Source organism: Lycorma delicatula, chromosome 1 (genome assembly GCF_047948215.1).
Source record: "Lycorma delicatula isolate Av1 chromosome 1, ASM4794821v1, whole genome shotgun sequence".
Classification (NCBI taxonomy): Eukaryota; Metazoa; Arthropoda; class Insecta; order Hemiptera; family Fulgoridae; genus Lycorma; species Lycorma delicatula.
The window spans coordinates 387152819-387296997 of NC_134455.1; the positions used below are offsets into that span (position 1 = coordinate 387152819).

Sequence of the window (144179 nt, forward strand, 5' to 3'; positions counted from 1 at the left end):
GGCAGTCATAGCAAATGAATTTGATATTCATTATGCTCAAATTTGCAGTAATAGTTATGGCACCCACAGTTATTTATCCACATTGCTTAATATAAATACTATGTCTTAGTTATTGTAATAATCATAAGAGATTTAAGCTAATCTTTTAATTGATTGTGTAGGGCGTTATAACAGTAATTATTTCTTCATCATAAAAAGTTTTTCCATACTGATCAATATTGGTCAGTATAAAAAAATCCTGTACGTGTGCCAACCTACCTGTGACAAATTGAAAAGTTGGTAGTTTCATAGACCTCATTTAACAGATAACTAATTATACTGTTTCAATTGTTTTGAATACAAACACCAGTTTACACAACACTAAAAAAATTGTAATATAACAAAATAAAAATAGAATACAGAATTGAACAATAAATCAAATGCAAATATTATAGTTAAAGTTGGGGAATCTTATGGCAGTTAAATATGTTTTCAGGAAATATTGAATTTTTTGTAATTTTCTTTTACTGGGTTAAAAGAAACACAATAAATAATTCTTATATCTTTTTAATTTAGCTAAAATTGATAATCTGCATCAAAACTAGTTTTGATTTACAACCCCTGTTTAACAGCACCCTAATTTGCCAAGTAATGTGACAGATTACATTGATTTATTTAGTTATTTGATATAGGTAAAACACTGAGATTATTTCACCATCTTGGTGAACAGGCTTCTCCCAGAAATATATGTTTCAAGAGTCATATACGCCCAAAGATGTGTTTTTGCACGATGTAGAATAACTGTTTCATTAAAATATAATTTAATTTCATCCAAATAGAATATACTGAATGAGGATTTTCTAGCAATTAAATCTGTAACAATATACTGTGACACTACTCTAGTAATGAGAATGAAGTATTTTGGGTTCAGTATTCCTTTATTTATGACCATCCTGTAGAAACCACTTATAATATTAATCTAAATTATTCTTTGAAACAAAAGATCAATGTTTGGAAATGTAAAAGTGAAGAAATATCCCTAGAAAACCTGTTTTCATGTTCCAGGGTAAGACAGTAAACTACCTCGATCTACCCTGATCAAAGTCAGCCCTTCTGTCAATTGATTTACCTTCCACCCTTTTCTTATTGTTTGATCTAAGATGTATTGAAACCTAAGAGCTATGTTTCCTGTTCAGGAGTTCCACAAAAAACCTAGCTAACTTAAACTGCTTTCTGGGTAATGCAAAGCCTCCTAATCATTATCAATACACTAGGAGCTAATGTAATGCTCATGGGGGTAAATCACCCAATCTTAGAGAGCGGGTATGTATAACACATTATTGATTAATGAAAGATCTTTAAAGAAGTTTCATTACAAAGTTTTAATATATTTATTAAAATGAAAATCAAATTTTTTTTCACATTTTTTTATAATATGCTAAAACATACATATAATAGAAAAACTAAGCGATATTAGTCTACATACTATATAAAATACATGTACATTAATTGTATACCTCGATAAAAAATGTAATACATTATTTTTGTATAATTGCTAGTTAAATGACAAGTAATGAAGCTCAAGCAGACTAGTAAATTAATAATATTAACATAGCTATAAATAAAAATTGATCAGGTTGGCCATATTATCAGAACTAACATACACATGTAGAAATTAAATTGTGATCATATAATAAAAGACTTTTTAAAATCACAGAAACTTGAATTAAAATATTGTGATGAAATTAATTTAATAATTATTCTTTATTAATAATTTAAGGCAGTATCTAAAGACTTCACGTAAAAGTAATAACAATTATATTAATGAGAATAGTAAACAAAATTGCCCACTGGCACCCTGCAAGGGGTTTCCTCAACACTTAACTGTTGAAAGTTCTAGTTTTCTAAGTTTAACAATTCTATAAATAAGCAAATAACAATTCAAATAAAGTACTAGTCATATATAATAAGAGATTATTTTCAATTAACAGGTATTTGGTAAAGATTTTTCTTAAATATAGATATATTTGACAGTAATAATAAATCAAAGAAGGAAACAAGTCACTAGAATTGATCAAGAGAGTTCTAAAGTGCATTGCATTAAGGCGGATGCCTTAGGAACAGGATAAAATAAGTTCAATAAATAGTCTTTCTGAAACAGTTGTAGAACAAAATGGGTTTGGGAAAACCGCCATTAGAAAATAATTTGCTATTGAAAGGTAAAACTACTCAAGATATCAATATTATTATTCCATAATAATCAACCTTGAATTCAAGTCAGCATTTCACCGATGCTATGGTGATAAAAAACAATAAATGACATGAACTGATTTTCCACATTATAAAAACTTATATCTCCTTCAATAATGGCAGCTGATGATTAAAAAATGTAGCCTTAGGTTCAATTTGTTTGAAATAATTTTAATGAAATAGAGACTAAATCTGTAATTTTAATGTTTTCAAATTTTTTTTAAATTTCAATATTTTACTATATGTTACTTAATTTTGAGTTTCAATAATAAGTGGTTCAGCTAACAGTAGAAAAGATTGGTAGAATGTATTGAAAACTTTATTACAGTAAATTCTGTTAATTTGAAATATTTGTTAATTGAATCAAGTAGAATAATATTTATTGATTCATTTGTATTTTATGACAAAAGAAATAATGCTGTTACTGTAATGATTATATTTTTGTTTTATAAGTATATTTTTGAAAACTTGAACTTACAAAGTGAGAACATAAATTGTTATTTTGCTACATAAATTTAGCCATAGTGTGGATGTTTATGATAATATATTTCTAAAAATTGGTGAATAAAATAATTATCTTCTCAATATATTACATATGTTAATTGGAATTAGTTAATACCATAAACAGTTTGCAAAGACAGTTATTAAAAAATCATATTCAAATCAGAAAACATCTATGAAAATAAAGGATTTGAAATTAAGTGGTTTGACCTAGAAAGAGACGTAAGACTAGGGTATTATACACCCCCAACTTTACTTAATATAGACTTGGGAGATATGATAAAAATGCTCATGAAAAAAATGAAATTGTTTAACACAAGATTTCAACGTTAGAAAACATTACATGGCAGTATGAGTGTTAAAAATTCAATTAAAATTTACACAAAAAAAGAAAAATTCTAGTAAAATATCACAGTTATGTAGATACCACATTAACAGAAGAGTGCAAAAGTGAAAAAAAAAAAAACAAAAAAAAACAGCAGCTATGGAAGCATTTTATAGAAATAAGAAAATTTGTAGTGAGGTGGAGCTACACTTAAGCATCTTGTTAAATTTTACTTTTGATGTAGAATACTTCTGTAGGATGTGCAACATGGGCATTAATAAGAAGGAGAAAGTGGGAGGTTTTTGAAATGTAGGAATTAAGGAAAAGAGAATGGAGAAAGAGAGAAAATAAAACAATTAAGAAAAGTAAACAAGAATAGAAGCTTATAATAAGGTTAATTCAGAATAAGAAAGTTATCTAAACTAGGTGCAAATCTGACTTGTTTCACCTTGATAAAATATTATAGAAATATATCATTATATAATTTTTTACTAAACCTTTAAAATTTATAACTGAAAATTTCACAAAACACAGGTAATTAATTAGTAATTCACTATACAATAATTAAATATTAAAATAAGCATGTTATTTACAAAAAAAAGCTATAAAAATAAAAACTTAAAAATATATAAAAAAAAATAAAATTTTACAAAGTAAATACTGATTATTATAAAAATAACTAAAAAATAAGGTCATAAGTGTCATGGTTAATGTTATCTTTTAAAAGAATCTCTGATACATTTATCACCATATTAATAATAAAATAAATTTACTTGTCAAATCTGAAGTATGGTTGCATATGCAATTAAATACTACCAACTAAAATTAGTTTTAAGTAAACAAATTTTTCCTTTTTACATATAACAGGAATAAAATATTGTAATAGTAATACTAAAAACTTGTTCATCTGTTTTAAGTTCTTTCAATAACAAACATTTAATAACTCATGATAAAAAATATTGTTCTTTAATTGGTACATTAATTAAATGAACAATTCCTTGTAGAAGATTAATGACAGTTTGTACACACAAAATTCTTGAACAAAAGTTCTTTTTAAAATTAAACCAATAATTACATGTACTACAAAGCTTCAAAGGTGAGATTCTTGGGATATCTTAGACTAAAGCATGACATTCGAGTTTTAAAATAAATTGGTGAGTTAATTATGGTTTAATATTTCAAATTTCCACAATTCTGTATTTAACTATTAGTTACTTTTATATATCTTACATTATTCTTATTAACTAATAATTTAAAAGAACTGACATCCCAACTGAAAGAAATAGCTGAAGAACTAGCCCCTATAAACCCAAGAAAAAAACACCAATGGTGGAATGAAGAATGTGACAAAGCATTCAAAGACCGACACCGGGCTTGGATCAACCACCAAACCCAGAAAACTGAAGAATCTAATCATGAATTCACCAAACAAAGGAAAATAACTCAGAAAATTATAAGAGGAACCAAACGACAAAACCAAAAAAACTTGATTCAGCAAATAGAAGAAAGTTCCAAGAAAACTAACTCCCGAGACTATTATAAAATTTTTGGTCAGGCTCTTCAAAGATATGGACCACCCACTCTTATGCTGAGAGGAAAAAAGGAAATATGGCCCACACCAATAAAGAAAATGCTGAAATTTTGGCAGAAACCTTCAATAGACTCCTCAACTGTGACGACTCCCCAGAGCTTTTTGAAATTGACACTGAAACTCCAGTTAAAACTTCACCGGTAAATATCAACCCGCCAACAATTCAAGAAGTTCTCGCAGCCTTAAATGTAATAAAAAACTACAAAGCAAGCGAAGAAGACCAGCTTTTCGCAGAACTCTGCAAACATTCATCAGTTTATTCAGTCAAAACTTCCCTACATCTATGCCTCGTGAAAATATGGAACGAAGAAAAACTTCCAGAACACTGGACCACAGCCCTCATTCATCCATTACATAAAAAAGGGGATAAAACTAATCCAGAAAACTACAGAGGCATATCTCTCCTGGATTGCACATACAAAAAAATGATTAAATCCCAAAAATTAACTTGGTCAACATATAACAAAAAATGCCTTTCTGCTAAAACAAAACTTAAACATTATAAAACTGTAGTACAGCCAGTAGTCACCTACGGAAGCGAGACCCTTTTCAAAATCACTCAGAAAAACCGAACTGAAAAAATTCTGAAAATAGAGAGGAAAATTGTCAGAATGTGTATCAATAAAAAACACCAAAAAGAAGGCCGGTGGATTGTGCCAAATGAGGTGGTGTATCGAGAAATAGAGCCTGTTACTGATACTATGCGGAAAAAAAGAATCTCTTTCTTTAGTCATCTCATAAGGACACCGGAAACAAGACTGTCAAGAAATATCATTGAAAAGCTTTGGTTCCAAAAGCTAGAAGTAGGATGGATCAAAGAAATTAGAGAAGATATGAAAGAATTGGGAATTTCCCTGATTGACCTACAGAATAAAACTGGAAAAATTACAAAGCTAAAAGACAAAAGCATTAGATTTAAACAAAAGACAGACAAACGACAAAATACAACGAAGAGGGTGTTTACGGATGAAGAAAAGAAAGCAAGATCTGAACGGATGAAGAAATACTGGGCAGCTCGGAAGAGTAAAATAACGCGCTTTTCTCAGAAAAGATCCAACTAAAATTGACTTAAGTGGTCCCATGTTGGCCGTAAAAGCATAATAATAATAATATAATTCTTATTAATGTACATTTAGGCATTTTCAGGTAACCCTAGTCTCTACATAGCAATATAGTTTTATATTTTGATAAAAGAATTTAAGTGTATTCTTTTGTACTTAAGAACTACATATAAATATACAAAAAATATTCTTAACTCTATCCCAACTGATAATTACTTTTAAATCAAGAAATCTATCAAAGCATTCCCTTCATAAAGTTACAGGTAAGTCAAATAACTATTACAAATATGGGAGAACAGAATAGAGACATGAAGTCTGTCATTTCTGAAAATACTACTTTAGTTGGGTTGTCATGTTCTTTATAAAATATGCAGATATTCACTGTAAACTGAAACACAAAAATCTTCAAAATAATTTGCAAAAAATAATGTAATGTGTTTAAAGTTATAAACAATGAATCACACAACTAACTGAGGAAATATTTTAGTGCCACTGAATGAGTTCAGAAAGGATGCAACCAAGTGACAAATAATCTTACTTTTAAAATTAATGGAATCATGATATTAATGGACAAAGGATAACTACAATTAACAATTGACAAGTGAAGAAATTACAGTGAATATATAGCAAAAAATGATCAGTACTTTGAGAAGGAAGTAAAATACATTTGTTGGTTAGTTTTTTCGTACTACAAAATTCATCTTCATCACACAGGAAAAAAAATGATAATAATAAAAATATAAGCTCAGTGATTATAATTGGTATTAGCCTTAATTACTAAAAGAATAAATAAATTAACTGTTTTCTGTAACCATTATGACTAAACATTACAAATTCTTATTTTTTAAATATTTTGTGGAAATTTTCACTTGCCTATATTTGGTAAGTCTCCTTCAAATACAGATAAACAAGTTTATAATACAAATCAAGATTTGATTAAGACATGCATGTTTTAATTAGTATATTTTTACAACAATAAAAAGAAATACATTTCATTACCCATCAAAATTTAAAAAGTGTAAACATAGATGCGCAGCAGATCTACCTGGAGCTATCTGAAGTAATTTAGCATTTGCAACAGTAAAGTGGAAGGGTGTAAACCTTGACAGTTATCATAGGTAACAAGAATTCAGTCAATCACTGGTCCAGCAATCCATTCCAATCCTATACATCAACTGAGTTTTCTAAACTTTGATGAGTAACAGGAGTAACATAATATTAGACACAGTAAACATACACGATAACAAAAATTATAAATTAACTATTAATAGTCTTAAAGGAAGTAGGATACTTATAATAATAATGATAGCAGGATGTTTGTGAATTTAGTTATTACATAAATATACATTAAAACTACAAAAATTAAAGAAATCATACCACAAAAATAACTAAGTTAAAAATAATGGTGAGTATTAGACGACTAAAAATGTTGTTTTGTTTAGTCATACTATACTGTCCTGTAACAGGTTTTAGCTTAATATTACATGAATATAATAGATCTTGATAACTTATAAGCAGTACTGCTAACTGAACCTCAGCACCATTTAATATTTAGTGTGTAATACACACATTCAGAATTAAATAAAAACCAGTTATAGAATTAAAGCCTAATAAAAGTTCTCTCAGCCCTTAATGTTGAGAAAACTCAACATTACGAGAGCTTATTAACATATAATGATATATGTTAATTTAAGAGGATTATTGGCAAACACAAAACATGTAATATGCACGAGAATTTAAAATCACAACTAATATGAGTGGTACAGAATTAAACAAAATTTTAAGCGAAAAATTTTATCCGCACAAAGCAGTGAACCCAGAACACTCTCTGGTATAAATTCACCAAAATATTATTTCAATAAAAACAGAATATTACAATTAAAAATTATTAGTGGATAATGACTGTAGCAGTTAACAGCATTTCAATATATATAAAATTTGTCAATATTATGTTTTTAAAAATTAATCATGCAGTTTTGTTTGATTGTACTATTTAAATTTAATTATGTCTTATGAATTACAATAACCACCATGATTTCCTTTAAATGATTCTTACATTATTTTTAAATATTTAACCATTTTTTCACTTAACCTCAAAGTCTTACTGTAATCCCCACTTTTGAATATTTTATCCTCATTTCAACCTCAATTTTAACCTTATACACCCTATATTAAAATCATATACATATTCAAAATCACAAATCTATTAACACTATAAAAAAACCTTACAATACATATATTACATAGGTGTTCCTAAAATGGTGAGCTGGCTATACTTTTCCAGATTTTGTTGTAAAAATAAACAAAAAATATCCTTAGGAAAAATGGTGATTTCTCCTCTGTTTATCCCTGTTCACCATTTTTTTATTTTTGTATAAAAATTTATCTCAAGTTCAGACAGATGAGTCACATTAATATTTTGTAAGCATCTTGGTAATAAAGTTTTAAAATGAGAAAAAATCAGGAATTAAATACCTTTGCAAATTACAAAATGGCGGCCATGTTTATTTTTCAATATGTTATATCTCCGTAAATATTAATTTTTTCAAAATTTATGTTTTTTTGCTAAACTATTAAGCCTTTTATTTTGAACAAAATGACATTTTATTTTTTTAAATCTGTTAAGAAATAGCTGAATTGTGGCACAAAATTGATGCAATTTTGTGTCTGTTTTCATGTCCTCCATTTTATGTTCAATTCGATTAAATATTAATTGTTTTTATTTATTGTTAATTCTAGTATTGTAAATTAGTATCAAATTAAGTAATTTTTTCACAATAGACCTAATAATTAAAAAAATAAAACAACTACCTGTGATAATCTTACATTAATTATTGTAAAACATTAGGTATAATTAAATAGTTAAAATTGTTAAAAGTTATCAGAGACGTTCAAAGTGTTGACCATTAGAAATTATACAAGTCTCCAGTCTTTTTCTGGGAGATTGTCTTAATTGTTCAAAAATTCCGGGAGTATTCCTAATTTCTTAAAATTCATTTTGGATCCTTTATGTTGACTTAAATAAACAATAATATGTTTTAAATGGCCCCACAGGTAGAAGTCAGGTGATTGGGTAGGCCAGGGCATTGGCCCATCCACAGCCTATCCATTTTTCATGGAAAGTTTCATGCAGGAAATTTGATACCAACTGATTGAAATGTGCTAGAGCTCCATTGTGGTGAAACCACATTTTTCCTCTTAATTGTAGCGGTAGGTCTTCCAAAAAATATAGAAGATTTTTGATTAAATGAACAAGATAATTTTCTCCATTTAAACAATTTGTTTTTTTGGGTTTTTTTTTTTTTTGTTAAGAAGGCAGGACCCAAAAGGTAGTCATTAAAAATACCTGCCCATATGTTCAGGGAAAATCTTTGTTGATGGCTACTTTAGAAGGTACCATGAGGATTCTTGTCGCTGCAGATGTGCTGGTTGTGAGTTTTGAACACTATTCCTGTTGCAGGAAGCTTTATTTTTACATTGTTAACATGAGCAACAGTAATAGTCACTGTGTAAAATAATTCAGGTGAAAAATTAATACTTAATTTGATACTAATTTACAATACTAGAATTAACAATAAATAAAAACAATTAATATTTAATCAATTTGAACGTAAAGTGGAGGACATGAAAACAGACACAAAATTACATAAATTTTCTACCCTATTCGGCTATTTAACAGATTATAAAAAATAAATTGTCATTTTGTTCAAAAGAAAAGACTTAATATTTTAGCAAATAACATAAATTTTGATAAACTAATATTTAAGGAGATATAACTGATTGAAAAATAAACATGGCCGCCATTTTGTAATTTGTAAAGGAGAAATCACCTTTTTTCCTAAGGATATTTTTTGTTTATTTTTACAAGTAGAAATTGAAAAAGTATAGCCAGCCCACCATTTTAGAAACACCCTGTATATATGCGTAATATATGTGGGTGTGTGTAACGTTTTTTTATAGTTACATATTCAAAATCAAAAATCTATTAACATTATAAAAAACACTATTATAAATAATATTATACATATATATATATTGTAAACACAGACTAGTGACACTGGCCATGCATTCTATCACTGTAGTCTCTAAAACCCTGTAATAACATATAAAACGCCTAATCCTTTAGCTAGTATGTGTGTGTTTATATATATATATATATCCTAACCTAACTAATATAACTAACTAATATATATATATATATATATATATATATATATATATATATATAGAGAGAGAGAGAGAGAGAGAGAGAGAGAGAGAGAGAGAGAGAGAGAGTTCTATTAGCCCGTTGATTAACATTTACTTTAAAGAAATAAAAATGTTAATAAATTTATTGTTTATCATAAGTTGAACATTAAAATTTTCATATTCTTATCTGTACAAAATTATTTCCACATAATTTTACGCTAACACAGTTCAAATGATCAAGTGCTACTGGTGGAATTGAAGAGCAACATTTCAAACTGACCTAAGTCAATTTTTGAACAAAATGAGTTTTATTAATTTTCAGTATCAGAATGTACATTTTTATAAGAACGAATGATTTTTTCTCCCAAATATCACTGTTTATCATATAATTCTAATGGCAAATACCATGATGTTTTTCAAATGGCTCTAAGTCAGGTCACTTCTCCAAAGAGACCTAAGTCATTTGAACAAGCAGCTGATCTGATCACATGCTAAATAGTGTAATATAATCACATCATGTAATATAATGCTATGTAATATATTGTAGCATGGTTATATTTTTTAATGAAAATAAAACATTTAAGAAACAAATCCTCTTTTTGATAACATGAGAAATATTAATCCTTTTTATGCTCGTTCACCAATTTTGTTTTAAAAATATATAAGCAAATGAAGTTATGTTTAGTGTTAGTTTTTTTATTTTAGATCACTGCAATTTTATATTTAGATTCTAATTTATCTGACATCATGAATCCTGTTAAATGTGAAGGTAAATAATGGGAAGCAAATGATTTAGAAAGATTCGTAACAAAATGGCATTAAAAAATAATTTCTGATGAATGAATGATTTCATTAAATGAAATCTGGTATTTAATGAAGCAGTTGTCTTATAAATTTCCAAGTTAGATCCATCCATGGAATGAAGCTTAGATTTAGAATGAAACAAAAATGGTCATAAAAAACAAAATGTAATAAACAAGTTTTTTCAGAGTAGCAGACAATAAACAAATTCCTATCTCTTTTTATGTGTATTGTAAAACTAAATGATGAGCACAAAATATTTTTAAAACAATAAAATTAAGCAAGTCCCTAGTATTACTGGGTGAAAGTGGCTTGTTTATATGATTAAAGTCTAATGCTGCAACAAATGATGTAAGCTAGTCCACCTCCCTAAAAAAAAAACTAATGCTCAAATCTAAGTACTAGGATAAAATTATTCTTCATAGTTTATAGTACAATAAAAGCAAACATTATAATTATTGAATTAAAAGTAGAACACACAAATTATAAATATACAGTGATACAATAATGATTAAACAATTAAAACCTGAATAAATCTTAAGGAAGTAATTAAATATTAGTGAAGATTAACATAAAAAATGTTTAACAATTACAATTTATAATTATACACATATTGTTATAATACAATATTTGATAATAACCTGTAATAATTCATGTTTTAGATTACATGACTCATTAGCCAGCTTTGAATCTCAACCTGTACCACGTGCATTCACCATACAGTTTAGTTTTCTGACTAAAACATATAAAAAATAAATTTATTCAACCTAATTTTGAGGTTCAGTTACTTTTACCAGAAATAAAAAAAAAGTAGTCTTGTTGCTACATTACCAAATCTCACCATTACTTAAGACAAGTAATTCAAGGCTTTCAAGTTTTAAAAAATGAATAATTAAATTAGCTGGAGTATTCTAAAAATAAAAAAAGATCCTTACATTAAGTATTATTAAAAACAACATATCTATTACAGAAAGAACAGGTACAATTACAACATTAAAATCTTTGTTCAATTTAAGGTATACATTTGATGAATATCTTTTTTATTGGATTTGCATTTTTTCTTAAAAATAGAACATCAGTTCTTCCAAGAGTCCTTTTCACAAGAGTTGAAAGGACAAGAGTACATCAGCCCAAGATAAGTCGTCCATTACTGAAGAGTTTTTAATGTACTAAGAAACATGTTTTGTTTAATCTTCAGTCTAATGCTACAATACTCATCTCTATATATTTGAAGGATGCACTGATTCATTTTTTTTTTTTTTTTTTAATGGCTGCAGACACACAGTAACTTCACGTTCCACTTTCGGTCGCATGTAACTGTCATTTAGACTTCTATTCATTGTAAATGTTTTGTTATTTTGCCTTCTTGTATTGAGATACATTGAACCTGACTGCATACTTTAAAATTTTTTATATGAAATATATATCTTTTTTACTTTGGATGGCTGATGCTCAAACATTATTTACTTTAATCAAAAGCAAGAAATACAAGCTATTTATAAATTATTCTTTGACAAAATGAATGATTAAATTACATACACTTAAATGAATAAGATAAGGGCAAAGATGATGTAGTTGAAGAGCATGAGGTTGTTTTGAATACAAGCAGATCATTCTGCTTGTATTGAACAAGAACACAATCTTAAACTCATTTGCCTGGATGAAGGATTGTTTTGAATACAAGCAGATCATTCTGCTTGTATTGAACAAGAACACAATCTTAAACTCATTTGCCTGGAATGAAGGATGGTGACAGGAATGCAAAAATACCTTATGAAGCATTAGATTTTATTATTACAATTTTCCTTACAGGAAATATTTCATCGATAAAGTGGAGCTGAAAGTTTTACTTTGTGCTAGAAGATTTATGGAGGGAGTCCGAGGTCGAGGAACTGAATAATTTCAAGTGATATGATTCTGAAAAGTTTCAAGTTTATTCGCAGTAAGAGACAACCAACCTTCTAACTTTGAAGTGGGTATGAGAATTTTTGTCAGTATTGGTAAAAAAAAAATTAAGATATCAACATTTGGGGGGGGGGGGAACTACTGATGAGATTCTGCCAGAGTTTTGCTCTTTTGCAATTCATACCTTCCAAACCCAAATAAATATAGTACAAAGATATACACACTGACTGATGCAAAAGTGCATTTTTCTTTCATCAATCTGTGAATTTACTCTGGGCAATAACCTGAAGACTGTTTAGATAAGATTTCCAACAAACCAATGGATGGTTGCTCAGTCAGTTTATAAAACAGACCATAATATTATTCTGGTAGTTGGTTTTCTGATGTTGAAACTGTACAAAAAAAGTTGTCTAACATTGGGACTTTAATGAATAATAAGCAACAGATCTCCATACAATTAATTTTAATTACGTAAAACATAAGAATCATATTTTTGGATTCAGACCTTAAGTTGAACAACAAAAGGTCATACATTCTAAAGAACAGAAATACTGATCCCCATCCTACATTATATTGTTAACTCTCATCAGAAGAAAATTTTAAACTGCAGATTACACAATACTACAAATTTATTGTTGGTAAAATATCTACATCCTACAAGTGGTTGATGTTCTTCTAGTTAGTCAAACTAGAAGACGTTAGGCTTGCTAAAGTCATTTACCTAAGGAACAAGAGAGCTGTTGTAGCTAGTTTTCATCAGAAGCTTTGTTGTAAAATGCCAGGGAATCATTTTACACACAGAATTACTGTACCAAGAAGAATTTCTCTTAATAAGGAATCCATGTTTACAGCTTTATTGTTGAGGTGATTTCAAGGCCACTGTAAGCAATAAAAGCAAGTGTTTTTCAGTTTATTAACCTGGTAACAAGAAAACAAGGTTATCTAATGCTGCTGTAAAATCTATGAAGCACATCTTTCTTTGCAGCAGGGTCTACGATTTGTATAGTTTACTCAGTAAAAATAAAAACTGACTGAAGAAAACCAATTATTTTTAACTATTAATTTTACTGGTGATTTCACCACTGGATAGAAGGCAAATTTTATACACACTCGTATATATAATTATTTCTATAATGTAGCTAGTTTGTTTAATTTATGGAAAAAATAATTAAACATTAACAATGATAAATATCCTTCATTGGAAGATTCAGTAACATCTGTATCTGTTAGATACATAGCATCCAACAATGTAACATTTTGTTTTGCATCTAGCAAAAAGTTAATTATATAAATTAACAAATCGGATAACAAAGATTTTAACTTAAAACTCATTCTTATTAGACTATACACAAAATGATGCTCTTAAAATTAACATACTACCTTGAATATACTCCTTTAACAATTCAACATAGCAATCCTTCATTTTCTTTGCTCATTTCTTTCGCAATAATGTTAACTACATATAAAAAAAAATTAATAACTACAATATTATATTACAAAACTTCACTAATAATGCATATTAATAACTATAAATGTAACATATATGAATTTGTCAAACTATCACAAACTGAGTAAAATGCAAGCGACCACATAGAAACACATAATTGCATGCAAGTTGACCATAATCTTGTAACTTTAAATTTTATTTTCTATATTACATGTACTAAGTACATGGGAAAACTGAAAACATGTAACTTTTTTTTAAAGCATAAATAAGATACTAAAATCAAACAAGTGATGAAATGTATTATAAAAAAAATAAGCAAATATTGTATACAAATATCACAGATTGATAAACTTAATTTGTTAATAAAATCAGATAATAAAAGCTTATCAACACTACAATTACTGACATGTGAGAATATATTCTTTATTCACTACAATATTTAATAAATTCACCGCTTCATACACACGTACTTGAAATCAGTATATCAGATAAAAATTATACACACACACACACCTCAGATCATTTTTTATGTTCTTACTAACATTTATCATTACCCTTTCATAATACAATTATTTTTATAAGAATTACATTCTTAAAGTGAGACTGTTTTAGACATTTTAATTTTTTTTTTTTGCTAATAGGTTGTACATGCTGAGGATGCCTGAACCTGAGAAATCAGTATATCCTTAGTATCTTGGAAGGAGAGCTGCCAGGTTTGGACCAAATTGGACTCATAAAGCTGGACATACTAATTCCCCCCAAAAGATCAAAAAGAATAACATATTAATACCAACTCACAGTTTATCTTCAGACTGTAATAAATAGCGAATTGAATGTCACAAGTACAAACAATTATTTAATTAAATACTAAAAATAATGTGTAAACAAAAAAAATAAAGTATACACTTATTTTAATACCCCAGTATCTTTGGGCATAATTTAAACTGAAAATAACATTCAATGGCAAATGTTTATAACTATACATACTGCAACAGAAAATTTTTAACACTAGTACTCAGGTTACCTTTTTTAATATTTTACAAAAATTTAATGGTTAACATGAAAAATATATGAGGCGTTTGGTTTCAATTTTAGCTATTTCCAATTTTAGGCAATTCTTAATTAAACATGTTTTTATTCATAACTTAATTATCTGCACTACAGTAAATGTATCTGGTTTCAAATTCAGGTAAATCGAATATTTTTAATGGTTAAAAAATGAACTTTGAATCAAACAAAAGTAAATCTGCATAACAATAGAATCAAAACAAAGTTAATCCAGATCCACCAATCATAACTCTGCATGCCACTGAACATTGTGGTTATGATGTCATAACATGTGTTCTGTTTTGATCGTTGTTTAATGTACTCCAAACGTTTTATTAAAATAAGTAATTAATAATTCAGTGCACGTTTTAATAGTTTATAAATTAAAATTCAAACATCCAGTCCATTGCTGTGTACAATGATTACTCCAGTTTCTGCCAATAAAGCCAGAACACGGATACCAAAACCAGAGACTTGGAAGATGAATGTTGAGAAAAAGCAAGTCAGTATCTTTTGTTAAAATTTAATTAAATAAGTTTGATTAACCGACTGGAACCATATTTTTTTTTTTTAATTTGCATATTTCCAGTTCTAGAAAAATAATAATATATCCCTGTATTACAAACATTTTACCTTTCCTAATTGCCTTTGTGGGTAGTATGTACAATACCAGTCATTTCTATTCTACCTGTTCTGACTTTCTAATGCATAGCTTTTGTTTTCTTACACTAGGTACCCGTCAAAAACTTTACCTACTAATCCGCAGTGCAAGCATTTTACTAAAACATATCGTTGTTTTGCACCCTCAACGCAAAATGTTTTTTTCATTTCACAAATTGTTTTATAAAAACACAACAAAAGTCGAGCAAGATAAGTTTTTGTTGAAGTATATTGAAATAAAGTCTGTATCCAGGTGTAGATCAAAAGATAATTCCAAACAAAAACAACAAACTCACTCAATTTTCATTATTAGAAATCATAGAGGTGTTAGGGGACCAGTTTGCAAACAAGCTTTCGTCAGTATTTTGAAAATTAGCAAGAGTAGAGTTGAAAACATTGTAAAAAAATTTAATGAAACTGGTAACTTACCAAAAGAAACCAGAGGAGGGGACAGAAAGACATTGAAATTTGCCCATAAACATAATACCATAATAAAATTTATCTCAATAAATTATGTTGAATCACACTACTGCAGGTAGAAATCTTAACTAAATTATTTGAGATGTACCAGAAAAAGCAACAAACAAAGTAAAATCAAATACCCACTATTTCCATTATATTTTTAAAACCAAATTTAATTTACACTTTGGTACACATAAGACAGATAAGTGTTCTACCTGTATACAATTAAGAGAAAGAATTCGAAGAGAAAAAATCCAGTAGAAAAAAATAGCTTAATGACCACAAGGTATATTCAAAAGAGAGCTGCAGCTTTCTATGAAAAACTGAAGGACACAGATCCTGAAACTTTAATAGTCACCCGACCTGCGGAAGAATTTATGTTTGCCTAAATTGCCTGACCAACAAGTATATTACAGCAGACAATTGTATCTCTATAACATGACTAGTTCAGGGTAATTCATGTAGCAGTCTTACAGAAGAAAACTGCAGCAGTTATTGCTGGACAGAACACCAGTACCAGAAATGTTCAAATCAAATTGCTTCTGTTTTGTGATGGATGTGGAGGGCAGAACAAAAATCAGATTTAAGTCATGTGCAGCAAATGGTCAGTGGAAGCCTTCACAAGCATATAATCTGTTGAAATAATCTACCCAGTCAGGAGACATTTGTTCATTCCCCCAGACATGGTTTTTGGACTTATCAAGAAGGATATAGAAACTTTTGAAGTAATTTCTTCTAATCCATCTAAATATTTTGGTATTATAGAAAATCATTATACTGCTGTCAATAACGTTACAGTTGCTGACTGGAAGAGTGAAGCACAGAGGGTATGGTATGGAAGCAGATAGAATCATGGCACTTCAAAATGAGTGTTTATAAGAGATTTATTTTAGAATGACTACACTAAACCAAATGTAATTGTAAGGGGAGAATTATACTACAAAACAGATTGTGGTAATGCTAAAGTTTTAACTAAAAGTGGATTAACTGTATAAACCCAGATATTACTGAGGCTGATAACTCAAATAATATTAGTAAAGAAAAAATAAAGGATGTCAAAGAGTTGTTAGAATCTCACTACAGTAAAGACTGGCAGAATGACAATGAACTCCAATGTTACAGTGAAATCTTGAACCAAGCTGAACATTTAGTAACAGTTCCTTTTAATGAAGAAATTTGTGAAATGGTTATTGATATTTTAGATGAAGCACATTTACATGTTTAATTATTTATTTATTCTTCAAATTAAGTTAGGAATTTAAGCTATTATTATATCTGTATAATATTAAACCTATATTTTAATTAAACTAGTCTTATTATATTTATTTAACATTAAACACAACACTGGTATGAATATCCTACAGAGGCATGACAAAAGTTAAATCTTGGTTTCAAAAACATATATCTCCAATAAGGCTGGAAACAAAACCACGTAAATCCATAATGTTAGTATCAAATCCAGGTATCTCCAAACTTTAAATGCCAATTATTAAAAACATTAGTAGAATATTCAATAATTATCAGGTGTAATTAGCAAATCCCGCTGTGTTAGTATATACAAAGAAAAATAATTTGATTAGGTGTCAGAAAATGAAAGAGGTAGTTTTCTTTCTTTTCTGCCAAATACAACAGGGTGGAGATATCTGGTTTTGTAACCAAACGACTCATATTTTAACAATATTTTTTTATAAGTACTGTTTAAATGCTTTATCTGAAATGTTTATTTGTTTTCATACTTTCAAAAACTCATTAATAATTAAAATTAAAAAATAATAAAAATTCAGTATTCTTAATAAAGCATTTTTTACGATATAAAGCAAATTTAGTAAAGTCAATCAATCATTTTTTTAAAAAATGATTTCTGTTAATAAAAGTAAAAAAATAGACTAGAATATGTTTAACAAGCATTAATAAGGTCCTTCACGAGTAAATTTTTGATCTATCTCTAGTATAATTTTTTTTAATGATAAATTCATCCCACCTAACTGCCATATAAAGAGAAATGCCATTAAAACTTATACTAAGTGCAGAAATAACAAAAAAAAAAAAATATATATTTATCCTTATCACACAAGAAATAAAAAAAAACTACCAGTGAATACATTTAATCAAGTACAAGAAAAAATATCAAACTAAATTATTATATTAACATAACATAACAGATTACACAAACTGTAAAAGACAAGTAATAAATAAGTATCAAAACAAACTTATAAATATAAATATTTTCACATAAAATAATTTTAAGTTGGAGTTGTACTATTACTTCAGCTTCAAAAGGTGATACCATTACTTCAAAAGATGATATTGTTATAGAAATAATATTTCAAAAATAAATTTATTCTATATAACTTGTTTTCAGAGTTATATAAAATATTACAAACTGTCTTATATGAATTTAATTGACTTACAAATTAACATTCTTATTTTGTCATGGACTGTAATACAAGTTCTATAATATTAAAAGAGAGCATAATTTAATTACAACTCAAAAGAATTGTCTACACAATATCACAAAAAATTAAAATTAATTATAAAATATAAATAAAATAAAGTTTTCATCTTAATTACGATCAAGTTAAAACAAATTGAAAAATCAACCCAAGTTATTTATAAAAGGAAATCTGGTAATTCCGAGCAATTATTCCCCCAACCTGAATTTTTCCCATATCTAATATGTTACATTAGAGGTCAACATGAAGAGAAAACAAGAGAAAAAAATTTGCCAGAACATTCATGGATAACGTGAATGAGAAGTTGAAGTTGTTCGTTTATAACAAGAGACCCTGCAGTCAGTCTGTGTAGTAATGGAGTCATGTTCTGATGTGAATCCTTTTCTTTGTGCTGATTGTGAGCACAGTATAACTAGTTTCATTATTTTGTCTAAAGACAAGGAGAAATTGCAAAAGTTTTTGTTTGATCACAATGTGTTGCTGTGTTCTAAAACTTGTCCAGATTGTGGACGCTATGACTTTGGACAAAAATGAAGGTGGCTTTCGATGTTACAATAGGGTAGAAAAAACTGACAAAAACAGGAAGATAAACACACCTTAGATGAGCAATTCAGTTTGTTTGCAGTAAACAAGTTATGTCAACAGAAATAGAGCTCAGTGGTAGAGTATTCGATTGCAGTAAACAAGTTGTAACTTATCTTGTCAAATAATGTGGGACAAATTTTTGTTTTTCACTTTACCAAATTTATTAAGAAACATGGAATTTTGTTATGACTTTTAGCATAATTTATTATAATGAATTAAATACCCTATGGTGACTGTTCAAAATTATCTGGCTAGTCGAACATTCTTATAAAACATACGATTACAATATTGTCATCTTCAAATGTTATAAAAAACTGATGTTTAATTATTATAATTAAACTTTGTTTTAATGATTTTTTGACATTTTGTCATACAATCATAAAACAACATATTTTTTTTAGTGTTTCTGTAATCTACATTTATAAACAACATAAACACTTTCCTTAGTGCCAATGGTTCGACTGTAACATGAAAATTTTAAAAGTATATTCTTAAATTTGATTATAAATTCTTCTTTATTCTTTAAAAAATTATAAATTAAATAAATTTAATTTATAATTTTTTAAATAGATATTCTGTAATTGTACATTCTATGAAACTATGAAAGCTAGAAATGTAAGCATACTTGCAACTGGCAAGTAGTGACTTTTTGCAACTGAATGTCGCTACTCAACATATTTTTGGACGGTCATTATATTCTTTAATCATCGGTTGTAAAATAATATGACAATAATATATGAAATAAAAGCAACATATATTCTGGAAAGATGAAATAAAAGAGAATGGGAAAACTGATAACTTCATGTATAAACAGTATTTGGAGATGAAGAGTGGATAATTTATAAAATTTTATACAATATGTAAAATATATAACATGATAATACATAAAATATAAATTTCAAAATTTTTATTCAAAAATGATAAAAATTATAGCGCACAAGTTCTAAAAAAAAGTAATACAAGGACCTGTTTGCATGAAGCCAAATTAGCAATTTATTTGACTAAATTAATCTTAAACCAAGTTAATAGAAAAGAAAGAACATAGTTTGCAAAATAATTTCTTTAGTAAAAGGATGTTTAAAGTATTATTAAATACTTAAATACATAGTATTATTAAAGACATTGACATTGAAATGTTAATACCATTATTTAAAATACAAAGTATCAAATGCACTAATTTTATATTTTTCTTAACTCTAATTGGACTTTTGTTGAATTATTTGAAAGTATACAAAAAAGTAAATAAATAATAGCAATTAAACTGAATTATAATAAATTTTTATAGTTAGACAACTTTTGAAAAATACTTGAATACATAAGTGTTGATTGTAAGCCATTCCATGCTTTTCATTCCAACCATTTTGTTTTCCTATGGTGACTGACCAGAATTGCTGTTAACTTTCAAAAATGCAATTGTGGAACATACATAACACATATGTTGTGTGTGGGTTACACATATACAACAAAGTAAGCATTGGTGTTGCGTACTAGGATTATTTAGAAATGTTCTGAAGCATGTAAGATTGTGTCTCACGCTTATAGTATTTTTTTTCTTATACAAAGAAAGTGAACATTTTTGAAATACAATATGTTTGTGAGAAATTTTGTTTTGGATTGAACAAGTTTAACAGAAATTTGTAAAATGTTGTAAGAAGCATATGGGGAAGAATGTATGAACTATATGAAGAATTATGACTGGTATCAGCTATTAGTGTATTTAAAATAACATGTCAAAGTTATTTAAATGTGAAGATGATGAAAATCTTTTAGAATGAAATGTTGTCTTTCATTAGTACATACAACATGGGTCATAAAATTAGTAAATTATTCCATTTGGAAGTAATGCAGTTTTTGAAGGAGGCAGCAATAATGGGGCGAACAGAATACAGATCCTATTCCAGAACAAGATTTACGCACATTTAGAGAGCCTTATTTAGACATTTCAGCAAAGCATAATCTACTGCTGCTATACCCCAGCTCCATCTATTCATTTGACTTGGCACTTAAAAATTTCTTCCTACTTTTGATGATGAAAGCCCCTATGGAAAGGTTGATATATAGACAATGGAAGAGATTTAAGAAAATTTGGTATGGGACCTTCAGGTTAAACCACAAAAGATATTCCAAAATCGGAAAAACTGCTGGAACTAGTGTACTGTCAAAGGGATAAATTTATTTTTTATGCACATTATTATTAATTTTATTTGTTGTCAAATTTATTTTCATACAAAATTAGACTTAGTTAAAATTTAATATAATAGATTCCAGGATCAAGTAACTTTGAACAATAATGAAATAATCAATTTAATGAACAAAAGTTATGATTCAAAAGATAGTGAGACTGAAGACTGTCTAAAAGTTGATCATTTGAACCAAGACGATCATGAAGGAGATTAAGATCTCAAATATTTTCGAGAATTTAATTTTGATAACTTAATGTTATCAAAAAGAGAGTACCGAGTCAAGTAATTGCCTGGAACAGATAAGAAACAAAAAAGCAACTAACTTCAACACGCAGAACTCACACTGAACAAGCTAGTAGATCAAGTGGCTGCAAAACAAAGACGAAGACAATTGTGTTAAAAGAAGTAACCATAATTATAGATAGACTGATAAAAAATTTTGAAAAAATTAATGAAGGTGGTAGTTGAAAAACTTGAAGGAAAAACATGTTTTATTTGGGAAACTAAACCTTTGAACTCAGCATGCAGCAAAATCTGTTGCCATTTAACTGCAGTTCAACCACTTGATTGGTTCACACTATTCTTCATGGAAGAATTCTTCTTCATACAAATGAGGAAATAAAGTAAAAATAAATAAAATATTACCAAATACTGGACAGTTCACTGAAGAACATCATTCAAATGAAACCGATGCTTTAGATAGAACTCTGATTCTTGATGCAACATAATACGATGCTCATCTTCTTTCAATCCATGTTTAACAAAACATTTTGTTATGTAAACACACAGAAACAAACTCATAAAAACAGTTCTGTTTTCTTTTGGACTGCTTGTTAGTGGAGTGTGATTAGAATTATACCTCAAAATCCGAGTATTCTAAATGAATTTAAGTAAAAACTATTGGATAGTGTTTTTTATACATAATACTAAAATGTTTACTTAATAATTCTTTGCGATTTTTGTTTTATAATTATTTAAACAAATAATGACCAATTACTTAAAATATCCCACTTATTTATGATTATAAAAAATATTTTTCTGATTTAAAAGTTAAATTTCATTAAAGACAACCATTTTATAACATATTACTAGCATCTCAGGTATAAAGCAAACACCTTTGAAGGGGATCAAAGAAAAAGAAAGGCAGACGAATTAAATCCGGAGTTGGCAGCTGTTGCCAAGTCACAGAATAGTTCAGTTTCACTTACAATAGTGAAGTGAATAAACATGTGGTTGTTCTGTTAATAAAAAAATAATTGCATAAGAATTTAAAATAACTATACATATATATATATATTCTTCTCTATATATAAACATATTCTTTTGAAGAATATCAGGTGTAATGGACTTAGTAGCTGTTAAAGGCAAATATCACAAGGATTGCTGCACTTCATTACAAAATTCCACAAAAATAGCTGATCATGATAAAAAAAAAGTCCATCCTCAAGTTTTACAAGTTGATGCAGCAATGGAACAAATTGATAAATACATTGAAGAAAACGATGATTGCCAATTCTCATAACAAAAATTGAAAAGTATTTTAACAACACAGCATATTCCAGATGAAAAAACAATAAAGACTAGATTAATGAATCATTATGGTGACACTATTTTCCAGTAAATTTGGTTCCAACACAATTATTTGGTTTAAAAATTTCTGGCATGAAATTTTATCTAATATCTGGTATAACCAAAAATCAGATGATGCGGAAGCAGAAAAAAAAAATATTAAAAGCTGCTGGTGAGATTATTCGAAAAGATATCTGATCGCAAGTTTACGATAACAAAATTTATCCAGCAAGTGATAAAATGTTTGAGAGTGTTGTGGAATTTATTGCAGAATCATTATGTTTCATGTTATCTGAAATAATTTTAACAAATAAACGGAGCAAGCCAGAAAATTTGAGTAATTATAAAAATAATTACTGTTGGATACTGCCTCACTCAACTACTTTCGGGCAATGGGAACTTGCTATCTGCATCGCTTCAAGAGGAGGAGAACGGCGGGTTGCAGGTACTGTGCGACAGCTGACACAGCCAAACACACCTGGTTTGACTGTGTCAGGTGGGAGAACGAGAGACGTCAGATTCCGGTGGCCTTAACACCAGATAATGTTGTCAGACACATGCTCCAGAGTGAAAATGGATGGAGGGAGGTAGAGAGAATGGCTCATCTCGTACTAACAGCGAAGAGGCAGGAGGAACCCCCTTGACGTGTACACGGCCCTCGATGTCAAAAGAGGCGTCGAAATGTGTTTTTGTTTTTGTAGCTGTTAATGTACTTCGCTAGGTTAGGAATTTATGATTGTATTATAATACAATGTTGCTCATGTTGTTGTCGGATTATGCTGCCGGATATACCGATGGACATGGAGTGGGGGTATATTGTGTGCGGTGCTCTACTGCTGACTGTGAAGGAGGCATGGCGCAACAAGTAATGAGGGGTCATGGGAATGCGTGGGTGATCAAGGACAGATACTAGTCCATCTGATGCGTGTAGGGGCAGGGAGGCAGCCTCTATGCCTAGGGTGTTCGGGCCTACTCACGCGCAAGAGTGGGTGGGTCGGAGCTCCCCGATGATGGCATGGGGGACCCTCGAGGTGTGCATGGGGGGATGCGTAACTGTGAAGGACAAACGAAATGTACGTCTTGATCAGGTACAATAGGGACTGGAAGGGTGCTCTCCTGCGGAGAAAAATTCTGATCACCGGAAGAGGTGATTAGTATGTTTTCGACGAGGCACGAGAAACCCCGATGGGATGTCTGAGTTCGGACGAGCTAGGGAGGGCAGACTGCGCTGCCATGAAACCCTGAGGCGACTGTGTTAAGCTTTTTAGCGTGGGCTGGTCGTCTTGGGGGAGTTTAAATAAAATTTTAAAAAAATTATGAAAATAAAGGCACCTCAATAGCTCATGCTATTATTTCTGCAGTACAACCATGATCTTTCATAACACAATTACATGTTTCTTTATCTGTCATGCGTCATCAAAAATTTGGTTCAAAAAAGTAATAGATATACGTAACGTTTTGGGTTTTTGTAGTTCATATAAAGAAGCAAAGTTATACGAAGCTTTGTGATGTTCACAAGTCCACCTAAAATATAGCCCAGTACTTTTGTTCAATTTGTCCTCGTACCTGACCATTTTGAAGCTCAATTTTTTTTACTTTTTTCATAAAATAATGAAAGCATAAATAAATTTAAGATTTATCCTAAATCAATCACTTATAAATAACGCTCTTGTCAAGGACATTCTATATAAAATATCATACATAATTTTAAACATAAAACACTTCCTTCAGTAAATAAAACAAAGTTCAACTACCATTTTGTTCATTCATTTACAGAGAACAACGGGTGAAAACAGCAAATTGATAGAAAAAATAACCAACAGAAAAGGTTATGAATTATTTTTGAACCAATAAGAAGTGATTACACTCTAAACATGCACAAATTTGAAAGGTTCTGTATTTATTTTAAAAAATAAGCATCTCTATTTTCCTGTAATGTAGCAGAACTAACTGCATTGTTATAACAATGAATATGTTTTGCTTTCAAATAAATCAGTATAAAGCTATTAAAAATTAAAATCAATATATAAAAATAATTAATAAAGTATTGAACATATAATACAAAATTAAAAGTATTTACATAAATTAAAGCAATAAACATTCGTTTATTAATTAAAATTATATAAGTTAATTACAACATACAGTATACATACAATCATATAATAAAATAAATCCTCATAAAAATATAACAAGTTAATTGGTTATCTGATACATGGGCACAAGGAAATATGTGTCAGTTCTATTTCTTTCCCCATGCTCTTAAAAGAGCTAACGCTTTGTTAAGAAGTTCACACCATTCTGTTCTATCTTCTTTTGTATCAGCAGATAAAAGATGCCTGTAAAACATTAAAACATAACTGATTTTTTATCGTTTACAATTTTAAGTTTTAATTTCACTTTTATAAAATTAAAACAAAAGCGAATTTTTTCACTTCTGTTTTGTGAAAAAAACATTTGAAATTTCATTTTGGGGAAGTTATTCCAAAATTAACAACTAATTTTCCGTTTAAAACAAGCTGTTCAAAAAATTGAACAAATTGTATGTGATAAATGTTTTATGTTTTCTGAACTTTTAAATGAACTTCTAAAAATTTTGATGAAGATTTTTATGGTCATTACAGACTGTTTCCATAAGTTCTACGCTACATGGTTACCAAAATAGCTAACTGAAGAACACCGTTACGTTTTGAACACAAAACTTAAGGTTGTAATGGCCACAGCCTTGGCATTTCTTTTGTACTAAAAAAAAAAAGAAAGGATTATCTCTTATTTGTTTGCAAACAGGGATGAGTATGGACTGTTTGTGTGAATTTACATAACAAGGGATAACCCAAACAATGGATATAAACTCGCTCAGTATTAACAAAACAATTCAACAGACACTGATAAATGGCTTAATGTTAGCTTCAATGTTTTGGTATTGCATGGGAATTTGAAATTATACATAAACTTGAATCGTAGATAATATTAGAAAAAAGCTTAAAAATAAAAAAAAAGCTTTAGAAAGTCTGTCACAAAGGTGCTCATCTTTGTAAGCATCCTACTCCTTGGGCTACTTCAAAGGTCATAAAAAATTTAAGCTGTCAAAATGGGAGATATTCTTCTCATTTCACCCACAAGAAGGTTTGGCTAGTGATTCAGCACTTTGAAAGAGGAATTGATGGATAGTGTTTAAAATTGGCTGGATACCCTGGCAAAGAAGTTCTGCAACATAGGTCTGCAAAAACTAGTATCAATTATTGTGTCAGAATAAAGTTTATTTATTTTTTTTAACCAGACTATCTGAAATCAGTTTTTTAGTAGTCCCTACCAACTATAATATATTTACAAAGTTACCTTTTGGAAGTGTGAGGATCCAGTACTATCATGATCCACTTGTCCGGGATGCTTATGGAAATAATATTGACAGTGTAGTGAAACTGGACTCAGAAATTTGAAGAAAACACAGAAAAATCTACTCTCAAGTTCCAACTAAGATCAAAGAACTTTTTTATGGACCTCATTATAACATTAAGAGAGTTTCTTTTTACCTTCTATAATTTATACTATCTTAAAAACTGTAGGTGATAACTAATTCATATAAAATTTATAGACCTTAGATCTTTATGGTAAGAACTGCCTCACCACTCATAAATTTATTATACTTTTTTTTAAATCAACAAATTAAAAGACTGAATTACACTCAGTTTCTAGTCTAAAGTAGCCAATAGTAAGTTCTTGACCTTTGACCAGCATTGTATCATTACAAAAAATAAACCTACATAAAATTTGGGAATATCTTATTTAATACAATTATGTTTTCAGACAAACAGATGCAGCAAAGTAAACTTTGCTGCTATTCTAAAAGAAAACTAAGAATTTTTTAATAATAAAAAAAAAAGTTTTGTTTGTTTTAAAATAATATATACTTGTACATAACATAAAATATGTGTATATTACCTCATAATTGTTTGGTTTCCACGACGAATAAGTATAAGAGAGGGCTCATCATCATGTTGAGCTGGGCGTGATGTTTCTAGTAGAATAGTATTTGGTCTTGCACAGATATCTCGCGATACAACACCAACTTCTTCAGTAACACACATTGCCAAATCAATTGTGTCCATTGGGACCTGTTGTTATTTAGAAAAAAATCAATAAAAATTTAAGTGAACAAAAGTAATAAGAGTAAATTTTATTTTAAAACCAGATATTATTATTGTTATTAAAAAAAATACAGTTTATGAACAGACCTTCTTTTTCTCATCATCTGGATATTTCCAGTAAGACAATTTATCTCCTTTCAAAAGACACCAACGCCTGTGCCAAGCACCAAGACCAGAAATATCATCAAACATTGTTAGAAATCCTCTATATTCAATATCAAGTTTCATCTGGCAACTAAGTTGAACTTCAATGGATCCTTCTAATATACTGGTATATGGAACCTGAAAATGAGCAACCTAGTGATAATAGAATACTAGTTAACATTTAATAAACTGTAGTAAAGTAGAAGTAAAATATATATGGTAATCAGTATCTGCTGACAGCCAAATGAAATGTGAAAAAAAAACAATACTTGTTTATTTCTGTTACTATAAGTTCTGAAGGCATCTCCTCTTTGTTATCTTTTCAGTTTCAATTAAACAAAATTATTGAAATCACAGTATTATTATGCTTTTATCAATGTTTTTTGATAGTATAAACTAATTCCTTTCTTTCCATAAAACTGTGGATAAATCTTTGAAAAAAGTGATATTGGATTTATATTATGTGAATCGAACAATACTGAAAATAATAATCCAAATTTTTCATTGAAGATGTCAACTCTGATCAAAAATTGGATATCACATCTCAATGCATTTCAGGTAATTCACTATTTAACAAAAATTTATGTTCTGATAATGATAATAAATGCCACAAAAGACTTTAACTGGAACAAAATAATCCTAAAGGAAAATAAAAAAAGTTTAAATTTTAGTTAAGTAATCAATAAATCCATTCAAAAATGTCCAGCCCACTTTTTTAAATTTCCTTTTTATAACCCTTAAATTTGATTTTTTATATTAAATTCTTTCAATTCTCACAAGCATATTACAATGCATGGTTATTATTAAAAAGTAATTCAAGAAATCATGTAATATACTTATACATTATAACACAGGGCGTTTCATAATGTTCTCTGGAGTTATGAAAATTCATTAATAAAAAACTATTCATTCATAAGAATAAAACAAGTACTGTACGAAAGAGTACTTCAAATAGTTTTTCCCACATATACTAGGCAGTTAGTAAACCATTTGCTTGCTAGACGTCGACAATAGAGAAGATGGCTGCCACGGGAAGTGAAAGATTTATCAGTAATAATTCTAATTTTCTACATAAGTTCTGTATATCATCATTATATAAAAATATTATGTAAAACAATTTATATGGTTTAATAAAGCTCTCAAACAATCAATCTTCTAAAATTTTATCTTGAATTACTTTTCTATTTCAATCCTTCCAGTTTCCCGATTTTATATTCAAAAAAGAACAACTTTTGAAAGCAAATATTAACAAATTTTACCTTGTTCAACGTGAAATGATTACGATGTATTTCTCTAAGTGAAAATACAACATATCCCATAAGAGAAAATTTTGGAGTTCTTACAGCTCCAGGTCCACCAGGTGATTGAAGATTAGGACGAACTAACTTATCATCATGCTTACTTTTTTTAGGGGTCAGTTTTAATCTACATGTATCCTGCAAAAAAAATAAATAAATCTTTGAAATAACAAATTAAAATAATTTTTTTTTTAATTCACAGCGAAAAAGTACTTTTATTTCATTAAAAATCTTTTCAAAATAACTATTATTCCTTAAGTGGCATTCCTGCGTACACTTATTTCCCCACCAATGCACATTTAGCAGCAATCCCTATTATATATATATATATATATATACATACAGTAGGGCCTCTCTTAATCTTTTCACTATGTTATAAATCATTCATTAAATCCGTAATTAGCTTCAGATACAAAAAGTCTGAACTACAGTGAAACTAGTAAAAATTAACCGAGATGTTGTTTACTCCATGTTCAAATTTTATTATATCCTATTAATGAAGATTATTCATTGCGTATTTACAGTGTGTAGCAGTGAAGCAGAACAATAAATCTCTTTAGTTTCTGTTACCTACTATATGCATAGTCTATATTTTGTGAGTCTGTATCTGCTGTATTGTAATACAGTGCAGTAACTGTAGTGTGTTGTGTTGTTTACTTGTATGTATTCTATTGTGGTTATTGTTATAATGGCTAGTTCTATCAAAGATATTACTAACTAATACAAAATGTAAACAGGTCGTAGTATCAATGAACAAAAAATTAGAGCAATTAAAAGATTAAATGCCGGAGAATCAATTAAGAAAATTCCTTATGAGTTTGGTGTCACAGAAACAACCATCGACAATTGAAAGAAACAACAAAAAAGAAATTGAAGAATACTGTTCAAAGGTGCCTGAAAAATATTTAAATAAATGATCTACACTGAAGGAGCATGTCCAAGATTCGAGATGATAGATGATGCTGTTTCCTTGTGGTACAGGCAACAAAGAACCTGTGGAACTTTTGTTGGCAGAATCATGGTATTCAATCGATCAAATAACGATCAATAAATGATTTACAAAAATTTTCCAGAAATTCTATAGGTTATCAGTCAGAAAATTTTTTATACTGCCATCGAATGAGGAGTTCTGTGTTTTATTAAAAAATATACTGGGATGTGAAAATGTAAAGGAAAATGAAGTGGAAGACTGGTTAGAATCAGATTCAAGGGAACCAACATTTAAAATTTATGATGATGATGAGATTGTGAAAGTTGTGACAGAAGAGATTAATGAAATCTCCAGTGACGAAGACGAGCCGATTGATGAAAATGAAAAAAATTAGCCACAACGAAGAGACTGTATTTCTCACAAAAGAGCTCCAATACTTATAACCACAAAACGATGATCCTTTCCTTGACTTAGTAGTATGAAACTGGCATGATTGTACTGGTATGGACCGTATTAATCAGTTAAGACAAAAGAAGGTGACAAACGTTTTTGTTAAAAATCAAACTATGTTTATGTAAGTCGATGTAAGAGTGGATTAGTGACTATTGATTTTATTATAATAAATACAATAAAATAATAATATGTTATAATCATTTAATTTGTGGCTTTTTGTGCTACCAATTTGATATTAATAAGCCCAAATTCAAGAATGAAACTTAAGGTCTCTGTTAACTGCAGATTCCATTATCTAAGCTAGCAACACCCCCAATTAGCTTGGTTAAGGCCCTACTGCATATATATAAATATACTTTTTTGCACTACAGAAGGAACAAATCTTAATTCGTTTGACTTATTTTATTTTCTAATCTGTGTTAGTCTCTTAGGTAAAATCCTTAGCTACATTCCAAAGAAGTAAAGTTATTTTCTAAGTGAGAAAGATATTTCAGTGATGTGATGAAATGGCTCCAACCACTTATGAGATCTATTCACAACAAATTATTTTTAACTTACAATTATATGATTTCCTTTCTTGTGTGATTTTCTCAATTATTTTAGTTTTAATTTTTTGTTAAGATTACAATCTTTTCTAAAAACAATTTTGTGTATGTGAATTGAAAAGTAATATTTTTTTATAACGCATTTACAAGCAGAACTTCATAACTGGTGGATCATGACAATGAAAACAAATGTTTTCATTGTGATAATGAAGAATCATTTGATTATCAAAAATGTAAATAACTGACATGTTCAAATGTAATGATGGGGTAGGAAAAATATTTCATCTTTCCAATTTTTGATTATGCAAATCTTGGAACACAAGGTAAAATAATGACACTGATAATCCTCTTAAAATTATGACTATTTTTTTCTTTTTTATATTTGTTGGAAGGAAATATTGTTCAGCTTATTGCTGATGAGACAAACATATATTATGAACAACTAATTGTTCACATAATATTTTTTATGGTAAATTTATTTTTCAAATTACATTAGAAAACTATATAAACAAAGTAATTCCTTGATTATCCTTCATCCAATTAAGTGATCTCCATTCAAACACAAAACCATTCTAAATTTGGAATATTTAGGCGCTTGTTAAATTAGTTAGTCACCAACAATTAATTTTATGTGAAAACAAAATAACAATAATATTAGTGAGGAATTTTAAATTACTCAGAGGGAATTTTGGAAATGCTAACATAGCTATTCTATTTACTAACAAAAATTTAAGCCATCTAGTAGTGTGTTAATCAATTATAATTTAACATATGTTTGTGTATTTATCTTAATTTAAATGTGTTTGTTAATTTTGTTATTTGCAATAGCAACAAAAACAAAATGTTGAAACACAAACAATTTTTTCTTAGTTTACGTGAGAAAATAGAAATTATTGTAAAACTAGAATCAGGTACTTTGATGAATAATATTATTGAAGCATAGTAGAGGTGAAGTATTGAAGCATAAGGAATGTCAAAGTTTAAAGAGAATCATTGTGTGCTGATTTTCTAAGTATAGGCCAACTTCACACAAGATAATCGAATGTCCTGAACTAAAGAATCATCATTTATAAAGTGCTCATGAAACTGGTCTCATCTGATGAAAGGCTTTTACATACGGGTAATATTACTAGCCATTTAAAATACATTTAATAATCCTTTATTTAACCGGTCCTCTCATTAATTGTATACATGCATACATACACACATACGAACACATAAAATAACAACTTACCTTTTTACTAGTTGAAATATGATATTTTATATCATGTGGCAGCACCTCTTTACTACGTGAAGATATGCCATACACCTCAATAGTTACTTTGAAATCACTGTACAAACCATGTAACGTTAAAGTTGTAGGAAATGTAAGTTTATTATTATTATGCAAATTACGTGGCATTGCTACTTTCATTGGGGTTGAGAGTACTTCAGGTCCACATTTAACAAGACATAATATGTGAAAACACTTTTCCTCTACAAAAACAAAAAGAAAAAACACTACATAGATAACTGTCATTTATACAATTAATTTAATTAGAAAATAAATTTGGGTAACTTTTCATCTGAAAGTCAAGTTTTTTTAACCAAACATTTGTTATAATTGATAAAATTGTTTTGCACAAATTAAATAATTTTTTTTTAATTTATGTTATTTTTAAATATTATTTAATCTTCCTTAAATTTCTTTGATTTACATATAAATAAAAAGTATTCAGAAACTGATTTCAGAATGCCACTAATTTAAAAAATTCCCGACAGACATTTAAGCATTCCATCCAGTTTCACACCAGTTTTTTACAGACCCTCAGCATTCTTGATAGTTATTCAGGACGTAACCTGTACTTATATAGAAACTAAAAAATGTCTTACTAAGGCTCAACAAAAGGCTTTATGTGACCTGCAGAAAGCAGGCTATCAATTACCATTCATAAGAACAAGCCCCTTAATTAGCATCTTATTATGGTATTTGTTTGTTACTTCAATATTTCACAATAAATTTCTTATGTTGTTATTGTTCCAGATCACAAACTCTGTCAGTAAAATTCTCTTGCTAGTCAAAACATCTAAGCATCAATTTTTGGCTTAATAATGGTTACTTGAATTTTCTTTAAGGTAAATTGTTAGTGTGCTTCACTGTTTTTACTGTTACTTGAGCTCTAAATTAACCAATTCATGAAGGTTTATATTATTCATTTAATAACACATTCTGTTCAGATACTTCTCCCTTTTATTTGTATTATATTAACAAATTTCAAGATAAAAAACCATTCATTGATTTAGTCGACACAATTTGGTATGTACCTAGCACAGAACTTACGAAAACAGTCGTAACAATCCTAAAATATTTATCAAAATTTGAAAAATTCATGAGAAAATTTAAAAATCATGAAAAAATATTGTATACAACTTTAAAATTGTTATTAGGATAATAATAATTATTATATTTTCTGCTAAGAACACTATGATTTCCACATTGAATACTGCTTGCTTACTTATCTTAGCTTCATGTTTTTATTTTATGTCGATGCATTTTGGAACCAATCCATTGTCAAAACTTATTGTACTGGTACATAAATTTCTGTTATCTTACATAGCATTGAGTCAAAGGGAGAGGTGTTGACTACACGCCCTTTCTAAATAACAGCACCAATCTTCCACAGTGCTATCATGAACAATGTTAGCATAATTCAATGATATCATCAGATCTTGACAAAACCTTTTCCTTCCATATGCAAAAAACTAGTTGTGCTACTCACCTCACTGTTGGCAGAAGCAATAAAATGACTATTTCCACGATTCACTGACCTCAACATTCAAAAGAAAGGATAATAGACGCGTGCAACAATACTGCAAAATTAATGACATTTACTGTACATGTTCTTTACCGATATGGCAACCAATCTATTTTCAAACAGCCATCCACAAATAAATTTTGGAATAACCTCTTAATAAATTAATAGCAATGAACATAAATGATTATAAATAATTTTTACAAAGATGTAATAAGTAAATGTTTGGTTCTTGATAAAAGTACATGGTTTTACTTTATGTACAAAAAGTGTACAAACATAAGTTTTACAGTACATCATAAAAAAATAATTATCTTATTGACAAATCAATGCATAATTATTGCAAAAATCCATGAAAAATAACTTTTATTTCATACTTTCTCTCTAACATAATTAGTTTTAATTAATTGGACCTATGCATTGAGATAGTTAAGTCTCAAAATGAAAAATAAATACTACCTCGGCCAGCTGCTCGGATATTATCCAATTTCAATGGCAACGTAATATGAGACAAACTTAAATCTCCTCGTTCAGTCAATTTTGAATTATCAGGTCCAAGCGGTCTCAGGGATCCTTCTACTTTTAAACGCTGCATTTCATGTAATACAGCTTGTCTCCTTTGTGCTAAAATACAGACAATTACTTAATTATCACTTCTTAATTAAACACAAAATATTAATAATTTATCAATAAAGGTAGTGATATTTAATTTAAAAAAAAGTATTTACTGAATTTTTTCATAAGCCACTGAATGCACTACTTTTCAAGTTTTAGTGAATTAAAAATGTACATTAGAGGTATACAAGGTATGGCTGTTAAATAACGAGACTAATACTGCAAAATATTTTATTTTAAATTTATACATATTTAGTTAAACCCTTCAATATACACCCCTCCTCTATCCTACAATGCTCCATGCGAATTTTCCATTGTTCGAAACACTGCTGGAAGTCTTCTTCTGTGAGCTCTTTCATGACGCATGCCGCTTTTTCTTTCACAACTTTAAATGTCTCAAATCTTGTTCCTTTTAAGGTAGATTTGACTTTGAGGTACAGATAAAAGTTACATGGTGCCAGGTCAGGCGAATAAGGTGGATGGTCTAACACTGGGATGATATAATTAGCTAGAAACTTCTTGACAGACAATGCAGTGTAAGCCAGTGCTGTCCTGATGAAGAGCCCATGACTTGTTCTTACAGTTAGTTAGTTTATAGTTTTTTTTTTTTAATTTTTTCACGGAGTTGAGCAAGGCCTCAAGGTAGTAATGTTAATTAATGGTTTGACCTTCAGGAACCCAGTGAAAGTACACAATCCCATAAAAAAAACCAAAAAAAAACATTTTGAATTTTGATCATCTTCAACATCTTCTCGGTCATCTTGGAAATGCTTAAACCACTCTAAAACCCGCACAAGTGACAAACATTCATTGTCATATACTTTTTTTTAATAAAAGATAAGTTTCGGTAGCGGTTTTACCAAGTTTCATATGAAATTTCACAACAATTCTTTGCTCTAATAAAACCCTTCTCAATTTTTCAGCAAAACAAAAAAAAAAAAACAAATGTTATCCAAATGAAGGCCACGGCCAGACTAATATGTCTACAGAAACTGGAATGGCAATAATCGAAAGAGAAAGCTTCACGCTACACAACTGTCAGTTGTATGAATTTGGCATATGCACAGTTCTTCTGTAGCAGCATTACTTTCATTATTTAATAGTCACACCTTATATGTTAATAAAATGTGAAAAGTACCTGAATCATATAAAAGATTATAAGTGAGTTTAATAAGCATTAATAGAGAAAAATCATTTCATAATCATGCTGATATTTACATTGATACTGACAAGCAATTCTACATGGATATCTATCACTTGCTTTTGAAGATTGGAAGGAGAGAAATATGTGCAGAAATCAACACATTATAATTAGTGTGTAATTTACACGCTGATCAGTGATGATCAATGCTGAAATCAGCATGGTCTCAACAGTAATTTTATTGCTGAGTCCAGATTCAGATTACATCACAGTGACACAAAACACTTATTACTTTTTTAATGATGACAATATGCATTTAGTAGGTATAATTCACCACATCTACATTAAACAAATTAATCCACTTATAAAATATTCCACATTCATCCTTTGTTATACAAGAAGTGATTAGAAAATACTAAAAAATATAAAAATAAAAATAAATCTGCAACAAATGAAGACTTGATCACTTCTTTTACAAAACTAAAACTGCTAGCGAGTGTAAATTCTCAGCAGTCAACATCATTATATTTACTTACTACCAAAAGAAATGATAATAGTGCATCTTTCTAGATAAAAATAAGAACTACCATACATAAGTAGAATAACTACTTGATTAATTTAAACATTATTTGCTGGTAATTTCTTATTTTCATGTATATATATATATATATATATTTTTTTTTTTGTAGTTCTGCTCGACTACAAATAAAACATGTGCTAAGAGTATGCATAATTATCTTAAAATCTGGTAAGAGTTGCTCTTATAAATTATTATTTAAAAGCAAAAATTATGATCCAAAATGCGTGTATAATGGGGATGGATGTTAAGTAAATTTAAGGCTAAAACTTTAAAGTTTTCTAATGGCACAAAATTTTATATTTTGTTTTCTGTTAATTTTATTGGAGGTGGATGTAACTATATAATATTTTTTTTCAATTTCTAATAATCTGGTACAAATAATAGAGTATCATTTATAGCAGCATCAATAGTAACAAGATATTGCTCATAATAAACAAATTGAATTGTTCCAACAAAAATATACTGAATTACAGGGGGTCAGCTATTGCTTATCCACTTACAATATCAGTTATTGCGTACACATTATTAAATAAGTAATGCACAAAACTGAATCAATTATGGTTAGATGCAGTTGATCTGGATCTAGACATATAGTAATTATTTTCTGGCCTAGCCCTGCAACAAATAACGAAGCAATGTAGAAATTATAAAAAACGGTTAAGAGAAGAAAAGTTAAAATATCTGTAACATATGAGCATCCCGAGGGGTTAAAAACCTTACAAGGAAAACTGGCACGGTGGGCTAAATGGTTCAGTGGGAAATATGATTAGTAGTTACAGACCTGAAAGAAAGTAATTCCAGATTAACAAAATTTGAAAGCCTAATACTATTCTACAATTGTAAAACTTCAAGTTGGCATCAGTAAAGTTATAATTGAAATTTAATTACCAACATCTGATAATAGATCAGCAAAAGTGAAGGAAGTTGATGATGTTATAAATAAACTGAATTTCTTACAGCATTTTTATGATGTTGTTATTTCTTAGTAATAACATTATTTCATTCTGTAGTTGTATTACAGTAGATATTTTATTTTTTTAAGTATTTGTAATACAGTAAAACTTGTTAGGTTTATTGCTTTACATTACACAGTGTAACTACTGTGTTAATTCTACCAGCTTTACTCTGGAGTACAGCACTGATTTTTTTTTATGAAGAGTTTTAATTTACCCCAACCTGGTTTTATTTAAATTAATATCTGGAATGTTTGGTTACTTATTTTCTATCATTAATAGCATCATTAACTGTTTAAAAATAAAAATAGTTCTTTAATTATTCAATAAAATTAGAGAAGAAAACTATCTTTTGTAATGGTAAAAAAAGAACACTATTTTGATAGAAACAGGAAGTAATAATAAGAAACAATTCTATGGTGAAAAACAAGTAGCCAAGTATAAGTAAAATTTAGAAAACTCAGGCTAACACTAATAAACAGATAAAAAATAGTAATATTAAAAATTTAAGAAAAATATATGCAAAAATAATAATTAGAATTTCAAAGAAGCCTTTTATTAGTCTGCTTTAAATAAAAACATTCCCATAGGTGAATCAATATTACAATTCAAACTGTACAAATAATGAAAAAGCTACATTCATGTACCAGAACAGACGTTGAAAACAACTTATTTTACAAGGGTGAATCAAATATAAACCGGAGTTTTTGTTGTCGCTGACTCACAGCTAATGGAGAGGGATGTTGCTTCTCAGTGTTGAATGTAGGGATGTGTGGAGGGGATCCCATTCTAGAAAGCCAGCTCACTACTTTTTTCTAGTCAGTAACACAATGTCAGAGCAGGAGGTATTACTGTGTGTTGGGCAACGTATTATTATTATTATTAAATTTTTCACAGCGGAGGGTGTGAAACCATCCAAAATTTTGAGAAGATTTCAGGCACAGTTCGGGGACAACACACTTAAAAAGACTAAGTGTATGATTGGCAGTTTTCGGAAGAACGAGATCTAGTTGAAAATGAAGGTCACTGCTGAAAATGTTCTCATGGTTCGTTGCCTTATCGAGGATGACTGTCAATTAACAACTGTAGAAACTGCTTATGAAATTGGAATAAGCTACGGAAGTGTCAACCGATCATTACTGGCGATTTTGGATTTAAAAAAGTGGCAGCACAATGGCTCACTCATCTTCTCACCGAAGGTCAGAAGCTCTACTGGCTGGAGGTGTTCCAGCGATTGCTGAGCGGTTACCAAGCTGAACGAGAATTTTTTTTGCATCAAATCATGACCTGCAGTGAAACTTGGGTGCACCATTACACCCCAGAATCAAAACAGGCAAGTATGGAGTGGTAAAAAAGGGAAGAAACTGCACCCATTAAAACCAAAATTCGATTGTCAGCTGTAAAGGTTCTGGCACAGTATTTCTTGATTTCAAAGGAGTTTTGCATGTTGATTTTCTTCATGAACATCATACAGTGAATTCTGCGTACTACAGCCAACTTTTAGATGAAGCGTATATCGTCAAAAAAGACGTCAATTTTCAATCCAAGACGTCATTCTGCTTCATGACAATGCTTGGCCCCATGCAATGGTTCAAACTCAAGAAAAAATTGCATCCTTATTCTGGACTACATTGGAGCATCCTCCATACAGTCCAGACTTATCGTCCAGTGATTATCATTTGTTTGGACCACTAAAAGTAGCACTTGAAGGACAGAAATTTGAAGACGATGCTGCTGTTGAAGTGTTCGTGAACAATTAGTTGACATCATGCTCACCTTCATTTTATGATAGTGGGATCAAAAAGTTACCTTTCCGCTGGGAAAAATGTGTTTTCAAAAGAGGAAATTATGTAGAAAGATAATATTGTGCATATATTTTTATTATCCTTCGGTAAATTATAAAACAAAAATTCTGGTTTATATTTGATTCACCCTCGTATTAAAAAATAATGAATATATTTATTTTCTATATTGTTAATAGTCATACAATAGTTTGCGGTAAAGTTAGTGCAAGTTAATTTTAGTTTCAGATATAAGTAGCTTTTTCTGTTTTTACTTTGTGAACAGTCAATCATTACGTGTGAATTAAATAATAAATAAATTAAATAGAAGTACATGAATTATTTTTCAGGTTTAAGTGTTCATCACAATATTATTAAGTTTTAGATCAAAGCCTAAAAATTAATTCCTCTAAGGTTAAAGTAAATGTGTTGCATAGAATAAATACTAAAAAATACAAGTCAAATATTGGATTTCACATATTAAGGACCAAAACTATATTATTGTTTGTTAATGTTCAATTGGGTCATTTAAGTTGTAATCTGTGAACAAATATAGTAATTGATAATTAGATGTGTCTTTAAATTTATTTTTTTGTTAAATCACCTTTTATTTTTATTATTTTGCGGTTGGTTATTAGTCAGAATGATGAGCTGTTAAGTGAAAAAATTACTTTACTGGAAACTGAAGACAGTCTGATAAACAAGGAGTCGGTTTCTTATTCTCTTCAAGCTCATTATAAGTAAAATTAGTTACATAATGAAAATATATCAAATAAAATAAATTATCCAAATAAATGTAATCTCATAGCATTTTTAATAAAGATTTTTTCTAAAAATCTGTTTTTATTTATTAAATCAATTTTTCTAGAATTTTCTGGTATTATTATAAAACATTTACGAAAATATTGTTTGTTTCTTAAATAATACAAACATATTAATTCTTATTTTAGGGGGAAAAAATTAGACAAGAAAAATACATATTAATGGCTTTAACCAAATTAATCACATTTTTATCAATTTCTTTTATTATGCAGAGATCTGTGTATTAATCTTATTGACTGAAAGAGTATTGATAAATTAATAAAAAAAATAATCATACTTGCAACTAACAGCAGACGTTCTCCCTCGACTTCTTCAGTAGAACCAGAAAATTCAATTGTCGAACAACATAAATTCAATGCCTGACTAGCCTGTGATATTACTACCTGCTGACAAGATACCTGTAATAAATCAAAAGATGTTTTTGTCAAACGTTACCATAAGATTTAAATTTATTTTCAATAATATTAACTAATATCGTAAAACTCATTTTTAGTGTTACCATTTCTATCAATTTACTGCTCGTAAGAGATCTCTTGGCTGGACAGGTAAGACCCGTCCAGGCCTGTAAGAACAATGTTAAAATTTCACACCTCTAATTGACATAAATTCTTGCACATGTTAACCTAATGACAAAAAGCTATAAAGCATTTTTTGATGTTCCTTAATGCTTTGTTTCAAATTTAAGTAGCAGTTTCTGTTTTTCTTTTGTGAACAGTCAATCATTACATGAGTGAATTAAAGAATAAATAAATTAAACAAAGTAATTGTTTAAGTACTTTTTCCTAATATTAAGTTTAAGACCAAATTTAATTTTTTGTTTCTATAAAGAAAAATGAGTACTGAAAAGGCAGAGGTAGATTACGTGTCTTTGTAAGTTGTTTAACGTCTTCAAGTTGATTAACAATGGTAATTAATTAGCAGCAGCAGCAGGTGCTTTAACATGTGGCTCAGTGAAATTGTACAATGAATACATAATAAAGATAGTTTTGCTTTTCATCTTTCATGTTTATTGATATTTAACTTAATCAATCAGTGTCGAATAAATATCACTGGTAGACATGTGCTCAACCTACACCATGATTACAACAGGTACATAAGTACATATAATGTTGGTGTTTTTTATGGAAAAGAAATTATGTAATTATGCAACAGTGTTATTATTAGATTTCCAAACTTATAAACATGCAATTAATGGTTGCAATTATTGTAGATACTAAAAAAAAACAAAGCTTTCTTTTAAATCCTACATAATGTAAACAGGTCCAAGGGTAAGACACATAATTTAATATTGGAATAATAGATAAAAAAATTAGGTTGTTCTTGAAAAATCATTTTATTGAATGTACAAATCATAACATCTGACAAGTTCTACTGATTTAATTTGTTATGCATTTTTAGTATAGCAATTACAGAAAGAAATAGATAAATGTATTAACTTGATTTATATATTGGAATATTAAGAATAATAATACTAAATTCAAACAAACAGAATATTTTAGTTTATAACAAAATTACTTAATCCCCCACTAACTTCATGAGAGGGAATCAAATCTCATCTACAGACACTCACTCTCACTCGCTCTCTCTCTCTATTCTCAAGGTCTTAATTGCATTTAATGTTCTGCGTATTAATTCTTACTTAAAATTTCTCAATTTGTTAAATGCTAATGAGTCAGTATATACAGTAAAACATCTACCACTTCTACTAATAACTAAACTAATTTTAATCTTTTTCCTTTGAGAAAACCTCTAAGCATCTTTTAATTCAAGTTTACAAGAATCTACTAATTAGTATACAATAATAACAATTAATAACAAATTTTCAAGACGAAAAAATACATTTCAACATTAAAGGTAACAACCAAAAATTAATTAGAAACAGCAAACCTCCTGTTGAAGTTCAGCTATTCTTCTTTCCACTGCCTCCTGTTGCTGACAAATATCTTCATCTGAAGATTCTTCACTTTCTTCTATAAATCCATGATGTACAACATGATGTTTTGGTGACACAGGCTTGTGGCTCTGGAACAACAATAAAATATTTGCATATGCATTCTAGTTTAAAAAATAAATTATCAATTACAAGGTAAAATATCTATATAACAAGAATTAAATATCACAAAATCCTTAATTTGTATTAGATCATCACTAAAGGAACAGAGATACAGATGAGTGGGTAGTGCTTGGTGCTTCTCGTTTTCATTGTATTATGAAACTCAGGAAGCATTTTGAGATATTAGAAACAAACACATTATTTTTATGAGTACTTCAGCAATATTGAGACTGAAAGTGAGTTCTAGAAGCATTTTTATAGTGATGTAATTGTAAATCATATTTTTTATAATTAGTATACCTGATTCAAAATCTGCTTTTGCCCATTACCTAGTAAATACTTTATATGTTCACAACTAATACACACACACACACATATATATATATATATATATTTTAATAACAAAATATTAAGGAACGTGGTGAAAGTAAAGAACTATATGGTCTGACAAAGGCGATAATTAAAAATATTTTTAGTTTATGAAAAAAGTGAGCAAAGAAGTAGCAAATGAAATTTTCCGCTGAAAGTCTTTAGAAAAAAGGAGCAAAGAATTTTAAAGGAAACATTACTTAAGGCAATTAAGAACATTACTTCCTGAAACCAACAAAAAGCAACCAAAAAAAAAATACAAACATAGGCATGAATGATTTTATTAAGCATATAGAGTATCATACCAAGTTTCTCCTTACCATAGATAAAAATTACAACTTTTCTTCCTGTATTAAATTTCATAACCAGAGAATACTCTATATAACATAATTAAATTGGAATTTAGCAGGAAAAATCTAGCGTTTATCAAAAAATTGAAAAGCCTGCAAAGATAACTTCTCAACTTTGGGAATTAAAATGTAAAAATGAAAATTTTATCAATGTATACATAGTTAAAATGTACATCTTAATAATAAATTCTGAGCTCTAAATATAACATATAATAATTGAATTTTTTGTTCCTAGCTTTGTTAAAATGACGTCTCATCTTCAGAATTGTTCAAAAACCTGGAAATTACCATGACGTAGAGGAGCTAAATATAACACAACTTTTAATTTAGATGAAAATAAAATTTGATAATGATAATAGATCTGGTAGTCAAGAATCAAGTATGTTGAGGAAACCAAAAATTATTAATACACCCATCAATCAATCCATTTATGTAAGGCATACTATCTTCGAATCAATCTATCGAAAGAAGCTGCAATGATAAAGTTGGTGATGACTGTACAACCGATAAACTGAGGGTATGGAAATCAAATTAAATAGCATTTAACCTGCAACATTAAAAAGGCTAAATGTTTCTAAATGAGATTATAAAAACTCCTTTCCAAAAACTTTTGGAATTTGTGCACAATTAGCACTTACAATAATTAACACTGATTCTATTGTTTTTCTCAAGGGATGAGGTATTTAGAATCAATTTTTAATGAATATGCAACAACCTATATTCTGATTTTTTACTTAGTCCTTTACATGTAAACATCATTGGCGGCGACAAATAATTCCTGTTAGTTCCTTTGTATATTCATCTTCAAAATAAAATCATAAATTAAAGCGGTCACATTTTTAACACTGTAATATTAAACAAAAAAATAAAATCTTCCTGTTAAGGCTAACATGTACATCTTTGTTTAGATTTTTTTTAAATTATTATTTCACTGAACCGGCAATCCAAAATTATTAACAGTATTGTGAATTAGCATTTTAGTTATTTAGTAATGGATGGTATATGTTTTTTGAGAACTACAATCTCTCCAGATTCATTCATAGAAAGCAGTAGTTGTTTTATACAATAGCTTTGTGAGCTGTAAGTAAAAACAATGAGAACAAATAAATTTCAACAATACCTTCCATGATAAAATAATACTAAGAATGTTGTGAAATAATAATTACTTGTTATTATGCACCTTCAATAAAAAATTTTTAAGGATATTAAAAAAAATTATCTTGTTTCTGTTTTAAAATAAAATGTCTATGAAATAAGTTATACTAATAATTTAAAATTAGTATGATTATTAAATGAAGAGTGTAATAAAAGTTTGTAAGTATAAATACATATTAAGATATACAAGTTCAGAACCAATAAAAAAAAGTAGTGTAACCAAACAAGTATAGGTTTAATTTAATTGCTAGTAAAATATTTTTGTCTTTAGCAAGAGCATATAAAAAAAGACTACATCATTCATTTTACAGAAAATCAAGAACTTTTTATAAACCATTGGTGAATCCATAAACAAAATTGCATAAAAGATACATAACTTAATACCTATCAGTACAAAAAATTTCCCATACAAGTAAAATGCTGTAGTTGTCAATTAACATTATCGTATTGGTTTAAAAAAATTAATTTTTCCACTTGCTGCTTTACTTTTCCCCTCATTATTAAATACTTTTGTAAAGATCTCTGCTTTATCAAAAAACACTTATATGGAGACTTAAATTAAAAATATAGGTAAAATATTAAAATTATAAACAGAATATTTATTTAGAGAAATATACTATTTAAGGAAATTTAATTTAATATCAGTGAATGAGATAGTTTTAATCCTACAAGTGATATATATATTTCTCTAAGCGATAATAATTTTTCAAGCTCTCTACAGACCTTTTTTAAAAAAATTACAGTAATATGATGTATAAAACTAACTATAACTTATTGTATACCAATTTAAACAGGAAATTCTAAATAACATGCTTATATATTTGTGAAAATTTTTACCTTTATTCTGAGAATACTACACTAAGAAAGTAAAAAAAAATTCTCAATTTTTTTTTTTAGATTTTCACTAATCCTACATGTCATAATAACAACTACACAGAAAATCCAAGATATACAAAAGTATTGCAATTTTATATAGAATCTGAAAATATATACAACTTATAATAAATTCTAAGTAATAAATTTTTTATGACTGTTTTTGTTAATATATCATAATGAGGAAATGTCAAAACAATTTAATTTGAGTCACTTTCCTCAGGTTTTCCTTTTTCTCCCTCGTTTTCTTGGTCACCAGAAGTGTTCAAGTTGATGATAGCATGCAGCATGAACCCCACAATTACATCCTAGACACCAACATGAGCTGTGTCCTTGTTTTTTTGTATGGGCACACACTGCACATAATCGCTCTTGACGACCAGGAAGGTGGGCAAGCATATGTTGGACATTATGTAGTGTTAATTGTCTCCATCCAACTGGAATAGCTGGATTGTACAGTCATCTACTAATGCACCAACTATACTAACTATAAAATCCTTGCAATTCAATGGCTTGTCAGTGCTTCTTTCATATAGCGGGTAAGTATTCAGTAGATTCAACTCCAAAAAATTGGTAAAAATTTTTTTCCACAATATCTTTTGGTAGGTCTGCTGCAAAACATGATAAATAGACTTATCACGATCATCAACACCACCCACTGATAGTTTATATCTATCAATAACTTCAGGCTTGACTGCCTCGTCCACTCCGACTGCAGATCTTCTTGTCCTCAGCATTACATCCTGGTATAAACAGGTTTCTGTGTTTTTTCGTAGCCTACAAGCAATACTGGTCCCTTTCTAAAATAAGTGCTTTTTTCTATACCAAGTTTGTCATTTACCACTTTTTTGACAAATCTTTGGTGTTCCTATTTACAGTTCCAATAACAAAGGTTTAGCAGCTGTACAACTTCTCTGTTACAGGTAACTTAGTATAGACGTTATCCATAAACCAATGGTAATTTTTGTCCAATAGATTGGCTTTTGTCATCAAATCCATAACAAATTTTTGCTCAAAAGATCCTTCTTGTTGTTGTAAAAAGTCTTTACCGCTATACAAAGAGACCTGCAGTACATAACTTGTCTTGCTATCACATATTTCAAACTTCTTTATTCCATATCTAGCATGTCTCTTATTTGGAATGTATTGAATGAAGACACATCAATTCTTCATGCCTATCATGCTTTCATCAAGGGATAAATTTTGATATGGAATAAAATGAGCACAAAAGTTTTTATTCAGATAATCAACAAAAAAATCTCACTTTGTACAAAGGATCATGCCCTGCATGGCCCTGGTTTTTCCTTTCTTTTGGGCTAATGTGTAGCATTGGAGTAAGACTTTGAAATCTATTCTTTGACATTGTCTTGGAATAAAATTGAATAAACTGTAAGGCATCAGTGTCCCATTAACTAATAACATTTTTTTCTGCAAGTAAGCCCCATATTTATCATAACTGAAATAAATTTTTTAATTTCTGAAACACTAACATCAACCCATTTTTTCAACCTAGAATATTTTTTCATCAACCCCGAATCACTTTTATTTTTTATTTGTTTTGCTGCATATTTATTCATCTCATTTACCAACAAATTTCAAAGAACATTTGTACAAAATAAGTAAAAATATTCAATTGGACTGCTATTCATAGCAGGACAATTTTGAATGCTGGGTTTTCTTGCTTTGAATTCTTTAGTAATATCTATACTAGGCTCAAGAGGATAAACTCTTACCCACGGAATTAGATCGATTATTATTATTTTCATCTTCAGAAGAAACATCATCCTCACTTTCGTGGATAGAAGTTACACCATGGTCAGAAACTATAATATCACTGTCGAAATGTCATCAAAATCCGATAATACACTTGTATTTATTTAATAATTATTCAATTTTACTAGAACACAGATCACTACAAATCATATAAATGAAAACTGAACTTAAAAAAGAAAACGTTAAAAAATAAAACTGTTTCATGGCACAACAATAGATGAATATGTAAACAAAACACTACATGGTTATGAAACCATTACGGATAGAGTAGGCAATGTAACCAAGTAAAATAATAACAGAATTATAGGTACAAACATTCTCTATCGATTGGTTATACATATCAATAGGATTGGATCGCTATCTAAATTGTTCTATTGAATTCTATGTACATTGACCAGTTTGACGCTATCAGTTAAGGATCAGATTATACTGTCAAAATATCATTGTTTATCATTTCTAGGGTTAATACCTCTTAGTATTTTAATAGAAATTGGTTTTTCTGCAGAAACCAACTATCAAAGTTGGCGATTATTACCAATCACAACAAATTAGTGTATCCCTTCCTGTGAAAAAATACTGCATTGATATAATTAATTAATGTACTGAATTAATATAATTCTTCTCAGTAAGGGGTAGGAGAAAAATCAAGCATAAAAACTGTAATCATACCATGGTCTGTTTACGATAGAAGCTCACAGTATGAGTCAAAGGTAGCTGTGATTCACCATCTACTATATATGCTGGAAGCGAGTTACAACTTTTAGTATTTGAATTACCACGAGAATATTCAAAGCTTTGAGAATGAGAAGAATTCAAATTCTGTAAAATATACAAGGAAAAGATTATTATTTCAAGTAATTTCAAGAACTGATTAGGAGACTTGATTAGGAAAGGAAAAGAGATGAATAAAATGGATATGTTAATTTAGAGAAGAGTAAAGGAAAGATATTTTGAAACATGAACTAAAAAATAATGGATTCCATATGGACTAAACAAAGGAATGGTTAAAAGAACATAATGGGAAGAACTAATTAAGTTCAGAGTAAGGATGATGAATATTATCATTTTAAATAATATATGCAAATAAAGAACTATGCTAAATGATTACTGAAATAAATTGTAAAAAAAGATTACAGTCAAAAAATGTTTACAGAAATTTTACTTAAAACATACACCTAGATGGTTACCATGATCATTAAAAAATCATCAGCAAACACTGCAGAAAAAGTAGAAACAAAAAAAAAGAAGTAAATAAATACATGAAGAAAAAAGAAGTAATAAATATTAGCTGACAAAACTATGAAACAAATGTTGTCTGTTTCAAAAATAAAAATAAAAACTGTAAATTCAGCTTTAAAAAATCTAAACCTTTACAATGGTTTTAGATTGGATCTATGCAGCCAATTCAGGCTGAACAGGCATTACAACAGTCTTAAATGCCATCCCCTTTTAAATTGTTAACTTGACTCTTTCAGACTTGATAACCTAATTTGTTTGTAATTTCATAAGAAAGTGTAAATTTAGCTTAAAAACATCAAAACCACTTGAATCTCCAATTCAAGCTGAATTGACATTTTTTAATTTGGAGGTTTAAATAATTTAGTTTCTTTATGTTATAAATTCTTTATATGACAAAAAATTAAACAGTACAACTAACAACAAAAAAACATGAAAATAACACAATATGAGAAATATAATAACAAATATGAACACAACATAAAATCAAAGCTACAAGCAATCTCTTTCATATCAATCTGCTATTTTGATTAGGGCTTGTACAGAAGCAGTTCATAAAACATGGAATCTGTTATTGTTGCTTCCACCAACGTGAGGTGCATTGTATGATTAGCCATAATAAGGAAATAATAATATTCACTGATGACTGTTTGATTTGATGATAACATGAGTATCAGCATTATGAGAAATACGTGCTTAATATTAAAAGAGGAGCGCATAGATATCTACAGTAAGGAAAAATAGTGATAAACAGTCTTGAGTGATAAACTCAATTAAATGATTGAACAGTCAAGCTGAATAAACATTGCTTCATGATTTCAAAACTATCAAATAAATTTTCTCAAATTCTGAAAAGAACTCGTAAAGGACAGACAAACTGTGTTTTTATAAAATCTGATCAAGGTAACAACTACAACAACTAATTGACAAACACAATAAAAAGAGAAATATCGGGTAAAAATCATGATTGAGTCTAAACATGAGTCAAGTTTGTAAATGTAGAGATGAAATAATACGCCTAACAGTAGCTCCACTTATTCACCAAACAAGCTAAAGGAAATTAAAGAAGATAATACTGAACTAAAATAATAGCTACCTTTGGGATACAAGGGAATGTTGTTGATATAATTCATAGTACCAAACAACAAACACTAAACTCAAGTTTTTTTAAAGAATAAATTCAAAAGACTTGAGATTTCACAAAGGATGTTACTCTTCTGCAATGTAAAACTCTATACAGCCCACTAAGAAAGTCGTACACAGACTTTACTGAAACTATTCAAATGGAACAATTGGCACAAAGTAACAACCTCTCCTCACAAAGATGAAGATGGCTTAAGATGATGGTGAAATTCATCAACAAGAGTGCAAAAGTTTACACACAATCAAGATTTTTATCAATGTAGGTAACAGAGTTGTTTCAAAGTCACAAAAAAAAAATGCAAATCACACGACATTAACAAAACACACACTGGTATTCAACACAACACAGGGAGTATGCATTCATTTAACCATTTTACCATTTAACATTTTAAATGGTAATGATATTATTCTAAATACTATGTCGGACTGATAAGGTATACAAGTGGCACAGACAAATGGTAATTTGTCTACAGATACAAAAAAAAAAAAACAATTACAAGCAATGTATACTTCAGAATTAACTTCATAAATCAAGTTATGAAACCTACACACACACAAAGAATATGAAATTAACAAATACACTAAAATTTGACAAAAAACTAATTAATAAAGAAATATAATTTGTAAATTAAATAGATTTCTGACCATTTTAAGATAACATAATTTAAATATTACCATCAACAACACCAAGGGATAGACTCTGCATCTTAGTTCTGATAAGATCATCTAGAGCATCTTCCACTTATTTAAAAATGGTTATTTTTTTAATTTACTTTTTATAAATTTTAGGTAAAAATTGGCAATTCTCTCCTTTCACTTTTTAAATATATTTCATATTTACTTTAAAATAAAATCTCCTCAATTTCTTAAGCAAAACTAATTGAAGAAAAAAGATGCGGGTAATTTAGAACTAAAACCCAGTGTTTCACTTTATATTGCACAGAAAGTACAAAAACTTCTTAAATTGTTATCAAAATGTATTTGAGAAAAATGAATGTGTCAGAGAAATAAAATACAAATCCCCGTCTTACTCTTCCTACATTATAACTTGCATTTTTTCATAGATGATCTAATCACAACTGATTCTTATATAAGCCAATTACAATTTATAATAATAAAAAAAATACATTATTAAAGTAAATAACCTGGTCATAATTATCACTGGCACGACTACGTTTTGGAGGAGTTGGCTCACTTTCACTGTCATCAAGAGCCTCATCAAGAAATTCATCCAAATCATTGTTTCCAATCAACTCCTCAGACATATCGCTATTTGTTGATGATGATGTCATTGACAAATCCCTCTGTAAAATAGATAATAATTGGCAAAATATCATTAAATTGGAATATTCCTGAGTACGATCAATATTAAACCCTTTTGAAGGGTAATTAATTGATAAGACATTTGAAATCCTCACCAACTACCCGTGTTCATATGACCACAAACATTTTCAAAACTTATAACCACAAAAATTGTATTCTATTAATAAGTTTGGGCTTATTTTAAAGACAAATATCTTTTTTGCAACAGTAATGTAAAAATGTTTAATGTTTGTTTACAATTTTTCATCAATCGATCTAATTAGAAAAATATACATCAGGGTTCCCACCAAATTTTAAGATTCATTTTTCTGATTTTTACTGACCAATTTGGTAAAAATTACCCGACTCTCATGTTATGCTACTGCCATTTACTCTAGAAAATATGTACATATTTTATTTTTTTGCAGCCTCCATCAACCCCATAGCTGCTGAACTCGTGTCTTTTTTATATTATTTATCATTTCATTCATTTTTAATGATTTTTTACAATATACATTTAAAATTAGGCTATTTTTTTTTATAAATGGTTTCAGTAAATTACATTGCAGAGTAAAAAAAAAAAAAAATTCTTTCATAAAAATGATCACAGTAACTAACAGTAATACAGATAAGAAATAAAAATTAAGCTAAAACAATTTTTAAAAATAATTAGCTCGCATCTAAGACTACTTAAAAACTTTTCACAAAAACTAGCCTACATTATTTTGAAAAGTAAACAAAAAAACAATACAGCGGTCCCCAGTTATAACGCAGGTGTAAGAAGCCATTCACTGACCAGCGTTATGTCATCTACCATGGTATAAAAAAAGGTAGGAATTTTCATATGTACTGTACTACAAAATGTACTTTGACCCTGTTCATATGTAGTACAGCACAGAATACCATCATATTACAATCAGAAACCCCTTAAAACTATCGCAACCAACTTAAAAACTGCGGGGAATTTATATGCAATACTGTATCAAAGAGCTAGAGAAAATACTGCATAAAAACTTACCCAACTTTTATGTATTTTTTTATGACTCATTATTAAAAAAAAAAAAAAAACAACACATTATACAGTACTATATTAGAATAAAAAATATTTTTATTCTAAACTTAGTTATATTAAAGTAGATTCAGTCTTTTGATATTAGGCATTCAGCAGGAGGATGAGCAGAGCAGTTGCCTAACAATAAGAAAGCTTTACTGTCTCACATATTTCCCTCTGTTAAATGATCTCATATGGCTGAAACAAAGGACTCATGGAACCACTTCATAAAAAACTACCTATCATCCACGCATTGCAGCTACTTGTGTCTTCGATCGGTAATTGCTTAAGGTTAACGTGTTTAAAACATCGGGGATTTTAAGTTTTCCTGATACAAAGAGTCCCTGCTTTATTTACACAAAATGAGAGTAACACTATTTTTACTTTGTTTTAATCCTGCTTTATTTGGAGCCAATTTTAAGTCTAGTTTTATTCAGAAACATTCTATAATGATATAACACAGTTTCATTGCAATTATATAATTGATCGTCAGTATAAACGTATTCTTCAATTAGAAATTCTAATTGCAACGGAAATATTTTTGCGCTTTCAGAATCAGCGAACTTAGAATCTCCGCTTATTGTAATCTCCCCGATCCCATGCCTTTTTTACCAGCACCACAACCAGCTGTCTGTAGCTTGAAACTCATCTTCAAGTTTTAAATTTACAAAAATCTTGGCTGCCTGAATTTTCAGAATTGAAAGAGAAACTAAACCTCCTTCACTCCTTTTCTGGGACCAACCATACGTAAAGGCAATCATCAATAACATCGGTTTTTGAAAGTAGGTTTTTTTCTTTCAAGACCGGCTGTTTCTTCAATTTTGTCTAGAAAGACATTTAATTTCTTCGGTCACCCACTCCTAGCATTGTTCCTTCTAGAATTCCAAGTTCTCTCTTTAACTTGCTTTCAAAACTCCACATTTTACTTCATCGATTACTGTTAATTCTCCCTTACAGAATATGACATGTTTAGCAGTTGCTATTCTCACAAAAAAGTTTCCTTTTACGTTCAACTAACTTTACATACACTGTACTATAATAAAGTAACACATGTAAACAGTAATGAACAATTATTATGACATTACATACTGTACTGTACTTCCCGTGTAAATCATTACACGTACAGGAAATGCAGCAATTAAGATAAGAATAAGAAAATTCTAATAAACAACTTCCAAGAATAACTCACAGCAATTGAATATATACAACTGCACAGTTAATTTATAAACAGAGATAAAAGTAAACAATAAGGTCAACATTTATTGCAGAATGCTATAATTAAGTATTTATTAATAAAATTTAGTTCTGTATTACAGAAAGGTAATACTACATATTGTAAACAAATTTCAAGTTGTCAGTGTGTTTCAAAAATAAGTGGTTTTAAAAACAAATTTAAAAAAATCATTTATAACTTTGTATATAAAATTTTCTACGCAGGACATACTTCAACCCGCGTTATAACCGTAAGCGTGGTATAAGTGACAGTGTTATAACCGGGGACCATTGTATTTAATAACTTGGTTTGCATAAAAATACTAAGAAAAACAGATTTTAATTTAACAAAGAATATGGGTATTATCACAACTTAAGGAAAACTAAAATCACTGACTAAAAGTAATACACATAAGAAAATTAGAACAGAACAGCTTATTTTGTATAGAAAACATACATAATTAACATTTACTTGAAAAATATTTTGTCATTATTATTCTAACATATACAAAAAAAAAAATATGATCTCATTACATATAAATTATATATATATATAACGCTGGGCAACTTTTCTTCAATATCTTCTTTAGGTTTCTAATGGTTTGCCCTTTTACAAAAGTTTAATTCTGGTGCATATCTGTACTTCTACCAAGATTGTAGCTCCCAACTTTTCTCTTTCTTCCTCCAGTTTTTTTAATTTCTGCTTGCATTTTTCTTTTCAGGGTTTTATTCTGTCCTTGAGAGAAGTTTTTTTTTTTCTTTAAGACAGTCTTCATACTGTCTTCTAGAGCTTCTCGCTGCAGTGAGCATTTTTTTTTTTTGTAATGAAAATATTCTCTTTGCCCCCAACATCTACAATTGCATAAAAACTTTTCGTTGATAAACTACTGTCCCTTTGTGCAAATTCTCCACAAGAAGAGATTTGTTAATGGAAAAGCCAACTCTGAAAATGCAATTCTTTAAAATGTTTTGAAATTTTTCTTGACTTTAATGATTTTTTTCTAAAACTTCCTATGTTTATATTTCCTGTTATTTTCTGCCTGTGGGAACGATGTAAATTGTAGTTAACAAATAGCTGGACTATAAAGTTTACATTCTATCAGCGAATGTGTTTATAATTTTACGCTGTACGATAACTAATTGTGTTTGTGTTTGTTTCTTTATCCTTAAGTTTCATTATTTACATAAATAAAAGAACAGAGCAGCTACATACCTAAGCATTGCACAATCACCTTTAAAATGGCCTTCACCTTTATTGTTTACTAGTTAGTTGATTGATATTGTGTGAGATATGTTTATTTATGTATTTAATATCTATTAAAAAGTAACACAGTTCAAAGAAATTGTCAATAGTACTCTGCAGAGATGCCAAGGCATCCGTACACAGCCAGGTGAACAAATACAACAAAATTAAAAATAATACAAGAAAAAGATACAATAAAAAAGATGTAAAAACTAAATCTTAAAAACAAAAATAATGATACCATCAAATACAATCACTTAAGCATTCATCAATGTGAAATAGACAATTCAATTTCATTCATCTTATAAGCTTTTCTAATTTTTTTTTTTATAATTTCTTGAAACCAATTTTTAGTTTTAAGAGGCAATTTATTAAAATAATACGTAACAGTATATTTTGATTCTTTCTTTATATTTTGATTTCTTTATATATTCTCAGTAATTGAATATATTTAAATCTCATATTAGAAAAATTATGAGTACTTATACAGTTAAGAGCTTATACAGTTCAGTGTAATTAATGATTCAAAGATTCTTTACATATTTTTAAAATAAATTAAATGGTAATTTGATTTTTTAAGAATTTTTACTATTTTGTTATGTATAGTTTTTGTTTTATTTGATTTTATTAGCCGACTCCCTCATGCAATTATATCACAGCTAACAATACTGTAATAAATTCCATACATAATATTAAATAAATTTTGAACAATAAGCATTTTGCTTAGTCTAGATAACACAGAAACATATATTTTATTTAAATACAATCCCCATTTGAAATGTTCATTAACAATAAATGCCTAAATAGTTTGTGTAACATTTTCTTTGAACAAATTCATTATCGATAAAATTAAAAACAGTAGGAATAGTCATAATGATTACCAAAAATTAAGCAGACAGTCTTACAAGTAGAGCATACTTATTAGAATCTAACCATACTTGTAATTCAGTTAGTTGATTTTCCAATTTATACAAACTTTAAATCAAGAATTTCTATAATATATTATAACTGTGTCAACAGCATATGATGAAATTTTAAAATCAAGATTTTGTAGTTCAAATATATCATTAATATAAATAATTTGTTCTCAAAGTGAGCGATAATGCCCCATTGTGCATTTGCAACAAGCATTTTTCTGTGGGTAGAAGACCCACAGAAAATTGGAGGCATTCAAGAAGTCTAGAAAGGCGATGGCTGATTAAAAAAAAAGGCAAAATATATGTTTTCCTGATATTTCAAACTAAAATTAAATACCTAATACACTAGTACAAAAAATTAAAGAAACGCCTATATTATATGATAAAAAATGATTGCATTCAAACCATTAACTTTGTAACCAAGAGGCTTGGAGACAAATAAAAAAAAACCAAAGCTTGAATACTCTACTTTTTGACAGTATACTTCAGATTTCAAAAATCATCAAATAAAAAAAAATCAGTGAGATAAAAGGTTTTAAAAATTAGAAAGGTTTTCTTCGTGTTTGATCGAGCACATGTGGAGAAAATTTTTTTTTCAGTAAACTGCATTAAAATCACTAAAAGCTTAAGACTTTAGTTTTAATTTCTATTTTGTATGTGTCTACAATTTTTCTGAACTGAAATATTCACTTTAAAGAGAAAAGGCCACTTTTGTCTTTAATGCTGCGTGTGCATGTCTACCCATCTAAGCAACGTATTGATGATACAAAAAAATATGGAAATTAAAGGGTTTTGATTTAGCTTTAATGACAAATTGTGAAGTCTTTAATGTAGAGTTGCAGTTTTTGGCTTTTGTTCATTTTGTGCAGAGGCACTGAAATCTTTAAAAATTGAGACTGCAACATATCACCTGCTCTTAGCTTAACCCAAGATCATGTTAATTGCTATAACAGGCAAACCACACACTATTGGGGAAGATTTAATTTTAGCAGCAGTAAAAGACATAATAACCACTTTGCTCCATTAACCAGTGGCAGATAATATCGGAAAAATTCCTTTGAGCAACAGTACTGTGCAAAGATGAATTGATGAGATGGCTGAAAACACTGAAGAATCATAATGCAATCATCTGAAGACTTGCCAATTTTCAATTCAGGCAAAAAGTATGTTTTCCTAATATTTCAAACTAAAATGTAAAGTAAAATGTAAAATTTCAACTCAGAAATAAGATATGCCACATTTAAAAATAATTGCAATTTCTGTTTTTAAGAGTGCATCAGCAACAGCAATCATTATTTTTAATAGATGGCGAGTTTAAAAATTTTGGGGGTTGGAAAATTTTTGCTTGTCAATGTGGGAGGGGTGTGGGCAAAAACATTTGAGAATCAATGATGTATTGAAGACTTTAGCCACATCCAAAAATACAGCATTGAAAATAAATATACATTAAAATTAAAATAATTTAGACCACAGCTTATTTTGGATTTAAATAAAAGATGAGAATTTCATTTAATATTATTTGTATAATAGAAACTTGGTTAAACAAGATTCCTAATCAACTTAACTATAATAATATAACATTTAGTACTGCAATTAGAGCAACTACAAAAGGTCATTCGAGCAAGGATATTATTCTACTTATTAAAGAAGAAATTAGTTACAAAGTAATTATTCTAAATCTGACCAGATAATAATTAAAGTGTTTATGAATGGAATAAATCTAACAGAAGATAGTGTTAAATTAGTCTGGACTTGCTAAATATAGTCTTTTCAAACCTTGAAGAGATTGTGGTTTTTGCTTTAAAAATTACAAAGTCAAAAATTAGCTATACTTTTGAGATTATCATACTGCCTTCTACACATGCATGCTTATAACTGCAGTTACATTTGCAAAATTTCATCCTGATTGCAACATTTGCTTTCCAGCTATTACATGGTAAATATGTCCGCTTCGCTAGCAGTTTGCACCAAGGAGGAACAACAAGCAGTGATTCATCCAAAATTTACAGATAGAGCAATTTTTTCACACTCTGCCAATGTGAAGTTACAGATTCAGCTTTACTTGCACATGATTACCGTGAGCCATTTTCCCCTCCATGACTACCAGACGAGCACACTCTATTTTTCACTCATTTTTTTGAAGTTAAAACAAATTTTACATTAATTTTTGGCCTAAAACTTTTCACCATTTGAAAGTACAAGTCTTGAAGAATAATTGCACTTGAAATGGTCACAGAAACATTCTTAAAAGCCAAAATATTTACAGTGGCCTGAAGAGTCTTTTTATAATCACATTACAATATCTCAGCAACGAATGAATCGATTTTCTTGTGTAACCACTCAAAGAATTCAAAATTTCAAGAGTAACTTTTAAAACAATAAAAATAGCAAAAAGATTATTTTTTGCAATTATATTGACTTTGGAAAAAATTGCAAGTTTTAACGGTTTTTCACTTTTTTGTATTATCTAATTAGCAAAATTCAACATTTAAGGGCTTAAATTATAGGTACTCCAAATGCCTAATACTTTTATTCAGAATTATTTTGCCTAGAAAGTTTACCTTAGCCTATAAAATTGAAAAACCAATTTTCACCACTTTTGAACGGTCGCCGTTTTGTCCAGTCACATTTATACTTATCCTAATCTACAAACCCATTGTACTTCCTTAAACTCTACTAACTTTTCAGCAAGAAAATCCCAATCAACTAAACTATAAATGCCAAACTCTACTATAATATATTCTGCAGCTTGTAAACATGTTCTAAATAAATAAGTACCTTTAGTGATCGAAGAGTAGATTCGGACAAACTCTTATTGGCTGCTTCCATTATTTGTTTACCAAAACTATCTTCACTCATTGAACTCCCATCTGTAGTTGACTCAAATCTGTAAAAGATTTTAGTATATAATTTCACTGTGGAGAAGTAGAACCATAAGTATAGATACAATTTTTGAAATGTCCAAAACAGACATGTAAGGTGTGGTTGTTATCTGTGTATGCATATAGTTAAAAATTAGATTAATTAAATGTCAAAATATGAGATAAAACAGTATGATTAACAATTGTAAATTCAATTAAATTTTAGAAATGTAATTTGCACTTCTACCATTTTTAAATAAAAAAGAATATAAATGAAGCCCAAATTAAGTTCAATTTTCTGTTACGAACCTTCCACTTCATGTTACCATGTAATGTTGCAACAAATAAAAATTTTTATCGGTTATTATTACAAAATAGTGTTTAAACTCCTAGGTGTTTTTGAATTTGACAAAGTAAATTACCATCATTTAAGGAAAATGTAACTCTTTATTATTGTAGCATCTACAAAGTTCAGTTTGTTAATTCAATTTATTATTCATTTACGTTCAAAATTGTTTGTAAGAAGAACCAATCATCTAAAATGTTAACATATTATTAAACAAAACTAAGTCTTAAAAAAAGATTCTTTATACAAAACAATTCTCTGGGCCAAAACAGTGAATTAACTAGCGTGCAGTAACTATAATTTAACTACAGCAACTATTCTAGTTAAATTATACTAATGTAATTACAATACTTCAATATACAAAGAATGAGAGCTATGGTGTTTCCATCCACAAAATGGTTGTTTTGTAAGTATAGAAAGAAAAAATTCCTAACTTTTGAAATGGTGTTTCAAATTTTTTTTCTTTTAATACTTATATTATTTATCGAATAAATTAACTTTTTAGATAACCTAAAAAGGAATTCATAACACATAACCAACATAAAGTTATATACAGAGTGAGACAAAAGTATGGAAACACCTCTAAAACTTTAAAACTATTCCAGATAGAATACTGTAACTTTCAGGATAAAGTATCAGTCAACTACTTAACCTTTTAACGAGAAATAGAATTTCAACCCCTTCTTGGGGGTTGGCTCAGGGGATATTAACTCAAATATCTTAAATGATAACATCCTTTGTGTAATAAATTATTTTAAACTTCTTATTTTAAGACAAAAAAAATTGTATAAATAAAAAGTTTGTAAAATGTCTGTACAGAAAATGGCAGCAAGATAAATCTGGGTTTTGAAAAATTACTAAATTTACTAAGTTCAGATAACAAAATTAAATAAAAAGAAATTAAAGTGAATTAAATTAAAATTTAACAAAATTTATTTTTTAACAAAAAAGTTATTTTGTTCCAATTTAATGAGTAAATAAATAAAAATACTATCACCTAAGCCACTTTTGTTATTTACATCTTTTTTACCTTTTTTTAAAATTATTTTTTACTGAATTAATTTTTTTTAACATTGCTATTATAACATGTTGCTTAGTGAACAGGAAAGGGTTACACTTTTAATAATGAGGGAAACAATGAAGGTCATATAATGCAGTCTATGAATTGTTCAACACAACATTTTATAATCGTAACCCTATTTCAAAAGGCACAGTGTTAAAAACCATTAAATCATATGAAGAGATAGGGAGTAATAATAATAGGAATATAATAATAGGAATATAATAACAGGGAAAGCCAGGGAGTTTCATATCAATAGTGAAAACATTGTTATCATAACACTACTTTTCACTATTTAGTTTCTGTAGTATATAAAAAGACTACAAGCTATAAGATACAATGTTGATATGATGTGGTCTACTGACAAGTATTTAAAAAATAATAATAATAATTCTGGTAATTTGATTAATATCAACAATTGAGTAGCTTTAAGACTGTACTAATGTGAAACATTACATTATCAGATTACCCAGGATAAAAAATATTGCTTTTATCATAGTAAAAGAACAATACAAGCCTAGTAAATGCATAATTAAACACAAATAAATTAATAATTCATATAACAGACCTCACTCCAACTGTGTCATAATAGCATAATCATATGCACAAAATCATTTATTAATATGTAATGAATACGTTATCACTTTTAAAGGTCTGTTAATTTGGTTTGATAAATGACAACCAAACAAATCATTCTAATATTAATACTACTCTTATATTAAGGATCAGATACTTTGTTCCCAATACATGAAAATGTGATCCCAATTCTATTACCTTATTAGAGTGAAACATCTATTACCTTCTTAATCTACAATCATGGATAAACAAAGAGAATTGCTCCAGCATTTCTCTCCAAGATTAAAAAAAATCTTGATCAGAATAGTATAAAATAAAAGAATATGACAAATAGCTGTAATCCATATTACTGTATAAAAATAATCATATGAAATCTAATAACAATGAAACTATGTGAAAATAAAGTCCACATTTATATAATTAATCGAAAGTAGCAATGTTTTATAAAGAGTAATCTTTTAATGATATTTAAGTAAATTGGTTGGTTATTTTAAGTATTACTGATATAAAACCAGATAACTGAGGATGTAGCACAGTAATTAAATTAAGTTTAGTGCAGAACAAAAAAAGGGTAAAGCTACAATACAATGAATGATTATTTGAACTTGTAACACAGAATTTCTTATTGTTATGTAATAATTATTTGCTGGTAATACAATACTAAGTGATTTAAATAATACTAATAATAGATTATAACTAACTTCTCTCTTTCATCACTAAATCCACTAAAAAAATCGTCAACGTCACTTTCAGTAGGTGGAATGTCACTTTCAGTTTCCATATCTGAAAGATTTGGATATAGATGTCCAGGTTTTGGTGGAGAAACTTTTATCTTTTTCATATCTTTTAGACCAGGATATTCTGAAAAAAAAAATAACAGTCACTAGTAAAATAATAAATGAAAATAAAGAGAAAAATAGTAATTATGAGTTACGAAATTAATTTTTTAAACAATAAATTTCTATTTATAATAAAATTAATAATAACAGCACTAGAATTAAAAAATAATGAATAATTCCATAAAAATCAGAACTCATTCAGCTGTAAACTCACAAACACAAAAAAGCCAAAAAGCAGAGTTAAAGCAGGACCTCACATTGCTCAGTCAACACAAACATTGGTAAAATAACAAATCTTTAACTCTAATAATGGCAAACATCACAAATGAACTGGGAGTTGGAAGAAGGGAATAAACACCATTTTTTCACTTTTAAGGTTAAGTTGAATTTGTATTCTATTTACACAGACACGTGTTATAGTGAAAAAAGGAAACTAGTACCAAGCTCTGGTATGGTAGTAAAACTCACAACAAATAATTGCGAGTTGGAAGAAAGGAACAAATCAAGGAGTTATTTCCTACATCTAATGGATCAGGTTGGCAGCTCTATCATCCCAACAAGCAAACCCTGAAACATTTTCTATTTCAAAGTAAAAGCAAATTACCAGTAAGGAACCTGGTTAAATAGTTGCTTTACAAACTATTGGTGGTCTTTAAAAGCATTCATTCCGATTTATGAAGACTAAACTTGTCATCAGAAACTTAAAGTTAGCAAATGAAAGGGCCTGTGCAGGTAAAGTGCTTATTAAAGAAGAAAAAATTATTGACCTTATGAAAATAGTGCAATATATTCAAAGTAACAAAAAACGGTTTTATGACTCTGACTACTCGACCTACAACTTCTCCTGATGTGGCTGAAGATGTAGATAACTAAATTTATTTTGATGAACATGCAAAAGTGATAAGCCTTGTAAACATAAACTTTTTTTTTGTCTTCAGTCATTTGACTGGTTTGATGCAGCTCTCCAAGATTCCCTTTTGTTGTGTTCTTGTTTATTTTCATGCGATAGTTCTTGCGTAGGACTTCATCTATGCCGTTCATTCTTTCTTCTAAATCCTTTTTACTCTCGGCTAGAATTACTATATCATCAGCAAATCGTAGCATCTTTATCTTTTCACCTTGTACTGTTACTCCGAATCTAAATTGTTCTTTAACATCATTAACTGCTAGTTCCATGTAAAGATTAAAAAGTAACGGAGATAGGGAACATCCTTGTCGGACTCCCTTTCTTATTACGGCTTCTTTCTTATGTTCTTCAATTGTTACTGTTGCTGTTTGGTTCCTGTACATGTTAGCAATTGTTCTTCTATCTCTGTATTTGAACCCTAATTTTTTTAAAATGCTGAAAATTTCATTCCAGTCTACGTTATCGAATTCCTTTTCTAGGTCTATAAACGCCAAGTATGTTCGTTTGTTTTTCTTTAATCTTCCTTCTGCTATTAATCTGAGGCCTAAAATTGCTTCCCTTGTCCCTATACTTTTCCTGAAACCAAATTGGTCTTCTCCTAACACTTCTTCCACTCTCCTCTCTCAATTCTTCTGTATAGAATTCTAGTTAAGATTTTTGATTCATGACTAGTTAAACTAATTGTTGTGTATTCTTCACATTTATCTGCCCCTGCTTTCTTTGGTATCATGACTATAACACTTTTTTTGAACTCTGACGGAAATTCCCCTTTTTCATAAATATTACACACCAGTTTGTATAATCTATCAATCGCTTCCTCACCTGCACTGCGCAGTAATTCTACAGGTATTCCGTCTATTCCAGGAGCCTTTCTGCCATTTAAATCTTTTAATGCTCTCTTAAATTCAGATCTCAGTATTGTTTCTCCCATTTCATCCTCCTCAACTTCCTCTTCTTCCTCTATAACACCATTTTCTAATTCATTTCCTCCGTATAACTCTTCAATATATTCCACCCATCTATCGACTTTACCTTTCGTATTATATATTCGTGTACCATCTTTGTTTAACACATTATTAGATTTTAATTTATGTACCCCAAAATTTTCCTTAACTTTCCTGTATGCTCCGTCTATTTTACCAATGTTCATTTCTCTTTCCACTTCTGAACACTTTTCTTTAATCCACTCTTCTTTCGCCAGTTTGCACTTCCTGTTTATAGCATTTCTTAATTGCCGATAGTTCCTTTTACTTTCTTCGTCACTAGCATTCTTATATTTTCTACGTTCATCCATCAGCCGCAGTATATCGTCTGAAACACAAGGTTTTCTACCAGTTCTCTTTATTCCGCCTAAGTTTGCTTCTGCTGATTTAAGAATTTCCTTTTTAACAGTCTCCCATTCTTCTTCTACATTTTCTACCTTATCTTTTTTACTCAGACCTCTTGCGATGTCCTCCTCAAAAATCTTCTTTTTTCTCCTTTCCTCAAGCTTCTCCAAATTCCACCGATTCATCTGACACCTTTTCTTCAGGTTTTTAAACCCCAATCTACATTTCATTATCACCAAATTATGGTCGCTATCAATGTCTGCTCCAGGGTAAGTTTTGCAATCAACGAGTTGATTTCTAAATCTTTGCTTAACCATGATATAATCTATCTGATACCTTGCAGTATCGCCAGGCTTTTTCCAAGTGTATATTCTTCTATTATGATTTTTAAATTGGGTGTTGGCAATTACTAAATTAGTTATAAACATGTTATTTTAAATTTTATTATGCAGTCAGTCATACTCATAACATAATCTTAGGTAAAAAATTAACTTGCTTAAACATTTTTTAAGGCCTGAACAAAGGTTTTAGGATGATTTTATGTGACAAATTCTAGCTACCAGTGTTGTTAAACTAAAAGTATATAAAACTACATTCCAAATCTGTTTTTCTTTTCAGCACCTTTTGTTTGCTAGATTTTATAATAAAACAAATTACATGGCCATTAAGTAGTTTTATGAGAACAGAAACTCAAAATATTTTAAAATGGAAGAAGGAAATAACTCCAACTAATTTAATATTTAATAAAAGAAATTATTATTTTATATTTTTAAGATATTTGTTATACTAATTACAGATGGTTAAAATAAACATATACAGTTTGTGCTACCAAAACGTTTTCTCAACAGTACAGAGTGTTTTATGTTGTTTTACAAAAATAAGATTCAATGGAGTTGCTCCCTTCTTCAAACTACCAGTTCAAATGTGATATTAGATGCAAAGGTTGAATATCAAACCTCTTCTTATTCTTAATATCTATGATTAACATAGCAATTTTTTCTATAAAAATATTTTTATTTTAATTTCCCTTTTAGAAGAATCATATAATACTGTTAACAAAATTCCTTTGACATGCCCTTGAAAATCATTAAAAAATACACAGATCCAAAGGATGATTGGCGAAGGGGAAGGGATGAACAATTGCATAAAAATATTTTTATTTGTTTTTTTTTAATAAAGTTTTATTTATGGCAAGACTGGTATTTTAATTTTAGCATACTGACCTAGAAAAATCTACTTTAAACTCTGATGAGGATAAATCAATCCGTCTTTTAAAAATTATTATTTAATTTCATAATTTTAATTTATATGTGGGATTTACAATAATTGTAAACAAATGCTACATTTAAGACACTAACAATAATACAATTAATCAAGAGTACAAATAATTTTGAGAAAATGTGTTTTGCTTAATTCAGTAGATCATAAGTAATCTTAACAATAAAAAATGTGAACAGTAAATTCATCCAAGTGCTATATACTCATAGTAAATATGCATATAATGCATATTTTGTTTTGTAAAATAAAAAAAAAAGAAATAAAATCTTCATAAAACACGTAAACAAGATGAATATTAAATGTCTGATGCAGACTTATATAATGAAGGTTGTATGAATTCCAGATAGCTTAAATGCCAATTTTTTTAATTAGATAATTTTTCATTTACTTTCAGATGTGAAAAATGCACTGTTATGTTATAACTATGTTTGAGAATTCTCAGAACTGGTTGAAACAACCACTAATTTTGTTTCACAAAAAAAGTGGGTAATCCTTCAATAGTTAAACATTTATTAAAAAATTGTGCATCAAAAACTTAGCAATAATTTTTAAAAAACTTTTCTGTTATTACAGTATTTACAAACTTTTTTTACAAATTATTTAATAACTATCAAAATCTTTCTATCTAACAATAAAAATGCATAATAATAATAATAATAATAATAATAATAATAATAATAATAATAATGCATTTTCATTTCTATTATTTCTGTTTTTTAATAGTTTATGGTAAAAAATCCAAACAAATAAAAATTTCAAAATAAACTAAATCCCAGTATGTATTATTTATGTTTTACTGTACATGAAAATACACTGAAGAACCATCATACAAAATATGAAGATGATTTGTAATAACTGTCATATATTTAACAACTTATTATAATTTCAATTGGTTACAGTTTTAGAAATTGATAAAATCTTCACTGATATTTTAAATATACTAACTACTCAATGTATTTTAAACATAAATGCATGAAAAACTCGCAGAAAAATGTGTTCAACACAGACTGCAATTTAATGAGTGTCTATGCAAATGGACTGACAGTTAATTTATTGCTTACTACAAATCTTAGATTATGTTCGCTTTGATATTACTCTACAAATCAAGTAACTTTTGCAATCATTGTCTAATGGTTTTTACACACTGAATATGTCAAGATATGTCTTCCTCTTAGGTACATGTACACCTGATTAATCGCTATTCTAAAAATAAAAATACAAGATTACCTCTCTCTGTTGGACTAACTGTTTGCTGGTAAGTGTCATCAGATTCAGTGCTAATTGTATTTTCTGGACTGTAACTGTATCGATTGGTCTCCTTAGAAAACGTAACAGTCCTTTGATGATATGTGGTACTTGGAAGAGGTGGTGCAGGAGGAACTGATGGAGAAGACAAAGCAGCAGGTGTAAACTGAAATTATAAAATGGTAGATAACTAACTATAGAGTAATGCTTACATTTTCATTTAAAGTCAATATTATATCTCAAACAATAATTAAGATGTTTAATCAAGCAAATGATGAATTTTACTATTTACAATGTTGTAATCAGACTGATACAGCATATTGTCAGAGATATAGTTCTTCTAACACATACAGTTAGAGACTTCTACTTGTTCATCATTTATAGAAGTCTTTCATATGAGATGCATTTCCCCACAAATCTAATAATTTAAAACTTTAAAAATCATGACTTTATGAACATGTATAAAATTATAAGTTAGTCAACAACCTGCAAAATAAAATTTTTATAACAAAAGCAGAGTTATGCAAAAATAACTATGGTTTATAAATTTTAAAAAATTATTATATCATTGTAAAGTTAATTTAGTCTACAACCTTTTGAAAAATCAGAATTTTCAAGAAAATTTGCAGCCATCAGAGCAAATCTTTTTAATTAACAGTCTGTGTTTTTAACGAAAATAATGAAATATGATGCAAATATATCTTATAAATTAGATACATTTCTTTCATTCTTTTTTTAGAATTGGAAAAATATCATTTTTAGAATTTTTTTGAAGTGATAATTTTATTTATTTTTTAGTTTATTTTATTTAAATTATTATACTTCCATAACTTACTAGTTCAGTAGTTAGTGTCTCAAACATACATGTATACACACTGCCTTCCTTTTACAGTCAAGTAAGCAATACAATTTAGCTTCCTTCATTTGAAATGATTATCAAATATAATAATTAAGTTCTTAAAAGACCAAATTTATATATTATTCCAACTGTACTAATCTAAAGATTAATAAAAAAAAAGTAAAACGTAACATTTTTATCAAAATTAACAATTGTAAAACCAAAAAAGTGAAGCTTATAGATCAAGATATACTAACTTCAGAAGTATCATTAAAACTCTTATGTTGATTCCATCTATTTCTTAACATATTTAACTCCTTCTGCCTTTCCTCAATATCTTTCTGTACATGCTTTTTTGTAGTAGTGGTTGTTTCAGGCAATTTTTTCTGAGAATTCTCAAACATAGCTACAACAGAACTTAGCGCATTTTTCCCATCTGAAAGTAAATTAAAAATTGACATTTAAGCTACCTTAAAATCATACAACCCTATCCAGATTAAGTAAAATAACAAACTAACCAAAATATGATTACAAGATTAAGTTTTCATTATAATATAGATATTCATAAAACTTAAAATATAAATGTTTGGTGTAACTTTTTATTAAATTTCTAATCAATAATCGTAACAATAATCACAGCAAAAAATAAACAATCAGTACAAGCACTAACGTGCATGCAAAGTTTGTTAAATTATTCACATTTTTAAGCTAAATAATTTTAAGTTAAATACTATTGATAAGTTTATATAATTAATCAATCACTGATGTCCACAGAAAAGCAGGAGTCAACCACTTTCTGGGAAGTCTGAGTTACTGAGCTATAAGATGCTTGTATTGCTTACATAGAAATGTATACGTTTTTATGTCCAAGCTTTAAAGCTTTTCTGCAGTCATGCAATAGCTAAAAATAAGTAACACATATGAAACTAAGTTAATCATGATGTTTGGGAAATTGGCTGCCAAGATACTCAAGATTCTTTGACTAGTTTTTAAAAATCAAGCTTTAGCAGTATGAAATATTTTGAGTAATATTTGTGTTTCACAATTAAATCTGACCATTTTTAAAAGCTGAAAAGATATTCATGAAAAGTCACCAAACCACTTATGCAAAACATGACGTGATTAAAATAAGTAATGGAACTAGCCAGATCATCACATACTATTTTACCATTGCAAAGTTTGCTCTCATCCTGTCATCCCATCAGAAGTAATAGACACTATTGTTCCAGGTGCTATGAAAATCTGTAAATGGTAATCCATATTTATCTGTAGTTATTTCAAGCTATGATATTTGGTTCTATGGTTCGGACCCAGAGATAAACCAACAGTTCTAAAATTAAACTTAATGTTTGAGATAATATTCTGAAGCAGGAGAAAAATTCAGACTGATTTAATGACATGCTCAGCAGATATAAAGATTAGGTTTCGCATGGGTTGTTCAGTCTAAGAGAAAGTATAATTGTATAGTCATAAGAGAACTGCATCAAGGGATGTAAATTGGGCTTTTGCCTATTAATTGGGTTCATTATGCAACCCTCATATAATAAGCACATTTTGAAGATAATACCTCAGGCTGCCACCATTCTAGAGCTCTAATAAGTAAGCATTCAATTGGCTACAAAAAAAGTCACTGAATCCATTAAATTTTAGAGGTGAAATCAACATAATAGATTATCCAAATCTCATGGTAGCCAGGGAAGAGCAATCCAAGATTAAGAAGGGGAAAAGTAGAGAACAGGAAAAATCAATTTAAAGGACTGCCATAGGCAATAAGGGTAATTTAGTCTTGCCAGGGACCAAACAACAATAGGCAATTAAGAATTGTAGTTCAAGAATTTAGCCAACTACAAAATTCTTAAGCATCTGGAAAAATGTTAAAGAAAATATATACTTAAAAGCATACGCAAATATTATTATTTACATACCTCCATTAACTTTGCTAACTTGTTCAAGATGAGTTGTTGACGAATTAGAGTTAATTTTAGCACTGGAGAGCAAAATAGGTTTTTTATTGTCTTGCAGCATGCTAACAGGTACTGGAAGTGCAAACGGTGCTTTAGGTAGCACAGCAGTACCAGGATTCTTTTCAAAAAGTGCTTTACGTTGAGAAAGTGGTAACTCAGCAGGATCCTTCTGTACCTTTTTATTTGGGCTGGTAGATCCTACTTCAAATAATGCAGCTTTTTGAAGTACAAATCCTTGATTAGAAGAATGTGGGCTTAGTAACTGGCGTACACCCATAGCAGGCATAACTGAATTACCACTAGAATTTCCCTCTGGTTTATTCATTACATCAGAAACAGGCTTTCCAACACCCATTCGCACTGGGCTACCATACCTATAAATAGAAAGAATTTATTAAAAAAATGGAAAACAATACTGCTTTAGCAAAGTTTTCCCCAATACAGCAGAGAAAGCAGGTAATTAGATTTTATGATGCCTTAAAACATTGTTTTTTAATAATTACCTTTGGAATATTATAGTGGTTACAAGGAATTTTTTTTTTTGCATATTTCTGTTAAATAATTTTCCCTTAATTCTGGTTAGAAATTTTACACAAACTGTTCTAATCAGGCTAGATTAAAAGAAACTACGACTATTAAGTTCAGCTTAACAAGTTTATACAAGAGAATTGATTAATTTCAATATCTGGATTAAAATAAGTATACTTAAACTAAAACAAACTAATAGATATTTACTCAGAAAAATTATCAATACCTAAAACACTAAATACCAGATGAGAAAAGGTTAAAAAAGTAAAATAAAATACAATTACAAAAATGAAATTCTTATTATAGATTTAGTACTATAGTTTTCTATGTAGAAATGTAGTTGTCTACCATAAACATTAAGCCCTAGGGTTCCCTTCCATATCTCTCCTTCATTTTTCTTTCCACCATACGGAATATAATTTTTTACTTTCTAAAGAAATTATGTATTCTTCTTAATGGACAAATTACAAAAAAGAATTGTAAAACAATGCCTCAGAGCTATCACAACTATAATTTTTGTATATGTGGCTTTTGATTTAAAATTGTTTTTAATTTATTGCATGGCTTTGCTACAAATTTTTTACAGGACTTCATTTGCTTAAACTTACAATAGTTTTGTTAAATAATAATATCTAATTTTAATGTATTTTTTTATTATTATTATTAATTGTATTGTACCAACGTATATGTCTATTGGTGCCGTCTTTGTTTTTTATTATTTTTGAGGTTTTTAGGGGCATCGACTACTTTGGTCATTAGCCCCATCAAACTTCAAAAAAAAAAATTAAAAAAAAGGTTCAGTGATTCACAATCTCATGAATCAAAAATGTTCAAAATTTTACATTTTTCTATAACTTCTAATCCAACAAATTACTTCCTAGGCTTTCCTTTCGTCCATCCTTTCTTGCACCGTTTTTCCATTCTGTGAACGGCCTCAACTTCCGATGACAGTGTGTCTGAGGCCTCGGACATGGCATCGTCTTCTCTTTCTGATGCCAATGACGTTCGCCGGCTTACATCAGGTGAAAGCTTCATTGGTGCAATAGCAACAATGAAGTGCACCAATGACATTGTTGCAATTGAATCTAAACTAGCAAGCAATGCACTTTCCGCGGCTGATGAGCTGGATTCTATCTCTACTGCAGTGTTGGGTCCAGCTGAAATATACGCTCTCACCAAAGCTGTTCTTTGAGCTTTTGGAGCCTCCACTGTTGCAGTTTTTATATCACCTGCATCTGGTGCTTTTTCATTAATAACTTGCACCTCCATTTCGGTAGACTCGGATTTTCTTGTCACAATTTCTTTAGGCTTGTGACTAGTCAACGTAGTGATCTGTTTCTCTTTGTCAGATAAGTAAAGATTTTTAATTTTTACGCTAGTTGGTGGCTTTATGATCGCAGATTTGGCTGGTTTTTTAAACGGCGCTCGTGCGTCTCTCATGTCAATGGCGTCAGTCCGCGGATGAGCCGTCTCATCTTTACTTTGTTTTCTCTGATGAGGCGACTGAATCTTTGAATCAATGATTCTTTCAATCATTGTCGCAAGACTTGTGCCATCGTCTTAAGCAACTGTTCCACATTAATTTTAGATGTGGAAGGGGCAGCCACTGCTTCTGCATAAGAAGTTGATGGTCGTGGTGTACGCTGATTAACAATTTTCTTCGCTTCAGGATAACTGACCTTCTGAAGCATTTTAACTTCCTGAACGGCTGTTTCTAATTTATATGTAGGGCAGTTCCTTGAATGACAGTTGTGATGCCCTTTACAGTTAACGCAGATTGGAGGGTCTTTACATGGGTCACCCTCATGTGTTCTCTCTCCACATATACATATTTCCTGCGCTTCACATCTAGCTGCTGTGTGTCCGAATCGTTAACACTTAAAACATCTCATCGGCTGCGGAATGAATGCCTGTACATCAAGCCGATGGATGCCAGCTCGTACCTTTTCAGGAAGGTTCGGCCTATTAAATGTTAAAACATGCGAGGCCGAAGGAACAACTTCACCATTTCTTCGCATGGTTAGTCTGCAACACTGACTCGTCATTTCTTGTACAATTTCTTCTTCTGTACAATTAAGAAGATCGCGACAAACAACAACTCCTCTGGATGAGTTAAGTGTGCTATGCGGTTGGACAGAAACCGCAAATTCACCGATCTTCTTCAACGCCTGAACTTTCTGGCTTTGCATGTCATTGATGGTTTCGACATGCAATCCATTAAAAGTTTTACGAATTTCCTTAACAGGACCACCAGCACAATTTGTTATTTCTCTTACGATTAAAAATGGGCTAACTTTTTGAAAGTTTCCATTCTCCTTTGTAATAATTAAAAATCTTGATTTGGGAGCAATGTTTCCAAACAACGACTTTCTCAATTCCCTACTGCATCTCTCTTGATTTTATCTGACTCTTTGCTCTTTTTCTTCTTCGCTTGTGGCAAATTGGAGGTTTCTAAACTAGGATGTTTACATACACCCTCTGCCACGTTAGGTTGTTGTTCAAGTATGTTCATTTTGTTTATCCCTTCTGTAGCAAGGCTAGCCGCCAGGGTACACTCCCACTCCAGGGCTACCAACCTTGGAGGTCCGATCCGGTACTCCGGTGGAACCAGCATATGTCCTGGCAGAGAGCGGATGCGCAATCTCTGCACTGATTCGATGCTCCTACTCACAGAAGCTTTAAGAGCTCCCATGCACCGACATACATGGGCACCATTGCTACATGCTCGCCGTCGCAGGGGACATGTGGACAACGGAAGGGTCTCCGTTACACCTGCAATAACATTGACCCTGGCCGCCACATCGCCAGCTCTAAAAGTGGTATGAGTCCATTTCCAAAATCGTTTATTATTCCATTTCCTGCAGGTAACCGAAAAATCCAGTCCGTTTGGTGACCTGAAGTTGGAAACAGGTCAAATGTAAAAAAGCATAACCGAGGAATTTACTTGGAACCCCGTTAGCTAGCTATGTGTATTGTACATAAGTACAGCTGTTACCGCCCTGGACGTGGAACGTAGATGTTGTGTTCCAGACGTGGGGATTACCTAACTCAGGGCTGGTGCCTTCTTGTTCCATAAAGAAAGAAAATTTCCAAAATGAATTTTTAGCATTTTAATAATTCATAATATTGGCAAGAAATTATAATGCAATTATAATTTAATATTCAAATTACTAAAAAAAAAAAAAAAACACTGAATTATATATATTTTAGAGTAAAACAGGTCAGAGACTTAGCTGAGGTATACGGATGAGTTTCATAGAATTAAAGCTTTGTTAAATACTTTTTGAGATTTATTAGCTGCAATTTATTTATTTATTCTTTTTAAGTAACAAGAGATACTTATACAATACGTTACAAATGGCAAGAATAGACTATTAACGTCTGAAAATTGCCAAGCCTAACTTGGATTCAAACCCAGAATCGTCTGAATGAAAGGCAAAAAAGCTACCACTCTGCCATGGAGGTCAGTAAATTATTACTGCAATTTAATTATTTTTTAATAGTACAAATTTATTTATTTCCAGTTAAAAAACTTATATTCTAGTCACAGAGTCTGTTTTGCCAAGATCTAGTGAAAGCTCATTTTCTTTTCAAAAAAAGTTTTTTTTTTGTTTTTCTAATTTAATGATTATCAAAAATAGCTTTAATTTGTATAATGATAGAAAATATTTCAAAGAATTTATTATTTGAAATTAAATATTAAATATAAACATTCTTTTTTTTTAAGAAACTATTATTATCAATTTTATGACTTCTGAAATAATAATAATCATAATCATTTACAAACAAAATCATATAATTTAATTAATTTAATTACAGCAAGATTTAACAATATAAAATCGAATCCCTTTCGGCACGCCAGAAGACGAAGGTAGATTTCACTGGTGTAGGGGATAAAAAAGATTTCCACCTGAAAGCTAAGAAAATCTTCAAATTTATGGAATATGACAATGGTTGCGTATGAAAAAAGTTTCACATGTTTAGTATACACGACCCATCTTACACTTCCAGCAATATTTTGGTTATTCCTTGCCGTAAGAATTGGTCATATCAAAAATTGTTCCAGACAAAATGTTTAGAGGACTAACAACCCCTTTAAATAGATTCAATAATGTGCCTATTAAGGATGGTATGATTCTTTTTTTCCTTCGAAACCCAATTTTTTCAATCCTCTAGGCCAATGGTTGATAATATCAAAAAAATTTACTCAGATAAGTTTTAGGTCCTTATCTAAAGATTAGTAACTTTAACAAAGAATAGTAGTAATAGTTAACTTTAAAGGAATTCGATATTTTACTTAATAAGAAAGTTAGTGATTTTGTTTTTTCGAAAAAGCTCCTCATTTCCACCCCCATGATCCGATTTTGGCCGTTAACGAACTTGACTGAGATTTTGGGACGAGTTATTTTTAAGGCACAATTTTAAAGTGACTGACGCAAAATTATGGCAGTTATTGTGTCCACAAGATAGTGAAATATATATATATACACTTTTGAGTTGATGGTGGTTTGGGGATGTGAAACACGAAGATATGTCAAAATTTTCTGGAGTTGAATCATGGTACCCATTACAATAGGTGGCTTTCTTATGAAATCTACCTAAAATTAGGGTAAAACAAAACTAATTTGTCAAAATAAGAATAAGTCCTGATTTCTTTTGTTAGATTTTGGCCCTAACAATAGTCTATATCTCAGTCTTTCATCTTTGGTCTAATACTTTAGTGGACAGTAAAACCATAGTCAGTACTCCTGGTTGCATAATGGAATACCATTAAGCGGATCTGAATGTGTAACTATTTTTAAACCACACACTGCTTGCTTACACTTCTAAACATGTATAAGAATTATAGATTTTATATTTGTACTAGTTGCATTATTCTATTTATGATAAAACCTTTCTTATGCAGTTGATGAATATGAGTGCTAAGTTCCATATGTGTATAAAGATATGATACAAAAAATTTGTGGATGCAACTTAATAAAAAACCAACTTAGGATTAGACACAATGTCAAGTATTGCATCCCAATTTAAATGACCAAGCCTTTAAAATTGTTATTAACCCTAATTTTATAAATGATCAGTAAATGTTCAACAGATGAATATAAAGAAAGAAAGAAAGAAAGAAAGAAAGAAAGAAAAGGTCATATAATGAATAGACTATTGATTTCCATAACAAATTATCAAATAACATAAAATGATTATAAGAAATATCAGTAATCATCTTACATACTCATACAACTAGACATTGCAAATAATTTTTTTATAAATCTATACAAGATAAATTTCTTAAAACCAAGTTTAAAGTGTAATAAATTGTATTTAGCATCTCATTCATTTTCAAAACAAACACTGTTATGACGTGAGAATATAATTATGTGTGCATTAAGCCAATATCTTAAAAATTAATGAATTTATATATTAAAAACCACTATGCAACTGGGAACATTCCCATGTTATTTAATTTTATTTAATAGTAAATACCAAATGAGATATATATTTTTGTGATAATCCTTTATACCAACTGAAATACAATACATAGACTTCTGATGAGCACAGCTACAACTTCAGTTCAACACATTTTGTTTTAAATTTAATATTCAATTTTAAAAGCACATTTATTTATTTCACTACCCATAGCATAGGTTTTCCTTCATTCTTTGAAATCCATTGCTAAATTTTTGTGCAGATATTTAATGAAGATGAGCTGAGTGAACTATGTAAAAAAGAGTGCTAGATAGTTGCCAGGAATCAAACCTAACATATCATCTGATTTAGAAACAGGCACTACAACATACTAGTCTACCAGCCAATTGGATGCAAAAAGTACAAATGTAACCAGGAATTATAGTAACTGGATGCTATGGATTATAAACTATAACTGGATTATAAACTAAACCATCAGACTAGTGTTAACATAAAATCATTATTACTCAAACAATATAACGAAGATGTGACATATTGTTAAAAGATCATTCTCTTCAAACATTTAGCAGATATTCAGATTTGAGTGTTGTTCAGACTTGGCATCTTTCATATCTACAAAATTAATTATCCTCCAACAACATCTGTTATAGGGGATCAGCCTGTCGTGGCAAAAGTAAACAAACGTGTAATACACATATATTTAATAATTTTTCTATCAACAAAATATACTTTAAACTCATACAATCAATTAAACATTTAAATATTTTATTACCAACTATCAGTATTTTATGTTTAAAGTAATTTTTTTTAATTTCCCTCCTCTAATTAATTCTGATTAAAACACACAAATGCAATACAGGTTGTTTATGTCCAGTTTTAATATTTTCCCGTTCAACTTATTTCTGTTTTATGATTTGCAACAACAGCCAATCAAAACTGATAAAGATCTCACCAAATAAATCAACAAACTGTGTATTTTAAAATGTAATGTCATCACTTATAAATAATGTATAAAGAAAAGTTAAAATAAATAAAAACCTTATAAGAGTATAAAAAAAACCTTGGCCCACTTCCGATGTAAATTTTTTGCCAAAATCTCAATCAATCATTTCAATGTTTTTTTTTACAAAACGTTATCAGAACCTTTTTAATCTATAGAAGTCTTTTCAAATTATTTGAATTAAAATTGGGGATGTGCAAAGCAAAGAAAAAAAAAGTCAATTAATTGTGCAGTAGCTACTAACAAGCAATATACAGGAAGAACTAATCATCTAAAACAAGTGTACAAATTATATCTGTCTGCAGTTTGCAGTATTAACAGGGGGAAAAATATTTTTTTCTCAAATTAATCATCCAACCATATTTATAATATATTTTTGAAGTACAGATAGTGTAAAAATTAATGTATATTCAAAAAGTTTTATTTTAAAATTAATGAACATAAAACATCATCAAATGTAGTTTTATAAAGTACCACAAATTTTAAATATGTCATAAAATAATTACCACATAATTATAAAAAATGACCAATCTGTAAAATAAACACACTACACCAAATATATACACAGAATTAAAAAACAGATCACCAATTTAAATATAAGCATGAAATCAAGCACAAACACACACTCATCACATAAAATAATATATTTAAACACTTTACTGCAGTGTAAGAAAATGTTTTTATTTATAACCATGAACTCTAAAATATCAAATTGCAAAATATTTATCTCATACCAGTATAGTAATTTACTTTAGCTAGTAAGATTTTAAATGAACTGGTTAAAATTGAAATAAAAATAATATAATACCAATACAATAAACCTTTAAATAATATAATACTAATACAATATACCTTTGTTTTGTTTTTTCAGGTTCCTGTTTCTTAGATGTAGTTCCTGAAACTGTGGGGCTACTTTTTTTGGGTGATATAACAGCTGATTCTTTAACAGCAGTTTCTTCAATTTTGTTGTAGTTCTCAATCATATCCTTTACAGGACTGCGGTTCCTGACAGGTTTACTTTTATCAGATTTATTATAATTATATGCGAGATTACTATGCGATTCACACCTTTCAAATCCTTGTGCTTCCTATGTAAAATTATTCAACATTTAAGCCAATTAAAAATTAATAATGTGACATACAAATTGTAAAAAGGGCTAGTTAAACTATACTGTAAACATTTTGATTGAAAATATAACACTTATTGCAGGAAAGCTTATTTCATAACTAGGGATGCTGATTCCGAATGGATGCTATCTTTAAATCAAGAAAGCTACAGGGCAGGTAGATACTGAAGACTTCTTCTGGAATATCATACAAAACAATCAATACAAATGATTTGTATTGATAGGTTTTTCTACTCTCAATCTGTATTGAAATTTAAAAGGCTGGAAATTGAAATTTTAAATGTAAGCTTAACTAGAAATAAAAATCAACACATACAATAACAAAGACATAGATATATAACATGAACTGTATTTTATATTTATAATTCAGCTATATCTCGGAAAAAATTTTAATGTACTAAAAGCCACTGGAAACATATTTCTACAGTGCTGAATAAATCAGACTCATATTTATCTGCTTCAAGTCATATCTGTGCATCAGGGAGTATAATGAAGATGACATACCCGTACTATGGCGTCGTCGATGATGTCAAGCATGCAGTCTTCATGTGCGATAAGTGGACAAATCCAAGAGCACGGTGTGTGACAATAACAAGTCCACTAGACACTAAGAACATAACTGATGTCATGTTTGCTAGCATCAAGAAGTGAAATGCTGTCTCCAAGATGACGAGAAGCATCATTGCGGAGAAGGGAGCTGAGGAATAGAATGGGGGCCAGCTTCCATGGATGGGGGGAACATCCATCTGTGTCAGTTAGATTACATTACGCAAGATTAGGTTACAGCAGGCTGAGTAAGGTCTGAATGCAGATTTAGAGCAGGCTGAGGTAGGCCTGAATGCAGATGTATAAGTACTGTCGGTACCCCTCCTCTTTTTGCTGTTTAGACTTTGGTAATTACTGTTCAGATAATACTTCAGAGGATGAAATGAATGAGTGTAAATGAAGTGTAATCTTGTACAGTCTTAGTTCGATCATTCCTGAGATGTGTGGTTAATTGAAACCCAACCACCAAAGAACACAGGTATCGAACAATCTATTAAAAACACAATCACACAATCTAGTATTCAAATCCGTGTAAAAATAACTAACTTTACTAGGACTTGAACGCTGGAACTCTTGACTTCCATATCAGCTGATATGGGAAGACACGTTCACCACTAGACTAACCTGAAGCATTATACTGTCGGTACGCACAGGCGACATTGTGTTCCTTGCCACCCCCTTTTGATAGGAAATCCTGTGATCCCTACTGAAGACAGCATTGTGCTTATAGTGGACCCAGTCTTTGCATGTTGTTAAGGGGAATGGGTTTTAGTCAAATTCAACACTATAATTTGTGTGGGCAGATGGTGTCTGTTAAGAGATTTCCCATAGTACTACTTAAAAAAAACAATAAAGATGTGAAAATGATAAAGTATTTCCAAAATAAAAATAGGTTTATTACATCAACCTGATAATTGGTAAAATGGATAATAATGGTTTCTTTGTATACTAATTAATATAACATTAAAAAGGAAAGTAGAAATACTTTCTTTGTGTCATGTAAAATCATATATTTGAAAAGAAAATACATTAAAATATATGTTAAATTTTATAAAATACAAAACGTTGCCTTTTCTTCACAAAACTTGTAAAGTTCTGACGATTATGATTACCAACCAAAAAAAGGATGGAGCATCAGAAGCTTTCTGTTTCCTTGTAATTGCAATTACAAAAATATGAATATCAACATTAATTTTACATTATGCATAGTTCAACAAATGTTAATTGTTTGTAGCTTCTGACTAAACAGTCTACTAAGATGCCACTAACAAATAGTTGTATGATCTGACAAGACATAGTTTCTGTAATTGCAGTTAATTTCAATAATAACCACTATCCCCACATCCCTTGTCAAGTTTCTAAGGAAGTGAATAAAGCGGTAGCTTGTTTTCTTTACAGAACTGAACCTACTATTCCACATGCATGCCCAGCCTGCCAAAATGCATATGACAGTCACTTGCACAAATGACATCTTTTCACTCTACTCACAATAGACTTATGATATAGTAAGCATTAATCCCACAGAAGACAATTTTGAAGGCCCATTTCTAATGAAATTGTTAAAAATAGGTAGTGTAAAGCAACAAAACTATCTAAATCACTAGAGTATTTAAATAATTATCTATAATCATATGTTAGTTTATTTTAGAATATTTTAATTTTTTTGTTTAAATCTTTGAATTTAATCAACTTGAACATTCTTATTAGTACATAAAAAAAGGGAAATCTTTATTTTTAATTTTTTTACCTTTAAATCAGTTATTTGTTTATAACATATTTTTTAAACTGTTGTTACTATTTTGCTAATGTTAATCTAATCAAAAGAAATAAAGCATTTACTTTGTACTTATTTAACTTATAATTTTTATATACAACAGACATAATATTACAATTTATTATATTTTCATAAATATAATTAACCTCTTTCATCTGGAAACTTACTGAGAACTAATTTTGTCTGTTATGAGAAAGGACAAAATGATCAGCAGTCTACAGAAAATTATAGATAGGCTGATATTATATTACAATACTTTTTTTGGACATAAAAAATGATAGTGAGTCACAAGAAAAGCTTTGGAAGAGAGTTGGACGAAGGAGTGGTAACCAAGCATCAGCAAAATACATACACTACTAAAAAAATTGACTTCACTTACTTCAGTCCAGCAGATCAAGCTGGTCTATGAATGCTTCATAATTATTGCCATTATAATACAGGATGATTTTTTAGTCCTGTTACCCAATTGTTAATGTCTGGTAATTTTTTTCTAAGAAAGGGAAATTTTGTTTTGTGACAAAGTTGGTAGCGCTACTCAACCGGTATAGATACGAAAGTGTGAGTTGATTCTCCTTGAGCTGTGTAAACTTTTGTGCCGTTTCCGGTCGTGTTACGAACAGAATGTCTTTTGCCATAGAACGAGTTTTCCTTCTTGAACAATATTTTGCTACGAAATCATACGCGAGCGTAAAAAAGAATCATTTGAAATTAAATTTGTTGGTGTTCCTCCGCCAGAAAAAATGTAAATTTCTAGGCTAGCAAGCCAATTTTGAGAGACAGGTAGTGTTTGCAACAGAGAACGTAGTGGTCGACCAACTCGCATGACAGACGACGTTTTAGAGAATGTGAAAACAAGATTGCTCAATTCTCCACGGAAAAGTTTACAAAAACTTTCAACGCAAGTTGGTTTGTCATATTCGAGTGTTCAGAAAGCTGCTAAAAAAAATTGAAATTGTATTCATATCACGTATGATTAGTCCTCCAGATTTAAACAAGCGATTGCAACATTGCGGTTGGTTTAGGCCTCTCGTAAATGATAACGGAATCAAATTTTTAAACACAGTGTTCTTTAGCGATGAAGCTTGGATCCATCTCGATGGTTATGTGAACAGTCCAAACTGTCGAATTTGGGCGGTTGAAAATCCTAACGCTTTACAAGACAAATCTTTGCATCCTGAAAAAATTGGTGTGTGATGTGCGATATCTCGTCATCATATAGTCGCACCCATATTCTTCGAACAGACAGTAAATGGTGAAGTATACAGGAATATTGTGCACCAATTTGTGTTCCTCCTGGAACCTCAAAAACGGTATTGCTGGTTTCAGCAAGACGGTGCTACATGCCACATGTCTCGAGAAACCGTGGATTTTCTGCAAGAGTTCTTTGATGATCGAATAATAAGCAAGGGCTTGTGGTCTCCAAGGTCCCCAGACCTCACATCTCCTGACTACTTTTTGTGGGACTATATTAAGTCCGAGGCCTTCAAAAACTATCGTCACACTATTGATGAACTTAAAGTCAATATTACAGATTTAATCACGAATATTTCCAATGCAACTCTTAAAAAGATTTCAGCTAATATGCTGAAAAGAGTCAGTGCGTGTATAACCGCAAGGGGTGGACATTTTGAGCATATTCTTTAACAATTATGTAAGTAATATATTTTTATTAAATCTCTTTTCTAAGTAACAAATACCTAAATTTCCCTTTCTTAAATTACATTTAAAATTGGGTAACAGAACTAAAAAATCACTCTGTAGTTTACAACAAAATATCACTATCACTATTTTCAATACTATCACTTCCTTCCCATCACACAGTCATATAGTAAATTCATCAATCACATTCTCCATTATGCCATCTTCTTCCAGTAATCTTTTACTATTTTCTTTGCAATAATCAGCCCAATTTTCTTTAGTTCTTATTCCTTCCTAAAGAATGTGCTGCAATTTCACCATAGATTAATCTCCAGACCAACTCTACCTAATCAAATGTAATATTTTAATTTAGACCATACTTATACATAAACGTTGGAGCACACACTACTCATTGACTGTGCTCAGCAAAATGTTTATAATCATGAAATATTTTTTATTTTGGTTGTATTCTTTCTATTTATCCACACATAATGTAGAGTTTTTCCTACATTCATCACAGAAAATTCCTTTTTTTGTAAATAACTGATCGTGTCTCATTTTTTAAAGAATCTTTCTGGAGAGGTTTATCAAATTGTTTGTCATAGTAATGAGCATTATCCATCACAAACACAGACAGTATTAATAAATTTGGTATTGCTTTTTCCACTAACTACCTTCCAAAATTTATGGTATTCATTTGTCTCAAACTATAATGCCTGCTTTAAATATTAATTCATTCCCAATTACAAATCCTTATTGTCCTCTGATACAAGCCGTCAATCAATTAGAAACACTTGTGTTGCTCAAACTCCCATAACATTCTTACTTTGCCAATTCTTTCTGAAAGTTAAAAATGTGGATTCATGTCCCATCTAAATAATTTAAAAAATATTGTTACTACTTTCTGATTAATTTTATTTAAGTGCCTGGCAATCACAGCATCTTGTTCAATCACAAATTTTCTTTTATATTTGCACATTATCCATTTAAAACCAGTTTCTTCTTTCAAAATGTATTTTGAAGAATACAGCATTTTCATTAAAAATCTAATCTATTTTATAGTTCCGGTACCAACTTTTTACAGGGAGAAACAATTCGTTTCTTAAATAAAAATTTTCTATTACTTCTTTCATTACACATCAATCAACCATTAATTACAACATTTCTAAATTCACGGCATTTTCTGTGTTTTCATGATGTTGATAAGTTCCACTTTTATTAAATATAACTTCCTTTTATATATATTTTATACGTAGAGTTCCAATATAACTAAATAAATAGTTTCAATGTAATCTAAATAAATATAACTGAAATACCCTGGAGACTTTTTTAAATAAAATATCTAATCTGTATTATATCAAATTGAAATTCATCGCCATCATCCTTTAATTGTTATCAGGTCAGGCTGCAGATCATACACATCCACTTCTCAAAACTTCCTCTACCTACATTCTCTTTTCAGGTTTTCCATTATAAAATCTGAGCACTTTTTTCTTAGCTTTCCTCTACATATTCTTGTATAGTTATATTAAAATCTTCTTTTGCTATTCTTCCACTTGTTATTTCCTTGCATTTGCCTGTTTAGCCTCCGGTAACTACCGTTTAGATAATTCTTCAGAGGATGAATGAGGATGATATGTATGAGTGTAAATGAAGTGTAGTCTTGTACATTCTCAGTTCGACCATCCCTGAGAATTGAAACCCAACCACCAAAGAACACCGGTATCCACGATCCAGTATTCAAATCCGTGTAAAATTAACTGACTTTACTAGGACTTGAACGCTGGAACTCTCGACTTCCAAATCAGCTGATTTGGGAAGACGCGTTCACCACTAAACCAACCCGGTGGGTCCACTTGTTATTTCCTGTAAGTGCCCAAACCAACTTAGTTTATCCCGTTCAATTTTTTTTTGTCATGCTTTACTTCCTAGGTCTTCATTTATTGTATCATTTCTTACTCAATCTCTTCCCATCTTTCCTACTGCGCTTAAAAACTAATCAAGGCTGTATTATATTTTACAGTACTCTCTTATTGTAGTACCCATGACTGATCAGGATAGGGACACATTGTCTATATATACTTCACTGACACTTCTTTACTCCATATTAAACTTCTAAACACTGCAATAAAATCCTCCTTCCATCTGCACTCTATTACCAACTTCTAGACTTATCTTTCCATCCTCACATATTTTACATCCTGAATACCGAACATTTTGTACTTTTTGTATTTGCATACTGAAACTGCATCTTTCATTTCGGTAATCTATTGTCACTAGTAATGTTTTCTTTCTCTCTATCCTTAAAGATACGGGAGAATGTAAAAAATATCTCCTGTTTCTTTCATGCAAACAGTAAGGTGACTGTACTCCTTTTTTTCAAAAAAATGTAATCAGCAAATATCCATGCCCTTTATAATTTCTTAAATTTTTAATTATTTAATAATAGATTTAAAATATTCATAACCAAAACAAGCAATAGTTTTATTAAGATCCTCTATAAGTTACTAGACTATTTTGGTTCTACTCCTTGCTTTGAATAACATGAGAAGGGCAAAAGAATCATAGGAATCTAAGATAAAAGAACTAGTTATGGAGGTTTAAGGAAGCACTAAAAATTATTAACTTGTATCAGAACTAAATTGCTGCAATTAGAACTGAATGAGTGAATTCAGATAATTTGCAACTTAATGTAGACTTAGGCAGACTTTTGCCTAATAATAGTCTTTTTTTTTTCTTTTTTTTTTTTTTTTTTACCTTTCTTAATAAACACCCCAAAGCAACCAGCCTCCGCCCGTTAGGACATAGCATGGTCACCTTGCAGTGTCGTGGCAGCAGTCTCTGCCCACCCTAACTGCCTCCTACCGGAGGATCTCCCGCCGGGGTCCCCAAAGCCTCGTCAGAGCGAGCCAACCGCCTTTTCCGGACAGCCAACCCACTCCTCCGCTATGGGGCTACCCTCCCCGTCCCTATCCTACTTGCAGCCGGCACGCCTTCCGCGCACTGCTGCCCCCTTGCGTTCCTCTCATACCTGAGGGTCCTTAATGCCATCATCGGGGAGCTCCGACCCCAACATCTGGAGCCAGAACACCCTAGGCAATAAGGCTACCTCCCTGGGCCCTAATCGTCGCCACGATTCAACCCCAGCCTTTTTTTTTTTTCTTTTATCTGTTGACTGCACGTCACCCTTCCAGCGCTCCCCCAGCACTTTATTACACACAATATAAATACACAATTACATCCAAAAATATACAAAATAAAATACACAATATCAACACATTACTAGATCATCCCAATTATAAATTGCACATTCGCAGCGTACTCCTCATGCCGCTCTGTGGTCCACAAGGGTGCGCGTGGGGAAACAAATTACCCCTATGTTTCCCCTATCCAGTCATACACCCAATCACACAATACATATCAACTAATTCCCAAAACGGCAATAATAAACAATAATAAAATTATGAAAATACGACACCGACTCAGTCATCCACCAGAAGACACTCCTCATAGGCGTGCACGCAACCGAGGGGGTTCCTCTTTAGCCTTCGAGTCCAAGATGGTGTGAGCCAGGTCCGCCGACTCCTGCCATCCCTGCGAGGACCTGACCATCCGCCTGACCACATCGTCGGGTGAGAACGCCTCAACCCTTCTCCTCGAGACGTCCCACCGGACACAGTCGAACCAGGTGTCCTCGACCGTGTCCACTTCGTCACAGTACCTGCACGTCGCTGATCTCCTGCGTTTAAACCTGTGCAGGTAACTGCCGAAATCGCCGTGGCCCGTGAGCAGCTGGGTGAGGAAATAGTCCACCTCTCCATGCCGTCGCCCCAACCAAGCTCTCACGTCCGGGATCAGGCGCCTGGTCCACTGGCCCGCCTGGCTCACTGCCCATCTCTCCTGCCATCGATCCAGGATCCGTGCCCTCGACTCTTCCTTTGAGACCCCACCAAACCTCATACACCTTTCGTCGACCAGTAAGTCGGTTGGTGGGGATCCCGCGACGACACAGATCGCGTCGTAGGAGACTGTTCGATACGCACAACATGTGCGCAGGAGCAGCCTCCTATGGATCGACTCCAGCTTCCGACGATACTTTCTCTACGCCCACAGCCCTGCTCCATGCTGGGGCCGCGTAGAGCAGTACGGAAGTCACCGTTGTCGCGATGACCTTCCTCTTCTTCTCCGTCGGCCCTGCCGTGTTTGCCATGAGGCGGGAGATCGCCGCTAAGAGGCGCTCACCCTTCAAAACAGCCTCCTCGACGTGGGGCCCGAATGAACGATTACTGTCCATCCAGACCCCGAGGTACTTCGCCTTCGGCACCCTTCTGATTTCTTCGCCGTCGATAGCCAGACGAATGTCTCGCAGTGGCCGCCTCCCGGCAAAGATGACGGCCTCCGACTTCTCTGGGGCTATCGACAGCCCGTGCGCAGCCATCCAATGTTGAACCCGTCTTAGCGCCTCGTTCCCCTTCGTCTCGATCTCCCGCTCCGTCGCTCCATGTATCAGCAGGGCCAGGTCAACCGCGAAGCCGATGACCTCCACCCCCTCGTGATACTGCTGCCGCAGCACTCCATCGTATGCGATGTTCCACAGTAGCGGTCCCAAAACAGAACCCTGGGGGACCCCCGCTCTCATGTGGAACATCCGCTGTCTGGCATCAGTGTCAGCGTACACTCTCCGGTCGCTCAAGTACTCCTTCAAAATATGCTGGAGCTGACCGGAGATTCCCCTCTCCTCCAACGCCTGCCCAATGATCTCCCAGGGCAAGCTATTGAAGGCGTTGCGGACATCGAGCAACACCAGGGCCGGAATCCTCCTGGTTCTCCAAGTGCCTGCCGCGGCAGTGTCGACGAAATGCATCACTTCTCGTACTGCATGGACGCCTAATAATAGTCTATCTATACCTACCCTTACTATACAAAGAGTAATATTAATAATAATAATGTATCGGTCAATTTTTCCTAACTTTTTCTGGTGTTTACAAACAAAACAAACTACACATATATTTAGTCTGTTCAAAAAATATCATACATTTGTTTCTAAGAAATTATTTAAGAGTTAAGCAGCAAAATTCAGCATAGTGAAGCAGACATTTTTAGCACACATGAATGATTTTTTGTAGAATTTAGAGTGACTCAGTAGTTATTGCCAGGCAGCCAGTGTGTGTACTTTGGTAATGCATGCTCATTTCATTATTATTTTGTGTACAATGAATGACAGAGCTTATTAAATAGTATTGTTGGATCAAGTTTTGCCAAAAGCTTGGTGAAATATAAAGTAAAACAATTTGAATTTGCAAGATTCAGCAGGTTTTGGCATGATCCTATAAAGGTTGTACAAAAGGCCGTACTTCAAATGACAGTGATCAGTGAACTAGGTCATCAGCAAGCCAAAATTTTAACAGTGTTATCAAGATATTTTCTGTTGTCTTAATTGTAAGGAAAAGTACAAGAAAGTGAACAATTGGGAACATGCAACCAAGTAGTTGCATCATTACTATGTCCCTATTCATTATTTGCATTTGATTCAAGATTTCTGGGCTGAGCATGTAATTACCAAAATTTACCACACTCCTTAATATCCAGGCATTGTGATTTCTGGTCATTGATCCAAGCAGAAGTGTCACTGAAAGAATCTCAATTTTATAGCCAAGAGAACTTTCAGAAATGTTTCCAGCAGTGGAAGAACAACTGAATTAAGTGATTGGTCATAGAGAAATTACACTGACAGAGATTAGAATCTGAAACTAACAGATTAGTTGCCTGTGGTTGAAAATATTTTAACAGCCTCAAATATTCAAAACAAACTAACTCTTTTTTCAGTAAAAATTATGCTCAATACAGGTCAAATTATGCTCATTTATGCTTGAGAGTTGATATTCTTAGCAATTAGGTTTCTCACAAACACTTTCTGCCAACCACCCTCTTTTAACTGCATACTCCTAAAGCTTTCATACAGATTTAGAACAAAAGGGAGAATTTCAAACAGATGAGCTGTTAAGAAATCTATACAACAGATTTTCAGCCACACAAAAATTAATAGCATTAAGCAGAATGCAATTCTTTTTTATTAATTTATTTGTTCTTAAAAACTTATCTGCCATTTTTTAATGCATTTATATTGGGAAGAGGAATGAAGAAACTGTGGGGATCAAACAGCACCAAACACCAACTCCACTTGCGGTACAGTAAATCTTTATTTACTTCATTTTACTATTACGGTCATTCTTTTGCATATATTTTAAGATGAAGAGATTGATAAAACTGCAGGTGAAAAAATACCAAATCCTTGCTGGGAATCAAACTAAAGATCAGCTGATCTAAAAGCCAGTAAGCAACAGGCTTCTTTGTTTAACACAATCCCATTTTATAAAATTTCATTAAAATGTCATTCATAAATTAATGACAACCATGCTCCAATTAAAGTTCTGTATGATTCACTGTAAGTTGTATAAACCAAAATGAGTTTTGCTGAAAAAATGTTGGTCATATTATGAGAAAGAAATTTAACATGGCTCAACAAGCAGACTTCATGGATTAATTTCTGAATATACCATGCGTTTCAAATTGAATATCAGGGTTTTAAAGTTTTGTATATTATAAGTATAAATAAGTTTTACTTACACTGATTACTTATACATGAAATGAAACAGCAACTCAAACGGCTTTTTCCACGATACACATCCAGTCAGTAGGAGAGTTCATACCATACTTTAATCAGCAAGTCCATAGTAACTGACGCAACAGCTGCTTCAACCCTGTGCGCGAAGTCAGGTAGGTCAGCTGGTAACAGTGACACATATACTTGATCCTTTATAAAACCCCAAAGAAAAAGATCGCACAGGGTCAGATCAGGAACACATGTCTTGTCATTTGGTCCCTGGCAACCAATCCAGTGGACAAGGAGAATTTCATTGAATCAATCATGCATAGCATTACGTCAGTTAGGAGGCGCACCATCTTGTTATCAAATAAAGTTCTGTGGTTCATATTGCAGTTGAGGTAAGACCCACAGTTGTAGCATATCAAGATAGTTCATTCCAGACACACTTGCTTCCATGAAAATAATGGCCCGTAAACTTGCCATCAGGATGCGACACAAAAACAATTTAGTTTCAGGGAGTCTCATTGCCAAAAGAATACTCCCTTATTCTATTCTGGAGAGTCTTGTTCACACTGCAATATTTTGAGAGGATTTTCTGATCCCCAGAATACATATATTATGAGTGTTTAGTTTTCCATTAACATGAGAAATGTTGATTCATCACCGATACAAAACTATAAAGTCTTCATTGTCATGATGCACCATTTCATTTGCAAAGCCAGCACACAAACCATAATCTGTAGGCTTTAGAGCTTGTAACAGCTGTAAACAATATGGACGCAGTTGTAAACATTTCCTTAACCCTCCACACAGACATCACTGCAACTGATAATTCGCGGCTAGCTTTCCTAACAGATTTCCTAGGACTATACACAAAACTCGCTTACATGTTCAATACTGTCTTCGGAAACACTTGATTGTTCTGTACACTTCCCTTTACAAATACAGCCAGTGGTTTCAAATTGTTTATACAATCTGCAAATGTTATTGTCACTCGGGGATCACAACGGAACTTCAAATGGAACATAAGTTGAAAGGTAATTACAGATTCACGCTTTGGAAACTGCAAAACACAACACTTTTTGTTGGGGAGGAGGTTCGCCATCTTTGCTACTAGCACTTTCAAGCGGGAGGTATAGGAAACAGTTTATGAGTTTCCACACAGAGAAAACTGTTTGAGTTGGTCTTTCATTTCATATATAATTAATCAATGTAAATGAAACTTGAGAAATAATACACAGCTTTAAAACCCCAATATTCATTTTGAAACACACGTTATTAAGAAGTTTTATCTTCATATGTAGAATTACTTCACGAATTAATCATGAAGATAGCTAAGAGTAACAACAAAAATAATTGAAACAGTCTGTTGCCTAAGTAACCATTTTTTTTTTTTACCTCACTGATCAAGCGTTGTATATTTTAACAGAAGACAGCAAAAACATTTTAGCAAAAAAAAATTGTTAATATGAACTTCACAAAGAAATGTTTAAAAAAATATGAAACCATCAACACTCAAGAAATAATCAGCAGAATATATTTTTGCAATAGGCTTTTTGTTAACATCAAATAAACCCAAGTTTTAAAGATAAAAATATTAAAAGTCAACTATATTTCAAGTAATTTAACAGTTTTTTTATTGTTATAATAAGCAATTTTTCAGTAACAAGATTATAACAGAACCTTAGCTATCAATAAAACTTATTTTTGAACAGGGAAGTCTGATTCACATAATGTTATAAAAAATTAAGAGCATCATTTTTTAAAATGGAACATTAAATAAGAACTTACAGTGCATATAGCACAAAAAATGGTTAAGTATATTCTGGGAAGGCGCCATGGGAAGACCAGTGGCATGTATTTTCTACTGATAGATGATTCTGTGAAACTTAAACATATGCACACAATAAATGTCTTTTTTTTAGATCCATGGTACTAAAGAAAATTTAAACAAAACTCTCAAATATTAAACTCAAAAATAAATTACATAAAACGAAAAACTAATTAATTTTTCGCTTAAGAGTAATAGATTTTATATAATTCAAGGTGAAACTATTTATATAGTAATTTGTTACATCAGACAGTTGATTGGTTTATGCTATTCTCAATTCATTTTTGTTCTGTGCTAATCTTTTAACCTTAATATATTTACCACACTGCACTACAATTTTTTACATTTAAAATTACATCTATAACAGAATATTTAATGACTTTTCTTATAAATCACACATCAAAGGTTTGTTTCTTGCAATGAGTTTTGCATATTTTCATTAATTACAACTACGCATTATCTACTCAAGCAATCTAAACATCTTATGTGGGAAACCCCAAAAAAATAAATTGAAATGTTGTATCACAATATTATTAAGCTTATTACAAATATTCATAAATCATAGAATAATTAATAAATAAATAAAATCTTTTAAAAGGTTTCATAAAAAATTACAACACTACTGAACATACATACATATAAACAAATATATAGTTTATCATATAATATAATATTTTTTCAACCACTCCATAAAGTACAGAATTAAAAAATATTCTAACCTATACTTTTTTTGCTCATTATAGCGCTTTCAGGCATAAGCCCACATCTTCAGTAATGTTTTTTTTTTTAATTTTTCTTCTTTTTTACATTTACATTAAAATAAAATATAATACATTAAAATCTATAGAACAAATATTTGCCCTGTAAATATATTTTTTTTAAATTTTAAAACTATTAATATTTAAAATTTTCTTATAAATGTTATCTGTATCTTAACACAGTACTGTACTACTGATTATTTGATTTATTAAAATTCGTATCAATGTATTACCAACTTAAATAATATTTATAAGAATATCCCCACCAAATTCTGTCTGCAGATTCATAACGCTGAATTTATGTTCAGCATTATATATAAAATTTTCTAAAATTTCTAATTTTTTATTATTATTATTTATGTGTTCAATATTTACTTTTTTCAATTATTTCTAAATTATTTTTCAAACTAGTTATATTATGTTTGTTAATAAATGGTCTGCTTCATTTGAGAAACCTATTTGTTATTTTTAAATAATCTAAAATGTTCATTAAATCTATCTTTAAAGGACCTGTAAGGGAAAATCCATAGATAAAATGTTTTCTAAATTTATAAATAACATTATAATTAGAAATATTTGTAAACAAAATTATTTTGATTTTAATGGTACTTGTTATACACAAGAAAACACCTTAACTATAGGTTTTCCCGTATCTGTGATAATGTCAGAAATTTTTCTAGAAGAATTTGAAAGTAGAATAGTCTATAGTTTAAATCATGTGTAAAAAAAATTTATTATTGGTTAAATAAATAGATGATATTTTAGTTATATATGAACAAAGTATAAATAACGAACACGAAATAATTTTAAATAAATTAAGTTCTTATCATGAAACATTAAAATTTTCAGATGAAATAGCACATAACAGGAAAATAAAATATTTAGAAGTAAAAATTAAAATAAATGAAAATACTCAAATAATAACTGGATTATATAAAAAAAACCTACTCAAATGAAGTTATTATAATTAAAAATTACAACTATCCTTGGTCTCAAAAAATTAATATTTTTAAAACCATGATAAACAGAACAATAAAATACAAAAACAATAAACAAGAATTGTATAACGAAAAAAATAATATAAAAAAAAAATTCTAAATACTTTAATAAAATAAACATTAGTAAAACCATTATTACAGCCCATAAATGAAAATGAAAACAACGTAAATATTTATATAAATTACTCCTACACGAATAAAATTATGGAAAACTTCATTAATGCATATAATAATAATAAATATAAACCTGTTAACCAGACAATAAAACAACTAAAATATTATAATAATAAAATAGTAAAAAATAAATACAATTCTTTTAGTATTTATAAAATAAAATGCAATAATTTTGAAAAAATATATACTGAAAAAACAAATAGGTCCTATAGATAGATTTAATATTTCAAATCATTTAAAAATAATAAAATAGGTTTCTCAAATGTAGCAGACCATTTATTAATTAAATATAACATAACTAACTAGTTTGGAAAATAATTTAGAAATAATTGAAAAAATAAATATTGAACACGTAAATAATAATAAAAAATTAGAAATTTTAGAAAAATGTTATGTATATAAACATGAATTCAGCCTCACGAATCTGCAGACAGAATTTAATGAGGACATTCTTAAAAATATTATTTAAGTTGGTAATACATTGATAAGAATTTTAACAAATCAATCAGTAAAGTATTGTATTAACAAACAGATAACATGTATATGAAAATTTTAAATATTAATGTTTAAATTAAAAAAAAAAAAATTATTGACAGCAAATATTTGTTCTTTAGATTTTAATACATTATATTTTATTTTAATGTGTAAATGTAAAAAAGAAGAAAAATGTTAAAGAAAACATTACTGAAGATGGGATGCCTTAAAGCGCTACAATGAGCAAAAAATAGTAAAGGTAAGAATGTTCTTTAATTCTATACTTTGTGGAGTAGCTGAAAAAATATTATATTATAATATGATTAGATGAAATTTACGTACAGAGAAAATAAGGACCACAAAAAGTTTAATTTAAATAAATTAGTAATTAAAAATAAATAAATATATATATATATATATATATATATATATATATATATACATATATTGTATTTAAATTCTATTAAAGTAAACCACTTAGTACAGAATATTGAATAAGACGTACTTCAACAATCAGTAGATGGTTAAGTTTATTAGAATTTTTGACAGTACAGAGAAATAACATGAATCTTAAAAAAATTACTTTCAGTAAAATAATAACAAAATAATTCTACATACATAAACATAAACTCTTCACTTCATAAAATTTAATTTCCCATTAAAAAATAAAATCAAAAGATTTATGGTATTATGTATAAGAATTAGTACAAAATAAGAAAGGAACTTAGTTTACTCATGCTAATAAATAGACTGTATTTTTAAAACACATGCATTAATATATCTGTCTCTCACCAAGCGCACCTAATTAGAAAATTATTCCAACACACAATAACATGAATGTCTTTGTTTATAAAATTAGATTCTTTCTGAAAGTTAATGAATCGCATACTCAGATCCAAATCTGAGTAATAAATATTTTATTAATAAACATAAATTAGGTTTTAAAATATCTTAATTTAGAAAGCGTTACTATATGATCGGGTAACAGACATTTATACTCATGCAACTGATAGTGTTGAAGTGTTTCCATGCTATGAATGGTGCACACAGTAGACCTCAATTTTAACTCATTCTAAGGACACAAATCTAACTAAACAAGCATATGTGCTCTCTTGCATTCTCACACATGCACATACACATCTGTATGTGCATGTGTGAGAGAACACACTCTTATTTTAACTGAATTTAAGATTACTAATCACACATTAAACAAATATAACTTAACAGATAACCTGAAAATTTTGCTTATAACAGTAAGTTTTTTAAGTTCCATCACGTACAAATTACTATACTATTTCCAATAAACTATAATTCTAAGCAAGACATTGTGCAAGTCATTTATTTATATTTAATTGTTGATCTACGGTTAGTAACTAATAAAAAAAAAGAAGACAAAATTGTGTTCATATATATATGTACACGAGGTCTGTAAATAAAGTAATGAGACTAGTTTTTTTTTTGGCAGCCTAAGTGGCAACACTTGAATTTTCTAGTAAACATATGATTATATGAACTGCTGACTTATATTAGGTATTAATATTTTTAGTCTATTGTTGTCACGTGAAACGTAAACAAACTTTTCATGGAATGAGTTTTTGTTGTGCATTACAAAAACGAGTTATACTAATTATGAGCAATGTTGTACAATCAAGTTTTGTGTTAAACTCTGTGAGAATGCTACTTAAACTTTTTCAAAATTGAAAAAGACGTATGAACATGATGCTCTGTTACAAGCCCAAGTATTTAGCTGGTTTAAAGCCTTTTCAGATGGCCAGGAATGTTGCATATGATCCACGCTCTGAAAGACCGTTAATGTGAAAAAGTGATGACAATGTTAAACAAATCAGAGACTTAATATGGTACAACTGGCAATTAACAGTCAGACAATTGCAAAACAACTTAATTTGAACCATACCACAGTCCATTAAATTTTGACAAACGAATTGGACATGAAAGATTTTTGTGCAAAATTGATCCCAAAAAACCTCACTGTTTGAGGTTGAGTGACCACTGTCACTCAACAGAAAAACAACAGGGTGGACGTGTGCCGCAATCTTCTAGAGCAAATTTAAACTGATCCTGATTTTCTAATGTTATTACTGGTGATGAATCTTGGATATTTGAGTACAACCCAGAATCAGAACGCCAGAGCAAGTAATGGAACACTTCCAACTCACCATGTCTCAAAAAGGCAAAAATTAGCAAATCAAAACTAATATTTTCTTCCTAATTTATTTCTTTGATAATAATGGCATTGTCCATAAAGAGTTTTTCCCTACAGGATTATCTGTAAATCAATATGTTTACTGAGAAATTCTTGAAAGATAGCAGAAAAGAGTTGCCCGCATCAAAGACAACTGGATGCTGCATCATGAAAATGCACCTTGTCACATTGCACTCTCAATTAATGAGTTTTTGTCAAAGAAAAACATTCCTGTAGTTCCTCAACCATCTTATTCACCTGACTTGAGTCCCTACAACTTTTTCCTGTTTCCGACTTTAAAAAAAAAAAAAATACCCAAAGAACATAATTTTGGAACAGTAGAAAACATTTAAAAAATGTAACTAACTATCTAAAAGATATTCTGGTTTCCGAGTTCCAACACTGCTATGAAGAGTGGGAAACGCGTTTGAAGTGTTGCATGGCTTCCCAAGGGAACTACTTCAAAGGTGATAAGAGTCCATGTATAATTGGACTGTAAATAAAAAGTTTTACTGAACCAGTCTCATTACTTTATTTACAGATTCCGTGCATATGTATATATATATATATATATATATATATATATATATATATATATATATATATATATATATATACATATATATATATATATATACATATATATATATATACACACACACACACACTGTAAACTTCAATAATTACACACCAAATCCATGTGTCAAGAGGCATCTACAGTAAAAAATAGTATTGTTTTTAATATTTGAAAAATTACTATATTGTAATAGTCACAACCTTCAGTCATGTAAGATTACACAAAATTTTATAGAGTAATAAAAACTATTAAACTATAAAGGTAACAGAAATATATCAATAAGAAAAAGAGTAATTGCAAGTCACATGCACAAAGGTTCATATCTATAGATTTTAAAACCTTATTTAAATAAATTTTAATTTTTAATGAAATCCTAAAAATACTGACATTAATAATAAACATTTAATAATTATTTAACAACTGTTTAACTACATTAGATTAAGTACAGTTTTCCATTATTGAAATGCTGTTTAAAACATTTACTAAGATGATTTAGGCTTTACAGATGTTACATTTTACAGTTATATATCTCTCAATTGTACATCTGCTGCATTTATTTAATCATTTTCAGTAAAGATATTTTTATTTCGGTTTTTTTTTTTTAATATAAAAAACATTAATTTATTTTTTAAGTGTAATTAAAAAATTTTATTTTTTTCATTAACTCTTCAAACTTTTTAAAAATATTCATTAACATAGATTAGTGTGTTGTAACAGTTTTTTATACACTTAGAAAAATATTGAAGATTATACTGAAGTACAGAATTAAAATATCAACATTGTTACTATAACTGAATAACATTAAGGTGTACTTTTAATAAGAAGTCGTATAACATTCTTAAATTATAATTTAGAACCAATTTTGGTTCATTATTATTAATTCAAAAATAACTTCAAATATTTTTTTAAAAGTTTCTGGTGATAAAAGAAGCCTTACAAAAATAAAGTTTAATGATTAACAAATTCATTTAATAATTTAAAATACTATTCAAAATTAGTTCCCTTCGTTGATTTAAAAAAAGAAAACTGATTGAAAACTGTAATAATTACATTTGAATAACATTTCCAAAGATAATATTTTTACTTTCCTGACATCACAGCTCTAGAGCTGTGCAGCAAAAAGGGAAGTATGATATTCAATCAAAAATGAGGTATAGGTTTTTTTGCATTTCTCAACATTTCAAGACCCAAGAACCCCAAAAAAAAGCAAAAGAAATGGGAATAATGTTCATACATACTATGCACAGTTGCCGCCAAGTAACACTGAGCTTGTAGTGATGACAATTACTACCAAACATAAAAACATGTTCGTTGCTCGTAGTAATCTCCCTTACCAAATAATTGTTCTATTTTTAACAAATGGATGCAATAACTTTGAAATGAAATAACGTTGGCTAATTCCGTATAGCACATTGTAAAATGTAATAACGGATGGCAAAATATTATTTATTACTAATTGCACAGTGAATATTGCGATATATGGTTATTATTGTAACTTTAATTACCTACTGGAAAATCAATTATCCGTTTCTTGCAATTCTTCAGCTAGAACTCTGTTCTCACTGTCATCACTATTTTCAGTGTAATTGTCGCTACTACCGAAAGATTCTGTAAGAGAATCTATTAATGATTCTTGGGTATTCCCCTTCAATCTTTTTTAACCTTTTCACACTAAGTTCTCCAGTATTTTTCATTGATCGAATTCATTCATCTTCACAAGTTTCTGCACTTCTGACATCTTAAATGTTGTGTTGTGGCTCGCAACATATCATTTTACCTCTCACCATACAATCTTGATTGGATTTTAATCAGGATAGTAAGGTGGAAGCTGCAGGACTTGATGCTCACTTTTTCCAACAATTTATCAAATTAGTATCATATTCTACTTTTGTTTACTTCATTAGTTCATACAATCATGGTTTAAGCATTTGAAACAAAAATGAAATACGATGTTTCTGTAGCCAAACAGTCATGTCTTGTTTCTAGGAAAATAGTTAGGAACTAATTTTTCTTCAGCAAATTTCTAATAATTTCTAGTACTCATCCTATTATGGTAATTGCCACATTTTGATTTGGTTGTCCAAGTTAACATTTGGTTGTTAGCATTTGGAATAAAATACATTTCACCTCCGGCATGATTTATTGTTAATTGGCATTAAATGTTCACCTTTATTTATTGGTAAATAAAGTCCTGCACCACTGTCGTCAACCCATTATTTTACCATTGAATGAGATAATAAAACATAAAAATCATCTTTTATACAATTGCGCAGTTACATTTTCTAAAATCACAGACTGCCCGCAAATATGAATCCTTTTCTGCCCAATGTCATGTTTTTCAACTAATATTTTCCTTTCATTTTCTGTTTTTGTAACACTTAAAAGCTAAAATTCTTTCAACATTTTTCCTAAAATATTTTCACTGCCATTATTAAAATTAACTTTAATTTTCAATTCTTTACAGAGTTTGTTGATTTTTGGCAGCTCCCCTATCTTTAAGTGATTGGAAAAGCAAAAGAGAAACAAAAGTAAAATAAAATTTCCCTTTCTTAAACAAAGATGCATTGTTTCATAAACAATAGTTGCATCATGTTTATGCTATTAAGAAATGAGTAATCATGGTTTGCCAATATTTCAGAGAACAATGGTATAGCAGTGACGTGCGTGCTGGTAATCTGAGCTTGTCATTACATGACGGCTAATGTATATATGTACAACTGTTGAATGTGCATGAAGCTTAATAATTCTTAACTGGATAAACCGATTTTGATGAAATTTTGTACAGACTTGTGTATACAGGGCAAGTTGTTGGTAACATTTTGGGATCAATATCTTCAGAGAATGGATTTTTTTAGCCATTAATTTTCTCAAAACTTTGCATACATAACATTTTATTTTAAGCTCAGTACGTCTATGTATGGTTATCTACAATTTTTTTACTTCCGTATATGAACTAAAGGAAGTATGGTGATCACAAAAAATTTCACTTTTCATATTTCAACGGAAATATCCATTTTTACTAGTTTCAGCAAGACGTCTGTACATACATATGTATCTTGCATAATTCAAAAACGATTAGTCGTAGAATGTTGAAATTTTGGATTTAGGACTATAGTAACATCTAATTGTGTACCTCCCATCTTTTGATTGCAATTGACTGAACCAAGAGTGTCCAAAAAAAGCCCAAAATCCAAAAATATTTGGATTTTGAACTTTTTCTTAACTGCAGTAATAAACCCTCATTGAAAGTTTTTCAACAATGTATCATAGTGGTACTTATTTTTATTGCTTCCAGAGTTATAGCCAAATAAAATTTTAATTAATGAAATATTAAGATCTTACAAGGGGAAAGCACATTGGTTCAAATCAGACTTCATCCCCTTTTTTTTAACTTTTTTTTTTTTAATTCAAATATATTTATGTATTAATAATTATTAACCTGTGATTGTAAAAATATTTTTACTATAAATAATTCAGTAATAACAATAAAAAAAAATGAAAAAATATTAGAAGTTATTAATGAAATAAAATTTTATATACTTTTCATTTTAAAAAAAAGTGTATATGTAATTTAATAGGCATACAAGGAAGTCATGTAACGTCCACATCAATTTTTTTAATTTTCCACCAAAATTCATCCATCAAAAAACGCTATTTTTATTTATTGCATATTTTTTAACAGAATTCTTTGTAATATCTTCCTACGCATATGTTAAGATTTCAGTTTCATTTCCTCCTTTTTTATTTATAAAAATAAAAATGTTCACTTTTTTCTTACTCTTCATAGATATTCACTCTTTCTTTCACTCTATACATTCTCGCTCTTTTTCTACTATTATTAAATGAATCTGTCTAATGCTCTGTTGTTGGTAAGTCTTGTTACATTACTCATTAATTGAAATACATGTTGAGTAAAAATATTTAGAATAATTAGACCTAACTGAGGTATTGAACCAAGATAGCATAGTATTCGGTAGTATAGTAACAGTGCAAGTTATACACAAAAAAAACTTTGGGAGCAATAACACAGGTGGGGGGAGCCAACAACGTTAAAAATATCAATTTTTTGAATTTTATAAATATTATTTGGTTTATAAAAACTTTTATAATATTAAAAGTTGTTTAATAATTCTTTTATAAATAATAAGCTGTTAGTAATAATATTACAATCAAATTTTGCCATATTGAGCCCCATCCCCAAAAAATAAATCTTAATCCACTTTTTATTAGTTGTATACTTTTGTGGAATTTTTTATTTTAAATGTGGTAAAAGTACAAAAATCAAAAAACTTTCTTTGAAGGTGATTTTTGAAGATGGAGGAGCAAGAAAAAAGTTTAAAAAATACCAATTTTTTAATTAAAATTTTTTTTTTGTTTATTTAAATATGTAATGATAATTTTACAACAAAACCTATAAATTACCCCCCCTTCCCAACAAAGAAATCTTACGTAATTTTTTCTTTTATGTGTAATAATTTATCCACTATGTAAGAATAAATATGATCTTTTCATACTCAACACCACCTTGGTTTGATGTTAATTATTAGTGTGCCAGTAACTTATCGCGTTATACTACGGTAATATATTTTCAGATTACATAATTATTTTGAGGTGTACGTACTTTTTATAGCAGTTAATATTTTATCATTGCTTTTATATCACATTTCCAAAAAATCTTGCTATATTCTTACAACAATCCTCTTTTTTCCATCATATTTATCTAACACTCCCTACATTATTTAAGAATAAATTAAATAGTTTAGCTACTACTACTTGCATTTAAAAATAGACAATAAATCCTCTCTGTCAAATAGATTTAAAGACATTCCCTAAAGAATGAAGTCAGTACGGGTAATACACAATATCATAACAGAAAGAAGTGCAAGACGGTATTCATTGCTTAATATTCTATTTCTTTTTATATGTGTGATACAAACCATTTTATATGCAAAAGGTATTAGTTCTAGTTACTATCTCCCACAGTAATAATGTTTACTGGAAATAATAAAACAAGGAAATAATCATTTCCCTGCTATAAATAGAGCAAAGTTGTTAAGACTGTTAGTCACAATTTCAGTATGTTTGTTACGAATTAAGCTAAACTACACGTTTCTCCACAGCTGAACAGTGTTCACTTTAAAAAAGGGTTCTACAATACAACTTTCCTACCACATAAATGAAAAATCTGATTTGGACACCACATGACTTCCTTGTACATCTATTAAATTACATATATACAGTTTTTCTGCACTTAAATTAACCTTACTTCACTTGAAAGTGAGATATGATCTTCCAATTCTTTAATAAAAGTGGACAGTTACACAACTGCTAAAACATTAGTTTCTGTTAACATCAAATATTTATACAATTATTAATTCAACAATCTTACCTGAAATATTAGGTTAGAGTAAAAGTCCCTTGATTACTCTTTAAATAAATTTAAATAAAATATAAAAAACAAAACAAAAGGTGATAAAGTCTGATTCGAACCGATAAACCTTCCCTTTAAGATCCAAATATTTTGTTAATTAAAATTTTAATTTTAATTTCGATTGCAATCAAAAAGTGAGGTGCACAACTAGATGTTACAACACTGCTAAATCCAAAATTTCAACAACCTACAGCTAATCGTTTTTGATTTATGCAAGATACATAAGTGTATATAGTCGTCATGCTGAAACAAGTCAAAATGGATTCAGGAATAGTCAAAATGAATATTTTTGTTGAAATATGAAAACCGAAATGTTTCGCAATCACAATACTTTTTTTACTTCATACAAGGAAGTAAAAATTACAAATTTTAAACCTTGAAATTATGAAATCAGGTAATAAGTACTTATATAAAAAAAAAAAAAACATTTATAACAATTTATACATTAAATGCATAAATTGATAGTGTAACCTATTAGATAAAAATAAACAAAGATAATAGTTTAGTAACTATACAGCAAGAGCAATAGCATTAGTGTTGTGAATAGAAGTTAAGTGATGATGCAAGAAAATGATAGGCAGATGCAAGAATGGATCAATGAATGTGATTTAACAACAAAATGTTGAAAAACCAAACAGGATTATGAGGAAGAATAAAGGGAAAAGGTAGAGATCATTAACAACTAAAAGATATTTTGGAAAATGTGATGCACTGGCAAGCAGAAATACTACAGATAAAAAACTAATAAAAGAAAGGTATTAACATGCGTGCTATCAGATTTTAAATGAAGACAAAAAATAGAATGAAAAAATAATGTATTCTACCACTGTATAAAACATCACAATAATCTTGTGATTATATCTCACCAAGTTAGCCAATAAGGATCTATCCAAAACAACAGATTTTGTTGGCGAAAATACATCTTTATTTTTTTCAAAATTCATAGTTTTCTGAATGTTTGTTTTGTTAATTGGTATAACTGCCGGTTTACAAACAGATGTTGAATTTCCACCTTGCTTAACACCACAGCGCCATGGTCTGTTTGCAATTGCAGGATTAGGAGGTATTTGTGGCTAAAATAAAATTCATTGTTTAATTATAAATTGTGAAAAATCTTCCTCACCATTAATGAGATAGTACATTAAATTATTCGACAAACTGACTTTTATAAATTTATTCACAGAATCAACCTTTCAGTGAAATAATTTTTCTCTAAATCCTACACTGAAACTTTTGTAAATAGTAAATTTCTTAAATTTACACCTTGGATGCTTATTTTGTAATACCGTGACATGAACATATGGGGTCCATGGTTATCATTATGAATAAATCAAATTAATCATATTTTACTTCTCACTATTGGCTGCTCCATGGCAATCTTCTTTTTAACAGAAGTTTTTTTAACAAAGTTTTCTTTTTAACATACGAAAAATTTTACTATTTCACTTTACAATTTACTCACAAGAATAAGGAAATTGTCAATGTAGCATTTTTTTTTTCAGAACTTCAGCCAATATTTAACTTTGATAATTTATGAGAAGCAGTTAATTAGGCAAAGAGTTAATATGACTTAGACTAGTGGCATTTTATGTTACGTCACTCCTTATAATTTCTAAGATACTATTCCCAAGAACATTACAGATGTTGCAGAAACATCAGATTAAGTAAGATTTTTAGTAGTTAACCACCTTCCCCAGAACTCAAAACTGTACATTGTTGTTTGCATTCGTAGAAAACTATACTGTTGTTTATATTCAGTCAGAAATATGCACAAATAATCCTCTTCTCTATTTAGCCATAAGTTGCTAGTTCACCCAGTATTCCTCTTCACACTATCATCAACAACTTAATATTTATAAGAGTAGTTGGTTACTATTGTGTTTGGGTGGGAGTTAGTTATACTGTACTGCATGTAATACATTAGGTCTGCAAGAATTTTAGAAAAGAAGAGGAAGTGGTAATAAATTGGTGTTTTATTCTTTTTATACCAGCTTTATAACAGCTAAAACTGAGTGGCAAAAGCAAAAGTATGTTTTACAAAATAAAATTAGATGCTATTAAGAAATCAGAAAAGGAGACATGAATGAAACAATTGAGTGCTGATGATGATGGTGAATACAGTAAGAATTGGGGTAAAATAAAAGAAAAAAGTTCTGTATTGACAGATGTCCAAAAGATGGATAACAATCATGTAAATCACTGAGGAAAATTGAATATGATTAAATGAAGAATGGGAAAATAATTTTAAGCAAGTATTTACTGACAAGATTAATTAAAAAAAAAAAAATTTATATCATGGGCTTCTGATAAAGCATGGGAAAAGCAGTCTGCTAACCCAAATAATTTCCTGGAATTAAATAAGAACTTGATAAATCTTACAAAATATGAAATATTTTCCTTGATCAACTTTATGGTACAATGCTGCAGGAGTAGACTTTAAAATGCTCCCAGTTGTAAGAAGATACTGCTACTAGATATTAAAAAAAAGGCAGCTGCTATCTTAAAATTTCTAGAAAAAACAAGCTCAAGCTCATGACTGTAGGAAATCAAATAACCCAAGTATTTAAAAATATATTCATTTCATCTTTGCCTTTTTTTGCACAAAATCCTAAATAAAGGAGAAGTATAATTCAGAGCATCACCTTTAATTACATCCACATTTAACTTCAACTTAAACAAACAGAAAACATTCAGTAAGTAATTAATCCTGAATTTACATTCTTGCATTTCTCGGTGAATACAACACAATCAATAACTATTTTCTCCAAGGATAATAAACTATCAAACTTGATCAAAATGTAATTTTTATATTTTTCCAATATGTCATTCCTTGGAACTGAAGAGTACTTCTATCTGATCAATTTCATTAATATACAAGATTATTTTTTTATCTCGTAAAGTAGTAACAGAATTTTTTTAAAGAATGAGACTAAAGTGCAATTCAAGTTAACAGGAATTCCCAAAAAGACCAATGTAGATCATTTAGTAAGATAAAGTAAAGCTAAACAAAACACAAATTAACAACAAATTAGAAATAAGCAAAGCTTGATTAAGAGATTTTTTTTTTTGGGATGGTTGATGCATCATGGTGCTAATTTGTAGAATTAGAAAAATTCATCATAACAGGAGTTTACCCATAACACAAAACAGTACCAAAGCAATCAAAAATTGCCAGTTACTATTGAATTTGTAGATTTAATTTATCCAGCACATACAGTGCCTAGGAATGTAATTTTGGTCAGTTTCAATGTATGCTATGAAGCCTGAAAAAAAATGAAATTAAGAGGACCAACGTGATAATTTTGTTTGCTAGTGAAAGGTTGTGATTTACATGTGCTCAGGGAAGACACAATACTTCAGCACATCTGGCATTCATTTTCTCTAACTTCAGAAACCTATCAAACAAGAAACTAAATCAACTACATTTAAATTTAGATCTAAACCACCAGCTGTGAATTTTGCTTTGAAAAGCATTCATAAGATGACTTCAACGCTGTTATTCGTTCAATCAGAGATGCTTAGGCAATCATCATGAGAATAGTCTTAAATCTGATGTTATAGTGAACATACATATTTAATCATTTACAAAATGAAGACAACCAAATACTAATGAAAAATAACAGTAAGAATAGAATTAAAATTATGAAAAACTTTTGTAAGACGCTACATTGAAATTTATACATATATCACTCGTAAACTAACTCAGGATAAGTTATGAATTTTATTAATTAAAATCACATTTACACATTTAATTTCATAAGTAATTTTTTTTATAATTAGATTTTCAGTAGCACTAGTTTTAATCATAATTCATGCATATATTAAGTTATGAGAACATGAGGTCATTTTTTTCCATTTTAGCAAACACTTTTGCAGTAGCATGTTACTGAATCGAAAATCTAAATTCAGTTTCAATTTATTTTGGATACTCAAAAGTTGATGAAGCCATCAAGCTTTGCAAAACATACTATTCCCATCTAAGACATGTGACTAAGGCATTATCACTCAATTATTCTTCATCCAATATAGTATTAATAAAATGTCCTTTTCAATGGACATAAGCATTTTTTATTTAAAAATATTTTTATTAAAAATATTTATACATAACTATATGGGGACTTAAGTGGCTGTTCCACATATAAATATATAAAACACTTAATATTTATGGAGATATAACAGATTAAAAAATATTTTATAATTTGTAAAGGTGCTTAAGTCCTGATTTTTCACTAATTTTAAAACTTTATTACCAAGACGCTTACCAAATATTAACTTGATTCCTCTATCCAAACTTGAGATATAAATTTTTGTGTAAAAGTAACAAAATGGCGGGCAGTGGGAGAACGAAGGAGAAATTGACATTTTTGCTTGGGATATTTTTTGTTTAGTTTTACAAGTAGAATCGGAAAAAGTGCAGCCAGCCCACCATTTTAAAAACACCTTTTATATATTTATAAAACATAACTTGTAATGGAACCTTTTCTGAAAATTAATGATACCTTTTTGAACTGTTAATGGTAACTTCTTTAAAAACTATAGAAAATTATTAACCATAATTATCAAACAAAAAAAAGAAAAATAACATTAAAAAACACACTAAAAAATAATAGCATAAATAAAATACATCTTACATAAAACTGAAAAAAGAAAAATCACTGCAACATGTTAAACATATAACGAATAAGAACTTATCATAATTTCCTTTATAAGTAACATGCAACGATAACATAACTATTACCATTCTCTAATAAAAAGAGAAAAATATTTAATATAAAAGAACATAAAATTTTGTATAATTTCATTACATACATGTTTTTGCCCAGTGGAACATGCATTCAAAATTAATAAGAAAGCTGAAATTCACTTAAAACATAATGTAACACAAAAGCAAAGATAAACATATAAACACATCACATACCCCAGTTATAAAAAGAAACAATTTAAAAATTGGAAAATATTCTAATGTTTTTCCAAGTTTTTTTTTTGTTTTTATTCTCTCTAAAACATTTACATTAACATAATAAATAGTTCAAAAATTTACCTTTACAGATACATGACGTAAATCATCCTCACGTTGATTAATAGTTTCAGCTAGCGCGGCTAATCTTTTACTAAGACCAGCTGATTGAAAATTTGTTTTATTTGGATTTGCATCATTTTCTGCATCAAACTTCTGCTCAGTTTGTTGAACAGGTGAAGATATACTTATATGACTATCATCTGAAAAAGAAATTAAACTTCTTTACCTATCATAAAATTAACCTAAGTTAATACTGCTGAAAAAATGTAACAGCACTGTGTATGTAGTTTAAATATCTGAGCTTAATCTCTATTTCCTTATTTCAAGTGAGCCAACTTAACATTATACGGTCATTATTTAAACATTAATTTATTATAATTATTGTGAAGGTTTTTTATAGCGGTAAAATACTAATTTATACATTTCTTTTCATTAAAGTTATTGAACCTTAGTTTTAAGGAAAGAATAAATGTTAAAAAAACCTAAAATCCAATCTCTCTGTGATTTCTCATTAATAAGCTATAAGATTTTAAAGATGAGCTACATCTTATAATTTGGGGACTTTCTTCATTAGTATTATTGTCTTTAATAAGAACTAATAGTCATTTAGTATTAATCACATCAGATACCAATGATGATTTTTGACAGCCATTGCATTTGAAGTTATTTTCATCAAACTTTAGTCATTAGTTGTCTCCTCTAGTTAATGAGCTAAAATAACAAAAATTACAATACACAACTTCATTGTATCCCACATTATAGCACTGTCACAGACAGATGTGTCTAATGTAATTTTTTTTTTTACAAAATTGCAGGCTGTACATATATCGTTCTTTAAAAAATTAGTGGAACTGTATAAACAAAACCTTCTTACTGAATTTTTATTTTGATCAGTTTTAAATCCGACAACCAACACTTGATAATCTGCACAAATAGTTTATCCACTGAACTTCTACGTAAGTTATTGTATAAAAATAACACTTTAAGATAGTTTAGATTTCAAAAATAGCCAGCAAAATTTGTAGTAACATAGCTTTCAGTAGTATTAATTTGTAAGATTCCAATGCCTAAGACTAATCTCAATAATTGGTACTGAATTAGTTCCCCTGTAAGCAAATTTTTTAAAAATTATAAAATTACCAGAATAGAGAGCACCAAGTTTCCTAAGTCTTTTTACAGCGTCAGATCTAAGAGCAGCCTGTGGAACAGCATTTTCTTTTTCATTTGATCTAGGATCAGTTTTATCATCGGCACTATCTGATTCTTCATCTTCAGAATACTGCTCCTCATCAACAACTTCATCTAAATAACAAAAAACATAAATTTTTATGTCGTCTCATAAAAAAATTTATGAATGCACTGGACATGTACACTGAGCTGAAAAATAGCATCAACTAAAATTTATCTTTAACCTTGTTCTGACAAGGATACAATAATCACATTACTAATTTGGCAGTCTTCAGCACTTTATTTGTAAGGATGTGCTAATATGACAGGTAAATTTACAAACTGTCTTATATTGGCTGCAACTTTCAACAATATAAAAATGAATTTATGTATAATTGTTGATTACAGAATTTTGAACAATCATAGTCAAAAGTTATCAGAACTAGTATCACAGCTGGAAACATGTAATAAGAAACACAAGCCAAATATAATCAAAATGGTTATCCTAGCACATAGCACTTCATTAAAAAAACAAAAATAATTTACTAAATATTACAAAAGACAGTATACCAGAAATTATAATTTCACGAGAAAAAAAGCGATTCAGAATTTTACGATACGCACACTTTGTTTCAGTTAAACTATACTGTAAAATTAATTATTTTATAAACAGAATTTCTATTTGCTATTTAAAGAAAAATAAATTATCTAAAATAAAATAAGTGAAAATATAAACAACCTTAAATTTTAAATCAGTAACCTACAGGTGTATTGGCACTCTGTGATTTACTCACCCAGGATAGAGTGAATCTTACCGAGCCCAAAAAATTATACTAGTCTGGTCTGATGGAATAACTACTTCATTTTTAAGAATTTTCTTGGAGCATCTATTTTATTCCTGCCTTTTTTGGTACCATTTGTTCATAATAATCAATTTCAAGAATTTTCATTCACATTTCAATGACCAACAAGTCTTCAGTAACATTGGTAATAGTGATCATTGTCTCTTATAGTTTAAATTAAAGGACTTTGGTAGACAAAGACTGAACCTTCTAGACACTATGTATTTTAAATTCTTCAGATTGTAAAAAGTTTTTTTAAAAAGTGACTCAAATATTGTAATAATATATCTGCTAATTTTTCAAGGTAGAAGACATTTTGAAAAATAACGAAGTTGTTATGTTGTGGTCCAACATAACAATATTTCAATTCTTGTTCATTACTATAGGGAATAAGAACCAGAAAGTCTGATTCTCTGAAAGCCATTATGCATTTTGTTTCTCATGGTAGAACACATTAAACAAAAAGAGTTTGAAATGGTAATTTCAAGCTTTGTTAATTAGGGACGTTTGGAGGAGGCGGTTTAAAGCACATTGTGAGCATGAAGGAAGAACAAATTTTGATGCTGTCTGATAATACAACATTTCAGTTTCATTTATTTGAGAAAAACTAAATGATAGAAGCATTTGAGAGGTTGAGGGGCAATCTGTTGGACATCAATGTCAGTCATATTTTTTCTGAAGGAGATAAACCACATTAAAAAAAAAGAAAGAATCTGATATTATAGTATTTCAATTTTTATTAATTATAGAGGCCTGGACCTCTTCTTTTACTTGTTTTTAACTTTTTTCTGGACACATATTTTTAAAAAAATTCAAGTTTTTTTGTGGCTATACATGTTTTCATATTATCATTGCCGGAAAAACATAACAAAAAAAACTAAAACTACATTAAAAGTTAAATATCAAAAACAAAAAACTTACAACTACTATACTATCAGAGTTTACATACTAAAAAATTACTTATAACTAATACCACAGACGAAATCTTAAAAATAAGTAATACTTTAAAAAGAGAAAAATATATAAAACTAAAATAAACTTAACAGTCCGAGAGCAGTGTCAACAGGCTCCTTCTCAGATGACAGAAAGAATAGAGATCTAACATGAAAATCATAACTATAAAAAAAAATTATATAGCAACAATATTAATTTTTTTTCAAACCTTATTTCCCTAGGCTGGACATACAATTAAGTAAAAACTCAGCCCAGGAGAGTGACCTAACTCTAAGGGGCCTCCCCACCAACCGGCAGTAAGTCTGGCATGGCTGGTCAGCACCCCCAGTTAGATCTTTTCTTGCATCTGCCTCAGATTCCCAGGGGGTTAACTGGGCCTGACTATGTCGTTCCCAGGCCCCCTTCAGGAACCGGGACTTGGTCATCCATTTACCTGCCTCTAACCGCAGGGGAAGAGTAATCAGGGCCTACTATGTCTTTCCCGGCCCCACCGGGCGGCCGGGTCTCGGTCCTTTTTTTGGCCTATAACTCCCCAACTGATCATTGGAACCGGTACTCCTCAGCATGCCGGCCCTCATGGCTGGGGCTATCCGCCCAGACCTAATCTAATGACCCCTTTTGCAATAATTCTTTTGCAATTAACTGATCTATCGCAATTCAGTGATTTTATTCGTCCATCATATACCTGTTTGTTTGCTCTGTTATCCTTTGAAAGTTGTATGATTTCACGTATTATTAAATCGTAAAGACTCTCAGACGTTAACTACCTCCCATCTCTGATCTTGTTAGCGATCTTAGCGACAACCGTCGCAACCTGTCCATGCGTAAGACGTTCTGGCCTTTGTCATCCTACTGTACGAAACGAGGTGTCACTTACCTCCAGCAGTGTAACTTTGTGATAGCTCGTGGTCTCTTCAGTATGGACCCTCCATCTGCACCTGTTGTGGTCCCACCTTCCATCTAAGATAGTGAACTCCACTACCGAGGTATGACCCCTGGCCTCATATGTCAGGATGTTATCATTCAAACAATAGAGACCAATAGCTTGCATAAGTTCGGTAAGCATTTCACCCCTGCAATTGGTGTAATTACTACCAGCTGTCATGGCTTTACAATTAAGATCGCCTACTAGTATCACCTTTTTTGGAGAACTAACTAATATGTCTTGTAGTCGTCCAATCTAGTTCTCCTACTCCAGAAAGCAGTTGGGGCTGATGTACACCCCAATCAGCAAGCAATCATCAACTCAACAGAAACCCTCCCGCGCCCTCTGTGGAACAATTACCAACCCAGCCTGCCATTTACGTTTAACATGGCTACATCTCCTGACGCGTCGGCACACCATTCGCTTTTGGGTGCAGTATTATCTATTCGATTCCGATGTGACAAGTATGTCAACACCGAATCCTTTCGCTATCTCTCCCACCAAATCATGGGAGAGTATACTTCGGTTGGCATTTGATAAGAGGAGCTTAAACATTGCCAACGGATCCACACGTCATGCCTCCGGTGTGGTGATCGCTTTTTCCACAGTCCACACATAGTTTAGGCTTCCCTGTACTCCCTGATCGTATGTCCTTTTCTGCCAGGACACTCTAAGCTCCTGTGTCCAGAGCCCCAGCATCTAACACCAGTTGTTGTCTTCTCTTACATAAGCGCGGCGATGAACCCACCCGATCCTTATTCCGTCCTTAACCATCTTGTTAGCTGCACTATTTCTAGTCACCACTGTCACATTTCGAGTATCTCCATAGGCCTGTCTGAAAGATGTTATTCGGAATTGTTGATGCTTGCCGACATTTACTATGACCTCGCTTGTTCACCTCTTGTTCAGTGGTATCCACATCTATGTCCCTTATGTGGACCACCGCCCGTCTACCTCCATGAGATCGCAAATCGACTTTGAGATCTAATACTTTGTCGCGAAGGGTGGCGGTAAATTGTTCACCATTTTCCGAACCTTTAATTCGAAACTGAAGTTCCTCGTTCCTTTCCTTTTTAAGCGAAAGCACCTCTCCGGCCTCGTCCCTCGAGACCGCGGACTTTATAGTCTTGAGCAGATCTGCGTACGATTTACCCTGAGCTCTGACAACAACGACACGACTATCTTCCACCGGGTGTACTCCTGGCCGATGCGGATCCCGACCTGCCACGCACCTGAACAGGGGCAACGACAGATATCGGCTCCGCGGTCATCATAGATACACCAAAATCTTCCTCACTAGTACGCCGAACGCACCTCCCAGAAAAAAAAATATTGGGTTTGGAGGCTTCGCCAAGACGAACCTCACTGCCTTCAAAATCTTGTTCAGTACCTCACGATCACCATCAGCCATATTATAAATCTTGAATTTACTCTTCTGTGGTGTATCAGTTTCATTGTCCATTAGTAACGGGACATCACGTAAAACGTCTCACGGGCTAAACTCTGATGTTGGGTACTCGTCCCCGTCAAACCTCTGCCTCCTGGCTAAGTCGTTGAAATGACAGATATCCCCACTCATTTCTGTCTTGTCCTTCACCGCAATAACTGTTTAGGATTTCAGTTGGCCACTTGAGCGGAAGATGGTCCAACAGTCCACCCGTTAAGGACACTGATGTCTGGATCTTTGGATGGCTCAGTTTGCATAACCTGTGTTATAAGTCCCAACAGCGGGGAACACTGTTAAAAGCTTCAACCCCTTAAATATTTCATCTAGCTCCTCCTCATGCCGTATTACATGTCAGCCCAACCCCGGGCCTATGTTTTGTTTCAACGCTAACAGCGTTAATTCCAGCTTATTCGTCAGTTCCTTTAGCCCCACAATTAGAGTTCCTTTCTCCTCTAGCATACCTAAAGAACTCTCTTCTTGCCTTTAATATCAGTGACTCTTCTCTGTGGCACACCAATAATAGCACTTGGTGAAACTCCACTAGACGAGGAAACAAGAGACCAGAACTATCCGACATGCTTTGTTCACTCTCTTCGTCAATAGTGTCTGTCCAAGAGCTCATCCGACCTCAGAAACGTAATCTACGCGATTCCGGATATTTAAATACCCCACCTTGGGGAGGGTGGTAAAATGTGTGACCCCCTTCTCTTAAATCCAAAGTCGGATTTGGGTGGTTATAAAATTGGAACTGGGCGAGATTCGCCCAGAAACGGAAGGATTTGGATGGGGGCAGTTTTTTTTTGGAGGGGGGTCAACAGAAAGAGAAGGACCCGGATCGGATAGATCCGATGGGTTTTTGGAAAATCTGTAACAGGGAAGGAGAAATGGATAGGGAAAGATTCCCCCTTATATTACAACTGTCTGACTTAGAAACCTTCTAAACAACTACAAAAATAAATCTAATTTTTCTAGCGGGAGTTTTAAACTTTCGGCCTGTCAACCTAACCTCACTAGAACAGCTCATTGCCGCAAACAAAAGCCGCCAACTCTGGCGGACCGTGTCAATCCCAACCAACTTACGCTGCACGTAGTCTTGCAACACCTGAGTTAAAAACGTTACAAAAATGGTAGATGGGTTTCAATTAACCACACATCTCAGCAATGTTCAAGACTACACTTCACTTACATTCATACATATCATACTCATTCTTCCTCTGAAGTAATACCTTACGGTGATTCCGGAGGCTAAATAGGAAAAAAGGAGACAGAATTGCTCAGCGCCTTCCGGATGCGAGTGTATAACGTCGAATGTTTCGATGAACTAAACGAAAATCGTAACTTAATTATACGGATATCAATTCTCGAACACTATGATCTGTTGTGTGGAAAAGGTTCAGGCCGTTGTGGGTCAGGACAATCTCCGCAGCTGATTGGACTGGAAAACAATGGCATCCTTGTCACCATGCCAGTTGATGTGGCGAACACGTTTGAAAATTCATTTATGTCAATTTCCCTTACATCGTCATACTGTCCTGAGTTTATGAAATATAAGTTGCAAATAAAGAGTTTGTTACTAGGAACTCGCAAAATAAATTAAGCATTCCCTTTCCTTTTGATCAGTTGTTTGCCTTGAATAATTCCCGTGACATTTCCCCTGGAAATAATACCAGGCTCATATGTTGTCTCATCACCCGGATGCAACACTACAATATCTTTTGTCTATCTATAATAAAATGTTCTATGACCAACTTTTTCCAGTTTCTTGGTCAGAAGTAGTGGTGATTCCCATACTGAAACCTCTTAAAGATAGATCGTGCCCTTCAAGTTATCGTCCTATATCATTGACCAGTACCTTATGCAAGGTGATGGAACGAATGATAAACCATTGTCAAGATACAGTGTTGTAGCTTGAGAGAAACGCCCGAAATACTCCGAAACAATGCGGTTTTCACCTAAGTAAGTCGTCTATCCATCATGTAGTTGCCTTCAAATCTGTCGTTCAAAACACCTTCCTACTTCGCCAATCCCTCGTTGTTATATTTTTCAATACAAGGGAATCTCCTTGCATTCATCAGGAGTTTTCTCAATAATCGGTCCTTCAATTCGATTGAAAAGACGGTATCCAATAATTTTACACCAGAAAACGAACCACAGAGAAGTGTCCTAAGTGTTACCTTGTTTGCCGGAAAACTGCGTGCGAAACCCTGCGATGTGATTATTATTTGTAGATAATTTTTCAATTTATCTTGCACCTAGAACTTTAGCTACTGCAGAGACTGCGCCTAAAAATTAGAATCATGGTGTAAAACGACTGGATTCATTTTCCAGGAGAAAACTAAATAAATATTTTTCCCCGCTTGAAGGAATATGTTGACCAATTGTTTATACATGATGAACCAGTTGAACCATGTACGCGGTTAATTTTTAGAATTGTGGTTTGATCAACGACTAACGTGGGTAACACATTTAAAGGGGCTAAAAGTAAAATGTCTAAAATTGCAGGACATGCTGAGAGTTCTTTCTAATACTCGTTGGGAAGCTGATCGACTATATACGTTGCGCTTCTACCAAGCTCTTGTCCGTTTCCGCTTGAACTACAGCTGCGTGGATTATTTTTCCGCACGGGCTACCGCTCTTAGAATGTTCGATGTAGTCAACCATTCACTTCCTCATCTTGCAACATTGGTTTTCTTGGCATTTCTCCTGCCACCACCCCATTCGGTCGCCCTAAAGCATAAGACCGAATGTCTGTGCCACAAACGGCTACTGAGCCTCGAACAGTTTAACGACCAGTACCCTAAATAGTTCCTACAGCTTACCTAACAGCGTGAGCGGACTAAGCGCGGTGCCATACACCACCGGCTTACGTGTCCCAACCTCTCACTTGTCATATATTTGCTAAAATGGGTAGGCGCACCCCGTTAATTAGTAAAAATATAAATGAAAGCCATAAATGAAAGCTAACCTAGATATATATATATATATATATATATATATATATATCTAGGTTAGCTTCACACAGTAGTGCGGTAGGAGTCTTTCTCCTTAGGTAAACTACTGATGTCGGTTGAACAAAGCAACGGCATCAAGGAAGTTCCACATGGTCCGACAATGCGGCTCTCGCCACATTTACTCGCCGCTTGTGAGTGGCCAATTTTCCCATTGATCTCTATGTTCCAGGGTGGCCCGGTCTCTGGCCCCCCAAGAGGAGGGCAAACATTTCATTTGACTAGACCTCCCCACAGAGGTACAGCTCATCAGCTGCCAGGCGGAACCGAAACAGATATTGGTTTAAATTAACATGGTTGGTGAGCACCCGGGCACCCGTTGCCCTTAAAAACGAGCTCGACGCATATCATCCCCCCAGATCCTGCATACACGTATACAAGGATCTTCCCTTAGCAGTGATGTCCCATTCCAGCTGCCATACTTCCATCGCGAGGCTCTGCAGCCTCTTCAGCAGACAAGAGATCGGCAACTTAACGAAATTTAAATCCGGTGCATTGTGATCACCATTCCGCTACGGTACTGGTCTGGTTCGAAACCGCATCCCAAATACCTCGGTCTACCGGCCTCTTCGCAATCTCCACATGGCTACCCGAACTTTACCACTAAATCGACTGGGAGAGCCTTTCCCAATACGGTGATAGCCTCGTATGAGATTTTTTAAAAACACCAGTGCATACAATTAACGCTTTGCGCTGGGCACTCCTTAAATTTTGAACAAGTGCTCTATTCCATCTTGCAACAGGTGTTTTTCACTTAAACCCTGAGGTAAGTATGCTGATGTAAAGTGGGGAGCAATCCCTTTCTAATAAACGGAACTTACGTAGCTCGTATTAAAGCGCAACGAAGTCATCCAACATTTGATGCGGTGTTCTCTAACAAACATCTGATTCGTTATCAAGAACAGCCTATATCTACTGCTTCACTAAACATCAGGGCTCACCGCATTTTCTTGTCTGTAATTATACAATTACCTCCAGTCCTTATTGTTACTCCATAATATTTATCCCCTTGGCGGCTTTCTCTTGTAAATTATTGCTTTAGTCTCGGTCAATATCAAAAAATTACACAAATCCGGTTAACTTACCCAACATTCCGATACGTACTGCATATTCAGATTTAGTGCCTTGCAGACGATTATTGACAGGAACATTTTCTGTTTAGCTTTCGGAACCACTGTAAGGTATTACTTCAGAGGATCGTATGAATGTAAATCAAGTGCAGTCTTGTACAGTCTCATGCGGCATTGCAACGGAAATTTAAATTACAGGCTAACATTCAAGATATTCTTGGAATCAATAAAACGATGTTATCGAAAGTCTTATTGTTTCTTAAGGCCGTATATCTGTATTAGAATATTTAAAAATTAATGTAATATGTTTTTCGTGTGTCATGTGTTTTAGTTTTTTACTATTTTACCAAAGTTATTCTGCGTTTTGTTTGTTAATTCTATTTTTTTATATTACAGTTACTTAGTTTATATATCCGCAATATATATAGCGCTTGTTGTAGAATTAGTTCATTTATTGTAGAAACAATATTTCTGAGTGCTAATAATGAACCTTCGTTTGCGTACAAAAAAACGTTCAGCAATACGTTTTGTCCTAGAATCTTACTCACTATTTTGCGTTCCTTTTTTACAATGTTTTCTATGTTCTCTTTTCTAATAAAAATAAGTTTTTCAGATCCATAGAGACATTTCGGTTTAATGACTGTGTTGTAACGTCGTAACTTTGTGTACATAGAGATTCATTTTTACTTCCTTGTACGAATTAAAAGAAGTATTGTGATCGCGAACAAGTTCGGTTTTCAGATTTCAGCGGAAATATCCATTTTGACCATGCCTGAATCCATTTAGACTAGTTTCGGCGTGACGTCTGTACGTACGTATAACTCAAAAATCATTAACCGTAGGATGTTGAAATTTTGGATTTAGGACTGTTGTAACATCTAGTTGTACACCTCCCCTTCTGATTGCAATCGACTGAACCAATTGTCAAAAAAACCCAAAATAAAAAAAAATAAAAATATCTGGATTTTGGGCTTTTTCTTAACTGCAGTAATAAGCCCTTATTGAGAGCTTTTCAACGATATATCATAAGTGGTATTTATTTTCATTGGTTCCAGAGTTATAACCAAATAAAATGTTAATTAATGAAATATGTAGATCTTACAAGGCACATCGGTTCGAATCGCACTTCATCTCCTTTTTTTTTAATTTAAATATACTGATTTATTAATAACAGTGATAGACAAAAAAAAAGTTTAATGTTTCTCTAAGTGTGATACCATTTCTTTAATTGTTATTTTGTGTACATTACAGATATGTAAATACAATTTTTTATCACCCTTAGTTTTGAATAAATTACGCTTCAAAAAAAATTAAGGGGAAATATAGTTACCATTTGTAAAATGTATAATTTTGCATGGTCATACCTGTGTTAGAATGATATCGCTGATGCTTTTCTTTTATAAATTGCCTCAGGATATTTTTAAACATATTTTTACTAATACTAGATCGTGGATACCGATATTCTTTGGTGGTTGGGTTTCAATTAACCACAATCTCAGGAATGGTCGAACTGAGACTGTGCAAGAATACACTTCATTTACACTGATACATATCATCCTCTGACATATCTGAAAGGTAATTACCGGACCCTGAACAGAGAAAAGAAATAAGTAATCGGCTAGCATGTTGGTATTCCATTTCCTTATATAGCGGCTTTCCATCACCGAAATGTCTTGAGAACGTTCAGTGTGTTCATCACTTACGACTCCGAGGTTGCCCGGGAAAAAATCCAAATGTGAATGCAGGAAATCTATTTTCAAAGACATATTACGTCCTATAGCTCTGTATGAAATAAGAAATTGATTAACAATATCATGGTAATTGTCAGATTTTTGTTTACCAAGAAAATGTTTGCAAACATCTTTAAATGAAGCCCCAAACTGCACTTTCTACATTATTTAACAATGAGTTAAAACGCATCATCTTTGACCAACTCTCTTATTTTAGGGCCAACAAATATACCGTCTTTAATTTTTCCTTCACTTACATTCGGAAATTTACTGCCTGACTTACAAAAATCCGGGACTATCCTTCTTCATTGCTTTTGCTTTTACAAAATGTTTCATTAGTCCTATAGCATGACATGCAGAGGCAGTAAAAATATTTTTTTGGTTCAAATAAGGGCTCATGAATAATATTTTTCCCATTTGGAGTTAAGTTGTCTCGTTTCTTCCACTCTTTGGTAATATGTTTATCCCTAGCTTGGCTGTCTCATTCGCAAAGAAAACACATGTACTTAGTGTAGCTTAACTGCATTCCTAAGAAAATAGCTATAACTTTAAAATCACCACATATGTTCCAGCTATGTTTTTTTATAATTTATTTTTTCAAGAACATCTTTCATCACATTGTATGTCTCTTTCAAATTCATACCATAAGAATTGGTATTGAAGGACATTTGTTACTGCTGTGTAGTAGAACCACTTTTAAACTATATTTGGATAAATCAAATCTATGAAAAGGTGCCAGAACTCAGGTTTATGAACTTGTCCTAAGTGTAACGTAAGCTTATCAATATTTGTGCAATAAACCATATTATTTTCATCAATAAGGTGCTGTGAAAGTTCTTTTTGTCGGCTTCAAAAGCCCAGAATTTTTTAAGTAAATTCCAACCTTGCAGTCTTGATCCTAACAGTTCAGCTTGATATATTGATAAATTTAAATCCCTTACAAAGTCATTTAATTCACCTTGTGGTATAAGATATGGCTTATTGGAAGATAATTCAACATCAAAATCATTGTTTTCTTAAGTACTACCTGGTTCTTCATCGCCGTTTTCAAAACATACATTCACAGGTAGCTCAGGAACTGGAATAATTTCACTGTGAGGTACAGGCCTCATTGCAGATTGCAATGAAGGATATTTTACAGTATGTTTATAGAAATCCCAGACACACTTGTTACAAACAAAAATAACAGTTGGTTACATGATCCTTTGGTTCACCCCACACCATAGGTACACCAAATGGTAAAGCCTTCCAAGTACCTTTCAACCACCCTCTTAAATATACAGAACAATTAATGCACACTATATGAGGAGCACACATCTTATCCTGATCACCAATTTCACATTGAAAGTACAAATGATATGCTTTTTTAATTAAAGGTGTAATGTTTTTCTATTTGATTTTACAGTAAACTCACCATTACATAACAAAAGGCATCCACATCATTTACACAATTTTAAGGCATTATGACACTGCACTGTTAACAAACTTAAGACAGCAATAAGACTGAACAAAATTAATTCATTCCTAAATTCAGTACTTAATACAAACAACACAGCTGTGTTTTCCGCTACATTTTTTGATATGCACAGACATGATTATTCTTGTCCATGAAGGCTCACTCTTCAGTATTACATATGTCTTAATATGTGACTATATGATATGATTTAATCCTTTGTCTAGTATTATTTATTTATTTATAGCTTACAAATTATGATAACAAAATTAAACAATAAAAAATGAACTAACAAAATACAATATAGGAGCTTATAATGCTAACTATACGTTGAAAAATGAAAAAAACCTTTAATTAGAATTCAAAAAGTTTTCATAAATGGTGGGCGATAGAAAGATTCTGAGTTTGTATTCGTTTTCAAGATAAAAAAACAGATGAAAATCATGTATCGTATGTTAGGAAACAAAAATTATGTTTATCAGTGTAATTATTAACCTCAGATTGTAAAAAAATTTTTACGATAAATAATAATTCAATAACAAAAAAAAAGAAAAATTATCAGAAGTTATTAACGAAATAAAATCTTACGTACTTTTCATTTAAAAAAAAATGTGTATATATAATTTAATAGGCGTACCAGGAAGTCATGTGATGTCCACATCAGATTTTTTGTAAATGTTATGGTGGTGAGGATATGCTGATTTCATTTTTTGGCAACTAATTTCCTTGGCTATATTTTTGATTCTGTTTTCTTGAATCATTTCACCGAGACAATTAAATTGTGCAAGTGATCTGATTTTACCATATTTAGTTTTATTTTCCATATTTAATAATTGTTGGTACTGGTTACACGTAATGTATTAAGGCCGACTATTTCTGTGGTTTCTTTAAGTAGTTCGATCTGTTTTTGTAATGTTTAAATTAATATTGCTAAGTCATCTGCAAATATAGGCAGTCTATTTTTAGTTTTCCTCTGCCTAATGCGATTGGTTAGTGAATTTTAAGTATCACTTTTTGTTTGCACCATTCTTGCATCTCTTTCTCTAGGAAACAGCTTAACAATAATGGCAAAAACCCATCCCTTTGTCTCAATCCAGCATTGATATCCACCAGACCAGATAAACTGAATCTGATGAAATTTGGCACAATGATTTCTGTTATGTGAGACAGAAATAGTACTACTACCAGAGAATCTTATTGCCAATCTCTCAATGTGCTTGCAAATCATTTATTTGAAAATAGTGGGCAATCACGTATATGGCGATAATCCACTGTAACTGTCCCATGTGATAGCAAAGAGACACATCAACAAAAGTTACAAGAGAACATATTTTAACAATAGCTTTAGTTCTGCATACTGTATCCCCTAATGCTCTATATATATATATACTGTGCACTTGCATTACTGGCATATCATGCAACATGTACGTGTTTTTAGTCTACATAATGCTTCTAGTTATATTAGTGGCACTGTTACCACTGATATTTGATAACATTGAGAGAAATTCAAAATTACAGACTTATTATTTACAGAATAGTAACCTATATCATACTGCAAAACAAAGTAAAAGCAAAACTTAAAACGTACTTCTACAATTGTTTTTTTAACAATAAAGTTTAAAATTAATTCAAAAAACTTAAAAGACTTCTTCACTTACTTCTGTTGGTTGCACAATCATCAAACGAGTTGTTTCTTCTACTTCTATCATTATTTGTTATTCTATTATTAAGATTTGCTGCAGCTAACTTTTTATCCAAGACTTTACGTCTTTCTTCAACTCTTTTTAACATTCTCTGGGAAAAAATTATACATATAAAAGTATTAGAACTCAAAGGTAATAAAATTTTTAAATAAAATTTAAATGTGTAATATGTACGATTAATAATATGTACACCAAAAATAAGTTAAAAAAATAATTATTATTAAAATTATACTTAATTGGAAGTTAGGTAACTGCCAAACTTGAGGGACCGATTCAGGACATCAAAACAAACAAAAATATGTATATGTATTATATACAAGTATATAAATTGTATATTTAATGTTAATTACGCGAGGTTAGCAAGAGAAGCATGCTTAAGTTTAGTTGGGTAACGCGTTTCCATGAACTGACTTCGTATAACATAACCTAACCAAACTTAATATGACGGTCGCTTCGCTCGCTAACCTCATCATGAATATGTAATACTGTAAATAAACTTTATATACATGTAATACCATAATTATGTAGTAATATTATGTATAAAAGATGTTTATAAAAATATTCATATATATATACATTCATATATATATAAATATTCATATATATTAAAGTACACACCATTAAAACAATAAAGTTTTAGTTACATAACTATCGATTAATTCCATATATATGATATATTCATATCTACCAATCTCTGTGTCAGAGTGGTAGTGACCGGCCTGTCATCTGGAGGTCCTGGGTTCAAATTCCCGTCAAGCATAACATTTTTCATATGCTACAAAATTTCCATTTCATATTCCAATGCACAAGATTCAAGCTTATACAGTGAATTAACCATCCAAAAAAACGAATTGTTATCTTGTAATTTTAGATGTCTTTTGTTTTTCTTCATTAATAAAATATACGCTAAAATTAATTAGATATTTTATTACAATGTGGTAGCAGAGGTACGTGGTTATTTCTTTCGATTAATTGAATTTTGACAAAAGAAAGAGAGACAAAGTTGTATGGTACTGTACAGATGAAATTTGTAATTTGTTCTCTGTTAAAACGACTAGACAAAATTGAATTTTTTGTTTTTCTTTTGTTAAAACGGAATTGAACAATCCATTCAGAGTAGAAAATAATGGATTTTCCATAGAAATGGAGTACCTATTTGTAATTATGATAATGAACTTTATCATTGGCAGTGATAATCACTCATCAATATAAATCTTTTATGCTGTTTATGAAAAATGATGGATAAAAAATTTGGTCATCGACAAGTGCAAATTTTTTTGAAGCATTATGGAATACCAATACAAATTGATAATAAATTTTGTGAACAACATAAGCTTAGTAAACATCGACTCAGTTTTGGTGATAGAACTGAAAAATTTATTAAACCAGAATTAATTTTTGCTAATATATGTGGCCCAATAGAGGAGAATGTTTTAACGGTTATCATAATTTTCTTGTTTTTAAAGATGATTATTCCAGTTTCAGGGTTAAATATCTATTACATAAAAAAGTGATGTGAAAGAAAAATTAAATTTCATTGAATTAGTGACGACACAAGCTGGATTTATTGTAAAAGAATTACATACTGATAGAGAAGAGAATTTGATAACAAGAATGTATGTATGCTGAGACTATATAAGATAGGCCATGCTAACCGTCAGATTAATCTTAGATGGCTTAGAAATCATTTTTAAAAAACATAGTTTTTAAGAATAAAGCATCCTACATGGCATTTTTGTATCTGGAGAAGTCACTTAAGAAGAACAGAACACAACATGTAAAAACAAAAATTGGCTGAAATACATGGAAAATCTTTCACTACACCTCAGTCCAACAGAAAATAAAAAAAGGCAAGTTCTAATTCAAAAAATAATAACAAAACTGTAGGTAGCTTTTCATGTTTTTACATGTTTCAAGATGTATACATTGCTTTTTAACACGTATACAGAAGAAGCAATACAGGAATTAAAAGGCAAATTTTAAATCGAATAGTCCAAGGAAAAAAATTCTCTGCACAGCAGTGAGTAAACTATATTTATAATAAAACAAAATATTACAAATTAAAATTAAATAACACCAATCAAAAATACAAATGCAATATTACAACAGCAACAGTTTTCTTGACAACTGGTTTGTGTCACATTATTGCATAGTGACACAAAGTAGTAGTAGGTAAGGTAGGTAGTGCTACCTACAAACAGCTATGAAAACTTTCCTCTTGCATTACTGAATATAAGTCAAGAATATTTAAGGCACTCTATTTTTCTCACTCTCAACATTCTTTAAAAATAACATCTACAAAAAAAAATTTATTGCCTAACAATAAAACAAAAATTTATATTCTAGAGAAAAATATAGTGCTTGTTTAAAAATTTTATCTGTATGCACTACAAGAACTTTTCACAATAAGGAAAGGCTTCAACAAATATAAAATGTCTTAAAAGCAATATAAAAAAAAAATCTTAATAAAATAAAAATCATGCTGAAAGCAATGAATGAATAATGATAAAAATATATATGGTAAACAATTTTAATGAGACAGCAAAAAAGGGTTCACAGATCTCTAAGATTATTTTGCAAAAGTTGCATAATATTCTGTTACACAATTTCATTAAAAACTAGATTAGTGAAGTGTACAGTGTTCATTGCATTCCAGAGACAAACTTCAAGAGTTTACCAGGTATGAAATTATTAAAGAACCCAGAGTAAAGTAGTGATCAACAAAAAAATATTTAAAGTAATTATTTAGATTTGTAAACAGTTAATAGAAGCATCATTCACATAGATTTTTTTAAAAAAACTGTTAACAAAAGATTTGATTTCAATGCATAATTCGTGACACATCTGCTTATTATAATTTTTTTCTATATTTGCATACAAGATAAAATGTTTTCAGAAATGTCACAATCTAATAATTACAGAATAAAATACCAATGCTACACCCATTTTAAAACAGGAATTAATATATTTCAGCTTCCATCATTAACTACTTAGGAATATATTATAAAGAAGCAGAATATATTATAAAGAAGCAAGCATTATATACTTAAAAAAAACAAATAATTTTAACTTACTTCTGTGAATGAATCCATCAAAACAAATCTTATTCAAACGTTTACTTTCAGAACATCAATTACACCGGAGAGCAAGAACAACAAATCGAGTAACCGTCATTCCTTATTTAACCGTTAACTTTCAAATTACTGAATTTACCAATGCAGCCACCACTACTGAATGTTGACATAGCTTTAAGTAAATATGTTATGAACTAATTGATTTAATGCGTAATTATTTTAAAACACCATACACTAAATCTATTCTTTTATTTATCATTTAATTAGATACTGCTAGAAATAGCACTCCTTGGGAAAGTATATTTATAGGACCAAAATAATATTTCAAAAATTATCTATATAAGTAAAATTATAAATTTTCAATTATTCTTAATAATAATCATGTATAGTACGAAGGATTTACTTCATCATTATTCATAAATCTGATAACAAGTATATAATTTGCTTCTTGTGTTTAGTAACATAATTTAGAAGCCTATGTTAGCCAACCTGTAATCTTATTTACAAACGTTTCATTAAGTTTTTTCGAGAGGGGAGGAGGTTCAGTTTATCTATTAATATGACGCTAAATGTTAAAAAATACGTTGAACGCGATAAGATACTATATCTTATTAGTTTGCCCTTTTCAAGGACAGACAAACTGTAATTTTTGTATTTAGTCTGCCACCTTTATCCTATTGTCAGTAGTTCCTCATCTTAACCTCAATCTCGTAAGTATCGGTCTTTAGCATTCTTACACCGTTTAGTTATTTAGATATAATTACTAATCAAATTTTTTCAATTTATACATCTTAGTGTTTTTTTTTTGTTTTCTACCCTTAGCTGAGATGTGTCGTTAATGGATGTTTTTTTTATACATTTATATACATGACAAATATTGTTACACAGAATTATCGTAATTAACCGCCGTGATTTAAAGTTTGGTAGCAGTTTTCACTTCATTGAAAAAACTGATACTACTGTATATATATATATATATGCTGTATATAGTTTGTACCTTCGTAGAAGGTACAAACTTCCAATTAATAATTTTAATTAGAAATGTGAACTTGTTAAATATTGGTGAATTGTTTATTAAATATATTAGTAAGTCTTGTTTTACTAAACGTACTTGGTCCTAATTTGAAATTAGCGTAATTTACCTTATCCTTGCAACTTGATTGCGAAGTAAATAGACGAAGTTAATGCAATGGAATTAAACACAGTTCATTTTCTTGCCGTTTTCTTCATTTTATTTATTTTAACTATGATTTTATATGAAAACTGTAGAAACATACATAATCAGTGTAAAATAAAAGTTTTCCAAACACTTTTTTGTGTTTTCAATATCCAAACTATAATATTAATAAAACAGTTCCATATAATGTGTACTTAAAAAATTTGTGCATGCTATCAACAAATTTCAGATCATCTCAGTGTATTTTGGCAATAATAAATCTTAAAAACCGATATCTGCAATTATCATATCAAAATATTTATTTAACAGTAATAAGCAGTTTTAGAAATTCAGAAATGTGATATCTTAAATTATAATCATGTTTATCAAAAACGTATTTAAAAAAGCATTTTTATAAATTCCAAGAATATATCAAGTTGGTGGGAAATTCAAGTAAATTACAGATTTCATAAATTGCAGGCTTTTACAAAAACACCAACAATTTAAGGTAATAATTAACTATTTTTCAGAATTGTAAATATGCTTTTGAAATATTTGTTATTGAGTAATCTCTAAAAATATAACTTTTATAATTTTTTTATTGGATTATGTTTTGAGTTTGTATTGTTTTGACATAGCATTTGGTAATCACATCAGATTATGCATCTCAAAATTTGCACAGATAAATGTTTAAGAACGTTTTGGTCATTTAAGTTCAGTATTTGTAAATATAAATTAGCTGGTGCAATTGTTTTTATTTATTCACTTATAAATAAGAAATTTTATACCAAAATTCTGAAATAAGGTATAATCCATGAATAATACTATTTTTACACCGGTTTATTAATTTTGATTACTAGTTGAGATTTTGACATGTTTTATTTTATAATAATAACAAAACTAGAAATTACTAGGAAAATAAATCAAAACTCAATGTCACATATACTTTCAGACAATATTCTGGATCCTTTGAATATCCCAGTCTTTCTGCTTCAAAGTTCTTTTTTTAAGATTACACAAACCCGTATTATAAAAGAGCTATCTTATGTAAAATAAATTAAAAATTTTATTTAAAATTTTTAATATAAAAAAGTGAAACAAAAAAATTTTTAACTTTTGCTATAATTTATGAACTTTCTTACTGAAAATTTTATATAAGAGGGTCAATCCATTTGAAGTGACTCAAGGGTGGTTGCTTGACCAATTCAAAAAAAAAATTGAGACTAACCCACTTGTTTCCTACATCTTTCAAGACCTTTATTTTAGCAGTTTACCTGTGGCTGCCATTTTTCTTATGGTGCACATACTATTTTTGTGGGTTTACGGAAAAAAAATCATAACTAAAAGACTATTGGTTCTGGAAGGATGAAACAAAAAGTATTTTAATCATATTTTTGTCAAGGTAGAAGATTGGTCCTGGTTTATTTACCTATCCTTCTTCTTTCTATGAGAAAATTACCAATAAAGTATAACATGAAAAACAATGAAATTTCACTTTTGGTAATTTTTTTCAAGAGGCGGGGATGGCATACATAGTTTGAATTATTTTTTATGTGTAGGTATATATTAGTAGTTTTACCATAAATAATATTAATGGTAATATACTTATCCCAAAATGTTTATGAATTTTGAAAACTAATTTTTTTAAAAATTCAAATTTTGGCTTCAAATAACTCTGATGGGACTGGTGAAAAAATTTCAAATTTGCACAACTTGCAATGTTTTTGTAGTTGTTTATGACAAATAAAAAAGTTATAACCCTTCAAAAATCATGAAAAATCTGTTAAAAGCAATACCATTTTGACTCACTAAAAGGGGGTTTTGTCTTCTTTGCATTTTACATTTTTTATTTATATATATATATATATATATATATATTTTACATTTAGCCCCTATGTTGTTGAAGTTGATGTTTTCAATATTTTTAAAATAGTTTTTTTTTTAATTATTAATGATAGGTCGTAATTTAATGATAACTTAACCAATAGCAGTAACCTAATATATATATATATATATATATATATATATATATATATATATATATATATATATATATATATAGACAATAGACTTCAGGAACCACAGCTACAGGCAGGAAAAGTTGTACTTTTACATTAAGAACCTGTAGATTATCATTACCAAAAAACCCCTCATTTATTTATCTGTATTAATTGTTAATTAATATTAATCTTGACTGAATGTGTTAAGCGAGTTCTTAATAAAATAATGTAAAACAAAACAGTTTAATTTGGTCTGTATTATTATGAGTTTTTATAATAGCTGCTAGAGTTAAGTTATTTTTTCTTTTCCTATTAAATAAATAATACAATTTATTTGTAACTCAATTTATTATTAACAGATTAATGTGTAAACTACACTGTTTATTAGCGTAAGCCATTAGTTGAATGAGTTTACCCTCATTTCCACTCAGGCTTTTATTAAAGATGTTCTGTAATACTGCTGAACCCTAGTTCCAATTCAGTTTACAACACAATTGTTTTTAAATGATTTTAAAATAACATTAACTTTTAAACTATAATTTAGTCAATTTTAAATTTTAAGAATTTAATTTTCTATTATATGATATTCAGTGTATGTATGTATTCAGTATAGTATGGATAATATTGAATAGTGGTTCTAAAACATTGGTCATATATTTCGGTCTCATTTACAATGATTAAGTGCTCCTCTTCAGGTAATACAAGAGAATTTTCCATGTAGGAATAAAATAACCCAATTGAAGAAAAAATGAACTTTCATCTTTGTGTCTAAATAAAAATTGATTTTGGCATCCCAATTCTAAACAGTGGTTTTGAATTTTGATATATCGCTTATTTAAGTGTAGTTTGAAATTGCTGAATTACAGTGGAAAACATTATAGAATGTTGATGCTCATTTTAGAATTGTTCTAAATTGGTTAAAAGTCAGACTGCATTTGAACTAATTTTTTGTTTCCCTTATAAAAAAGTTAAAAATTTCTTTATTAATAGACAAGCTGTATGTGCTTTTTCTGTTGTAAAAATGGTTTTTTATTGGAGGTTTTAAAGTAGACTGTACTTAGTTATTTTATACTCTTACAGTAAAATGTCTTTTGAAAAAAAATAAATATAAAACCATCATATGATTGATTTTTTATTAGTTTTCTGTTCATCAATACTTTTACAAAATTACTTATTATGACAACTGTTAAAGTGCAGACGCTTGACTTAAATGTCCATGTCTCATGATAAAAAATTTTGAAGATCTGTGCAGTAGCTTAAGTGTTTATACATCCTTGGTGTATTCTGTAATATAGCTCCCCTACATCTAATACTTCTTGACTCTGCTTTTATGTGTTCTTATAAGAAGTAGTTCAATGATTTCATTGGCCTGTGAACTGTGCCCTCTCTCCCTATGCATTTTTAATGGTTACAGAATTAATGTATTCTCTAGCAGTTCATTTAAATGAACATGAGCACCATTACACATGATTGGTTGCTATATCTTCTACCAAAACTAGCAATATTTGTTCTAAAAAATTCAGGGAACAGGGCATTTTTTTGTTTAATTAGAGGAATTATCAGCTTCATTTGAATGGGGATGAACTGCACCAAATTTTTTTATTTTCAGGTATTACTTATCTGTCAGAAAACTTTCTTCATAAATCACTTTCCCTCGATAAGCATTCCCTGCAAGCTGCTCCGTACATTAGATTTGTATCTGCATATTTTGAATTAATAAATACCTGCATTAATTGAACAAACTTAATATCTCATTACTGTTGTTGGTTGTAAGGAAAGATAGACATACAGAACTGTCTTATCGATGAAGATAAACAATGTCATAGAATCAAAATATTTCAATAAGCATCTGATATTTCATTTTGCCACATTTTTCTCATAATAAGGCGGTTGGTTATATGATCAAGAATACATGTTTATTATTCACTTATGATTAGAGCAAAAGTTTGAAATTTGTCTACACCAATTCTCAACTAGTTCACACTATACAGTGTATACTTAAATGATGATATTAATGATAATTTACTCTGCTGAATGAAGATAATTTATATAATGTATTATTTCTCAAACAAAAGAATAGATTTGACTTATTGTTTTGTAATATTTGCCTCAGTCGTTTTATGATTGTGATTAATGAAAACATCTGAGATATAAGCAGCATCAGTCTGAGTTGCTTTCTCTGATTGTTGAAATGTTCAATACACAGCCAATCCCCACGTGATGAATATAATGAAAATGTTACATATAGACTAGATTAACTTTAAGATATAGAAAACCTGGTTATGTGCATTAGGCATTTAGTAGCCACTAGTTTGATGTTTTCTGTAACCCCTGGATTGGGAAACAAAGATCCTTGGGAAGTTATACAGTCATAAGAACAGTAGTGTTATAGTGAGTTTTCGATCTCACTGAGTCCACTAAAGAAGACAATAATTTACCAGTTCACTTCTCACTTTCCCTTATGAGCCTTGCATAGTTTGCTTACTTTATTCCCATAGTTGCGCAACTTTTTCAAAGTTGGAATGACATTCACTTCCCATGTATTCTGTATGAACCTGCCACACCAAAGTTTTTTCCGGTAATTTAATGTAATACTATTTAAAGTTTTTGTTATTGTTTTTCTTCTTTTTTTTTTATAAACTATTGTAACGGATTGTCTTTCAGGAGTATGCAATAATTCATTTTCAAAAAAACTGTGTACTTAGAATGTAATGATGTATTCTATCATTGATAATATAGTTCAATTAAAAATGTAAACTACATAATTTTTGTATTATATTGAAATAACTATTTTTCTTGTATAATCTAATTTATTTTATTTTTTTGTTTTATTAAAACTGGTATGATAATAAAAGGAGTTTAGTATTATTTTTTATGCTATCAAACTCAATCTTGGCAAAGTATGATTATTTTGTATTTGTCATAAAAATTTATTGTAAATACATGTTTGAAGTCAGAATAAAAATAAAAATGGTAATTGTGAGCATGAACATCCTCAACTGTAATATTTTTCAAATTGAAGTATGTTGAAAAATATGTTACACAATTAATAAAAATTCAAGTTTCAAAAGTCAGAAGAGTGAAATTACCTTAGTATTCTACATCCTTGGTGAAACTCGGGTCTAGTTGTCTCTGTATTTTCTTTTGAAAAAGAACTCTACAGATCCCTGTGCAAGTGGTGCTTACAATTAACGTACCGAGGAACTTTTGAATGCACTTCTCGCCATGTATGCAAGATTGTATGTATATGAGCTCCCATGTCCGGATGTATGAAATTATATTTGTGGTTCACCGCTAAATGTTGGTAGCCCGTATGTTGGAAACAATTATGTGTCAATTACTGTACCGGGAAGAATATATTTTTGTATGTTAGGCAATAAGGTGGCATGTCCACTTGTTGCAACAGGAACCAATAATTCTGTTTTTGTTTCTCGCTCAGTGCAACCAAAAACCCAACTACATTAATAGTTCTTCCTCTGTTATATTTTCCCTTTCCTAATTTAGCTTCAACGATTTCGTTAGGTCCTCCGATAGGTACCGGATTTGAACAAAACAATTGAAAAAAACTTCACGGAAATAATGACCTAACCTTTCCGACGACTATTATATGTTTTTCTGTTTTGTATTAGTTCGATTGTCCATCATATTCCAATATAAGAGATATTTAATTTGAGGACGTTCAGGCTCACAATTACTATAAAAGTTATTGGAAGAATGACGAAATAAATTTTTTTTAAAGAAATTAAAAGTAATTCCTCTCAATGTGTAATTTTACTTTCAGAAACTTTTGGAGTTATTACTCAGCTTTTTATTAAATAATATTATGTAGGGATTGCAGTTTTTAATACCATTTGCCTTAGGTTTGTTAGGAAAAAGGTATATGATTGAATTGTGTATTTGTGTTTCTGATGTTTATTCATCAATTGTATATATATATATATATATTTTATCCATTTACTCCAGAATCAACAGGCTGATGCCTAATTACAATTTTCTTATATTAGATGAATTTTATATAATATATATATAAGGTTAAATAGATATAGCGAGGTTATATAATGCCTTTAATGACAGATTGCATTTGTATTCTGTTATTTTGTACAAAATAAAAATGCAATTAGCATCAATTATACTAACATACATACTGACACAATCTATAAAATTATAAAAAGAACACATGCACCTAAAATAGTAGTGCTATTTTATTAAATAGCACTAACCAAATCAAGTTTTACTACTCATATTCAAATAATTTTCTCATAATAAAAACATGTTGGATACCTTTTAAATAGCCCTCATATATTCACTCATATTTATTTACATAATAAATTGGTTCTATAAATACTTTAAGACAGTCAGCATTGACTGGTGTTTTACCAAAAACTAAACTTTTTATCAAAAAATTGATGAAAGAGATATATTATTTGTCCTGAAAAAATATTCTAGAAGTACAGTTTTCACGTAATTTTTAAAATCGGTCATTATTTACTTTTTTCCTTTTTTTAATATTTCCATTTATTGATTTATAGCTGAACTGATAAAACACGTTAGAAAAGGAGATATTTTAATACAGAATTTATAATATCATTAAATTATTTGGCTATTATTTAAGATTTTCATACACTTTTGGATCACGGCCAATAATTACAAATGTAGTTTTAGAATAAATCTAAGTCAGGTAATGACATTAATTTATGATTACTAATAATTAATAGCACATCAAGATAAAGTACAATATTGTACTATTATTTATTAATGTAATAAATAATGATATCAGCAGTTTAATAAATGAGATTTGGTCATAGTTTAAGTTAAATCATTTTTAATTAATTCCATTTATACTCTATTTATTTATTTATTATGTTTGCTGCTTATTGATTTATTTTTACAATGAATGGATTTGTTGTTAGTTGTCAATAATTAATTGTAAAGGAATAATTTTTTTTTTTTTTATTGATAGCTTTTTATTTATTTTCGTTGTATGTGAAGATATCTTTATATATACTTTTATTGCTATTTTTAATGGTCTGTTTTATATTATTGACATACTTTTGTTTAAGTGTCGTACCAGAGCGATAAGCACGTATGAAATAAGTTTCACAACTTAAGATGTGAGAAAGGTATACTTTTTCTTGATAATAACTTTAATGTTGATAATTTTATAACTCTGACTGATATTTTATAACTGACTAATAAAAATAAGAAACAGTAAATCTTACTTGAGATGGAGCTTGAATATTTTTTTCCTATTTGGTCTTGGCGCGCAGAATGTATCTTAGAAAATAGCTTGGTTATGAAATTTGTCTTTAGTCCTAATATCCAAAAGTGAAAAAATCATCCTTATCAGGTAAATGACATTTGTTATATTTAGTTACATCATTTATCTTGGTTCCTTTTCATTTTATTTTACAAAAATATTGAAAACAAAATTTGTAAAGTTGCAGAAAGTTTCTACACAGTTTTGTTTTGTATTTTTTCACTTGTTGAAAAATGTACTGTTATACACCATTGTAAACTAAAGGAGTACAGATTTATCAGCCTCAAAAAACTATTCCCTTACTTCATTTGTTTCGTTGTATTTAAAATACACTGTACATCTATTTTGAAGAATTTTTAGTCTACAGTTGGGATTCCTTTGTTGAAAAAATCAGATTTTGTGCCTTTTTCAGTTAAAATTTTTTAAATTGAATCTTGAACGATAAAATCATAAAAATGACTGTTTCAGTAAACGGGTCCACAGAATCCATATTTAATTTTTTTTTAACTCTGCCATTTTAACTGTAAATTTTATTTACTTTGTTTTTGACAATTTAACTAAATTGTTTGAATACATCCTGATGATTAAATATTTAGCCTTTAAAATTATAATATCTTATCCAATTTAAGACTAGAAGTTTTGCCATAATTAGAAATTTCCCTGACCATCTTGAGTGCTGTACAGAGTAGCTTAGTAATACGGCAGACTGGTTTTTCTAGCCTATTAACTCGCCAGACCACAGTAAAAAAATTTTTTATCTTCCATTTTCAAGATCTTTACCATTTTTCAGTACTAAGCATATGATAGCAGCTATACATGATTTGAACAGTGATCTCAGTTAAGTTGAATTACCTGAATTAGCTTCCTATTTCATCTTGATAATGTTTCTACCGCAGTCCCAGACTGCTGATTTAGCTTAGCATATTCACAGCTAATCCCTCTGTATCTTTACTTCTGCTCACTCAAGGACACAAAATGATTGCACTTAGGCAAAAATCTTGTTTGATTACAGACAACCACTTAACAATAATGACATCTTCAAGCAAATTTTACACACATTTACAAGATAGACAAGATAATCATGATCATATTAAATTTCTTAAAGAGGAAGGGGAATTGAGTGAAAAGATCATGATTATGTCTCTGCATTATTGCTCAATGGGTAGAAGATATCTGAAGAGGTCCAGATAAAAGTTGTGTGAAGAAGTTAGAATAGGCAGGCATTGCCTAATTTGTAATTGGTTGTTGAAAGTAGAATATATTTCGATTGTTATATTTTTGTGTTTTTTATACTCACAGAAGTAGAACAATTAAAAAAATTTGTTTTTGAGTATTGTAATATTTTGGTTTTTATTCAAGTGACAAACAGGCTTTTGAAGGCTTATAACTAGTAAGCATTTTTCTTGAATCTACCAAAAAAGTGGTAACATATCAATCTTTCATCATGAATACCTAGGCATTTTATCTATTGCATTTTTCATATACTACAAAAAAATCAGTTCTATTCCTATGCATAAGCTTCAAGCTTATGGGTTGAATCATCAAACTAAAAAAAAAATGAAGGTAGAACATTATAAATATTATATTCCATTTTTTATTTTTTTTTTTTTTTTTTTTTTATTAAAGTGTCCTCAAGGTTTATAATCCTGTTGATGCATGGAGAATACAAACCTTATGACAGTAATAATTTTTTTTTTAACTGGCTCCCAAAAACAGGAGTTTTCTTTTTAATATGTGATTTTATTATCACTTTCTTTTTTTCTTTTTTAATTGAGGGTATTAAGATGTCTTAGGAGCATGTGTGTTATGATGCCATTAAGTTTTCTAATTCTGAAGAATATGTTTTGAAAGTGAATTGTTCAAATTTCAATTTTCTCCCATGTTTATTAAGGGACTCCAGGGGAATTACAGGAGTTCACATTCTTCACTACACCTGGTATGGTCCACTTTGGATCTGTTAAAAAATCAGATCCCATAGTTTGATGGACCAAGATTTTTCACCCTTAAACTTTGCATATAACTGTAATATATATTCATAACTTCCCAAAATTACTTTATTGGCTGGCATTGGGTGGTAAAAAGGCTTTTAAACAGTAAGGAATTTTTCAAACTGGTTCATGAATTCTTAAGATTACACCAGAAAGATGTGCAAACAGTTAAACTGTACGTATAATACTACTGATTTTTGGTTTTCTGTGTGCCATGTAAACTTGTTTGAGAGCAAATTTTTAGCCATTTTCATTGACAGTGTGTATATTAGGTTTAAACAAAAGTTTTTTTTGTTTTTTTTTTTATGTGTAACTATGTATATTTTTAAGAGTTTTTTTTTTAGTTTTAAAATAAGTTGTTTAGTTGAATTTAAAAATCATGCTATTTTATTAATATTCCTATATATTTGTTCTGGGTAAATTATCTAAATCTCAAAGAGCTTATAAACTATATGTCAATTAAATTTCTGCTGTCCTTTTCTTATTCTTAATCCATTCATATTGTGGTAGGCTCCATGGTAATGGAATTAACTACCACATTGATTCCGCCTATAAGACCAAGAAGGCACTAAGTAGCTTTGAAGCTATTTTCTCAAAACTTCAGGGAGTGCTGAAAAAAGTCTTTGTATAGTAGCTGAAGTATCTGCTGTATAAAGCTGAATCTGATATTCCACTATATTAATTTAGATTTAGAACAACTGTATTTTTATTAAAAATTATTTTTTTTAGTTAGCATTTAGTAGTGTCGTAAATTATCCTTCAATAAGATCTGGTTTATAATGGGGTATGTATGGTTTGTGAAGTATTAGTTATACTTCACATATCACAAAATTCTAGACAAGAATTTTCAGTAATGGAGACTTAGCCTGATTCTTGGATGGCTCTTTAACATATTGAGAAGCAATTTTCAACTTATATTTGAGTATATTATTCCAAAATCATTGACCAGCGTACTGTTTGGAGTAAAGATACCCTAAGTTTCTGAAGAGTTGTATACAGGATGGACATCCGCTGCCTGAAAAAACTTTGAAGCATCCCTTTGGATGGTTATGTTTGCCATGTTTCATGGTTCCTGTGTGAATAATTGTCCATTTTTCTTATTTCCACTTTCCATTATCCTTGACCCTTTCTTCTACAAGGTGTACTTTATGTTTTGTCTGGATGGCCTGAGTCCATGTTTAAAATAAAGGGATCTGTTTAATTAATGAGTTTTTAATAATTTTGTGCTCTGGGGGGCAGCTTTGCTTAATTTGACAACTTTGGACACTATTTCTTAAATAATAGCTGTATCAAAAAAAAAATCCAAATTGCTTTTCAGATAAATCTGTGTTAACTAAAATTTTTATATATGCTAAAAATTGTCATAATCATTACATTTGTAGGCAACCTGACATGAGTCAAGTCATTCCCAAAAGACACAACCATTCTTATAGCAAACAACCTGTGGGTTACTGGTGAAAGTGAAAAGTGAATTATGCCATGTTGTCTCCTTTACATTCCAAATGTTTATCAGTGAACCTGCAGTACAACTACTATTGATAGTGTGTACGTATGTACGATCATACAGTATCAGTGTAAGTACATTTATATCAAATGTATTTATATATCAGTACACCAAGCCTACCAAAGTATAAATGATATTCAGCACTGAAAATGACACCTTCAGTCTATACAAAATAACAACTGCAATTAGTATCTTGTTTACTTAAGATGTTTTAAGTCTATTACAACCATAAAGACTGGGAGAGGTAGCTTAAAGCAACCAAATTACTGTATCCTTTTCTATTGAGAAACACTGTACATCATATACTGTGATGCAATTGCAGTAGAGAATATCTATTTACACATACAAGATGATAAGTTTGTAATCCAAAAGACTAAAAGTTTTCTTTTTTACTGAAATTGTAGCCAAAAGAAATACCATTTGATTCGAAATATATTTAATAGTAGCAACTGTAATATTATATTTAATACTAGCCTGTGGGCAAGACAGTCAATTATCCCAATTTCTGTGATAGATTTTAATTGACCTTTCTCACCATTGACCTCTTTTCCTTATTCGTAAGCCCTTCCCCATTATTGGTTCTGTAGGTGCAGATCTGACTCCACTTGGTTTGCCATGTTTAGGATGCCAGAACAAGCGCATCTTTGTTGCTAGTTGAGAGGGCAGGCAGCCCTCTCAACTAGCAACAGACTTGGGGACTCTTTTTTCCTGTATGGTGGCACAAAAATAAACTTTGTACCCATCAGGTAAAGCTACATCTCTAATCTTCCCCATTCAAAAAAATACAGACCCCTCTTGATCTAAAGTTTGGATAATGAAAGATGAGCTGTAATTTTTAAATTAATTATTAAGAAAAGAAAAACTATGATACATACCATATTAAAGCCTATTTTATAATACATTATTTTATTTAGAACTCATTTTAACAGCAAGAGTTTTTGTATATTCAATTTCCAAGCTGTAAAATTTAGACAAACGTGTTTTCCAAAATGTTAACATATGTGAAAATACAAATTTTTTCTTTACCCTTATCAATCATCAAACTTCACTGATCATTGATAATGCATCTTCAAAAATAAATTCCTTATTGTAGGAATTTGATCACACAGTTTATATTAATCACAATAATTGTACTTTTTATTTACTGTAATAATGCTCTACAATCCTGCATCTAAATAGTTTACCTTTTATTAGAAAGATGGTAATTTGCAATAAAGTTAAATGAAAGTTAAATATACATGGAGTTTTGTAAATATAAAAATCCCATTATATTTCTTGTTAAAATAAGAATTATTTTATTTATTGAAGGTATGAGCTTTTGTAAAAAGAGAGAAAGATATGATTAAAAAAGTATATGTATGTGTAAGATATTTTAATACTGTATTTATGAGTATTTACAGTTTTATCAATGATTAATATGTCAATGACCTGTTGACCTTTTGTGATGTGAATGCACAAGTTTATGCTTTCTGTGAATGATATGCTGAATGAATTATCTGATAACAATTAAAAATACGAGGTATCTGATAACAATTAAAAATACGAGGCTCAGCTGTGAGATTTTGCACATGTATGCGTAGCATAGAAGTGAAATAAAAAGTGAATAAAAGTGCAATACCTTAGCTACTAAATGCAGTATTTATTTTTCAGTATAATCCCCGTTTACACTGATACAGTTTTCCCAACATGTGATAAGTTTTTCCATTCCATCACTGAAAAATTCTGGCGGTCTTTCTCAGATCCAAGTGGCCACAGCTTCCTTCACCTTATCGTCAGTGGTGTAATGAACAGATCCTTCTTGAGATGAGGGAAGAAGTGGAAGTTACATTAAGCCAAATCTGATGAGTATGGCAGATGCAGAATAGGCTCAAACTTCAGCTTGCAGAGAGCCATCAGAGAGTTTGCACAGTACCCATTGTGCACATATTTTACAGTAACCCAATTGCTCAATAATATGGCGTACTTGTTCTTTAAATATGCCTAACTGAATAGCGATGTGTTGCTGGGTGATTTTCCAGTCAATTTGCACCAAATTGAAGCAAATTGTCCGTCCACCTCCTTTCAATGTTTTTCATCAGTCACAGAAACTGGTCTTCCACAGTGAGGTGCATTCTTGATTGTCACTTAACCAGCTTCACATTTGCAAAATTTTAATGCCCATCTGTTCACAGTACTCTGTCAACAGTTTCACTACTATAAACCACTTTTAAACGATTAAAAATATTTGTAGGATTCACATTTTCTGCTGTTAAAAATTGAATCACTGTATGCTTTTTTAACTGTGTTGACATATTGACCCTACTTGACTCCAGTTTAACTGCTACTGAAAAAAACCAGTAAACTGATTATTATTTCAATGCATTACCTATCATGTGCTGCCACGCCAAACTCGATAGTACCTTTTGTCTCTGTGTAGCATGCTAGTGTGCAAAATTTATGTCAGCCTCGTAATAAATGTGTATCTATCAATAGATAGTTCATTATGTAATTGTAATTGCAATTTCTACTTATAAATACCTTCTGTTCAGTTTTACTATCTGTTGTAGTTTTATAAAATTGTTGCTACTCTAATTTTAACATTCTTATAAGAATTCCTAGGACAGACTGGGTCTAAGCAGTTTAAGCTCCTAGAGAAATGCTAATAAAAGAGAAAGTGAGGGGAGTGTACAGTTAGCCCTCAAAGGGATTCCACAATGAACCTCCAGATCAGGGTAGTTTACCATCTTACCCAGGATACAAAGGTAAGTATGTTCTGATGAAATTCAATTATATGATATACATAATATAGATATACATAAGATCAGTCATTATTTTAATTTTACTCTATATGTTTAGAACCTCATCAGATATGTCACAGAAAAACAGTCGCATTGTATTGGTGACGGGTGGAGCAGGATTTGTTGGCAGTCATGCTGTATTGGTTTTATTAGAGGAAGGCTACTCTGTAATTGTAGTTGATAATTTAGTCAATGCTTATAAAGGTGAGGGTTTAATATCTTTCTTCTAAACTGTCTTTATGTTCAATATGATTGACTACTTCTATGTGTATATATATATTTGTACTTGTAGAGTCAACCATGGCAATTTTCTATTTTCAGGCTGCTTGTGGATTTAGTATTGGCATTACCTTGACTGGAATATTTCTTATTTACTTTTTTCTTAAACAGAATAGGGAATGAGTAGCAAGAAAAAGGTGTCTTGTAAAGCTTTACTGCATTTTCATTAAAATTGTCTACTTATGTACTACTGTTGAGGATATGTATATGTATTCATATATAAAAAAATTATAAAGAATCAATATATGTTTTTACTTTCTTGTACGAAGTAAAGGAAATATTGTGATTGCAAAAAATTTTGGTTTTCATATTTCAACGGAAATATCCATTTTTACCAGTTTTGGCACGTCTACCTACGTACATATATATATATATATATATATATATATACATATGTATCTCGCATAACTCAAAGAAGATTAGCCATAGGATGTTGAAATTTTGGATTTAGGACTATTGTAACATCTGGTTGTGCATCTCCCCTTTTGATTGCAATTGACTGGATCAAAAGTGTCCAAAAAAGCCCAAAATCCAAAAAATTAGGATTTTGGACTTTTTCTTAACTGCAGTAATAAGCCTTGCTGAGAGCTTTTCAACAATATATCATTAGTACTTATTTTCATTGGTTCCAGAGTTATAGCCAAATAAAATTTTAATTAATGAAATATTTGGATCTTACAAGGGGAAGGCACATTGGTTCGAATCCAACTTCATTTCCAACTTTAAATATATTGATTTATTAATAATTATTACCTCATTATAAAAAAAAATTTACAATAAATAATAATTCAATAATAGCAATAAAATAAAAAAAATTTTGAAAAAATCAATCAGAAGTTATTAGTGTAATAAAATTTTATGTACTTTTAAAATTGTATATATGTAATATAATAGGCATACAAGGTAGTCATGCGCTATCCACATCAGATTTGGTGAAACATTGATTATTTAATATAATTTAGAAATATTATTTTATTTATGTATTTGTTTCTGTTTACTTGATAATAAATATCGCTCTAAAATTTAGTAACCTTCGCCTGTTTCATTTTTTTTATGGTTATATCATAATAATTTAAAAAACATAGTATTAGATATATATATATATACGTAAGGCTTATATTTATTTAAAGAGTAATAAAGGTACTTTTACTCTTACCTAATATTTCAGATACGGTTGTTGAATTAATAGTTGTATAAATATTTGATGATAATAAAAACTAATATTTTAGCAATTGTGTAACTGTCCACTTTTATTAAAGCATTGAAGGATCGTATCTCACTTTCAAATGGAATAAGTTTAAATGAAGTACAGAAAAAATGTGTATATGTATTTTAATAGGCGTACAAAGAAGTCGTGTGATGTCCACATAAGATTTTTTATATAAAATAATATATTAATAAATCTTTTTAATTAAATATGAGAAAGATAATTTTACTTTATGATTCATCCTGTATTTATTTCTCTGTGAATAACATATCTTTAAGGTATCTCTATCATCACTTAAACAATACTGAAGTTGATTAATACAGCTTTGTAATGATTTGTATTTACCTCTTTAGAAGTAAACAATAAAAACAAACCTTAGCATTAAGTAGAACATCTCCAAGTTTAAAATTCCAATTCTTCCAGTCTTTGTAGTACCCCCTTTCTAATATTACCTTTATTAGCAGAGATAATTTTTGAATACTTCTCCTTATGTTGCCCCCAAGAAATAACTACTCTAAATTTTAGTTGTCTAGCTGTTCAGAAAATAGGAGAAGTAATCCTTAATAAGTTGATGAGCACTTTTCCAATTAATATATAGAAATATCAGATGTATTTTATAAGCAAGTACCATTACACTATACCAACTATTGAAAAGTAATTACATTTATTTTTATTCTTGTTATTAATAGAAAGGCTAAACCTTAGACAACTTTTCAACATAGTTTCTATCAATAAAAGACATTTGTCTTATCGTGGAACCAGTTTTAAATACTTCATTCATAAAATGATTGCTCTTGTAAGACAATAATATTGCCTAGTTCTTTTAATATTAAATAGAATAATCATCATCTGTCACAGTTTCATATAGAACAGTCTGAAATTTGTAGTAAGTCATGAGATTTACAAGCTGTACCATATTGTCATTAACAACTTATTGTCTAACCTATTTTCTTAACCGTTCATCACACATTAAAACTTAACCATAAGGTTCTCTAATCTCCTTGTTTCACATTTCGTATCAAAAATGGATAAAAGATTATATTCATTGTCAGTGAGCCCTTAAGTTCTCTTAAACTTGTAAAATATAAAAATAAACCTTAAACAAAAGCATTAAGCTCAACACACATACTTACACAAACAACCAATCCACAGATTTGCGAATATGCCTCATATTTAAACAAAAAAGTAACTCACACTGATTAATTAATTTATAGGTACGTAATTATTTATAAACACTTTCTGAAATTATCATAGCTGAGAGGCATTCTGAGTGTAAGCAAAAAATTAAAATTGGTTCCATATCTTTGGAAAAGTTTCAGTTACATTGAAAAATAACTGTAATTATTGTATATTCAGAATTCTGTTTATTTCATTGATGTTAAGCATTCCACAATTTATATCACTTTCTTTTTCCTGTTTAGCCTCCAGTAACTACCGTTTAGATAATTCTTCAGTGGATGAATGAGGATGATATGTACGAGTGTAAATGAAGTGTTAGTCTTGTACAGTCTCAGTTCGACCATTCCTGAGATGTGTGGTTAATTGAAACCCAACCACCAAAGAACACCGGTATCCACGATTTAGTATTCAAACCCGTGTAAAAATAACTGGCTTTTTTTTATATCACAATTATTATGACAATTTATATCACTAAACATTATTAGGCTTACTCACAGTTCATATATTTGGCTACTTGGTCACAAAAAACTAAAGATGAAGCCAGGTCAAACAAATGTAATTATTATCTTCATAATATTTTATAGGATGTGCTGGAAATTGTACCTTAATATGTTTAATGATAAGGAAAGTTTTTGAGAATATTCTGACCAGATTGGAATTTTATTCTTTTTAACTTTAAATTTGCAAAGTATTATTTTCATTAATTGCATAGGAAAGGGAGAGGGAAAAGTTGAATGTTTGTCAAAAAATTCACACTTAAAAAATTTCACATCTGTTATAACTATGCTTTACAACATAGGCTTGAAACATAGTATCACAATGAATAATGAGATAAAATTTTAATCTCAATTTTAGTGTCAACTTTAACACTATTAGTGTTAATATTGAAGCACTTAATTCTTCCTTGCAGAATCAGATGCATCAGAATATCAGAGAGTTAGTGCCACCATGAGGAACCATTGCCCTACACCATGACTTGGCGGATTGGCTCTGTATATAAATTTGTATATTCTAGCATCCTTGTTGTGGCTTCACCAGTGCTATCTGGTTACTTACATTTCCCATTGCAGTCAGAAGGTTGTTTAGCTGGTCAGGGCTTGTTTTTCTCCCCATTCCCATTCCCATCAGTTCGTTAAACTCATGCTTGTGAGAATAATAATGATAATAATAATGAGAATAAAAATTGAAGCCTGCTCATTTTATAAAAACTAACTGTGTATTATAATTTCTTCAGAACAACATTTTGGTCAGTACAGGAACCACTAATTGGTTTTTAGATCTCCTGATGTCAGTTCACTCATGAAATACGTATTTCAGAATTATAAACATAAATTACCATCACAGTGTTACCAAATCTCTTAAAGATTGTTTCACTTGTAACATAAAATGGCAAAAATGTAAAGAACAATTATTTTTTTTTACCCCGTTAAAATATTAAAATTCAAAAAACCTGAAAATGATTTTTACATATTTATCTGAAGAAAATTTGCAAGCACAAATTGAAAGAATATTCGTATTGTATTTAGTATGGTCAGAAGTGGGAAAATTTGCTATCATTCTTAATTTTTTTTACCTTTCTTGCATTAAAACTATGAAAGCTGAATTCATTTTATCATACATGCATCTGACTGGTGTGAGATGCCAGTATCATTTTGTATCTGAGTGAAATCTATAAGTATTTGTGTATATTTTAGTACATAGTCAGCATAATGTCATTATTTGAATGAAAGTAACCAACAAACCATAAAATTTCTCATCAAACTTAGTAAGAGTAGAAGTGGAATTATAAACATGTTAAAAAGTACATGAACATATATCAAGAAAGCATCAGTTTATAAGTGAGTATAAGGGTCATTCAAATGTAAATTGGAATTTACAAATTTAGCTTTATATCATATTGATATTAGATAAAATTACAATTAAATTACCTCATTTTTCTATGTAGTTTCCTTCAACAGAAATACATTTTCTCTACCAGATAGTTAGCTTCCTGATCCCATCAAGATGATTGCCTCAACAACCAATTATGCACATAATACTTTACTGTGGCATAATTTTTTAATCCTTTTCTCCTAAAGCTTTTTTCTGCAAACCAAACATGGCAATCACACAGTGACAAGTCTGGACTGTACGTTAGCTGTTCAAAAGGTGTCCAATTAATCTTAGTGAGTTTATCACAAGTCTGAGCTGTTGTATGCAGTTATGCGTTGTGGAGTAGGCAGATGTTGTGAATTGGTTGCTGGCATTTTATTGCAATTAGTAGCCCTGATGTCATCCAATAATTGGCAGTAGTATGCTGCATTTACCTTCCTTTGTTTTGCAGGAAATTAATCAACAGTACATCTTTTGAGTCCCAAAACACAGTTGCTATAACTTTTCCTGTTGACAAGCATTTCTTGGCCTTGATTAGTGCCCCTCCCCACTTTTCCACCACACCATATTTGTTATCTTGCTTTCTGGGATGTAGTGGTGATCCATATATCATGAAAGGTTACAATATGATCCAAAAATGCCTCTCCTTCTCCTCAAAGCAATTCAGAAACCACTGACAGATGTCTTTCTGAACATCTCTCTGTACCTCAGTGAGAAGATGTTGAACTCATCTCACCAACACTTTGCTGTATCCAAGATTATCTGACAACATTTTATGCACCCTCCCAACACTTATGCCACCTCTGATGCAATTATTGCAGCAGTCACCTTCCACAAGGTCACAAACGACCTGAATGTTGATATCATTGACGCTAGTCCACAGATGACTTTCATTCCCCACTGTATTTTTGCAATAGGGTAGCATCCCCAAACCATAGCTGGAGTTGAGTCAAAATTTCAGAGGATTTGACACTTTCATTGGTGAGAAATCTAATTATAATCCACTACACAATAGGCGATGGTATCTCCTGCTCAGACATTCTGCTACGAGGTGGAACATGACCTATGAGTGTGGCTGGATGGTTGCTCCCTCTTCACACATATCCAACTAACTACTTACAGCAATCCACCACATTTGCTGCTCTTGCGTGGCAAAATTCCAGTTCATATTTGAATGAATAGTTCATAGAACTATTCTCTGTGGGAAGAGAGTGTTTTTGATGATGATTCAAGATGACCATCAGCAAGCAGAATTAATGAAAACATTGTGAAAGTTCATCAAATTTATATGAAGATCACCTGGCCATTAGAAATATAGCAGATCAGTTGAATATTGTTAGGAAAACTTAACATGAGTAAGGTGTGTATAAGAATGGTACCAAAATAGCTCGCTGATTAGGAGAAACAAAGCAAATTAACATTTGCTGAGATTTCTTTTAGAATTAATATGGCATTCCGAATCATGCCCTCAATGAGATGAGTCTACCAATATAACCCTTACATTAAGACAGTGCATCTGCTCACCTATCATTGTGTGTGAAAGTTTTTACCTCAACAAAAAAAAAATGGCAGTGTTGAGACACCCACTCTATTCACCAGATCTGGTCGCATGTATTATTTTGTTTTCCCAAAGTTAAAGGAAACACTGAAAGGGATGCATTTTGCTAGCATCAGAAATATTGTGATTGCTATACTGAAGATAGTTCACCAAAAACAATTCCAAAGGTGTTTTGAATGGTGACTGAATCAATGCACAGCTTTGCAAGGAAATCACTTTGAAGGGGACTACATTGAGATTCAGCACTAATGTATGTAGAAATTTTACTTCGGTCAGCTCATTAACTTTATTATCCGACCTCACAGTTTTTACTTAATATTGACCTTATCGCTGAGTTTCTTTTTCATCGATTAGTTATGAGTAATGTGCACAAAAATTATTGTGTGGAAATTATAACAGTTGAAGTAAAAATACAGCAGTGAAGTTAATTTCATAATATAGCAATTATCTGCAAAATTAAAATAAATTAATTATGTAAAAATTATAGTCTTATTATATAAGAATTAAATTTTTAGAACAAAGATTGTATTTCTTAGTGATTAAAATTTTGATAAAACAAAAATTCATTTGCAGGGCTCATTTCTTAAAAACAAACTTAAAAAATTGCACACTTTTTAATACACAAAAAAAATACTTCCTGAAGATCCATTCTAAGATATGAGTCAAAAAGTATTGACTTAAGTAATTTCTTGAGAGGCTAGAATCAAGAGATAGGTCTTAGCACAATGCTGTAATTAAACTATGCAGCATGAATTTTTCTAGCCATCTTGGTAAAATCAGTCACTGCCAACAATCTGTACATTACATTATCATGTTCAGTATTTGCAAAATATATTGAACACTACTGATTCAAGTTATCCCAAAAGTTCATTGGTATTCATGCTGAAATGATGTTTAGAATCACCAAGCATTCAGGAGCAATTTAATGGAGGTTATACAAATAAAGAAAATAATAATACTATCATTTTAAAAAGGTGGTATTTTTTTAGACTTGTACAATTTAATCATGTTATTTCATTGATTGGAGGCCTGAGAAATTGCTTATAGTATATTGTTATGTGAAGGTTCTTTATATTCAATTTTTAATGATGATTTGACTAACACAAGGTGGCTGCAAAATTAAAAATAATTCTTTCTTCTGATAAAAACAAAGCACTGACTGATAAGTTGGATTCTGACTTTTCAAGACAAAAATAACTGGCTATGAAAGTTAATATACTCCAGAAAACAAAGAACATTCATTGCAGTTGAAGTCTTCAAACAATCCTTGACAAGATAGTTTAAGTGCAGAGTTAAAATGATGCTGACAGGTTTTTTAATATGATGAAGTTTTATTTAACATAACTGCACTCCAGAAGCTTAACCAGTCAAGAAGTTTTTCATTACCTTTTGCTTTTCATCTACGAGGTGCGACAATAAAGTAATGAGACTGATGTGAAAAAAAATGTTGCTTACCGTTTTAGTCATGTTTAGTGTTGTCTCCTTCAAAGTAGTTCCCCTCTGATTGCACACACTTATTCCAAGGCTTCTGCCATTGATGGTAACACTTCTGGAACTCATCTTCTGTAATATCCTCCAAGACACTCATCACAGCTTTTTGGACATCTTGTGTTGTTTGAAAATGGTGTCCCTTGACCACCATTTTGACTCTTCGAAATAGAAAAAAGTCGCACGGAGCAATATCTGGCAGTGGTATCCAGGAGGCACCCACTCTTTATGAACAATTCCCTTGGAATCGAAGAAGCACACAAGCATGCATTTCACTTTTGACTGACATGCGAGCTTTTTTTGGTCTGGGTGATCCCTTTGAGCACCATTGCGAACTTTGGCGTTTTGTCTCTGGATCGTATTGAAAAGACCAACCTTCATCACCAATGATAACACGGCTCAACAAATCTGGATTGATTTCAGTTTGCTCTAACAGATCGGCTGCCACATTTTTCCGTGTTTCTCGCTGTTGTTGTGTGAGATTTTTGGGGACCATTTTTGCACAAATCTTTCTCATACCAAGATCTTCAGTTAATATTAGACGAACCGTTTCTCGATTGATGTTGAGTTCTTCTGCAATCATTTTCACAAATAATCTTCGATCAGATCTTACGATTTCACGTTGTCAAGTTGACATCTGTCCGTGAGGTTGATGGTCGTCCACTGCGGTCTTCATCTTCAACATTCGTTCTGCCTTCACTAAAAATTTTTTGCCGCCGAAAAACTTGAGCTCTTGACATAACCTTCTCCAAAAGCCTTCTGAAGCTTACCATAAGTTGTTGTCGCATTTTCACCCAATTTAACGCAAAAAGAAATGGCATACCGTTGTGCAATTTCCTGTGACTAGAGACACAAACACGTGTTCACTTATTACAGCACAACTCACGACTGAGCAGTTCCATCAATGTGCCGCTTGGACTAGAAGTAGCTTATAGACCAAGGTCAAAAAAGATGGTGTGCCTACGCAAGCTGCAGGGTTGCCACATCTTGAAAAGAAAAATCAGTCTCATTACTTTATTGTCGCACCTCTTATACTTATATCTGTGGAAATTTCACAGTTGAAAGCATCATAAAAAATATTGTATTCCATTCCTTAAATCCATCCCAGAATTTTTAACAAAACACTGATTTCCCAGTTCACCAAGCACTTTTCTGTTCAGATATACTTTCCTGTGATTTCCAGTTACTCTCTAAGCTAAAAATGTTATTTGAAATGTTATTTTTGTGAGCCAACAGACAACTATGAAAGATTTGATAACATAACTAAATACCATTCCATTATAAAACTAGAAATGTTTATAGTAT

At 30.3% G+C, this 144179-nt stretch overlaps 2 protein-coding genes across 5 annotated transcripts in view; one reads left to right on the forward strand and one right to left on the reverse strand.

The window, feature by feature from the left end:
* Positions 1–25186: 25186 nt before the first annotated feature.
* scra (anillin, actin binding protein) lies at positions 25187–103993 on the reverse strand. The gene is made up of 20 exons (XM_075354520.1): positions 103972–103993; positions 103258–103436; positions 99208–99289; positions 99083–99138; positions 74931–75166; positions 67088–67500; positions 65420–65598; positions 64326–64490; positions 59425–59580; positions 56663–56764; positions 49305–49463; positions 46450–46599; positions 41095–41229; positions 39485–39605; positions 33775–33939; positions 31758–31999; positions 28556–28732; positions 27240–27434; positions 26947–27119; positions 25187–25343 (listed from the first exon to the last, which is right to left on the reverse strand). Exons 1-20 carry the CDS (start codon positions 103991–103993, stop codon positions 25247–25249), a joined length of 3204 nt encoding a protein of 1067 aa, XP_075210635.1. The 3' UTR covers positions 25187–25246.
* A 17129-nt stretch (positions 103994–121122) lies between these two features.
* Positions 121123–144179, forward strand: part of Gale (UDP-galactose 4'-epimerase) — a 67163-nt gene continuing 44106 nt past the window's right edge. Inside the window, exons 1-2 of one of the 4 annotated variants that reach the window (XM_075353797.1) lie at positions 121123–121319; positions 135350–135495. In XM_075353797.1, the coding sequence (XP_075209912.1) occupies positions 135363–135495 (133 nt within the window). In that variant the 5' untranslated portion in view covers positions 121123–121319; positions 135350–135362. Of the gene's footprint in view, positions 121320–122256; positions 122274–128866; positions 128886–135103; positions 135256–135349; positions 135496–144179 lie in introns of those variants that run through there. The other 3 variants (XM_075353801.1, XM_075353799.1, XM_075353798.1) reach the window with 3 other exon arrangements.

Excerpts from the sequence above, each read along its gene's own strand:
- scra (XM_075354520.1), bottom strand. The coding sequence starts at position 103,993 with ATGTGGGATACAATGAAGTTGT. Across the intron at positions 67,501-74,930 it reads CCTGAAAAAACAAAACAAAG|GTATGGTAGCCCAGTGCGAA; the intron begins GTATATTGTATT and ends TTCTATTTATAG. Across the intron at positions 33,940-39,484 it reads ACGTCTGCTGTTAGTTGCAA|CACAAAGGAGACAAGCTGTA; the intron begins GTATGATTATTT and ends TCTGTATTTTAG.